This window comes from Trachemys scripta, chromosome 9, assembly GCF_013100865.1.
Source record: "Trachemys scripta elegans isolate TJP31775 chromosome 9, CAS_Tse_1.0, whole genome shotgun sequence".
NCBI classification, from domain to species: domain Eukaryota; kingdom Metazoa; phylum Chordata; order Testudines; family Emydidae; genus Trachemys; species Trachemys scripta.
Window position 1 is genome coordinate 32530741 of NC_048306.1, and position 144179 is coordinate 32674919.

Here is a 144179-nt window from a genome sequence, read left to right on the forward strand (position 1 = left end):
TGAAGTGCTGTCCTTTCCCCAACTGTGGCTGCATTAGGGCTGCTCATGTTACAGCTCCAAGTTCTGTGTGGTGTGGAGCACAATCGCTACTCCTTCCCCAGAGCAAATGGGTAGGAAGAGGGGTAGAGAGGGGCAAAGAATGGGCAGAGCCTTGGTTCAATCCCCTACATGGCTTGCTAGAGGAGATGACCAGCACAGAACGGGAAATATGCTGCACACTTTTTTTGTCTGCTTTAGATTACTTTCCCCTGGGACCAGAAAAGGAGTAGAGTAGAGTTTGAAATCTTCAAGTTGCTATTCCTCCTGAAGCTCCTGCAGCTAAGCAACCTCCTACTCAAGGCTCTAGTTAGTCATAGCTGAGTCCTCTGTTTCAAAGGTGCTCACCATTTGAAGCTCCCATTGATTTCAGGACACCTTAGTTTTGGTGCCTGAGATGAATTTGAGCCTGTATGTCTATATCGTCTGTGCTACACATACTAAACCACAATCCTGTCTGATAGCCTGTACTTAATTCTCAAGTGCACCAACTCTAAATGCTCTTCATTAATCTCTAACTTCTTTCACCACGGCCCTTCCATGCCCCAGGTTTGCAGACCTTTGAAAATCCATACATATTTAGAAATAACTGCTGTATTTCCAGCCATATTAATTGATCCCTTGTTTGAAGTTTCTCCTGTTTGCAAAATAGATGTTTGAAAAAAGCACGAGCCAAGATGAGTTATTTACGCTCTACAGCAAATGCAGAAGAGTACTAAATTCATATCACTTGAACATGGGCTTAAACAATTGTTCAGTCCAATATGACTAAAGGGAAGGACACAGAGTGGCTTTTATCATTTCTGTGGGAGAACTCCACCTTTATGAAAATGAGTGCCATAATACACCTGGGTCCAGGGTTCAGAGACAAGATTAGCCTCCAAGTGGGGGTACAATGAGTTTCCAGGGCACATCGAACACCCAGGAGCCATCACTCCACAAGTCCTGTCACCTGAGGTCTACCTACATTCAGCACTGTGATATGGGGATAGTTATCCTGGGAAATAAGTGTAGGGAAGGGGAGTGTAAAAGTAGCAGTGTCCCAGCACCATGCCATACAGCGAGACAGCAGCATACCCTGTGACAACCTGTGCTATTTCCAGGAGCGATGCTAGGGTTTTTGCCGCCCTAGGCGGTAGCACTCCTCCTCTGAGCATTCGGCGGTGGGGGGGTCCTTCCACTCCACTTCTTCGGGGCACTTCGGTGGCGGGTTCCGGAGCAAGTGAAGGACCCGCCGCCAAATTTCCGCAGAAGACCCGGAGCAGAAGGACCCCCCCGCCGCCAAATTTCTGCCGAGGATGGCAAAATGCTGCCCCCCAAATCCTGCCGCCCTAGGTGACTGCCTGGGTCGCCTAGTGGAAGCACCAGCCCTGGCTATTTGCCACTCTTCTCCACACCTCGCTTGTATTTCAATTGCCTCTCTTTTTTTCCTCCCTTTCTGGCTTCCAACACATTTCCCCCACACATCATGGCTCCTACCTGTAACATAGACATCTATATTCAATAAGGTTGTTTTGTAAGATCTTAGAGTGGCCTGGTGTGAAATCCTGGTCCCTTTCAAGTCAATGAAAAAACTCCGATTGACTTGAATGCAGGTAGGTCTATTTTGATACTTGGAACAAATCCACTTTCACAAAATGGCTTTTTGCCTTCATGATCCACAGTGACCTTTCTCTTTTCTGAATGGTAAGGAACAACCAACACCTGCTGGCCATTACTGATTAACATGTTTCTTTTTAGCATGTAATGCCATATCATGCATATCATAGTAAGATAACACTGACATACTGCATAAATACGGATCTACAGGATGGTAAGCAACACTGGCTGCTTCTGGCAGTCATTGCAAACAGCTTTTTTATAAACTGGGATTTATTCAAGATAAAAATATGATCATATTTAGTTTTCACAAAATGATGTGAAGTTATACCAATATCCAGCATCTAATGCAATTGTTTCTACTACACATCAATCCTTAGAATTAGGTGAAAAAAAAGTCATATACAGACTTAATTTCCTTAATAAAATTTGGGCTGGTTTATTTTTGTTTTTCATCATTTCAACTCATTAGAGATAAACGCCATGTCTGTTAAAAAAAAAAAAAAGATCCTGTAAATTTAAGCAAAATGCCATTTTAAAACAATGTTCTCATTAAATGAGAACAAGTTCTTCATTCTACATTTTTATTGCTTGCTTTTTTGTTAGGATTATGCACCTTTTCATTTCAGTTTTGTAAATTATGTTCAATACAATTACGCAGTTATGCTGGTTTTCAGTGCACAACTTTTTTTTCCTCCCAAAAAACAAAAATTTAAAGCCTTGTGTATTAACTTGTTTTATGACACACAGACCACATTAAAGATTTAAGTGAGTGCTGTTAAATCACAAATCTAATATCCAGACAGCTTTGAAACAATTACAACCTAAACCAAAAAATTACCAGTAGCTAATAGGACATATAAGCAAAGCAGTTATTAAAAAATAAAATGAACTGTATATAATTAACATTACATTGCTAACATCATGTCTTAACATAACTAGAGCAGGGTGAATAGTCAGAAAAATTACTCAGGAATATTTTTGCTAATTTGAATTGGTTTTCGATTCAGCCATGCTCATACCCATTTTTCATTTGCTTTAAATATTCATGCCAAATATTTTTTCACATGAAGTTTTGGGGAATGACTGTTCTTCATGCAAATATGCATTTTCATATGCTAGAACATGCAAAGGCAAGTATCTGCTATTTGCATCAGAAGTGCTCACCTCCTGCCTATAAAGTGTCAGGCTTACAAGCAAGGAGCAGAAACAATATCATGTGACTAAAGTGACCAGTCATACACCACAAATAACAAATAGTAAACAGCCAAGGCAAATAGCTTGTGAACCATCTGTAGGCACACAGATCATCACTGTGACATTCACACAATATAATATTTTTATTTGTTTGCTGAAGACAGCATCTCTATATTTAAGAAGATATTTTTAGTCAGAGATGGACTCAGGCAGAGACAAGTCTTCACTGGTGATACGCTCATCTTTTAAAAGGAAGTATGTCACAATGAACACATATTTAACCAAGATCTGACTGCTTATCTCATCAGTTAAACAGACCTTCCAGAGCTAACTAGAATAGCACCATCTGACAACTTCCAAATGTTTGCTGAACATTTATGAATAGCAAATTCACAAAAAACAGTGTATTTTTTGTTGACTACAAAAGGCTTAAGTGTCTGCTGTAAAGTTTTCCAGCTTTAACTGTAACATTAACTTAATCTTTGGGGTCAATCTCCCAGCAGATTTAGCTTTTTGAAAGTAGTATCAGATCAATACACATACACTTAGATATGAGAATAAGACTCATAACATATAAATAGGCAGATTACTGAACCAAAGTCTAAAGTCCAGAAGTTCAATAATACTTGGCAAGACCAAGAAAATGCAGAAAGACAGAATCTCTTACTAGTAGTTGCAGCCAGAGAATTGTCAAATGCTTGGCTCCCCAGAATTCAGGAAGTCATGATTTGTGTAACAGATTACTGTGTTCTCTTAGCATACTTAACCCTTTTGTTCTGGATACTCAGAGAAGAAGCAATACTACAATGTCACTCAAACAATTGTTAAAAGTAATGTTTTCTATGATACTAAAAGGACATAATGTCATTGGCTGAGCTAACTACATCTTACACAGACTTAATATATTATAATAATTATAATCAAATTGTATAAAATAATACATATATAATAAATTCAGCATAGCACATTGCTAGCATTGCTAGTTAAATGTCAACAGATGCTAGTGATTACTCATTCACTAAAAACAGTATGCAGATTTGTCGTCTTCAGTGTCCTGATCAGCACCGTATTATTGCCTAGGCCGACAAGGCCTAGGCCTCGGGTGGCAAATTTGCAGGGGCGGAAGCTCCCCTCCGCGTCCCACCCCCCTGCTCCAGCTCCCCTCCGCCTGCTCTGCAAGCGCGCTGCCGAGTCCTGTTTCTCTCCCCTCCCAGCGCTTGCGCTGCGAAACAGCTGTTTCGCGGGGCAGGGAGGGAGGGGGGAGAAGGGGGAGCGCCGCGTGCTGGGGAAGAGGCGGGGCCGAGGATTTGGGGAAGGGATCCAATAGGGGAAGGGATCCAATAGGGGAAGGGACGGGGCGGAGTTGGGGCGGGGACTTTGGAGGGGGGGTTGGAATGGGGGCGGGGAAAGGGCGGAGTCGGGACGGGGCCAGGGTGGCAATTATTTCCCGGCCTAGGGGTGGCAAAATTATTAATCCGCCACTGGGCCTGATCTTACATTGTCAAGGGTTGGATACAAAGCAGAAGTATAATTATAAGTACAATGTAAGTACATAAGTAGAATTTCAGGAGCCATCTCTAGAAAACATTGTATTGATCTCTGCACTTAAAAGTCTTTTGTTAATAAATTCCTTTATTTATTTCCTGATTACTATCTTTTGATTTATACTGTATAAAAACCACAGGTTATATTCTGTTTATAAACTGATGGCACAATACGTCCCCAAATTTGCAATGAACATAGCATTGTGTGAAAACAGTGGGATTTTTTTTTTTAATCCAGACAGGATGTTTTTTTCTATAGAAGTTTACTACACCCAAAATGCTTCCACACAGAGACCTTTCAAAGAATGCCCCTTTATTATCAGCTTGCTACATGTACAGAGTTCATTTCAATTTACAGTTACCCCTTGCTTCATAAAAAGGACTGCTTTTTACAGCTTTATTTACTTATCCCGATACAATTTATTAAAATCAGAATTTTTGGATAACTGCTACTTATCAACCTTATGCCATATTGCACATGGACTGGCTACTCCATTACTTGAATGAAGACATAATTTTTAATTAGAGTATACTATATTTAAAAGAAAAGGAATCTGCTGTATTGTACTCTAGTCACTGTACATCTATTGTTACCTAGCAGCTCTGTGTTCTTGGGGAACCAGGGCGCAGTACCGAGCCTGTCTGACTCACAAAAGGCCTTCCCCACCCTCAGCCTCTGCTTGCCCCAAAACCAATCAGAAAAAAAGACTTAAAAAGCAATGAAAAGGCAGTGGGAGACACACCTAAACCCCTAGGATAAGCGTGACAGGATTAAGGAAACCTCCCTAGCCTCATTTGCATCGAAGATGGGACAAGGAGGCATCTCCATTAGCAAACAGAATGGAGAACAGAGATTCCAAGGCAAGAACCACATGGAACTCTGGGACCAGAAAAGCAGGAAAGCACTGCATGATGGGGAATCTCTGCTCCAGATATTAATGAACGCATGCCTGCACACACCCAGGTCTGATAACTACTAATTCTAGTAATAAATCCTTTATTGATATCCAAAATACTGAAGCTCCCTCGTTGCATTGTGAGCTCCCTCAAAGGAACACTGCCCATAGTCAGGAATGATCAGCTCCCATTGTCTAGCCTGAACAAAACAACTTTGGTATACTCCCTTGAGCCATCAGTTTATACATAAACACATCTAGTGTTCTCCCTTGAACCATTGTTGTTCCTCTACAAAAACTCCTACCCATTCTCAAGTAAGTGTTCTGATGCCTGGATCCAAAATCTGCATCAGTTGCACTGGGACTTCATCTTCGCCTGACTGATCGTGCTGGGGGTTCTGCCTGTCTCCAGCACTCCGGACCCTCAGCTACCACCATCACCACCTGGAATCTCCGATCGATTCAAGCTTCACGGAGTGTTGAGAATCCAACTCTCCCTCTCTCTCTCAGTATGGCCTTCTGACCCTGACTTGTGTGATCAGTTATAGTTTTCTAAACTTGACTTTTATAATCAAATTTAAGTTAGATTTAAAATTATAACTGTTTTGTTTGTTTGGCTCCCCTATGGTTATTACCTGGCAATAAATAACTTTAATGATTAAGCTGGTTGCTTCTCTGTCTCTCTCCCCCTCATGGGTGTTTTTTTGGTTTCCTCATTCGCTCTGCAGCAACACTCCTTTTACCTAAGCTAAAAGATACCTGCAGCGCCCAAAAATCCTGTGGGGTTTGCTCATCCAGTGGGTTACTACCAGAACAACTGTAATGTGAAAGGGGGATAGGGACATGCTGAACCTGAGACATATGAGGGTGGCAGCTTGGAAATGCTGCTTGACCCAGCCTGCTCAGACATACTCTATTCCAGTGCAGTGCCCATGGCATACGAGGGTGACAGCTTGGAGGTGCTATTTGACCCAGCCTGCTGAGTCCAAGGGCCTATGAGGGTGACAGCTTGGAAATGCTGCTCGGCCCAGCTTGCTGAGTCCAGGGACATATAAGGGGTTGGCTTGGGAGTGCTGATTAACCCGGTCCTCTCAGACGCGCTCTGTTAATGTGTGTGTGTGTGTGTTCGTCTGATTCTGGGGCCGGAGGAACCCAGCCCTGGGGAACCTAGGTCCTGCAGGATAGCTCCATTGGGAGGGAACTTGCAGCAGGGAGAAGTAGAGCTCCATATGACACAAGTAGTACATTGATAGAAGTATAGAAACCCGCGCCCCCTGAAGAGTAACCCGAATAAATGAGCATACCCCAAAGTAACAGGCAAAGCTCGTAACACTATTGTAATGGACTTTACCTTCGAGAGCCTCTGTAACGACACACACCAGGTAGTACAAGTGGCTACATCTAGGTTTGGTGCATGATCTGTAAAGAAACTGCAAAAAATGGTCTGCCTGTTGGAAACTCCTGGGTTGTCTCTCTATTAGCTGACACCAATATTGCCAATCCCAAAATCACAAAAATTATGAGTCAGATTACCAAAAAATTATGATTTTGGCCAAAATATTTTGATATATAAAAAAAAGATTATTTTTGTCTGCCTCTGATTTTTTTAAACCCCAGACCATGCCTATGGATATCTGATAATTACAGTGCAACCAACTCTCATAAATGTATAGAAAATAAGGACATTTTGGCCTCCATTGAAGTAACACTTGCTACAGGACCCAGCTGAGACCAGAACCCCATTGCACTAGGCACTATACAGACACATAATTAGCGATAGTCCCCGCTGTGAAGAACTTACAATACAGTGAAAAGCATGGTGGTAAATTTGTGACATGGGAGCTGGAACTTGGACTCATCTCCTGTAGAGGCTATCAAACTTCCATCAGATGGGAACAACTGTTAATTCCTGCTTAGTTGCACATGATCCGCATTGGTGACCTACAGCAACCTTTTATTTTCAGAATTCAAGGCCTGTATGTGACCTAAGCAACATTTAAACAGGGATCTCAGAAGATAAGAAAGTGTTACATCTACTGAATAGATCACTGAAGTGCCTTTTTAAGTCCCTGCTGTCCATTACCCTAGGTGTGCGCAGCATGTTTCATTAGGGTGTGCACCCAGGGAATTTTTTTTTAAAGGCGAACATCATAAAGGGTGGGGTGTGGGAGGGGGTGCTGTGTGCAGGAAGGGGCTCAGGGCAAGGGATTGGGGCAGAGGAGGAGTGTGGGGTGTATGAGGAGGCTCAGGGAAGGGGGTTGGGGTGCAGGAGGGGTGCGTTGTGCCGCAGGGGGCTGGGGTTCAGGAGGAGTGCAGTGTGCAGGAAGGGGCTCAGGGCAAGGGATTGGGACAGAGGAGGGGTCTGGGGTGCATGAGGGGGCTCAGGGAAGGGGGTTGGGGTTCAGGGTATGGCAGGGGGCTCAGGACAGGGAGTTGGGGTGCAGGAGGGGTACAGGGTGCAGGCAGGGGGCTCAGGGCAGGGGGTTGCAGGGCAAGGTGCAGGCAGGGGGCTCAGGTCAGGGAGTTGTGGGGTAGGGAGTTGGGGTGTGAGGTGCAGGCAGGGAGCTCAGGGCAGGGAATTGTGGGGCAGAGGGTTGGGGTGTGAGGTGCAGGCAGGGGGCTCAGGGCAGGGGGTTGGGATGAGAGGTGCAGGCAGGGAGCTCAGAATGAGAGGTGCAGGCAGGGGGCTCAGAGCAGGGGGTTGGGGTGACAGGTGCAGGAGTTGGGGTGCAGGAGGGTAGGCTGTTTGCAGGCAGGCCCGGGGCTGGGGATCTGGGCTCCCCCGTCCTAGCAGGCAGGCTCGGGGGCCGGAGAGAGGGGGCCGGGCTGGGCGCTTGGGGCCAGGCCGGGCAGAGGCAGCCGGGGCGGATCGCAGTGGGGCCGGGCTGCCCCCAGGGCTGGACTCAAGGCCAAGGGTGCCAGGCCAGAGCCCCCGAACAGCGCCGGGGAGCTGAGCTCGCAGCCGGGCTGTAAGGGAGCCTGTGGCCTGGGCTCGCCCCCTGCCCCGGGCCTGCTGGCTCCTGGGCCCCACTTAAGGTGGGCTGGGCTCAGGGGGAGCCTGACCCCCCCCCCGGGTGGTGCCCGGGCCCCCGGCCAGCATGGGGAGCTGGGCGCTGGGGGGGGGGGGCGGTCTGTGGCAGCACCCCCATGGGCCACCTTAAGCGGCTGTGTTGGTGCTGCCGGGTGGGAGGCTGCCAGGGAGCACATGGGGCTGTTAAAGCAGCCAGCCTGTCCCCGGGGAAGGGGAGCCCGGCTCAACAGGGTGCAGGCAGGGGGCTCAGGGCAGGGAGGGGGGGTGCAGGAGGGGTTCGGGCTCCGGCCCGGCACCTCTTACCCACAGCAGCGCGCTCCCTGCCTGCCAGGGCCCCATGCCGCGCCGCTCACCACGTCCCCGTGCCGCCCCGGGGGAGGGGAGGGGCGGCACAGGGCTCTGCACGCTGCCCTTGCCACGCCTCCAGGTACCTCCCCTGAAGCTCCCATTGGCCGTGGTTCCCCGTTCCCGGCCAATGGGAACTTCAGGAGGCGGTGCCTGGAGCAACCCCCTGGCCCCAGAGACATGGTGCCCTGATGGCTGCTTCTGAAAGCAGTGCGGGGCCTGCGGCACCACAGGGGGCCAAAGCCCTGAGGGGCCAGATCTGGATCCGGCCTATGGGTATTAGGGTGTGCCTGGGCACATCCGGCACACCCCGTGCGCACACCTATGTCCATTACCATAGTTTTAGCATCTTGCTATCCTTAAGAAAAAAGAAACCTCAGCTCAAGATCCTTCAGAGATCATCACTGTCTCAAGTGTCATGACCACCTTTGTAGATTAAAGGGAGAAATTTCATTCTCTTCACTCAAATGCAGTTTCCACCATCTCTGATCAGAGATCCTGAAGTTTATCATTACATTAAGAAATCCACCCTGACATTAAAAATGGTATTATGGATCTCAAAAGAAAGACCACCATGTACTTCTACATTACACTCAGATGACAAGGCCAGTTTATTATCAAAAGGATAACTTAGTTGCACTGTATGGAGATTTTTAATAGGAAAAAAATAACAAGGGAAACATACCATATGTATCAAAGAGTTCCTCACATATGTTGCTTTTTTTATCCAAAAAGTAGCATATGTGAGGAGGACACTTGAAAAGTGATTTCTGTACATCTCATCTGCCTAATTTTTAATTACACTAATATCAGATTTCCTATATCACAATCTCTGAAACCAAGTGCTATTGCTCCAGTAAGTGTTGTTATCAAGTTAGATGACCGCATAGCACTTTCTGAAATTATGATTTTGGCCAAAATATTTTGAGATATAAAAAAGATTATTTTTGTCTGCCTCTGATTTTTTAAACCCCAGACCATGCCCTATGGATATCTGACAGTTACAGTGCAACCAACTCTCATAAATGTATAGCAAATAAGGACATTTTAAGGTGCCCCATTGTAGGTTCTCAAAACCCAAGTAACTCTAAATCACTACACACTTTTATAAATCTTGGACGTACTTTATGGGATGGTCTGGGCAGTTCTATATATCTAGTCATTGAGAAGGGCTTTTAGTGTACAGCTGAGATAAAGTCTGGATGGGATCTTACAGTGCAATTAAAAAGCATGGGGTAAAAAAAAAAAAAAAAAAAAACATGGCCTCAGTTAAGACAATAGCAAAACTCTCATTGACTTCAGAGGGGTCAGATGTTCACCCACTGTGGGGCACAACAGAGAAGATGAGCTCTGTTTTTCACTATGAGAATCAACAACATGTAGAAAGCTAGTCTCAAAGGGAAAAAAACGAATCAAGAAAAACAGAAAAAGCACCGGATTGAAAGGAAACAAAGGAAAGCGGGGAGAAAAGGTAGAGTCTGAAATATAAATAATATAAACTAAATAAATATGTAACTAGGCAATGCATATTCAGAAAGATAAATAGACACACATTCATAAATAAAACATTTGAATGTGTGGTAGAATGTTAGAAACATTGTTAGACTACATAAGTGCTTAACCCTTTAAGTATTACTCTCATCCATCTTCCCTCCATTACAATCTCTTTTCTTAAAGGAGATTGTGAGCTCTTTTGGAAGGGGCTTACTTATGTTTCACCAAAAAAATCTCTATTCAGCCCAAATGAATGTTGGTGAAAAAAATTCATTTTGGTCAAAATTCACCAGTTTTTCATTGAAAAATAGAAACCAGGGAGGGTTGTTTGTTAGATAAACTTCTATGGGGGTTGGTGATCAGAAAATATTTTTGGTAAATATTATTGCTTTCTGGGTTTTCAAAAACTGAACATTTTTACCAAAAAAATGAACATCTATACTGCAATTTTTTAAAACCAGCTATTTGGTTTAGATTGTTTTATTGAAAAAAACTGAAAAGGTGTTCATGAAAAATAAAACAAAATAAAATAATCTGTGACATTTTTCTACCAGATCTAGTATTATGTATTTGTATAGTGCATAAAATATTGGGGCCATGATCCTGGGCTTTCCCACAAGAACAACAACAGCAGGGAATATAAATGGGGTGAGAATAGTCCATTTACCAAAGTGGTAGATGGATGCTAACATTATAGAATCAAGAGGGCACATTATCACTTTAATTACATGTAGTTGTTGGATACTCAACAGCAAATTCTTGTGACCTATTCTGAAATGAATGACAATGCTTCTTACTTAAGAACCTACAATGAGATTCCTTTAGGCCCATGATTTGAATGGTGAATGTTTATGTTGCATATATTATTTGTGCATTCATACTGGGCAATAACAAGCTTAATTCATCTGCATGTGAAATTACTTGATTTCACATGCAAATAAATATGCTGTTAGCATTCACAAATTTGGGATGCAGAGATTTCTATTAAGAACAGGAAGGACAGACTTTGCTGACTCTTTTAACACCCAACTATAGCATGCTTTTTACTGCTGCTGTTAATAAGCTTGGAGAATTCCGAGAGATTCGGGTGAATAAGTTCATGAAGAGATTCTGGAGGCACAAACTAGATGCCTGCCTTTGAAAATCTGGCACATAAAGCCTTGAAACAAATTAAGTGTTGGGTGTTCAAGAGGAAGAAAAGATGATTTTTCAAACAAAATCAGTCAGTCAGTCATTCAGTCAATACACGTGAGCTGAACAATACATTAAATGTTTAAAAAGACCCAAAGGCATGTACAACAAACTGTAGCAGCAGCTGGCACAGTGTTAAGAATAATGCCAAACCACTGCATAACTAGTGGCTGGTTTCTGTGAGCAAAAATCCAGGCCAGTTCAGTTCCACTAATGTTTTTCTCCATTATCTGAAAGCTGACATCTTTTCAGTAATTACTGCAGATGATACCACCTCTGGTGTAATTAAAGAACAATTATTTAGAGTGAAGTGAGCCAATATCATCCTATTCTCTGTTTAGGCCAAAGCCAAAAAAAAGGGTTTGTCAAAGAAAATAGATGTTTTGCATTAGGGAGCAAAAGGAAGGGTGATATAAGGAGTCGAGTAATTTGATGGCAACACTGCAGTGGAATTAATTCAATATGTTCAATATGGTCAGTTCCGTGTGCAATAATATTGGACAGATGGATATGATAGCTATGTACTTTTGCTGCCTTTGCATTAGTGATTCAGTACTTACAAAGCAAACCTCCAATAGCTCCTGGCTCATTGCCCAGTGAGAGAGAGACTGGAAGCAAAATACATTAAATGCTCCTAGAAATCTACATACTCTGCAACACTTCTGAAATAAGTCTCTTTCAAAATGACCCTTTGGACACGAACCAAAAAAAAAAAATCATCATCATCATAACACAAGTCTATAAACTTTTTGGTTTAATGGTTAAATAATAATGAGTGGGAACTGAAAGGCGCAATTCACTTTGAATGAATACTAATGAGGGAGTGTTTGATGCATTTATTGTTTTTAGCTGGTAACTAGGTATCAGGATTAATTATGTACCTTACTTAAAGCACAAATATTTCAACAGAAGAATGAGATTAATGAATTCATTCTTAAACCCAGCAAGATAAAAGATCACTGTTGACCAAAACCATAAATTTCTTAATGCACCAGATTTCTGTGATTATATGGCAAAGGTTATATTTAGCCAGTTAGAAATAACAAACAAATTGGCTCTCCAGTAGCTGAAGGAGAGAATTTCTCAAAGCATGAAGGGAATTATTTAGGCAGGTACAGCATTGCCCGCTCATATTTTCACAGGTATGCATGAGACTCCCCTGACATCAATTCACAGACTGATCAGGTCTGAATTCACACATCTATGCTGAGAAGTAGCAATATGTCATCATCAACCATAAAACTAATGACAACAAGGATAATGTGATACTGCCTAAAATCATCAGTGCTAACGGCCTGGTTCAAAGCACATCAAAGTCAATAGAAAGACTGATTTCAGTGGGATTTGGGCCAGGCCCTAATACTTAGGTCTATAGTCTTATCCATCCATCCATCCATCCATCTAATGTATCCATCCATGTATCTAATGCTTTTAGAGAGAAATCCTGTCCCTCTCAAGTCACTCTAACCAGCAAACAACCAAGCAAAGAAAAACATATCCTTGAGAAAAACCAACGAGGAGTACTTGTGGCACCTTAGAGACTAACAAATGTATGTGGGCATAAGCTTTTGTGGGCTAAACCCACTTCATCAGATGCATGGAGTAGAAAATAGAATAGGCAGGTATAAATATGGTCAGTTCCGTGTGCAATAATATTGGACAGATGGATATGATAGATACATGAAAAGATGACAGATGGGGGGATCAGTGCTAACAAGACAATTCAATTAAGGTGGAAGTGGGCTATTCATAACAGTAGAATACCAAGGGAGGAAAAATCACCTTTGTAGTGGTAATGAGGCCAATGTAATCAGGGTGGCCCATTTCAAACAGTTGACAAGAAGGTGTGAGTAACATTAGGGGGAAATTAGGTTTTGTAGTGACCCACTGTATTTTCCACTCCATGCATCTGATGAAGGGGTTTTAGCCCACAAAAGCTTATGCCCAAATAAATTTGTTAGTCTCTAAGGCCTGGTCTACACTACGACTTTAGGTCGAATTTAGCATCATTACCTCGATTTAAGCCTGGACCCGTCCACATGACGAAGCCCTTTTTTTTTTTTTTTTTTTACTTAAAGGGCTTTTTAAATCAATTTCTTTACTCCACCTCCGACGAGGGGATTAGTGCTGAAATCAGCCTTGCCGGGTTGAATTTGGGGTAGTGTGGGCGCAATTCAATGGTATTGGCCTCTAGTAGCTATCCCAGAGTGCTCCATTGTGACCGCTCTGGACAGCGCTCTCAACTCAGATGCACTGGCTAGGTAGACAGGAAAAGGCCCACGAAATTTTGAATCTTATTTCCTGTTTGGCCAGCGTGGCAAGGTGCAAGTGAGTGCAGATTTCATCAGCAGAGGTGACCACGATAGAGTCCCAGGATCGCAAAAGAGTTCCAGCATGGACCGAACGGGAGGTTCGGGATCTCATCGCTGTATGGGGAGACGAATCTGTGCTGGCTGAACTCCGTTCCAGTAAACGAAATGCCAAAACATTTGAAAAAGTCTCCAAGAGCATGAAGGACAGAGGCTATAACAGGGATGCAAAGCAGTGCTGTGTGAAAATTAAGGAGCTAAGGCAAGCCTACCAAAAAACCAGAGAGGCAAACGGCCGCTCCGGGTCAGAGCCCCGAACATTCCACTTCTATGATGAGCTGCATGCCATGTTAGGGGGTGCAGCCACCACTACCCCAACCCTGTGCTTTGACTCCGTCAATGAAGAAGCACGCAACACGGAAGTGGGTTTTGGGGATGAGGAAGATGATGATGATGATGAAGAGATTGACGATAGCTCACAGCAAGGAAGTGGAGAAACCGGTTTCCCCAACAGCCAGGATATGTTTTTCACTCTGGACCTGGAGCCAGTAATCCCCGAACCCACCCAAGGTGTGCTCCCAGACCCTGAAGGCGGAGAAGGGACCTCTGGTGAATGTACTTTTGTAAATATTACACATGGTTTAAAAGCAAGTGTTTAATGATTAATTTGCCCTGGCATTCGCGGCCAGTACAGCTACTGGAAAAGTCTGTTAACGTGTCTGGGGATGGAGTGGAAATCCTCCAGGGACATCTCCATAAAGCTCTCCTGGATGTATACCCAAAGCCTTTGCAAAAGGTTTCTGGGGAGGGCGGCCTTATTCCATCCGCCATGGTAGGACACTTTACCACGCCAGGCCAGTAGCATGTAGTCTGGAATCATTGCATAACAAAGCATGGCAGCGTATGGTCCTGGTGTTTGCTGGCATTCAAACAACATCCGTTCCTTATCTCTCTCTGTTATCCTCAGGAGAGTGATATCATTCATGGTCACCTGGTTGAAATAGGGTGATTTTATTAAGGGGACATTCAGAGGTCCCCATTCCTGCTCGGCTGTGGATGAACAGAAATGTTCCCCGCTGTTAGCCACGCGGTGGGGGGAGGGGTGAAGCGATCATCCCAGAGAATTGGGTGTGGGGGGGGGGGTGGAGGGGGGGTTGTGCTGCACGCTAACCCGCAAACTGCAGCCCCTCCTTTTAAATTGCCAACCCATTTTAAGTGGCTTACCCAATGGCCGCTTGGTATGGGAAATGAGGGCGCTGCTGTTTGAAACCATTCCCACATGTTATGAAGCTTCAAGAAGCCAAAAGACTGTGGCTTACCATGGCTGCCTGCAAGACGAATTCTGTTGCCTGGCACTGCGTGAGTGATCTCTCACACCAAACCAGCAGGTCCTCAATATAAGAGGCAAAATGCGACTTTGTAATGAAAGCACGTGCTATGTAATGTGAACAGCAAGGTTTAACGTGAAAGAGCGTACCCACTGTTCTCTAAAATGTCTTTTTAACTACCACTCTCCCTTTTCCTCCACCAGCTGCAAATGTTTCTCCTTCGCAGAGACTAGCGAAGATTAGAAGGCGAAAAAAAACGCACTTAGGATGAAATGTTCTCTGAACTACTGCTATCCTCCCACACTGACAGAGCACAGCAGAATGCGTGGAGGCAGACAATGTCCCACCCCTCCTGGGCTACCTTGGCAGTTATCCCCCTAGTTGTGTGATGAATTAATAAAGAATGCATGAATGTGAAGTAACAATGACTTTATTGCCTCTGCAAGTGGAGCTCAAAGGGGGAAGGGGAGGGTGGTTAGTTTATGGGGAAGTAGAGTGAACTGGGGGCGGGGCGGAGGATTCATCAAGGAGAAACAAACAGAAGTTTCACACCGTAGCCCGGCCAGTCACAAAACTGGTTTTCAAAGCTTCTCTGATGCGCACCACGCCCTCCTGTACTCTTCTAACCGCCCTGGTGTCTGGCTGCGCATAATCAGCAGCCAGGCGATTTACCTCAACCTCCCACCCCACCATAAATGTCTCCCCCTAACTCTCACAGATATTGTGGAGTGCACAGCAAACAGTAATAACAATGGGAATATTGGTTTCGCTGAGGTCTATCCGAGTCAGTAAACTACACCAGCGTGCTTTTAAATGTACAAATGCACATTTTACCACCATTCTACACTTGTCAGGAGCTGTTCAACTATAGGCTGAGCTACTGTCCAGGCTGCCTGTGTATGGCTTCATGAGCCATGGCATTAAGGGGTAGGCTGGGTCCCCAAGAATAACTATAGGCATTTCAACATCCCCAATGGTTATTTTCTGGTCTGGGAAGAAAGTCCCTTCCTGCAGCTTTTGAAACAGACCAGAGTTCCTGAAGACGCAAGCGTCATGTACCTTTCCCGGCCATCCCAGGTTGATGTTGGTGAAACGTCCCTTGTGATCCACCAGTGCTTGCAGCAGCATTGAAAAGTACCCCTTTCCATTTATGTACTCACTGGCTTGGTGCTCTGGTGCCAAAATAGGGATATGGGTTCTGTCTATCGCCCCACCACAGTTAGGTAATCCCATTTCAACAAAACCATCCACTATGACCTGCACATTTCCCAGAGTCACTACCCTTGATATCACCAGGTCTTTGATTGCATTGGCTACTTGGATCACAGCAGCCTCCACAGTAGATTTGCCCACTCCAAATTGATTCCCGACTGACTGGTAGCTGTCTGGCATTGCAAGCTTCCACAGGGCTATCGCCACTCACTTCTCAACTGTGAGGGCTGCTCTCATCTTGGTATTCTGGCGCTTCAGGGCAGGGGAAAGCAAGTCACAAAGTTCCATGAAAGTGCCCTTACGCATGCAAAAGTTTTGCAGCCACTGGGAATCGTCCCAGACCTGCAACGCCATGTGGTTCCACCAGTCTGTGCTTGTTTCCCAGGCCCAGAATCGGCGTTCCACGGCATGAACCTGCCCCATTAACACCATGATGTGCACATTGCTGGGGCCCGTACTTTGTGAGAAGTCTATGTCCATGTCTATGTCCTCATCACTCTTATCACCGCACTGCCATCGCCTCCTCATCTGGTTTTGCTTTGGCAGGTTCTGGTTCTGAATATACTCCAGGATAATGGACGTGGTAAAGTGCTCATAATTGCCGCGGTGATCTGAGCGGGCTCCATGATCCCAGTGCTATGGCGTCTGGGCTGAAAAAAGGTGCAAAACAATTGTCTGCCATTGCTCGGACGGACGGAGGAGTGACTGACAACATGGCTTACAGGGAATTAAAACCAACAAAGGGGGTGGCTTTGCATCAAGGAGAAACACAAACAACTGTCACACAGAATGGCCTCCTCAAGGATTGAACTCAAAACCCTGGGTTTAGCAGGCCATTGATTTCATGGACGGAGGGAGGGAGGAAGCAAATGAATAGAAAACAAATCGGTCTATTTCTTGTTCTGATCCACTCCATCTATCTTTTACATCGTAGGCTGGCAGCAGACGGTGCAGCACGACTGCTAGCCATCATTTCCTTCAGGGTGCTCGGCAGAAGATGCTGCATTACAACTGCTAGCCATCGTCATCTCCTGGGTGCTCAGCAGAAGATGGGAATGACCTGGCTGAGTCACTCCCATGTCTGCCCAGGCGCCCCTGACGACTTCACCGAGGTCGGCTAAAAGAGCCCCCAGGAATATGACGATGACGGCTACCAGTAGTAATGCACCGTCTGCTGCCACAAGGCAATGAGCTGCTGCTGTGTAGCAATGCAGTCCCACGTCTGCCAGCACCCAGGAGACATATGGGGACGGTGAACTGAGCGGGCTCCATGCTTGCCGTGGTATGGCGTCTGCACAGGCAATTCAGGGAAAAAGCGCGAAACGATTGTCTACTGTTGCTTTCACGGAGGTGGTGGGAGGGGCTGATGACATGTACCCAGAATCACCTGCGACATTGTTTTTGCCCCATCAGGCATTGGGTTCTCAACCCAAAATTCCAATGGGCGGCGGAGACTGCAGGATCTGTGGGATAGATACCCACAACTACCCACAGTGCAACGCTCTGGAAGTCAACGCTAGCCTCGGTAATGCGGACGTAGTACGCCAACTTAATGTACCTAGAACATTTTGTGTGGGGACACACACAATTGACTGTATAAAAATGATTTTTTAAAAAATGACTTCTATACATTTGACCTAATTTCGTAGTGCAGACATACCCTAAGGTGCCACAAGTACTCCTCGTTGTTTTTGCTGATACAGACTAACACGGCTACCACTCTGAAACATATCCCTGAGAAACACTATTGTTATTCTATCAAGCAATTTGATTTCAGGGGGTTGGTAAATTTCAGGTTTATTTATACATATTAACCATATACTTTTCTAGTGAATTTGTTTAACAGTGTCCTGGGAAGAAGAAACACTCTGGGAAGAAGATAGGTTACGCTTTCAAAGAGGTCTCTTGTTTCTGGAACATCTCTTTGTGATGAAGAAACTCCCTTTTGAATTTACTGGGGTTTTTCTCAGTTGAAGATTGGGTTTCTACGTTAGGGTAGAGCATCTGATGAATTAGCAGTTTTTTCACTTCCTCGGAGTTGCCCTCCTGTTGTCAATATGATCAGTAATTTTTAGTTACTAGTTTGAGTAAACCTTGGGTGTGTGATTGAGTTTAAAACAGTTGACTGAAGAAATGGCAACGATTTCAGTGTATTTCTCACGATAAGACAAAGACCACTGCCCCTATGGCATTGCTACTTTCATATTCCCTGACCCCACTTCTCCTCTCCTATGCCCTGCAGATCTCAGGAACCATCCTGCTGCTCACCCGCATTAGGGTGGGCCTCTGAATAAAATATGAGTTTAGCAGTGGGAGGATGGATTGCCTGGTGGATAGAGCACTAAGTCAGGCCTCAGTGGACCTCGGTTCTATTTCTGGCTCTGCCACTGGCCTGCTGGGTGATCTCGAGCTAGTTATGTCCCTGCTTTGTGCCTCAGTTTCCCCAGCTGTAAAATGGGGATAATGATACTGACATCCTTTTAAAGCACTTTAAGCTCTATGAAAGAAAAGTGCTATATAAGACCTAGGTATTATTATTAGCTATGAAAACCTGGAGAAGAGCACAGAAGAGCAGCACCACCAGAATCAGTACTGCAGTTATTACTGCCCTGTTCAAGGCTTCAGTCTCCAGGGCTGTCAGATTGGCATGTTTAATGACCATAATAAGTGTACTAAATCTAATTTTTAAAAATTGCAACACTCATCAACCAGCAAAGTTCAGATGCTGTGAAGAACATGACACTGCACCCTGCTGACTTAGCCCTCCCCAAAGTGATTTTGGGAGCAGAAATGAAAAGTGAAGACAGTGCCTGAGTCAGAAATGTTTTATAGTTATGGCTATAGAGTTATAAATCACTCATGGCTTGACCCCTTACTCATACATGCAGGTGCCTAACCTTAGGTAGGCCAGCTGTTATGACATTCCTGGCTGGGATTTTTGCCCTCAACAAAAAAGTGTAGTACAGATATACAGTCTCTTGTCTGCCCACACTGGTACCCAACTGTTAGGATGGCTTAGTGCCCACTCATATTGGATGGGCCATATACAAACACTGGGCCATACACATCAAGAAAATATGAGCTAGTAGCTAAAGCAACTTACAGAATAGTGTAAATTCCTCCCCATGTGTACACCATAGAGCTCTTTAAATATAATTTACCCGCTGATGCTGTTTTAACTGAATCTTGTAAGAATACATGAATAGCAGATTTAAAGGAGATGTGATGTTTATGAGAACTTCTGGCTGAAGACCAGCCAACACTAAGGTACTGGTGAATGGGTCATGGTATACATTTTCTGATTTATATCAATTTTTTAATCATCGAGCCATAGGAAAGTCTCACACTACAAAATGCTATCACTCTGCAGATGATATAAGTGTTCTACATAATGCATATCACACCCTAACATTAGGGTTCTCTACATAATACAAGTAAACTGAATACACCTTCAGGAATAGCATTCAACACAGGCTTCTGGAATACCTGATACCTGTGTAATGAGTGATTTATTGTCACTTACCTTAAGAGGCAACTGTATAAGTGAGAGTTGCAACCGTGCTCAGCAGCACCATGTACAGAGCGTAGGGAGATTGTGAGTAGAACCTCGGAGCAATAATCAAAAGGACTCACAGTATGTTTGGCAAAAAATGCCTCAGGTTTAGTTCTTTTTTCTTCTTCCGAAACAAAGTCTTTAAAAGTTTCTTATTCATTTTTTTTCTGTGCTGAGAGGGAATTTCAGTGCCCTAGAATTGTGATCCCACTGAACACACTGTGTGCTAAGAAGAGGAGAGCCAGTTACACCTAACAGATGTAAGAGCTACACAGATTATGCTACACTGACAGTAGGCACTGTTGTCATGCTCTCTGTGAAAGTTGTGTAGAGGGGTCCCCAGTGCACAGTTGTTACCTGAGTGAAGGCCATTGTAAAGGAGGCATGGTCAAATGCAAGGAGTCTGCATCCCATTGTCCTCTCTTATATATGCCTAATAAATGGACCTACGGCAGTGATACTTACACCTCAGTGGTTCAGGAGCCAAATTAGCAATCAACATTTTCCTAACCAGCCACAATAGTGTGAATTCATTGTTTCATTTACTATAGTACTATACATTCAATTGCAGTATTTTAATATGTGCTGCAAAGAGCCACAGGGGAGACATTAAAGAGCCACTTGCAGCTTGAGATCCTCAGCCTGAGTATCACTGGCCTATGGTAAACACAAAGTAAAGCTGCCTTCAACTGATATAAATTGCCTCTTTCAATATGCATCACTACTCTCAAGCCAAAAGATAGCCATACAGCCAAGCAGTATGACAACTGGAGCAAACAATTCTTGTGCTGTCATGGAGCAATGCCAACTACTTTGCTTCCAATTGACCTGGGAAGAGCTGGATTACCCAGTAGGCAGATTAAGCACATGATTAGGGCACCAGCAAAGCAGGGGGCACAAAAAAAAAGAAAAGATTTTTTTTTAAAAAATTGATATTTCAAAAAAAGCATCGAAGTAGTCATCATAGGAAAAATCAGAACTTTGTTAGACTTCCTTAAACTCCACTACACAAACTTCCCCCATTTTTCTGTTCTCTTTTTATTACTTATCCCCACCTAAACCAGGGGGCATCCTACTAATGTAGATCAAAATAATGCGAGGAAATCAGAGACTGTAACTGATCATCCTACTCCTGGTGGTAAAACAGACATTGTTCTAGAATGTGTGGATGTGTCAGAGACTGAACCTGCTCATGCTGTAAATAATAGGAGAAAAGATCCTGGTATGTGGGTTGATTTCAGTACCGAAGATGTAGCTAACTGGATAGATCGTGAACCAAATGACTGTCAGCACCACACTGGGCCATTTGAGAAATCACTTTGGACTTTTACCAATGGCAAACAAACAAGATATTGTCCACAAAAAATATTTTTCAGCATGAAAGCGAATGGTGAGAAATACACTCGAGAATGGCTACTGTATTCACCATCAACAGGGTCTGTTTACGGCTTTGTTTGCAAACTTTTTGCATATAAACCTTCAACATCCCGGTTTGCTGCAGATGGATTTAGTGACTGGCGGAATACTGTTTTAATTGAACAACATGAAAATAGCACTACTCACAGAGATTCAATGTTGGCATATTTAAATCGAAGACAGAGCTTTGGATTGACACAAAAATTGGAAGAACAAATTAAGGGGGAGCGTGAACACTGGCTGTGACGGGTTGGATCACAGAAACCCCCTTGGGAGCTGCCACCTGATGTACCAAGACTACCCCTGCTCCTGTTTTCCCTGCCAGCTCAGGACTCCAGCACCCTGTCTTGCTGAGCCAGACACTCCCGTCTGCTCCAACACAGACCCAGGGTCTGACTCACTTGTCCCAAAGCTGCAAGTTTACCTGAAAACAGCTCACAAAAGTGTGCTTGTCTTTAGCACTCAGATGCCCAACTCCCAATGGGGTCTAAACCCAAATAAATCCGTTTCACCCTGCATAAAGCTTACACAGAGCAAACTCATAAATTGTTCACCCTCTATAACACTGATAGAGAGATATGCACAGTTGTTTGCTCCCCCAGGTATTAATACATACTCTGAGTTAATGAATAAAAAGTGATTTTATTAAATACAGAAAGTAGGATTTAAGTGGTTCCAAGTAGTAACAGGCAGAACAAAGTAAGTCACCAAACAAAATAAAATAAAATGCGCAAATCTATGTCTAATCAAACTGAATACAGATAATCTCACCCTCAGAGATGCTTCAGTAAGCTTTTTCTCAGACTGGACACCTTCCAGGCCTGGGCACAATTCTTTCCCCTGGTACAGCTCTTGTTGCAGCTCCGGTGATAGCTAGGGGATTCTTCATGATGGCTCCTCCCCCACTTGTTCTCTTCCACCCCTTTATATATCTTTTGCATAAGGCGGGAACCCTTTGTCCCTCCGGGTATACAGCCCCCCACTGGAAAAGCACCAGATTAAAGATGGATTCCAGATCAGGTGACATGATCACATGTCACTGCAAGACTTCATTACCCAGTTGCCAGCACACACATATACAGGAAGACTAACAGGTAAACACAGCCATCTGCAGACAATGGTCCTGGTTAATGGGAGTCATCAAGATTCCAAATCACTATTAATGGCCCATACTTTGCATAATTACAATAGGCCCTCAAAGTTATATTTCATATTTATAGTTTTAGATACAAGAGTGGTACATTTATACAAATAGGATGATCGCACTCAGTAGATTATAAGCTTTGTAATGAAACCTTACAAGAGACCTTTTGCATGAAGCATATTCCAGTTACATTATATTCACTTCTTATTATGTTTTTATAAAACCATATAGACTGCACAACGTCACACTGGCAACATGTCTTGCAGTGTGTTATAGCTGTTATTCAAACATTAGCTGAACGTGGTCTGCCTTTCCGGGGATCAAATGACACATTTGGATCATTGCAGAATGGAAATTTCTTGGGATTGTTGGAGCTTGTGGGTCAGTTTAACCCATTTTTAGCAAGCCATATCTTAAAATATGGTAATGCTGGCAAAGATAACCCATCATACTTATCCAAGACAATATGTGATGAACTCATTGGTCTAATGAGTGACAAAGTTCGTTCAGCTATTGTGGATGAAATAGGTACTGCTGTGTACTTCAGTTTATCTGTCGACTCTACACCTGATCTTTCACATATTGATCAATTGAGTATTGTACTAAGATATGTGTCTCCCACAGATGGAAAACCAGTTGAACGATTTATAACATTCCTCAATTTGAAAAGCCACACTGGTGAAGAAATGGCAAATCAAGTACTGCATTATCTGTGCCAAGTTTGCAAAATAGATTTCTCAAAGTGCAGAGGTCAATCTTATGACAATGTTCCCAACATGTCAGAGTGTTATCAAGGAATGCATAAGAAGCTTTTAGAACAGAACAAATATTCCATATTCATACCATGTGCTGCACACGCTCTCAATTTTGTTGGCCGCAGTGCTGTTGATTGTTGTCCGGTGGCAGTAAGGTTTTTCTCAACAGTCCAGTTACTTTATACATTTTTCTCTGCCTCAACACACCAATGGGCAGTTCTTAAAACATATTTGAGCAATGATCGTGTGTTGAAATCTCTAATACTTGCTGGGAGGTACATACAGTGGCAAAAAGTGCAATTCTGGAGTCCTACTCAAAGATTGTGGATGCATTAGAAAGTATAGCTGAAGACCAATCACAAAAGGGAGAAACTATACGAGAGGCAGAAAACATTGCAAACAAGATGCAAGAACTAGAGTTTGTATTTATCTTGACCATGTGGAATGAAATTTTACAACACTTTTACCACACAAGTCAAGCTCTCCAAGAAAAAGAATTGGATTTGAAAACACGTGCAGACATCTGTCAATCATTAGCAGACCACTTACACACTTTGAGGAATGATTTTGAAAGATTTGAAGACATATCAAAAGATATCTTGCCTAATACTAACTACAAAGAAGCCCAGTCCCGAAGCGAATCAGGAAAAAACAAACAAATGATAGCAGTGCAACGGAAACAGCACTGAATCCTAGAGACAAATTTTGCGTATCTACTTACTACGCTATAATTGATACACTTGAAACTCATATGAAGAGGAGAGGTGAGGTGTAAAAGAAGTATCAAGATTTTCTTTTCTAAACGATATGGACTTATCTGACGAACAATATTCACAAGGTTTCCAAAAGCTAGTTGACTCATACCCTTTTGACTTGAACATGAATCTCTGTGGAAAAGTACGGCAGTTCCACTGTTATATGCGTGCAAAGTTTAATGAAACAGGAAAAATGAAATTCAGTCACATTGATCTTCATGACACAATACTGAAAGACGGAATACAATGTGTATTTCCAAATGTAGAGATCGCACTACGTATTTTTCTAACATTGATGATTACTAACTGCTCCGCAGAATGGTCTTTTTCTCAGCTGAAAAGAATAAAAACCCCTCAGAGAACAACAATGTGTCAGGACAGACTTGATTCACTTTCCCTATTGTGTATGGAATTGGACATGCTTCGTCGAGTCAGCTTCAATGAACTTATCCAGAATTTTGCAATCAGAAAATCTAGAAAGAAGCTATTTTAATTTCAGCATACATGTAAATTTTGTGTCATTTCAAAAAATAAAATTTTATTTTACGGTATAGTATTGTTTTTATTTCGAATTACATATGGGGGGGGGCACCATAATCTTTTCAGTGCTTAGGGCCTCTAAAGGTCTTAATCCGGCCCTGAGGATCAGGGGCTATAATAGTAATGCAGTGTTTGCAGAACCATGACTATTATTGAGAGATGATACAGTACTGCTTTCAAGCATTCCTTCATAATTGATGTGGTATACCTTACCATGGCCACATTATCCCAGGGTCCACCTAGCTACTATGTCATTCATCTAGTGGGTATTGTTTCTCAAATGTTTATAATGAAAACATTGAGTTTTCATTGTTTATTGCTGCACCGTGCAAGATCATCTTTCCCCAATTTGAGCAATTTATTCCAGCTTTGCTGTTTTTAACAACTGTCAAACACTTATTTAACCCATGGGTTGTACCATCGACATTTTAAGACTGGCAACTTCTGTAGCAGTATTTCAGAAGGCCTGCTAGTGATTGTGCTGGGACTCCTGCTTCATCCTCATTTTAGGTAGCAGCAGCTAGTCACTACAACAGCCCTTGATCATTTTGCCCACTGAAAGGCCTACTGAGTCTGACTCATTACTTTACCTGCATTACATTAGATTGCAGGCCAAAAGAATTTCCAAACCCTGGCCTGGTTACAACCTGAAATCACTTCTGCCGCTCAGTAGCTGGCAGAAGCAATCAAGAGACATGTTTTTACTGACATTAGTATCACTTCCCTTTTGCCTTCTTTTGGCCTTGGAGAGCATCTATAATCCACACACATTATTGCTTCTGCATCTGGGAAATGCACCCTCTTACATGGGAAAGTAAGCTGGAAACTGAGTGCCTCCTTTTGCAGTACAGCTTTGATCTGTAGCCAATTTTCTGTGACATGAGGAAGATCAAGACTACAATCTGGAAACTATGATGTGGCATTTCTGACAGAGAAAGTAAGTGAGTTTTCTAATCCATTCCCCTGCAATCCTTAATGTCCCTGAAAAATCTATACAACGGAGAAAAATAGCAAGCCAAAAAAAGAGGAAAGTCTAAAATGCAGCTATCATAGTTTCCTCTGTTTAAAGAACAAAATTTGTTTTCAAAGTAAAATCAGAGTTACAGTAATGACAATTCAGACTATGACAGTGTAGGGGTCTGGAAGATGGACTTTGTAATACATTTCTAAAAGGGGAGGGATGGTTATATGGGTTTAAATGTGGAAGAAAAAGATTTACATGGGTTTTGGCATCTCATCCAAGCTGAGTCTTTTGAGATTAACGTATCTCTTCTAAAAGCAAGGAAGAAACAAAACAAAACCCAAAATTTAAAATATTCCTTTAACTTCAAAATGACTGAGCAGAATTATTTTAAACTGTGTTAAAATAAATTATTTCTGGCCTGAAACATTTTTTTGGCAAGTTTTAACCCAAGGTGAATTTATCTGCCTGACTTACAATGGAGTCTATAATGGAAATGCTGACAGAGACAGACTTTTAAATATAGTGATGCTAGAGGCACCAGTACAATTCCTTTTTGTCAGTCCTTTTTAATGTGTTACATTTGTTTTTAGAAGAATCCATTATTTAAGTCGACAGTATTTTTTTGAGCTTATGATAAGACCTTGCACAATTTCATGCTCTTTGTATTTGAACTTGTGTTGGTCTAATATGCAGCCTAATCATTTATTTATATATATATTTATTTCCTGACAGATCATTCCTATCCTTTCCTGAAGGAATTCAGCTTGCATTAATTGTGGTTTCATTATGAACTGTGATCTAATTACTTATGGGCAGGTATGAAAAGTTCCAAGGGTCAATGCAGTTTGGATTGATAACACTGCTCTACAGCCAAAATGCTTCTGAAATAAATGTAGTCAAACTTTACTAATTCTGAGTCACTGAGAACTAAAATGATGCTTAAAATTGTTGATTGGCTCTAGTTTTCAAGATATGCTATTGGGTCAGTATATACGACCCTTGACTTGGGAATGGCGAAGGATAAGTGAGTTATAAAGGGAAGGGATCTCAATTTAAACCAGAAATGACTAAAATACATCTTTGACTGGATCTATGAATAAATCTATGACTGGGTTTGGACAGTACTTGTTTTTTAGGCAAAACAATGAATGATGCAATCTGAAGCTGGTATTGCGTCATACATGATCTGAATTGCATCATGTTATTCCTAGAAGTCATGGATGATGCAATCATAACAAAGCTTACATCACTCTGCTGAACAAATTGCCCTATATCAGCTCTAGAAATCATACAGTGTCGTGCTCTCTTATTTGTCAGTATTTGATTTTGCAAAGGGACACATTTCTGTTTAGCCAAAGTGAGCAGAGATGCCTCGTACTTGTGTGAACAGTGCAGATAACTTCTGCTATGTTTGTGGTGAAGTGACTTTTGTATCATAAAAGCACAGTATAACCACTATGGTTAAGAAAGCCTATCGCCTTGATTTTGGCTGCAAAATTGGAGATCAGGACAAGAGGTGGGCCCCACACATATGCTGCAACACTTGTGCAACAAATCTTCACCAGTGGTTGAACAGGAAAAGGAAATCTATGCCTTTTGTAGTGCCAATGATTTGGAGAGAGCCAACAGATCATACCATCAATTGTTACTTCTGCATGGTGCCTCCAGTTGGGAAAGGTGTGTCAAAGAAGAAAAAGTGGACTGTGCATTATCCAAACATTCCATCAGCTATACGCCCAGTACCCCACAGAGAAGGACTGCCGGTTCCTGATGCACCAGAATCATTCTCACTTGAGTCAGACGAGGAAGAAGAAGAGGATGAAACTTCTGGTCCTGAACCATCAATGTCACAGGACCCACATTTTCTCCCATCCTCCTCCTCTGAACCACACCTCATAACACAAGGGGAACTGAATGACCTTGTCAGGGATTTGGAAGTACCCAAGAGTAAGGCAGAGCTGTTGGGCTCCAGACTACAGCAGTGGAATCTCCTGGCAGGTGATGTTAGGGTTTCCATGTTCCATGACTGTCAAAAGGATCTTGTCCCATTCTTCTTCATGGAAGGTGATCTTGTAGCCTGCAACAACATCGATGGTGTGATGGCAGCCCTCAACATCGTTCACGATCCAGATGAGTGGAGACTGTTCATTGATTCATCGAAGACGAGTCTTAAAGCTGTTTTACTGCATAATGGCAATGTTTTGCCATCAATTCCAGTTGGTCATGCAGTCCATATGAAGGAAACCTACGACAACATGAAACAACTTTTGAGGTGCATAAACTATGACCAACATCAGTGGCAGCTTTGTGGCGATTTGAAGGTTATTGCTCTCTTGGTTGGTCTGCAGACTGGATATACAAAGTACTGCTGTTTTCTCTGCCAATGGGATAGTCGTGCCAGAGATTCCCACTACATCAAGAAAGGTTGGCCACTCCGACAGTCATTGGAGCCTGGGAGGAAAAGTGTTCAGCATCCACCACTTGTTGAATCAAGGAAGATTTTGTTACCACCCTTACATATCAAGCTGGGTCTGATGAAAAACTTTGTCAAGGCCATTGACAAAACACAAGTAGTTTTCAAGTATCTCCGTGGAAAATTTCCAAGGTTAAGTGAAGCTAAGAAAAAGGAAGGTGTCTTTGTTGGTCCTCAGATTCGTGAACTTCTTCGAGATGATGCATTTGATCATGCACTGCGTGACAAGGAAAAGACGGCATGGAAAGCCTTCCAGTTAGTGGCAATAAATTTTCTCGGAAACAACAAGGCAGATAACTACAGGTTGTTGGTGGAAAACCTCCTCAAGGCATACAAAAGCCTTGGTTGCAACATGTCACAAAAGAGAAATTTTTTGCACTCTCATCTAGATTTTTTTCCACCGAACTGCGGAGCAGTGAGCGACGAGCACGGCGAGCGATTTCACCAGGACATTGCAACAATGGAGAAACGCTATCAGGGTAAATGGAGCCCATCAATGCTTGCAGACTATTGCTGGACAGTGACTGAATACAAGAGACAAGCCAAGAAGCGTCGAGTAGACACGGAATAGGACTAAACTATGTACAGAATAGTTTTTTGCCTTTTGTTTCATAATAAATTTTATTTATATAACCCTTTTGCTGATTTTTAAAGTGTTACATAAACAGGACAGGTGAAATATTATCATGTAAAGCAACCATAAACACATGAAAAGACCTAGGTTTACAATTTATGATTAAAACTCTACTATCCACACAATATACATAGACATAAAATGTAAAAACTTAAATATCTTAGAAACAGTAGCCAATCAGTTGTTTTAATTGTCATATTTGAATTCAGCACATCAAAATACATAATAAATAGCACATTTTATCTTTGAAGCAAACGACTTCTCAAAAATTTTGTAGACCAGTGTAATCCACAATTTGAATGCTTAGGGGAAGGGTTACCAAGAACTTTGGATGATACTTTCAACTGTGGGTTGAAAATTTCATAAGTTCTGTCTCAAGATTTCTGGCCGGCTCAGAAAGATGTATTTCTGCACCTGCACTTCTAGTTCCCTCCAGAACTAGGAAATTCAAAGGTGTAAGGGGTCGGGGAGGATTTAAAAAATTACCAAACATTCATATTTTTAAAAATGCTTGATTTGAATTTTGAATGAAGCTTCACGGTGTTTTTACTTTTTCTAAGTGGGTTGGCTTAGTTGTAATGAAATATGAAGAAAGGTGAACAGAAAAAATCCTGCAACCTTTGGCCCATACAAGAGCAGAATTCACAAATGCAACTTATCCACAGGTTCCATGGTGCTCTGTAAAGTCACTAATAACCACATGACTAATTTTTGCAGAATATTATAAGCTTATCAGGAATTAGTCACAAAAATTAAATATTACACTCTCATTTCAGGCAAGAATATAGCAAAAGAGCAGGTTATTGGGCCTATAGCACCCAATTCAGTAAATCACTTAAGAGCATGCTTAAAATTAAGAAATTGCTTACATGTTTGCTGGAGAAAAATGGAATATAGACACATGCTTAAAGTTAAGTCTTTGCTTAAGTCCTATTAGAATCACAAGATTGTGCTGTAGAATGTGAAGACATCCAATAAATTGGTAACAGATATGCAAGATTTTATTTTTCGGGAACTCATGACAGTCCCTATCCAGTAAACCCTTTTGCATACATTACAATATTTAGTCTAGAAATGGCTCTGAAGTGGAACTGAAGATATGAAAGCCCTTAAATCTGGTTAGGTTCAGAGCTGGATCTGGATCTAAACTTTGCTGTTTTGCTGTTTTTGCACCTTTTTCAAGACTTCTGTCACAAATGACATTAGTGTCAACTAAAGCATGTTGGAATGCTGTGATGAAGATTGTGGGCTCTTGCTAGATACAACAATAAATGACGAGTTTTGTATAGAATGAAACAACCTTTTATGGTTCTTCATGGTCTCATGGAACAATTTTCCCCAATTTCTACATGTGTGAATTTGGATCTACAAATGTGAGTGAATTTGGAGGTGCTGACTCTCACTTACAGAATTCCCTTCTAGATGAAAGGAAGAAAAATCCCAAACAATGTTTCTCTGATCAGAGCTGAGATGACTGAGATCCAGGATGCTCTTGTGGTTAAAGTACTGGAGTAGGACTCAGGTGACCTAGGTTTGGTGTAGGTTTCCCCACAACTTGGGCAAATAACCATCTCTCTCTCCTCAGCTCCCCATCTGAAAAAAAAAAGAATTAATAATACTTCCTTTCAGTCTTCCTGGTCTATTTATACTGTATAATCTTCAGGGAAGGAACAGTCCCTTACTATGTGTTTGCATTGTGCCTAGCACAATGGGACCTTAATCTCAGCTGAGGCCACTAATTGCTAGTGTAATAGAAAAACAAGGGCTTCCTATGTTCCTCTCCTTGGTATTTCTGCATCCTTTACTTATGTCATTTCCAATAACTAACTGTTGATTATGCATTTGTTATAGATGCAGTTTGAGAGGTTTTTGTCAGGAAGCTGACTTTTATTGTATGCAGAGTTGCATCTGAAAGATTCTGTCATGCTGCTTGCCCAGAGTTCTATGATAAAACACACATATATTTCTTTTCTTCAAGGTCACTCAAAGCACAGATATCACCCATATCACATCCATATATCCGTCACACAGGTGATATCTATGATCCTTACGACAATAAATGACCTAGAAGAAAAGTTACTGCATTGGATATGCAACATGGGCTACACCTGTGATTATTTTTTCTTCTACTATGAATAATGTATCTTTCATTTTCTCCTCCTAATTGAAAACATATTTTTCTTATTTTCTGTTCCTCTCCATCTCATTCACTCATTCTTTCTTTAGCCTTTTCTCCTATTCGTATAAATCACATTGTGGTTGTACTTCTGGCATTGCAAAGAAATCAGGGAATACACAGAAAGCTAGATGCCTCACTGTCTATAAGGTGCCACAAGTACTCCTCGTTCTTTTCACTGTAGGACGTTTACCATGCGACTTCGGAAAGGAGCACTTCCACCCTTAAGAATTTTTAACATCAAAGACAAATCTTTTTTGCATGGTAGATGTATTTGGGCCTTCATGGTAACATTGCCTGTGTATGTCTGTCTATAGCAAGAATCTCTGATGAGCAGTCTGGCAAATCCAGCCATCTATTTGGGGAACCGTTTTGCTATTCTGTGGTCAGTTAACTGATTATGAGGAGGAAATTGAGAAATGTTTAATAGCAATTAATCATTGAGTTTTGGCTCTCCCTTTATTAGGTAAAATTATATTGTAAGCTAAAATTACATTCATACTTGATTAGACTTTGATTTGGACCTTGCTCTGTCCAGGAAAAAATAGGAAGCTTATTCATAGGCCTGCTTTTAGGCGACAAGAGATGAGGGAACCACTAGCATATTATATCTGATGCTTCAGCATGGTGGTATCTCTCCCAGAAATATCAACTACTAGAAGCAAGACACTGATATATAATATGAAAAGTCAGTGCTCCTTCAGGCTGTGTTTCTTATGTGAGTTCATACAAGACTACACCCTAAAAGATTTATCAATTCCAAGGCCAGAAGGGACCATTGTGAGCATTTAGCCTGACCTTCTGTATAACACCAGCCATAGATCTTCCCCAAAATAATTCCTAGAGCAGATCTTTCAGAAAAACATCCAATCTTAATTTAAAAATTGTCACTGATGGAGAATCCACCACAATTCATGGTCAATTGGTCCAATGGCTAATTACTCTCACCACTAAAAATGTACACTTTTTTCCAATCTGAATTTTCCAAGCTTCACCTTCCAGCCATTGGATCGTATCTACCTTTTTCTGCTATACTGAAGAGCCCATTATTAAGTATTGTTCCCCATGTAGGTACTTATAGATTGTAATCAAGTCATCCCTTAATCTTCTCTTTGTTAAGCTAACTAGATTGAGCTCTTTGCGTCTATTACTATAAAGTACATTTTCCAATCCTTTAATCATTCTTGTGGCTCTTTTCTGAACCCTCTCCAATTTATCAACATCCTTCTTGAATTGCAGACACCAGAATGGGACACAGTATTCCAACAGCAGTCACATCAATGCCAAATACAGAGGGAAAATCACTTCCCTACTCCTACTCAAGATTCCCCTGTTTATGCATCCCATGATTGCATTAGTCCTTTTGGCCATACTGTTGCACCGGGAGCTCAAGTTCAGCTGATTATCCATCACCATCCCCAAATCTTTTTCAGAGTTACTGCTTCCCAGGATACAGTCCCCCATCCTATAAGTATGGCTACATTCTTTATTCCTAGATGTACACATTAACATTTAGATGTATTTCCCCTTATGCTCAGTTTACCATGCAACCCAGATTGCTCTGTGTCAGTAACCTGTCCTCTTGAGTATTTACCACCCCACCCACCCACCCCCAGTTTGTGTCACCTGCAAACTTTATCATCAATGATTTTATGTTTTTCTTCCAGGTCATTAATAAAAATGTTAAACAACATAGGGCCAAGAACCAATCCCTGAGTGACCCCACTAGAAACACACCCATTCAATGATGATTCCCTATCTATAATTATATTTTGAGACCTATTAGTTAGCCAGACTTTAATCAATTTAACGGGCCATTTTAATTTTATATCTTTCTAATTTTTTAATCAAAATGTCTTGTGATGCCAAGTCAAATGCTTTACAATAGTCTAAGTGTATTACATCAACACTATTATCAACCAAACTTGTAAGTTCTTCTTCTGAAATACATAGTGTTGGGAGAATTTGCATTCTTTTCCAAATACCATCTAATTCTGAATACAAATCGGCAAAACCTCAGGAGACTGGTATTTTTCACAGCATGAACAGTCTTGTGATATTTCCAACAAGGAAACACTTACAAATGAAAAACCATTTGCTGAAGACTGATGTTATATGTTACTTTTAACAGCAGGATCCACATTTGTGCAAATGACTATGCAAGTCCAAAGTCAGTATTCCCCTAGACTTGTGTGCCATTCTTGGATAATACATAAGGATCATATATAATAAGCACTTTAAATCAATTATTTAATATATAATAAATAATAATACAAAGTAGTTCTGTCCTGTGAAAAATAATTTAAATCCCTCAGAATCCTTCCTGGAAGCAATTTATTGCAGTCATTGGGAACCAAGATAAAGTCATGTAAAAAGACTTTTAGACACACAAAAGATCTGTGACAAACTCCAAGACACTTGTTCATACTCTGATTTCTGAATCGGGTTCTTATGACAATAATTTCCCCATTGATTCCATGAACAGAAGGGAGAGCAAACAAGCAGCTCCTTGTGACTGAATCTCAATGGCTGGATTGAAGCATTCAGTAGCTTCACACTAAAAGTTACTTTGCTGGAGTTCTGCAGGGTATAGTTTGTAGAAAAGGAGGTGGAGAAGCAGCCACTTTCAGGTGTATGCTTCTGGGCTGAGTTGACCATTTTCTGATCTAAAGTCTAGTCAGGTGGGGCTTTGTTAAGTTATTCGTAAACCAGTGTTTGTGATATTACATTTCAGTATGAGACACATAGGATAATCACCCCAAATGTTCAAAGTTCAAATATATAAAGAAAAAAAAAATCAAGCTGGGCCTCCTTAGCTCTTGCCAACGAAACCCACCCCCAATGGGAATTACGCTGCAGTATAAAAACTGCATAAAACTAAATGAAAAATTAAATGCAAACAAGACCACATCACCCTAAAATCCAATTGGGCTAACACTGCTCAAGTCAGAATTAACACCCAGTGGACCCCTCCATAACTATTACTGTACAGCTATTGGATGAGTCAGCCAATGAGTGGGAGAGGGAGGGGTGGGATAGCAGACCCCTATGTAGAGAAACTAGATGACTGCAGATGTCAGGATAACCAGTAATTTAGAAGATTGGATCCTCTTCTCATTCTGAGAGACACAAACCCAGTCTCTCCAGCAGCCCAATAAGCAGGAAATTCATTGACTATCTATTGTACTGCCATTCAAAAAGATTCAGAGAAGGGCAACTAAAATGATTAGGGGTTTGGAATGGGTCCCATATGTGACGAACTGGGACTGTTCTTAATGTGGTCTTTGAATGCTGAGTGGGGAGTTTGGCTGGGACGGTCTGCATTGGGGGATGGGAGACTGGCCTTGAGGGAAGATACGAGCATGTAACGTGAGAACCCAGGAAGGGGGTTGGAGCCAGGTGACACCTTTGCCCAGGAAACTGGACAAAGGCGGGGGGAGGAGCCGGGGGAGGCTGGGTGAGAGAGGCTGGAGGGAGTGGGAGTTTTTAGGAGCTGGCTGGTGTAATGGAGGGGAGCCCAGACGGGGCTCTGACCCCGCAATGGAGCTGTGGTGCCCCTGGGACCCCAAGATGGACCTAACTGAGGGGGTCCTGTTGTCTGTGCCTGCAAGACCTGTCTTGGACTGTGTTCCTGTCGTCTAAATAAACCTTCTGCTTTACTGGCTGGCTGAGAGTCATGGGGAATCACAGGAAGCCAGGGGTGCAGGCCTTGTGCCCCCCCCCCACACACACACACACTCCGTGACACCATATGAGGAGAGATTAAAGAGGCTAGGACTTTTCAGCTTGGAAAAGAGGAGACTAAGGGGTGATATGATAGAGGTATACAAAATCATGAGTGGTGTGAAGAAAGTGAGTAAGGACAAGTTATTTACTTGACCCCATAATATAACTACTAAGGGCACCAAAGGAAATTGATGGGCAGGTTTAAAACAAATAAAATGAAGTTCTTCTTCACACAGCGCACAGTCAATCTGTGGAACACCTTGCCTGAGGAGGTTGTGAAGGCTAGGACTATAACAGGGTTTAAAAGAGAACTAGATAAATTCATGGAGGTTAAGTTCATTAATGGATATTAGCCAGGATGGGTAAGGAACGGTGTTACTAGCCTCTGTTTGTCAGAAGGTGGAGATGGATGGCAGGAGAGAGATCACTTGATCATTATCTGTTAGGTTCAGTCCCTCTGGGACACCTGGCATTGGCCACTGTCAGCAGACAGGATACTGGGCTGGATGGATCTTTAGTCTGACCCAGCCATTCTTATGTACAGTCCTTAGAGGGCTGGAGGGCTTAGTGGTTAGCATTCCATTGTGGGGTAGTGAGAGGAGAGCCTGAGCCTGCCCATTCCACTGGACTCCAACCTAGGGCAGTAGGATGGTCAGCAGCATTAACCCCTGGGGGAGATGAGAGTGGACCCTTTCAGTTACCATTCTGGGTTGCTTCCTACCACTGCTCCCTCCACTTCTGATCCCAGACAAAGAAAAAGAAAAAAGAAAAAGGAAGTCAAACCATCAGCCCCAACTGGGCTCAGCATACAATCCTGGTGCTTTAGGGAAGCATCGCTAGCTCCTTTTGGCAGAAGCCTGCAAGGTAGGTCTGTACTCCTCTCTCTAGCCTTTTGAGCTGGGTTACTCCCTTTTAGACCCAGTCTCCAGTTAGAGCTTGCTCTTCAAGGTTGGAGGGGCAGAGCTAGCTGGGCCCATTACTGTCCTTTAGCCCTTTTCTGCCCCAATTTGGGGTTTGTATGCCCCATCACACTTCCCTGTCCCTGCTCGATAAAACCTGCATGGTGAGAACGTGGCCTTTAATTTGCAAGCCCAGTTCAGTGAAGCTCAAAAAAAAAAAAAAAAAAAAAAAAAAAGTAGAGTCTCACCACATCTTTTACATATATGACACAGAAGAATTGACATTTACAGGTAGCAGAGATTTTTATAAGGTAAGCAAATATTTGCAATAATAGGCATCAGAGGCCAAACAAGAATCTTGCTGTAAGTAGTAATATCAGAGTGATCTATTAATATGCTTTCACTTTGTAGCTTTATTACCCCTTTATTACTTAGGTGCTGACCTACAGTATGTTTGTATATTGCACATTGTATTTAGATATAAATATGGAAGAATTCATTTAAAGAAAAATTAATAGAAAAGCAGATATCCTATTGGGATTGATGGCTGGCTGGAAGAAAAGCATCTTGGGCCATTAAGCCCAGTTGGGTATTAATATCCAGGAAATGCCCTACCTGAAGCATGGATATTATTGTTATTTTAAGATGGAAAGGAAATGGAGATGAAAAAATAATGCAGGTCAAATGTTTTTATGAATGATGCTAAGCACATGGCAACTATAAAGAATTAAAGTGTAATTGTGGTCAAGGCAAGTGACTATGTAAAAATGATGTTACCTTACTGAATATATTTTCTCTGGCATGCCTGAGTCACATCTGCTTACTTCAGTAACAAAGTAAGTTTCAATACCATTAGCCAAATTAAAGCCCATAGAGCTGCAGAAAAATGAATCAGATCCAATTCGGCTTCATTACATCACAGAATCTTTTTTATTGCACACCATGATATAAGAGGGAGAAAGAACATAGTTTGACTTTCATATCCTAGGCTGGAATTGCACTGCTGCATGTCAAGTTGCAAAGAAAGCCTTCCAAACATGACCTGATGCAGGCCTGTCTTCGTGAGTCTGCAGTCAGGCAAACTACAGAAATACCTTTGAGATGCATGAGCTGTCTTCATCCGTCTCAATGACATGTTAACTCTGACTTCTAATGATTACAATTTACGTGTCACTAGCTACTTCACTGACAATCATTTTAGCAGAAATATCAACTAATTGTAAGCAGATTTTGTGACTGAGGAAAAATATGCCAGTATTCAACAATCTGACAATTACCTTACCCTTACCCTTTTACTAAACAATCATTTCTGAAGTAATGTATATTTTCATTCTACCTCTCTTGAGGTTACAATCTAATTATGTTTTGGCTCAGGATTGTTGCAGTAGGATAAGGAAAAGCAAAGCTTTTTCTTGCTCACTGAGAAGCGTATATTATTCAGACAATGATGTTTATATTATTCCAGCAGCTTTACTATTCTGCTATAGCAACTACCATGCCCCAGCCATAAATATACTTTACAAGAAGCTTCAGAGCAGTTCCAAGCATTAAATATATATTTTAAATGGCTGTTTTTCCAGTTGTACAGCTCCTCTAATTATTAAATATTAAAACAGTACTTTGCTAGCTACTGTGCCAGTCAGGTCAGTCTAAGGAATTAAGTAAACTGCATGGAAACGTATTTTACTTGCTTTTTCTGGTAGGGCAGCAAGAATTTGAGATGAGACTTTTGAAGTGAAAAGAGGGACAAAGGGGTCAGGAAGATTTTACACTTTGTTTATTGTATAATTTTCACTGATTCATTATGTACATTGGCCCCAGAGCTTTCTGGATGCATTTTAATCTAAATTAAAGAAAGATTGAAAAAAAGACAAAGAAAGTAAAGAGCTGATATAACCCAGAACTGTATACCCCAAATCATCACTCCGCAATGCAAATGAGCATGGCTATGTATCTAAATGACGGATTTGGATATCCCACTTATGCAAACCATATTTAGAAATTCAAAAGTGTGTCAAATTTCAACCAGAAAGCTTTTTTAAACAAATCAATAACCTCCTGAAATTTGACTTTTTGTGCGGCATCACCACCACGATGCTCTGCATGGATCAGATACAGTCAGAAATCAGAAAACAGGGACCAGATTGCAAAATTCTTCAACATTTTGGTAGCTATTTCTAACTCCCTTTGCTTAGTTCCAAAACCAGATGGTCATAACATTGTTACCATTATTCTCAGTTACACAGTCATATTGTCTAAAGTTAAAACTGAAACAGCCTCCTTGTATGATAATTCATACATCTGGAGATTTTATATATATAGAAAAAACAACAGACCTTAAACTACTTCAAAGTGATTTTTTAAACATGGCACGTTTTCCTAGATATTTCAACTTCCTTTCCATCCTTCCCATTGTGTATGTACAAGCAACAACAGATAAAAACATAAGTGGTGCAATTGAACGCTTAAGTTGTAATTCGTTTTTGCTATTATTAATACACTATTTAGCTCCTCTGTGATGAGCTGCACATCCACAGAATGCCCTGACTGAAATTCAGGCCTATATTCAATTGTCTAATAAGCATTATTCTACATGTTTACATGTTTCATTTCTTCTTTTCATCATCTTCAAATCTGGGCTCCTGCTGTGTTTGAAAGAAAGTCACAGTTATGGTGTCCTCTACGACTTTCAATTCAGGCACAAAATACTATGATTTCTTACAGAATCACTCTGATTCTTTCTATTTGTCTAGACGTTAACTTTAAAAAAAAGTGAACTGACACGAGGGAAGCATCGGACGGGAAATTGTTCTTCTTTATGTCATATTTATTTAAAAAATAGTCATGCAGAGCTGGTATCTATTGTATATACTTCACCTTACTCCATACGTACTCCTGTTGGCTGAAATGCTCCTATTCATTGAGGAAGGGTACAGCTCAATATAAGTAAGGTTGGGAGAAGCTGGCCCTCAGTTTGCATTGTTTGCTTTCAATGAAACAAGATTATTTTTTATTATTTTTTAATGTTAGGGATGTTAGGTAGAGCTGGTCAAAAATGGGAATTTTTGTCTCATAGGAAATTCCAATAGGAAATTTCTCCTTGAGCTGGACACCCTAGCCAGACTATTTTTCCCATGCTGGACAGTGACCACGCCACTCCCATGATGCATGATGCACCACAATCATTTAACTGTAGGGGATACCACCATATATTATGGGAAATGTAGTTTAGCAAGGGAGCCAGATGGATTGAAGATTCCTCTCACCTGTAGCCTGTCCACCACCCTTTGCCTGGGTTTCTGAGCTCCTTTTTGCCTGCTCCTCCAGTCAGAGCATGCTTCGCAGGCCTGGAGCGGTGGGGTTACCTGGGCCTTTTAACCCCTTTACACCCAGTGTGGGGGTTTGTATACCCCATCACAGTGTCCATAAGCTCACTCTGGAGGTGCAAATCATCCATCTAGAGCCCTGGCCAGAGAGCTTTGACTGCACTGTCCCCTGCCCAGCACAGTGCTGACTCCTCCCATAGCCATAACACGACCTCTCCCAGAACTCCACCCAAAGGTGTGAGCTTTCAGATTTACCTCCTCAAAGAGTCACATGGTAGGTGTAACACATAATGCACAGAATTCTAACACCATTGCTCTTTACTTTAGAGATAAAGGACATAGAGTACAGACCATATAGGAAACTAAAAACATCCTACGCACAATGCCCCTCACAGCACATCCTTTCCTTGGGGGGAACATTTGACTTCAGGTAGGCAACTTTATCTCCTACCCTCATCAGGATCGTGCAGCAGCTTCTTTCTGCTTGAGCTAGTGAAAATGACTGAAGACCCCAAATAGATTAGATCCTACCCTTTCTATAACCTTCCAGTATCTGTCAGATGATTCCAGACTCCTACAAGTTGACTTCATTACTAGGAGACCGCTCCTCTGATAAACCAGTCCTCCTCGGTAGCAGCCATCTTATTGGTTAGAGCTTTTCCATTTCAATGGGAGAGCACTTAAGTCAATTACTCTCTATTGTTATCTCTTTGCCACGAGTCTTTGGAATTCCAGCCCAATAACAGGACAACAGCTAAAGAACCGCACATCCTAAAGGAAGTATGCAGTCTAACAAGGATACACATAGAGTTCATAATCACACTCAGAATTCATAAATTGTACAAATCAATCCCCCAAATTGTTGCAGGCTGCATTTTGGAAAAAGACACAGCTCGACACAGAGGTCCACACTGCAGTTATAGCCTCTTGTAGGACACCCTGCAGTGATTCACAAGAACCTGGGTCGCTGTGGTAAGATCTGCTTTTGAAAGAAAAAAAATACCAATCACAGATCAAAGAGAGATTATCTGTTCTGCTGTCTGGACACAGAGAACCAGCTAGGACTCAATGAGACCCCAGGTTGCACACTTGCAAACCTGAGGGACAGCATAGTCTTTGTACCATGTTCAGGCCTAAAGCCAGATTTGCTGAGGTCATTCAGACGGCTCCACTAATTGCCCAAATAGGAGAGGGATTTCTGAGACAGAGCAGTGATGATGAGATGGTCCTTTTCAAGCAAGTATCAGAGGGGTAGCCGTGTTAGTCTGTATCCACAAAAACAATGAGGAGTCCGGTGGTACCTTAAAGACTAACAGATTTATATGGGCATAAGCTTTCGTGGGTAAAAACTCACTTCTTCAGATGCATGGAGAAGTGGATGTTTTACCCACGAAAGCTTATGCCCAAATAAATCTGTTAGTCTTTAAGGTACCACCGGACTCCTCGTTGCTTTTCAAGCAATGGGTTCTTAATCAGGGGCTGATCATTCACTTCTTTGAAACAAGCTGTGACTCCTGAAGGTAGACATTGGCAATAATCTGTAAAAATAGTGCCAGTTCTGCCTCACAGGACTTCACTAGCGAAGAACAACATGGAAACAATTTGCAAGTCATAGCCTGAAGCTTCCAAAACTTCAGTGAATGTCAGTGGCTGAAATTCAAGTAGAGAATACTCTCTATTTAACAACTGCCGATATAATTCGCTACCATATGGGCAGATTGCCTAGCCTTCAGTTAAGCTATTTTAAAATGATATTTAAAATGTTGAATGAGATTTTTATTAAAGTGTATATTATTAAGGTGTAAAAGTAAGTCCTCATTATGAACAAGAATCTACAGGAGAGATAAAATATCTCTCCTGCAGTCATTGCACAGTACATACAATCCCATACAAATCTATAGATTCACTTCTGTAGTAGAAGTAGTGATTTTTTTAGCTGAATTCTCTCAGTGATTTTATTTGCAGTTTTACACTTGAAGAATTTGAAGTGGGAGAAATAAGCTACCAATGTATAATTCTAAACTAGAAAGTTAATAGGCAATATATGAATACTATAAAGTGTTTTAAAAAGGGAGTCAATGATCTAAAAAAAAAAAAAAGGCCTAATCTAATTTGACAGGCAACTGGAAAATGAGAAGAGCATCAGCTGAAGAATAGTTTTAAGAGCTATTTATTATTTAGTCCACTAGGAATCAAACTATCTACTGTAGCATATGTAAGATCCAAACTACTTCTTTCCTGAGTAAAAATGTCTCTCTGTGATTGTCTCGCACCTGTGGTGATAATCTGTCAGTTCTAATTAAGTTCAATATAGAGAGATGTTATAGTGAAGTTGTTTAAAATGCACAGATACAGGTGCATAAATCCTGTCCTTGGATGGTAGTTTTCTGCTCACTAACATTCAGTCACACAGTACAGTACATCTTGCTAATACGTGGTAGATCTTAAGGAGACATCATACATTATAGGTCCATGAAGACATGTCACATCAAGATTGTGAATTGCTTCCCAGGAACAAGGGGAAGAGAACTATGTGGGCAATAAGTATTATTTTGTGTGTGCATTCACATGGAAAGTTGGAGGTTTGGTCTAGAATATTTCCTTTTACTGTACAGATAAAGCAGAGTAATTTACACATGTGTGCACTCTGATGGCTGGTGATTTCATCTGAAAAGAAGTCACTAACAATTTGGCTTGGGAAAAATAAAACCAAGATACAAAATAGACTCTAAAATTGGTTTTAAAAAGTTACTACAAACTTTTCATTTGTACACTAAGATTTATCCTGATGTTTTACATGGTAACATTTAACATGCAGTAGCTAACAGGGTCACTCTTCCTAAAATGTAATACCAAAAAAATAATAAATACCATTGTTTAAAAAAAAGTAAAGGGAAAATGCAAAGCTAAAATGAAAATTGAGTGAAGCCCATTACGTGTTCATCATTTTTTGCATCATTCTGTGATAGATTTGATATGGTACTTTAAGCTACTTATGATAATGGTCTTCTCTCGCAAGAATCTTGCAAATCACAATATCAGTTACAGAGGTCTCAGCGATGTTACAGTATTATGGTATCAGTCATAGTCTCAGTGATGTCACAGACTATGTTTTCTGCTATGTCTTTAGAAAACAACAAGTGTCAGGATGTGTTCAGAAAAAGAAAAATGAACACAAAGGATTCTTAAGGTTGATATCTGTATTGAATCTCTGTCGCACGTCCCTCATTAATGGAGAATTCAGCATCAAAATTCCTGACTATGTACACACCAAGTCTATCCAGTACTTCAGTAAAGTGACTGTCTTACAATATCCAAAAGTTTGTGGGCCAAACATACCCCTGACTGAACTTCATTCAGTATTGGCTCTCTCAGGCTTGGATCTGCAGAACATTGGATAGTTGATGTGAGGCAATGTAGGCCTATCCAAACTGAGTTTTTGATCTCATTTCTAGTAGACACATGCCCACTTCACCAAAACCTGCACCAGAACTGGCACTAATTTGGTCTCCTTTTGGTACTTCTACAAAGAATCCAAGCACTGGATAAGCTTAGAAACTTTAGAGACTAACAAATTTATTAGAGCATAAGCTTTTGTGGACTACAGCCCACTTCTTCGGATGCATATAGAGTGGAATAAATATTGAGGAGATATATATACACACATACAGAGAGCATGAACAGGTGGGAGTTGTCTTACCAACTCTGAGAGGCCAATTAAGTAAGAGAAAAAAAACTTTTGAAGTGATAATCAAGATAGCCCAGTACAGACAGTTTGATAAGAAGTGTGAGAATACTTACATGGGGAGATAGATTCAATGTTTGTAATGGCTCAGCCATTCCCAGTCCTTATTCAATCCTGAGTTGATTGTGTCTAGTTTGCATATCAATTCCAGCTCAGCAGTCTCTCATTGGAGTCTCGTTGGCCAAACCGGACAGTCTCTACGCAAAAGAATTAATGGACACAAATCTGACATCAGGAATCATAATACTCAAAAACCAGTGGGAGAACACTTTAACCTGTTTGGTCATTCAATGTCAGACCTGCGGATGGCTATCTTACAACAGAAAAACTTCAAAAACAGACTCCAACGAGAGACTGCTGAGCTGGAATTGATATGCAAACTAGACACAATCAACTCAAGATTGAATAAGGACTGGGAATGACTGAGCCATTACAAACATTGACTCTATCTCCCCTTGTAAGTATTCTCACACTTCTTATCAAACTGTCTGTACTGGGCTATCTTGATTATCACTTCAAACGTTTTTTTTCTCTTACTTAATTGGCCTCTCAGGGTGTCTACACTACGGGATTAATCCGAATTTATATAATTCGAATTTGGAAAACAGGTTGTATAAATTCGAATGTATGCAACCACACTAAGCACATTAATTCGGCGGTGTGCGTCCATGTACCGGGGCTAGCGTCGATTTCCGGAGCGTTGCACTGTGGGTAGCTATCCCATAGCTATCCCATAGTTCCCGCAGTCTCCTCCGCCCATTGGAATTCTGGGTTGAGATCCCAATACCTGATGGGGCCAAAAACATTGTCGCGGGTGGTTCTGGGTATATTCGCCCCCCTCTCCAGGAAGCAACGGCAGACAACCATTTCGCGCCTTTTTCCTGGGTGAACAGTGCAAACGCCATACCACGGCAAGCATGGAGCCCGCTCAGCTCAAGACAGCAGTCATGAACATTGTAAATACCTCGCGCCTTATCGTGCAGTTTATGCTGAACAAGAACCTGGAAAACCAGGCGGCGAGGAGCAGGCTACAGCAGTGCGGCGAGGAGAGTGATGAGGATATGGACATGGAATTCTATCAAACCGCGGGACCCAGTGCTTTGGAGATCATGCTGTTAATGGGGCAGGTTATAGCCGTGGAACGCCAATTCTGGGCCCAGGAAACAAGCACAGACTGGTGGGACCGCATAGTGTTCAGGTGTGGGACGATTCCCAGTGGCTGCGAAATTTTCGCATGCGTAAGGGCACTTTCTTGGAACTTTGTGACTTGCTTTCCCCTGCCCTGAAGCGCCAGAATACCAAGATGAGAGCAGCCCTCACAGTTGAGAAGCGAGTGGCAATAGCCCTGTGGAAGCTTGCAATGCCAGACAGCTACCGGTCAGTCGGGAATCAATTTGGAGTGGGCAAATCTACTGTGGGGGCTGCTGTGATGCAAGTAGCCAAAGCAATCACTGAGGTGCTGCTACGAAAGCTAGTGACTCTGGGAGATGTGCAGGTCATAGTGGATGGCTTTGCTGCAATGGGATTCCCTAACTGTGGAGGGGCGATAGATGGAACCCACATCCCTATCTTGGCACCGGAGCACCAGGGTACCCAGTACATAAACCGCAAGAGGTACTTTTCAATGGTGCTGCAAGCACTTGTGGATCACAAGGGATGTTTCACCAACATCAACGTGGGCTGGCCGGGAAGGGTTCATGATGCTCGCGTCTTCAGGAACACTACTCTGTTTAAAGGGCTGCAGCAAGGGACTTAATTCCCGGACCAGAAAATAACCGTTGGGGATGTTGAAATGCCAATAGTTATTCTTGGGGACCCAGCCTACCCCTTAATGCCATGGCTCATGAAGCCATACACAGGCAGCCTGGACAGGAGTCAGGAGCTGTTTAACTACAGGCTAAGCAAGTGCAGAATGGTGGTAGAATGTGCATTTGGCCATTTAAAAGGTCGCTGGAGATCGCTACTGACTCGCTCTGACCTCAGCCAAAGAAATCTCCCCATTGTTATTTCTGCTTGCTGTGTGCTCCACAATCTCTGTGAAAGTAAGGGGGAGACCTTTATGGCAGGGTGGGAGGCTGAGGCAAATCACCTGGCTGCTGATTATGCGCAGCCAGACACCAGGGCGATTAGAAGAGCACACCAGGAAACGCTGTGCATCAGAGAGGCTTTGAAAACCAGTTTCATGACTGGCCAGGCTACAGTGTGAAATTTCTGTTTGTTTCTCCTTCATGAAAACCCGCCCCCTTTATTGACTCATTCATTCTCTGTAAGGAACCCACCCTCCCCGTTCCCCCAGCTTTCTTTCAAAGGAAATAAAGTCACTATCGTTTAAAAATCATGTATTCTTTATTATCTGATTATAAACATAGGGAGAGAACCAACAAGGTAATCTGGGTGAGGTTTGGGAGAAGGATAGGAGGGAAGTAAAAGGTCACTGAACAAATTCAATGTAATGAGAGCCTTTTGGTTGGGCTGTCCACTGGGGTGGAGTGGGAGGGTGCACGGAGCCTCCCCCCCCCCCCCGCGCGTTCTTACACGTCTGGGTGAGGAGGATATGAAACATGGTGAGGGGGGAGGGAGGTTATACAGCAGCTGCAGCGGCACTCTGTCATCCTGCTGCCGTTCCTGAAGCTCCACCAGACCCCGGAGCATGTCCGTTTGCTCACGCAGCAGCCCCAGCGTTGCAGCCTGCCACCTCTCATCTCGAGCGTCCCTGGCATCACGTTCACTGGCATCTTTCCTAAATTTAGATACAGTGTCCTTCCACTCATTCAAATGAGCTCTTTCATTGCGGGTGCATTCCATTATTTCCGTGAACATGTCGTCTCGAGTCCTCTTTCTACACCGCCTTATCTGAGATAGCCTTCGGGACGGAGGAGGGAGGCTTGAAAAATTTGCAGCTGCTGGAGGGAGGGTTGAAAAAAAGGAGAGAAGTTTTTAAAATGATACATTTTACAGAACAATGCTTACAGGGCTGGCTTTAGGAAGTGTGGGGCCCGATTCGAACAGTTTTGACGGGGCCCCGGCAGGGATGACTGAAAAAAAAAAAGGTAAAAAAACGTGGGGCTTGTACTCACCGGTCGGCACTCCTAGTCTTTGGTGGTGGGTCCTTCACTCACTCTGGGTCTTCGGTGGCACTGAAGGACCTGCCGCTGAAGTGCTGCCGAAGACCCAGAGCGAGTGAAGGACCCGCCGCTGAAGTGCCGCCGAAGACCCGGAGTGCTGCCTGGTGAGTAAAAATTAACAAGGAGCCTCTAGCCAGGGAAGGGATTCTCGACCACTTGCCCCCACCCCGGCGGCCCTGCCACTGGGCGGGGGGCCCTCTTAGGCGCGGGGCCCGATTCGGGAAAATTGGTGAAATTGGCCTAAAGGCGGCCATGAATGCTTATACTCTTTCTTGGAGAAAAACACTATTCACATTACATAGCACATGTGATTTCAGTACAAGGTCACAATTTCCATCTTAATATTGAGTGCCTGTGGCTTTGGTGTTAGAGATCACAGACGCAGGTCCGGGCAATAGAATTCAGCTTGCATGCAGCCATGGTAAGCCATTGTCTTTTGGCTTCTGCGCCCTCCTTTCCCACATACCAAGCAAAGCCCGTTGACTACTGCGGTTTTCCTGTTAACCTTCAGCAGCAAAAAACAAACTAACCTCCCCCCATCCAATTCTCTGGGATGACCGCTTTATCCCTCCCCCCACCACGTGGCAGGTATCAGGGAAGATCCCCGCAGAAACCAAACTAACCCCCCCGCTCCCCTTTCCCGCCATGAATTCTCTGGGATGATCGCTGTACCCCTCCCCCCACCGCGTGGCTGGTAACAGGGAAGATCCCTGCTAGCCAAATGCGAAAAGCTCAGGGCCAATTCCCCGCCCTGCACTTGGCTAACTGCAGGGAAGGATTTCTTTTCAGCTACAGGCAAACAGCCCAGTAGGAATGGCCACCTCTGTCCCCTTAATTAAGTTCCCGTATTTCAACCAGGTTACCATGAGCGATATCACTCTCCTGAGGATTACACAGCAAGATAAAGAACGGATGTTGCTTGAATGCCAGCAAACACCGGGACCATACGCTGCCAAGCTTTCTCAGGCAATGATACCAGATTACTTGCTGCAAGCATGGCGTGGTCAAGTGTCCTACCATGGAGGATGGAATAAGGCTGCACTGCCCAGAAACCTTGTGGCAAGGCTTTTGGAGTACCTCCAGGAGAGCTTCATGGAGATGTCCCTGGAGGATTTCCGCTCCATCCCCAGACACGTTAACAGACTTTTCCAGTAGCTGTACTGGCCGCGAATGCATCCCAAGTCCTCAAGGCAAAGTAATCATTAAAAAACACTTGCTTTTAAAACAAGTTTTATATTTTAAAAGGTAAACTCACCTGAGGTCCCTTCCATGGGGTCATGGTTTTGGATACTGGCTTGGGAGGATTGGGAGGGTACTTCAGTCAGGCTGAGAAAAAGATCCTGGCTGTTGGAGAGAACGGAGTGCTGGGTGCTCTCTGCAAGCTCGTCCTCCTCCTCTTCCTCCTCTTCCCCATCCGCAGAATCCTCAGGTGTAGCTGATGAGACTATCCCTGACCCGGAATCCACGGTCACAGGTGGGGTAGTGGTGGCGGCCCCCCCTAGAATTCCATGCAGCTCGGCGTAGAAGCGGCATGTCCGCGGCTCTGACCCGGAGCGACCGTTTGCCTCCTTTGTTTTTTGATAGGCTTGTCTGAGCTCCTTGACTTTCACGCGGCACTGATCTGAGTCCCTATTGTGGCCTCTCTCCATCATGCCCTTGGAGATTTTTTCAAAAGTTTTGGCATTTCGTCTTTTAGAACGAAGTTCTGCTAGCACTGAATCCTCTCCCCATATAGCGATTAGATCCAGTACCTCCCGTACGGTCCATGCTGGTGCTCTTTTTCGATTATTGGCCTGTATGGTTACCTGTGCTGATGAGCTATCTGTGGTCACCTGTGCTCTCCACGCTGGGCAAACAGGAAATGAAATTCAAATGTTCGCGGGGCTTTTCCTGTCTACCTAGCCAGTGCATCCGAGTTCAGATTGCTGTCCAGAGCGGTCACAATGGTGCACTGTCGGATAGCTCCCGGAGGCCAATACCATCGAATTGCGGCCACACTAACCCTAATTCGAAATGCTAAAATCGATTTTGGCACTACTCCACTCGTCGGGGTGGAGTACAGAAATCGATTTAAAGAGCCCTTTATTTCGAATTAAATGGCGTCGTTGTGTGGACGGGTGCAGGGTTAATTCGAATTAACACTGCTAAATCTGAATTAAAGTCATAGTGTAGACCAGGCCTCAGAGTTGGTAAGACAACTCCCACCTGTTTATGCTCTCTGTATGTGTATATATATCTCCTCAATATTTATTCCACTCTATATGCATCCGAAGAAGTGGGCTGCAGTCCACGAAAGCTTATGCTCTAATAAATTTGTTAGTCTCTAAGGTGCCACAAGTACTCCTGTTCTTTTTGCGGATACAGACTAACACGGCTGCTACTATGAAACCTTAGAAACTTTATTACCCTCACATTGCAGAGATAGTCCCTTCAAGCAAACTCTTTGCTGGGGTGAAAACTGCAACATGTATTATATATTTCATATCCATAAAGATATTACCTAAGTCTTCACAGCCATCAGTTCCAGCTTCTTACATGAGCATTTATTTAATTTAATAAGGAAACCAAATAAAATTGATAGCTAGCTAGATCAGAAAAAATAACTTTACACATATTTGCTTTTCTTTTATAAAATCAATCTCAACATCTCTGTGTTATGATTTGTTTAAAAATCTTTAGTTACATGTTTCCTTTATTCCAATTTAAAAAGAAAAATAAGTATCTATTATTATAAGTTTAATACTTTCTGAACTTATTTGTACTGCTAAAACAATCTCTTCAGTAAAGCTTATGTTTTTTTCTTTCATTAAAATTGTCACCTATCCTTTTGTTGACATGGCAGATAAAATATCAGTAATGCAAGATGTCTTTCTTGAAGCCAGTTTCTTAAAATGAAAAATCTTTTTTTTTTTTCCAAAGCTAAATTTAAAAAAGGCTCCTTTCTGGCAGTGTTAGTTTGATCACAACATTCTTATACTTAATTATACCCAGTGTTCCTCCATGTTACGTTCACATATTCTGCTGCTTTCAACTTTCCCATTTGTTATATGCCACTATTAACATTAAACAATCAGCTTTCTCTTTGAGTGGAAGCTGTTTAAAGATTAGACTAACCAGCAGCCTTTGGTTCTGGTACTGTTCTCGTGTGATTTACTATAGACTGAAATACATTCTGAATCAGAAAACCTGTCCGTATAAGTAGTAAATATATCTAAATCTTTGTTTGATGGAACATCTAATGACTACATCAACTTCAGCTATTCCATTCAGTGCCTCAGATCAGTGTGTGAGGCCCTACTGACTTAACTGGGGATGCGCATGTGCTTCAAGTTAGGCATGTGCTTCAGTATCTTGCTGAACAGGGACATTAAATATCACAAGATGTGGGCCAGGTCTGGTTAGTACTTAGATGGAAGTGCTCCAAGCAATGGCACCCTGTTGTAGGAAGTTGTGATTCAGCCTAGGGCTAGCTTCTTTCAGAAGGAGAGCTGAATTGATGCTGCTGCAGCATGTTAGTAGGGGAGTGCGGTTGTCGTTTTTGGGGAGAGAGATAAATGTGATAAAGATATTCTGGCACTTTTCACTGGAGTAAGAAAACCTTTCCTGGAATCCTAGCCATGAAAGAGATCTCCTTTGGGTTCCCAAGGGCATCTTGTCTGTAATATGTCAGTCTTTCAGATTACAAGCCTTTTCAAACCGTATGCAGTCAATTGTTGGCACTTAAACACATAGTAATAAATGTAACATTTCTGCCTATCTAAACTCCCCTGCCGCTTTAGCTGGCTAACGGTTTTTTATTTTTGTTTTTTTACTTCCTCTTACTGCAACTATTTTGTAGCATTGCTGGGGCTGTTGTGACTGATGCGTGCCTCCCCTGAAGTGCCTGTATTTTAGTGTTGAGTGAAGTGAAGTGACCCCTAGAGACAGCAAAAGAGAGAGTTTGTAATTATGTAAAGTGCTTTGAGACTGACAAAAGGTGTTATATAAATAAATGACTACTAATAATTATCATGTGTAGCAAAGATTACAAAGGGCTAGATAATACTCTTAGGAAGGCAACATCCATTGTTGCATCTCTTCAGAAAAGTCTGCTATTGGTATGTGGGGTAGGGAATATATCTAAGATTAGGGGCCTCTCCAAAGTATTTCTTTAAATTTTGTTAGTGAATTTTTAATACTCACTTTAATACTTAGTACTTTAATATCCAGCTCTGTCTATCTAAGGTATTTATAAGCCCCCCTCCACTTCCATAGTATCTGAACACCTCACCATTTTTAATGTAGCTATACTCACAAGACCCCCATGAGATAGGGAAGTACTATTATCCCAATTTCAGAGGTAGGGAACAGAGAGATGAGGTGACTTGTCCAAAGTTACACAAGAAATCTGTGGCAGAGCAGTGAATTCAACCTGGTTCTTCCACATCTGGCATCCTAACTACTGGGCCATCCTTCCTCTGGACCTAGAGTTCAAAGTCTTCTATTCATCCCGGGTGAAATTCATCATCATATCCATCATTTCCCCCAAACCAGAATAAACAAGCTTTTCTGAGGAGAGCAGGGAAAGATCTGACCTATCAACCTGTGAGTCAGTTGCAGAGTAGGTTGGCAGTTCCTTCATAGTAGCTGTGCTTTCTTAATACACATCACAACGGATTTAGTGGCTTGCTGTGCATTACTAAAGTCCTCACCCCCCTGTGCTGAGCTATGTGGAGCTAACACACAAGCCATCCCAGGAGTGCATGATAGGAAGAATAGTAAGAGTCTATATGGCTCCATCAGGAACAATTTAGAGACCTGAAAATTATAAAATAAATCCTACAAAAAGTGGGAACATGGATGAATTGTTAAGGAGGAATACAAAGGAATAGCACAAGCATGTAGAGACTAAATTGGAAAGGCTAAGGCACATGATGAGTTACACCTAACAAGAGACATAAAAATATGCTCATTAAATAGAGGCTCAATAAAAAGAGGTTAATTAAATACATAAGGAGCAAGAGAAAGTCAAAGGAAAGTGTAGATCCTCTGCTTAGCAGGGAAGGAAAGCCAAACAAGCACAATTGGTGGGTTTATCTTACATTGGTGTGTAGACATACCCTCAAGGTCCCTTTCACTCCTACATTTTATGATTCTATGTCCACTCTAAGGTTTTGTCTATACTGCAATAAGGAGGTGTGGTTGCAGCATGTGAAGGTATACCCAAGCTAGTATCACTTGAGTACATTCCCAGGGCAGAAGTGTACTCAGGAAGCTAGTCTTTGCTGCTGCCACTGGCTAGATCAAAGCTAGTTCATATCATAACTTCTGACTGTCATTTAGACACACTAAATTCCTCCTCCTCCTGTGTAGCAGAACTATGGCAACTCAATGACACAGGGACTTTCCAGAGTTCTCTCTCTGATGGCTGAATATCACCTGAATAGGACAAGTGTAGGTACAAGCTAACCCTACTGCTTCCTCCATCAATGCACTTCTACCCTGAATTGGAGATACAACTTAGATTGTGAGAATCTGCTCTTTTTCCATCCCCTTTCAATCTTTGGACTTTCTACTAGGACTGTAATCAAGGATTCCAATTGCTCTGTTGGTTTACATGTTGCAGATACATGTCAAATTGCCATCAGCTGGCAGCAGTTTCGGTTAATTGCTGAAATGGCCTGCTTTCAAATTGGGAACCTAGAAGCAAAACGTTCCAAATTCAACTGCCGTACACCTAAAACATCCTGTGCCCACTCCCCAATCCAAAATGTTCCTTACATGAAAATAAACCTCACCAGTATTTAGGATTAATTAGAATTCAATTTAATAGTAAAAAAAAATTAAATCTTTGTTTTAAAAATTGTTGCCCATATCTCAATAGAGCTACATCAATTTAAACCAGCTGAGGATCTGACTTTGCATGTTTATCTCTACTATTATTATTATTAATAATAATCCATGTAGTTATACTGATAAGCACAAAAAGGTGTCAACTTTGTTATGGTAGCAATAAGAGCACAAACCATTGCTGATCATTTTTCTGGCAGTCTAATATCATATCTGTAACATGCTATATACAGTATCAGGTGGTGTAAAATTTCTTGAAACAAATAAAGCCAAAGAGGGATACCACTGAAGGTAAAATCTGAAGAAGCCTTCCTAATATGGGGAGTGAATCATCCAAAGGCTGGCTAAAAAGGCAACTGGACAAACTTCTGGAGAAACAAATTAATAATCACACATCCACATGTTAACAATATTCTTTGAGGAATATTTTATTCTCACTTGTATATGTTGTTCCAGTTTTCATGTGAATTTCTTGTGCAACATCAAACATAAATAGTTGCATTTGGCCTAAATTGAGGCAGGAAGCATATTGCTTTAAAGTTGGATGTTTAGACAACTATTTGTTTCTCAGGACTTTAATACCACATATTAGACCATAGACTTCCGAGTCTATGCACTGTTGGAACATCTTGAAGATTCGTGCCATAGAAGTATAATACCAGAAAAAGGTATTTTTCCCAATAAACAACTAAACTAATAAAAATGACAGAAGGTGCATATTAGACCATGTTTCTGCCACTGAGGGAAAGCTATTGAAATAACAAGATCCAGATGTTAGACCAAATTGAATCTTACTTTCCTCAGAACCCCGCAAATTACATCTGATATGTAATGTTTCAGGTAAAGGATTCCTTAATTTATAAATGTTTGTTTTCTTGTTATAAGATAGAAAAAATACATACCTGTGATGAAAACTGTTTTCCAAAGGCATTGGGATGACATCTGTGTTCTATAAGTGTTGGGAAAATCTAGCCACTCATTAAAGTCTTCCACACAAGCCTCGCTTTGGACAACTTTATGCTGAAAATCACTCAGGAGGGAATAACAAATATGCTTATAATTTATTTTTAAACTGCTTTCATAGTTAGGTTGAAAAGATTAAATTGTTAGAAGGATTTTACTATAGCATAAATCATTAAGCTTTCTTATAAATCATAAATATATATTTCCAAATCATAAATTAGCAGAAATTGGGTTCCTTTGTGGTCCTATAGAATTTACAAGAGATGAAATCGATAGAAATTAATCTAAAAACCTATAGAATTTAACAGAGAATTAGACTGTCCTATAACTTTATCATCTTATAAAATTCTACAGCATGGATATAATTATTAAACTTGATAGGGTAATTTTGAAAATCTATAGACAGATTATCATTTTTCTACCAAATTCCCCTCCCCTCCTGCACTAGGGCTGAACTCTCTTCTTCAAGGAGTTTCTGTGGATTTTCATGTTTTAAAGGATTGAAACCACATTTACGGATTAGTCAGGAGGGAGAAGGAAAAAGGAAGAGATGCTTAGGCACATGATTAGTCAAAAGCATAGACACAATGGGCCATTCACGTTGACCTAGCAGTCAGTGGGAGTTCCAAGTATGGAAGGCACAGATTGATTAAGGCCCCAATTCTGCAAGGTACTTAAGCATATGCCCGATGTTAAGCATGTAAGTAACTGACTACTCACTTGATTCATAAAAAGCAACAGTCTTGTGGCACCTTATAGACTAATAGACATATTGGAGCATAAGCTTTCATGGGTGAATACCCACTTCGTCAGACGCATGCGTCTTCGTCATCCACGAAAGCTTATGTTCCAATACGTCTGTTAGTCTATAAGGTGCCACAGGACTCTTTCTTGCTTTTTACAGATCCAGACTAAAACGGCTACCCCTCTGATACTTGACACTTGATTAATGTTAGACGTATGCTTAAGTACCTTGCTGAATCAGCATCTAAGTGATTTGCTTCACACTGACATCAGATCTCCTGAGAGAACTGACACCAGATCTCCTGAAACCCCGTCCAGTGCCTCCACCTCAAGACCATCCTGCCTCTTTTTAGCTGTTTTATGTTATAGCATCACAATTTCCCAATACTAGTGTTTACCCATGTGGGGCCTAATCTAAAACCCGTTTAAGGCCAGGGCCCCTCTACTGTTACATATGGGCCTGGTGAAACATAACTTCTGCAACTACATCTAATTTCCTCTGAAAGAAGGCACTGTCTCCTTGTAGAGTTGGTGGTATAATTGGACAAATGTCCACTTGTACCAAAGACATCTCTAAGACTAATACAACCATCCAAGGGAAACTTGTACTGATGATGCCAATCACATTGTTAAATTAATTAATTTAGAGGACATATTAGGCAAGCATGTTAACTGACTGGCTGAGGCATTTACAAGAAAGTACAATGCAAACAAATGCTCTGGATTAAGATAATCTTTCAGATCTGTCCTGCAGTACAAAGTGCAAAGTTGCAAATATTCCTCTGTAAAGTGTTACTTTTGATCTCTTTAATGAATGTCTCTGCCAACATGGTCTGGTATAGATGAATTTGATTGGTATAAGTGATTCAGAATAATATTCCGAATATTTGCTTTATTTATATATTCTGAAAAGGCTCAGGAGCGATAAATAAAGGTCTACTCCAAAACTTTGCAAGGTTTATTCAAAAGAGCTCAGAGGGTTAAACTGTTTATTTTGTCAAATAAATGAGAAAACTAGAACTAGTAAGCTAATTCTCTTAGCAGAAAAAAAAAATTCTCAACAACTGCCTTCATTGGGGTTTACTGACTAATCTAATAAAGGAACAAGCATGGAAGTTTAAAGATTGATAACAGTAGTAAAGGCAACCTGAACCAAGGAATCCTGCTCATGTTCATCCTAGTAATGAATCAAGCTCCCAGTTACAAATTACATTAACCATGTTTTCAAATAGTGTAACATTAATTACAAGCAAATCAAGTTCTCACTGATAGATATTTAATCTGCAGATGTGTACATAATGTTTATGGGGTAAATCACCTTTGCGTAGACTTTTAGAGAATGGATGGAATGTGACACTGTTTTTGAGACCTTAGAAATATATTTAAAATAATCTAAATATTGAAAAAACAAAGGAAGGGAATGACAAGGGAGTGAGCTCATTAACTCATTGCTTTCCCTGTGATCTTTATAACATCTTTGTTTATTTCCACCTTTGCAGATTGAGTCTCATGCTGAATCATTCATGGATTTGTAAATTTAAAGACCAGATCCAAAACCCACTGAAGTCAGTGGAAAGACTCCTATTGACATTAATAGGCTTTGGGGCAGACCCAAATATCTGGAGAGTGTAACAGTTCAATAGATCTTTAATATACAGAGATGAAGGATGATCTTGTGCATAAGGCACCAGGCTGTGACTCAGAAGATCAGGATACAGTTCCTGGGTCTCTCTCAGCCTTCTTATGTCACATTGGGCTGGATGCTTAATCTCTCTATGCCTCAGTTCTTTTCTCTCACCTTTTACCTATATTTCCTGTTAATATTGTAAATGCTTATAATTACATGTTTGTACCGCACCCCACTCAGTGGTGCCCTGAGCATGCCTGGGGCCTCTAGGTGCTAGTTTAATACATATAAGAGAAGCAGAGAGCATATCATCCCAATTCACAGTGACAGCAGAGTACTGAGAGGTGCGGATAGTCTTTTGAAAGTTATATCTCAGAACTGTGGGTCATAGACTGACTTTTCCACTCTAAGGCTGAAGCAAATCTCTCTCACCAATAGGATTATACCTGATGAGTTGGGCCTACTTTGGGGGGCTTAAAAGACTATCTTTGTATTCTCAGAAAAATTTGTAAGGTCTTTCTCTCATCAAGGTCTGCTCAAAATAGGTTTCTCTTGTCCCGTATACAAATAAAAAAATAAATGATTTAGACTAGGAGGCTTCTGAATAAGCAGGTTAACATAATGCTGAAGTTAAGCACATCTTCTAATTATCACAGTGTAAATGACATACCGTATTAATCCTTTTCTCCTCTCCCAAAATACTAAGATGTTAAGCTTTAAAATATCCTGCAAGTATTATATAAGTGAACTATTTCACTTATTTTCCATATATTTGAGGAGAGTAGCAATTCTGCTAGAGTAACAGTTGAGTCTTGTTTACTATTTAAAAGAGGACTATACAAAGTGCTGTAACATCCACATGCTGACTCAGATTGACTTGAAATTTGTTTTGCCTCACGAGGTTGAAGGGTAAGGTTACTAATCCAAACATGCGATTATTTGAGTAAGGGTTCCCGAGACACAGACTCTATAAAAAAGCATGTGTGTTTACAAAATCCCCAGATTCTTCTAACTTTTTTTGCCCACACCTAGGACTCAAACTACAGCTCTGTTCCTCCCCAACTGATCTAAGCCACTTAAGATCTCACCTAATGCATGGCACCACTCCCTCTTCGGGAAAGCAATATTGAAAAGTTATTGAGGGTAAAGTTTAGAACTCCAGGTCAGCATTAGCTAAACTGATGTGCCAAAGGGAGTAAAATGCACATGTGCAGCAAGACTGGGTCTCTGATGAAGCCAGAAATTCTGCAGACAGTTTACAGAATTATAGAAGATTAGGGTTGGAAGAGACTCAGGAGGTCATCTAGTCCAACCCCCTGCTCAAAGCAGGACCAATCCCAACTAAATCATCCCAACCAGGGCTTTGTCAAGCCAGGCCTTAAAAACCTCCCAGGATGGAGATTCCACCACCTCCCTAGGTAACCCATTCCAGTGCTTCACCACTCTCCTAGTGAAATAGTTTTTCCTAATATCCAATCTAGACCTCCCCAAATGCAACTTGAGACCATTGCCTGTTGTTCTGTCATTTCCACCACTGAGAACAGCCTGGCTCCATTCTCTTTGGAACCCCCAGTCAGGTAGTTGAAGGCTGCTATCAAATCCCCCCTCACTCTTCTCTTCTGAAGACTAAATAAGCCCAGTTCATAGAATCGTAGAATCATAGAATATCAGGGTTGGAAGGGACCTCAAGAGGTCATCTAGTCCAACCCCCTGCTCAAAGCAGGACCAATTCCCAACTAAATCATCCCAGCCAGGCTTTGTCAAGCCGGGCCTTAAAAACCTCCAAGGAAGGAGACTCCACCACCTCCCTAGGTAACGCATTCCAGTGTTTCACCACCCTCCTAGTGAAATAGTTTTTCCTGATATCCAACCTGGACCTCCCCCACTGCAACTTGAGACCATTGCTCCTTGTTCTGTCATCTGCCACCACTGAGAACAGCCGAGCTCCATCCTCTTTGGAACCCCCCTTCAGGTAGTTTAAGGCTGCTATCAAATCCCCCCTCATTCTTCTCTTCTGGAGACTAAACAATCCCAGTTCCCTCAGCCTCTCCTCATAAGTCATGTGCTCCAGACCCCTAATCATTTTTGTTGCCCTCCATTGGACTCTTTCCAATTTTTCCACATCCTTCTTATAGTTTGGGGCCCAAAACTGGACACAGTATTCCAGATAAAGCCTCACCAATGTCGAATAAAGGGGAACGATCACATTCCTCGATCTGCTGGCAATGCCCCTACTTATACAGCCCAAAATGCCGTTAGCCTTCTTGGCAATAAGAGCACACTGTTGACTCATATCCAGCTTCTCGTCCACTGTGACCCCTAGGTCCTTTTCTGCAGAACTGCTACCTAGCCATTCGGTCCCTAGTCTGTAGCAGTGCATGGGATTCTTCCGTCCTAAGTGCAGGACTCTGCACTTGTCCTTGTTGAACCTCATCAGGTTTTTTTTGGCCCAATCCTCTAATTTGTCTAGGTCCCTCTGTATCCGATCCCTACCTTCTAGTGTATCTACCACGCCTCCTAGTTTAGTGTCATCTGCAAACTTGCTGAGAGTGCAGTCCACACCATCCTCCAGATCATTAATAAAGATATTAAACAAAACCGGCCCCAGGACCGACCCTTGGGGCACTCCGCTTGAAACCGGCTGCCAACTAGACATGGAGCCATTGATCACTACCCGTTGAGCCCGACGATCTAGCCAGCTTTCTATCCACCTTACAGTCCATTCATCCAGCCCATACTTCTTTAACTTGGCGGCAAGAATACTGTGGGAGACCTTATCAAAAGCTTTGCTAAAGTCAAGGAATAACACATCCACTGCTTTCCCCTCATCCACAGAGCCAGTTATCTCATCATAGAAGGCAATTAGGTTAGTCAGGCATGACTTCCCCTTCGTGAATCCATGCTGACTGTTCCTGATCACTTTCCTCTCCTCTAAATGTTTCATAATTGATTCCTTGAGGACCTGCTCCATGATTTTTCCAGGGACTGAGGTGAGGCTGACTGGCCTGTAGTTCCCCGGATCCTCCTTCTTCCCTTTTTTAAAGATGGACACTACATTAGCCTTTTTCCAGTCATCTGGGACCTCCCCCGATCGCCATGAGTTTTCAAAAATAATGGCTAATGGCTCTGCAATCTCACCCGCCAACTCCTTTAGCACCCTCGGATGCAGCGCATCCGGCCCCATGGACTTGTGCTCGTCCAGTTTTTCTAAATAGTCCCAAACCACTTCTTTCTCCACAGAGGGCTGGTCACCTTCTCCCCATGCTGTACTGCCCAGTGCAGCAATCTGGGAGCTGACCTTGTTCGTGAAGACAGAGACAAAAAAAATCATTGAGTACATTAGCTTTTTCCACATCCTCGGTCACTAGGTTGCCTCTCTCATTCAGTAAGGGGCCCACACTTTCCTTGATTTTCTTCTTGTTGCTAACATACCTGAAGAAACCCTCCTTGTTACTCTTAACATCTCTTGCTAACTGCAACTCCAAGTGTGATTTGGCCTTCCTGATTTCACTCCTGCATGCCTGAGCAATATTTTTATACTCCTCCCTGGTCATTTGTCCAATTTTCCACTTCTTGTAAGCTTCTTTTTTGCGTTTAAGATCAGCAAGGATTTCACTGTTTAGCCAAGCTGGTCGCCTGCCATATTTACTATTCTTTCTAAACATCGGGATGGTTCCCTTAGCCTCTCCTCATAAGTCATGTGCCCCAGCCCCCTAATCATTTTCGTTGCCCTCTGCTGGACTCTCTCCAATTTGTCCATATCCCTTCTGTAATGGGTGGCCCAAAACTGGACGCAATACTCCAGATATGGCCTCACCAGTGCCAAATATAGGGGAATAATCACTTCCCTCGATCTCCTGGCAACACTCCTACTAATGCAGCCCAATATGCCATTAGCCTTCTTGGCAACAAGGGCACACCGTTGACTCATATTTAGCTTCTCAGCCACTGTAATCCCCAGGTCCTTTTCTACAAAACTGCCGCTTAGCCAGTCAGTCCCCAGCCTGTAGCAGTGCATGGGATTCTTCTGTCCTAAGTGCAGGACTCATCATATTTCTTTTGGCCCAATCCTCCAATTTGTCTAGGTCACTCTGGACCCTATCCACTGTTATCTACCTCTCTCCCCAGGTTAGCGTCATCTATGAACTTGCTGAGGGTGCAATCCATCCCATCATCCACATCATTAATGAAGATGTTGAACAAAACCAGCCCCAGGACCGACCTCTGGGACACTCCGCTTGATACCGGCTGCCAACTAGACATCACGCCATTGACCACTACCCATTGAGCCTGACCATCTAGCCAGCTTTCTATCCACCTTATAGTCCATTCATCCAATCCATACTACTTTAACTTGCTGGCAAGAATACTGTGGGAGACCTTATCAAAAGCTTTGCTAAAGTCAAGGTACATCACATCCACTACTTTTCCCCATATCCACAGAGCCAGTTATCTCATCATAAAAGGCAATCAGGTTGGTCAGGCATGACTTGCCCTTTGTGAATCCATGTTGACTGTTCCTGATCACCTTCCTCTCCTCCAAGTGCTACAAAATTGATTCCTTGAGGACCTGCACCATGATTTTTCCAGGGACTGAGAATGAGGCTGACCGGTCTGTAGTTCCCCGAATTCTCCCTCTTCCCTTTTTTAAAGATGGGCACTATATTTGCCTTTTTCCAATCATCCAGGAGCTCCCCGGGTTGCCACGAGTTTTCAGAGATAATGGCCAATGGCTCTGCAATCGCATCAGCCAACTCCCTCAGCACCCTTGGATGCATTAGATCCGGACCCATGGACTTGAGCACATCCAGATTTTCTAAATAGTTCTTAACCTGTTCTTTCAGCACCCGGTGCTGCTCACCTCCTCCCCATACTGTGCTGCTCCATGCAGCAGGGTGGGAGCTGACCTTGTCTATGAAGACCAAGACAAAAAGTTTATCATCACAGAAGCAGGGTGGCTGAAGGTGACATGCTGTGGTCATTTCATGTGAGCTGAACCTATGGACCTTGAATTAGCATCCTAAAGTTGGTACGTGTCAGAGAATGTGCATTGTGTATAGTCCTTGCTCTTTTCCTGCATTCTGTGGGGGTTCCTTTTAGGCCAACATTTCTGGTTTAAGAGAGGTTTTTTAAACTGCTCTAAAAATCACAATTTTGTAATGTTTTTGATGCTGAGCTACAGAATATCGCTGGTCTGAGCAGTGAGGAAGAATGTGGGGGATGTTGGAGCAGGCCGGGGGGATGGGTGTTGTGAGGGTGCAGGGGCTCTGCTGCTTTGGCAAATTTTGCCCCTTACGTATGCGATCTGGCACAACAGTTGAGGGGCCAGCAAACCCCTGGACAATGACCCTTATGTCTTTGACAACCCAGTTTGAAGACTAGAGAATTGATGAAGCTCTGGGTTTCCAAACATGTAGCATTTCTATAATCCCTCAGTGAATAAGGGACCATCTTCAAAAAGACCTTTGATCTGTGTTTGCTCAGAAGCGCGGACAGAGCAGGACCATAAGGCAGGGAAGTTGGACACCTTCTCCTCTGGTGACATACTTTGGAAAATGGCTTTGGAGGGAAACATCTGGGCCCTTGCCCCCTTCCTCCTACAACTACCCTCCAGCCCTCACAATTGCTTCCCATGGCTGATTCATCAGGCACAGGGAGGGGGTTCCAGAGCTCTCCTTCCCTCCACTACACCCCAGTCAAGATGCACCCTCCCCCCCCAATTAAAGAGTCCCTTAGCCCAAGCCCCTGTAGTCTGAGTTAGCTGGCACAGGCCAGCCGTGGGTTTTTAATTGCAGTGTAGCCATACCCTTAGAGGACACTTCCTGCCCAATTCAGGAAATCTAGCTGTGTTATGTGACACTGGGAGAAGTTGTAAGGAGACTCCTTTCCCTCTCCACAGCCAGGCCTGATCCAAAACCCACTAAAGTCAATGGAAAGATGCTCATTGATTTAAATAGGCTTTAGCACAGCACTCCTGAATACACACACACCTCTGTAGGGCAGGATTTCTATATCTGCTCAACAAAGCACTAGGGAGCAGGCCAATCAAGGGAAGGAAGCCAGAACTCCCCCCACCTTCCCCTTGTTGAGAAAGGGACTCCACGTTCACTCTTCCCCTTCATGCTGCTGGCTCTAAGGGAAAGGGGAGTCAGTGCAGTATAGGAGAGGTTCAGAGCTGTGCACTGGGGGATTTACAGGGGATTACGGCTCTGTCCCCTCAAAATCTCTCCACATCCACCCACACCCCATTTCTGTTCCCGCTTCAAAATGTGCTGAGATTGGGATGAGAAGCTGGGAATGAGCATGTTCATTACATAGCACAGACACATAGCTGGGAATGGGCACATGTGGCATGCAAGACCCACATACATGGGGGCATGTACCTTAACTCTGGTTTTCAGAGGTCTGAGTGTAGCTGAACTCAAAATGTTCTGGAGAGGCACAAGGGACCACAAGGTAACCTTAACTCTGCATTACCAAAGTTTTGGGGCATTTATGAAGATTACAAAGCTTCATTAACAGTATCAGCTCAGGCAAGTTGCATGTTTTTCTAATTACATCTTTTCAAAAATTACAGAAAATAAACCAAAGTAAAGATTTAAAAGCACAGATTTGTAACCTACAAATTAAGAAAAAATCATACAATGATATAATTTAATAATATAATAATGTAAAAGTTGAGAGACAACTTCTCACAAGCAAAAGAATTCACAGCTTGCTACAATAAGGGTTTATCCTGACTACAAGGACAAGAGAAGGTGCAACTCTACTAATATTCTGCTCTGCACCACTGTGGTTTGGTAGTGGAAATGTAATTCTTAGCAGTGAATTTTCTTGATCTTGCTCAAACTTCAAACCCTTAACATAATTTTAAATGCAATTTTATGATGTTGGGAAAAAAGATCACCATTTGTCTGGAGAGAAAAAGTGGTTTAACAAATTGCCTGATCTAACACCTTATTCAGAGAGGTATACTTCGCTTCTCCTGCTTTCTCAAATAAACTCCACAGAAAAACTCAGAACATTGAATAAAACCATCCTAGAACTGTTCTTTAAAGTTAAGAAGAGGGATGTCAGATGAAGTGCCTTTATGTATTTGCTAATAATGATAAAGCCAATTATAGTTACTGATATATTTGTACATTATGATGTTACTTCATTATGCTACAAGTCAATATGATCACGAATTTTTGCTTTTTCTTGCTAAATTCTTCCAACTATTGAGTATTTTGTAGGAGATGCTGAGTGGTTTCAAATCTGATTTTCTGATATTCAGCACTCCAGCACCCTGTAGGATCTGGTCCTATAAAACATATGTTGGGACTGATAGTTTCATTATATTCAAGGAAGTACAGTATGCAAGCTACTAAACTGAAGATTTCTCAGAAATACAGTGAACTTAGAGTATGGAAAGACTGGACACGTCAGGTCCTGTGAACTTAGCACTGAAATAGTCACCACTGAAACAATGGATGAACATCTGGATGTCTTTGGGCAAAGAATGTTTTCCAGGCAAAACTTCAAAGAAGTCTGCAGTACCATTGGTCAGAAATTTTAAAATATCACCTTGTTTGGTCAAAGAAGTTTCCTGCCAAGATGATGAAGTTATTTTAGTGAAGAAGATGGCTTCTAAGGTTGTAGTGAGACTTTGTGTAAGAGTGGTGCCTGACAGTGATCTAACCAACAAGGGAAGATGAGATATGATGTAGCTATAGCTTAACGGTACTATCAGGCAATAAACATCATACAAAGCTAGGGTAGTTCTTCATATAGTAGGTTGTCCAGAGTGGATATAAGACCTGGAGAGCATGTTGACAGTGAAAGATTATGGGACCATTTGAAAGAGGTCTCTCAAGATATAAAGCCTTGCAAGCTGTCTCTCTATATAAGGGAACAGTAGTAGCATTCACACTTACGAAAGAAGCAGAAGAACCACCAGCCATTAAGAAATGCCTTGCTAGGTATATTTATTTGTAAGGAGCATGCTTAGCCAGGATCCAAGTAAATATAGTGGATAGTATTAGCAGAGGGATGAAATGTATATGTTGCAGCCAGACATGACTCAAACAATTCTAAATCAAATTTTGCAATATGTCTGTATTCAAAACAGCTTGATAAATCATTAAAATATCTTATTGCCTTTCAGCAGATTAGTCAGAACATTTTACAAATGTACAAAATATACCAGGACAAATTTGGTCACTATGGAAATAGAGCCACTTCTGAAATGCAGTAACTCTTTAATAGTATACACAGAAATATCATATAATAGATAAAAAATAAGCTGGTGAAGAATACCATATCCAGTTGAAATTGAAGGGGGAATAATTAGGGGTTGAGTTTACTTTTATGTTTCTACAACACATAGCACAACTGGGCCCAAATCTGAATTGGAGCCTCTGAATGCTACCATAATACAAAGATGAACAAACATAAAACATAATAATATACATACCAGGATTAATACCCCATCTCTTATGAATACTCCCATGGAATTCTGATTACCTCAAATCTTCAAGTTTCATGAAAAAAAGAAAAATAGAGCTTACCTTACCAAAATGGGGGTAGGTGGTGGTGGTGGGGGGATTCTCAATTTCTTAAATCACTGAATTTAAGCTGTCAAGCATACAGCAAATAAGTAAAGATGAGACACTAGACTGAAAATAGAAGCAAAACTGTTAGTATTAACCAAAAGTGCACCTCTAGAATGTCATCATAATATTGACTGAGGAATATTTTTTAACAAGTCAATATCTATTCACTTCCATAATAATGGTCGAACATTCATTTTCTGCAAAGTATTAGGCTTGTGTATTGGATCTTGTCTTTATCTTTTCAAGCCCCATAGCTGCCTTTGGTAATGTATCTTGCAAGACTCACTACTGCACTTGCATGCACAGTAGTTCTTTGGAATTGACAATATATATACATGCAGCTGATAACGCAGGATTAGAATTTAGTGACTTCTTTACTTGGGGCTGGTCTACACTAGGGGTGGGATCGATCCAAGATACGCAACTTCAGCTACACAAATAGCATAGCTGAAGTCGAAGTATCTTGGATCGAATTACCTGGAGTCCAGACGGCGTGGGATCAATGGCCGCGGCTCCCCCGTCGACTGCGCTACCACCGCTCGCTCTGATGGAGTTCCGGAGTCGACGGTGAGCGCTTTCGGGGATCGCTTAACGAGACGCGATACATCGATCCCGGATAAATCGATTGCTACCCGCCGATACGGCGGGTAGTGAAGACGTACCCTTAGTCTTCAGCCCTGCTACCATGTTCGGTGATACTGTAAGATCTATCAAGATAAGACAGGGTCAGTCTAGTTCAATAAGAGACTTCCACAGACTGCCTCAGTGTTGGTGATTTAGAATATGGCTCTCTCCCTTCCACACAGTATGGCTAATACCTCAGGATAGTATAAGGGATAATGTTCTGCTAGATGAGCTGACTTTAGGTGGGTTCATCTTCTCCTTGAGTTAGTACTGTTAATACCTCAGGACAGTGTTATACTTCAGACTCATGTCATTGCTGCAACAATAGGTGCAGACTATCAATCCAAACAGAACAGAATATACTACTACTGGATTTTCTGCAGCCAGTGTTAGTGATAGCAGCACACCATTGAATCTGCTCTTCCCCACACCTTCCTCCTAATCAAAAGATGTATAGAGCAGCCCAGATGGGACCTCTTCAGAGATGTGAGTTCCAATTTCTGAGACAAGCCTAATCGGGCTTTTAGCTTCAATCTCTGGAGAACATTTTTCTGTAGATCTAGCTGACAGGTCTTTTGAAAGCTATCGACAGGCATTTTGCGTTCACAGTTTTGTGACTTCCTCCCTCCCCAAGGTTTTATCAGTTCTTATATTTAAAGACCTGGCTTATGCCTTCTTTGAGATCCATTTATCTTTTTCCTGTTAGTGGATCCTATACTCTTAAGTATATTTTAAAGTAATGGGCATAATCAGTTGTGCTAGCTGCATAGTAGTTCTACAAAGGGGTCCAAGCAACCAAGAAAATTGGACTCTTTGCTTACTGCTTTGGTTGTCATTGCATGAAAAATAACAGAATACTATTGCAACAACATCAGAGTAATTAAGAATAATTTACTGTCTCTTGTTTCAAATGGTTTCCAAGTTATAAGCCATCAGAGCTTTTCAACTTTCTCAAGACTCTAATTAAAACTTTCCCAGCCACATTCTCAGCAGGTTTAAACTGGCATTGACTTCAATGGAGCCAATTCATACCACCTAAGAATCTGGACCATCTTTTAAAAAGACTGGGCACAGAACCTCTGAGATATCATTTCTTAGCAGTTACCTCCCCCCACCTCTCTCTCACACAGGAAAATTAACTTAGCAGTTATATGATCACTTGCTGCCTTTAGAGCAATTGTATAATTAAATGACAATTATGTGCCAATATGTCTACACATAATTAGACAGCACCAAATGGAGTTGTATTTCAGTCAAGGGGCAATAATCAGATTGCATTAATTGCCTCCTCAGTTAAATACTGTACCTGTTTTTGCAAAGTAGAAAGTAGAAATGCTGAATGGCATGCTGTAGATCAAGAGGTTAAGAAAGGATTACAGAAGAAAGCAGTGTACTTCTTTATCTTGGCAGCTCCAAGCAATGTGTAGAGGGGGAATAAATTGTCTTTCATCCAGCTTTAGGTGGCCCATGAAATATGTATTGATTTGATGTTTCAGAAGAAGAATATAGAGAGCCGTCCGCTTTAAGATTAGAAAGCTAGATAGATCGATCGATCGATCGAGTGCCAATTTTATCATTTGCCTTTTTTTATCCAGAAGGGAGCAGTTTTGATGCTAGAATTAACAAAAATCAAAAATAGGATTTTTTTTTTTTTTGTAAAGAAAAAATAAAACACAGGGCCAGATCGTACATCTTTATCCACATACCATACACCACAGGAAGTCTCACTGAAATCAATAATTCAACTAAATAAGAACAAGGGTATCAGAATCTGCCTCATAATAAATTAGACTTGTTTAGCCTCTTGGGCCCTTTTAGTTCTGGAGGGAGTGGACATGCCATGATCTGCAGCAGTATTTAATTAATTTTAGTTAGAAAATAATCCTTCCATTCCAATAGACAAGACATTCAAATTATTATTATTGACTGTTATGAGAACCATCTCCCCTACTCAGCAATCTCTCTCTAAAATGAGGCCTTGAACACAGAACCCAAATGTTATTAAATTATATGATTAATGGGCCAGTTTCCCCATTGTGTTACTTCAGTGTAACTTCATTGACTTCAATGGTTCTACACTGTCATAGAGTCGAAAGCCAGAAGGGAATCACCAGATCATCCAGTCTCATCTCCTGTATATCACAGGCCACAAACATCATGCAGCACCCACACACTAAAAACTGAAATGATACCAAAGTATTACAGCCCACAGGAGACTAGATTATTCTGTGCCACAAGCAGAGAATAGGAGGGACCGAGGTGCACCAGTGCTCGAGGCCCTCACAGTAGCATGGAAATGATTAAGTGAGATATATTCAGATAATCCTGGCAAGTGACCTGTATCCACACGTTGCAGAGGATGGAGAAAAAAAATACCCAAGATCACTGCCAGTCTGATCTGGGAGAAAATTCCTTCCCAACTCCACATACCATGATCAGTTAGGCCCTGAACTTGCGATCAAAAACCAGCTAGCCAAGCACCTGAGAGAGAGCGAGAGAACACTGTGTGCCATCTGAGAGTCCTGGACCACATTGCCCAAAGTCCCGTCTGCAGCTATGGCCACCACAAATGCTTCAGAGAAAGGAGATTAAAAAAACCCCTCCCAGGATACATTGGTGAGAGGAAGCAGAAGAAATCCCTTATTAAGCCCTGCCAGTTGCTGAAGCCCTGAAGCAAGAGCTTTGGGAACATAAGACAAACTGGAGGTGAGCCCCAGGGCTGTTGAGCCCTGCCCCTACTGTAGAACTGAAGACAGGGATGGACTGGGACCAATTTTTATAGGATTTTAATTATTAGCACCTTGGTATCCTCAGCTTCACATGGGGCATCTTCACATGGGACAGTATGTCAACAAACAATATGATTTTGCCCTACTTAATTTTCAAATCATATGACAGGCCAGCACTCTTGGTTTCTACAACATAATCAATATGTTACTGAACAGGGAGCAAATGTTAAGCTGCAGAGGGGTAAGAAAAGGCAAATTTATCGAAGAGAGATTGCATTTATGAGAACAATAGGAAAAATAGGAGTTAAGAGTATCAGAGCCCTCTCATTAGAGCAGCATGGTGAGTAACGTCATAGCAGTATTGTCATGCTTGGCTTCTATAAGATGTATTTGGGTGATCTGTTAGTATCAAATGATAATGAATAGTTCCTGAGGAATGAAGTGGTAGAGAGAGTATAACATAGCACTGTACAGCATAGCAGGACTAAAAGAACTGTATAACCATCAAGCAGAGAAACTTACATCTATAGGTTTCTCCACATTGTGATAGAATTACAATTTTGTACTTTAGTGACCTTATAAAATGGGAAGACTTCAGAAAATGTTCTTATCAGTTTTTACTATTCAAATACCTATTATTCAAGGATGTTCTGTTTTCTTGTGAGATAAGGATGTAATGAAAAGCTGCCTCTACTTATTTAGTAGACATTCAATCAGTTAGATGAGCCAACAGCAATTACTTTAAATAATTTATTTGGTCTTAATATGTCTCATTATTTTGGAGAACTAGGTAGCACTAGAATGGTTCCAGCTTATTAGATGACCCTCTAAAGGACACACAATATGTGTTTATGCTGTTACCAGTAAAATCATTTTTTCTCTTTCTGGCCATGAATACCTTGAGAGGAAAAAGGAACAGCAACTTGCCTCTTCGCTAACAATGTGTGACCTGAAAAAATTTAAACTAAAAAGTGGTTATGTTACAAAGAGCCTAGCAACCAAATGTTCAGACAAGATGCAATCAGCTTCCAGAATGATATAATTGGAAATGTCGTCAGGGGAAAAATGCATCAAAATGTTACTGGCGCTGGAAGACTTCAGATGAAATTTATGTAGCTGGAGAATTTACCATTATATACAGGGCACTGTTCACAAAAATGTCTGGTGTCCATAGCCTGGCTGTAATTAAGATTAACTACAACGTACACTCTATAAGACTTTTTCCAAATGTGCCTGCACAATTTATTACCGTGGCTTTTGTGAGATCTGTCTACAGCCCTCATGCTAACAGAGAGAAGGACACCTCCCCTGCTATTATCTATAGAAAGTGATCTTCACACAGATGCTGTATTGATTAAAGGAAATGTACTCAGATAGAACAGTGCTATCATTACAAACCAGCAGCTTCTCAGGAGTAGATTGACAGTCAATGCCACTACGCCCAATCCTTCATATTAGTTGCTTGTGTGCTAGTGTTCTGTTAATAAATATTTACAGGAACTGGTGACTCATGGAATGAACATGTGGTCTATGTTCACTAATGATGGGCCTTAGTCTGATTCTCTATTACACCATTTTAGATTCTGATTACAAGCAATCAGACCCTATATATCTTTGCATATACTAGTGATGTTTGCATACATGTAAATAGTTAATAGATAAGGTGCCAATTGATGATGCTTGTGAATATGTAGCATAATTTGTGAGTTTCATAGGACCAGTCACTTCTTGTTGTACACTGCAGCTGACTTCCTTTGTGCAGCTCTAAACATCAGCTCTTAACATCCATGACCTTTGCCTATGTCCCACAACGGAGTTCAGTACTATTTTTCAGTAGCAATAAACTCTTGTGCCCTGTCCTGCAAGCAGACTCAGGTTTTGTATAGTTAAGGTTATGGCTAGAGTTCTTCAAGCTCTTTATTCTCGCATATTTCTTACAGAGAAGAATGGAGTCAGGGGCAGCTCCAGGCACCAGCGCACCAAGCGTGTGGCTGGGGCGGCAAGCAGCGGCGGGCAGCCTGCTGGTCGCTGTGAGGGCCGCAGTCAGGCAGCCTTCGGCGGCATGCCTGCGGGAGCTCCGCCGGTCCCACGGTTTCAGCGGCGGGTACGCCAAAGGCACTGGACAGGCGGACCTCCGGCAGGCATGCCACCAAATCCGCGTTACCAGCGGACCTCCCACAGGCATGCCGCCAAAGGCCGCCTAACTGCCGTGCTTGGGGCAGCAAAATACATAAGAGCCACCCTGGAATGGAGTTGTCCCAGTGTGAATCTAATGTGTAAATGAGATGAGAATTAAGTCCTGTGTGTTTGCTGCTATAAATAACTGTAGTGCTATAATATCCTGTTGACACATTTTGATTTATTTGAATCTTTGCCTCGACTTCAATGGGTTTTAAGATAGGCCCGTAAAGCACACAGTGCAAAGCAGTGCAAACAGAGCTGGATTGCTGACATCAGAATCTCATCTCTCATTTTAAAAAAAAAGTTAAGTTTCTACCCATCATGGATGGAAAGAAAAGTTTGAAAATGTGAACTGAGTTTATCAGCTGCCTTCTGAGTCTTTAAACAGCCAGAAACAATAGCTCTAAGATAAGTGAACTGCTCCCTTCCCTTTCACTCTGAAACCTGCTGCCCAACCAAGGAGGGGTGGTTTCAAGGAGTGGGGAGATAGCTATAAGCGCACAGGGTGGGTAGTGCTTATAGTCCCAGATTGCCTTCATTCAGCCCTGGCTGGAATACATATTTGAGGCATCAGTGAATGACTTTAACCCCCTGTCAAGGTTAATTCCCCACTCTGACACTTTGAGTGCAGAAGGTGGGGGCCCACAAGGATTCTAAAAGCCCTTTCTCTCTCTCTGACACACACACACACACACACACCGGGGAAGAGCTGAGAAAGAAAAAAAAGGAAATCGGCTGTTTCCACCAGCTAATTAAACAACATGTTCACAAACCTCTTAAGACACAAAAATCCAATTCTGGTCTAAAAAAAGGTAAATATTATTAATAAAAAAAAAAGAAAGAAAATACATCTGGGAACTCAGGCTATTGCTAGATTTTAAAAGAGCAATTACAAGGATTAAGCACCAAGAATAGCTTTCTTGAGGTCCAGCTTAAATGCTACAAGCAAAACAAAAGCACCGGGGGTTAGCACAGAGGAATCCACAAGCCATAATGAAATAAAAAGAATAAACCTAATTGCATCTTCCTAGACATTTCCTGATCTACTTACATATCTGGGGTTTTAAATGAGTAGTTTCTAGGTATGATACTGATAATTTTTTCATACCTTGCCCAAGCTCTTACAGCATAGCTCTTGCCCTGTCCATTTCTCCCCAGGAGAACAACAACAGACAGACAAAAGGAGAGTCTTGTTTCAATTTTAAAAAGTTCTAGCCTTCCATTGGCTCTTTTGGCCCGGTGCCTACTCATGTACTTTTACCTATGCATAGCAGTGACATTTTTTACCCTTTACAGGTAGAGCAATTAGAGAACAGCTACTAAGAGGGATTTTATAGCTACTGGCTGGCTGACTGGGTGCCTATAAAAGGGAGCTCCCCCCTCCCTTCATTTATCACACCCCCATTTTTCTTTCCTCAATTGTTTAGTTATCATTTTGCTTGGTACAGAAGAATTAGAAGGTTAATCCCATGGCAGGAGGTGCTTGATAGCAATGTTTTAAGGATTGTCTCAGAAAAGACGCCTCTTGCAAAAGCGATGGTACTTGCACTATTGTTCAAGATAGTCATCTAAATTAATAATGGTGAATGGTTCTGATAAATATACAAGAGGTCTTGATGGCATTTTAATTAATGGTTGTCAGTATGGGCAGCCAAGATATAGCATGCATATGAAATGTATTTATGGTGTCATCCCAGCTAGAAGTGTCCAAATTTGTTGCTAATGTTGAGGTTATATGGGTAGAGCTAAGGACACGTTGTGCTACAATAATATTCTAGGTCTTAGTTTAATTAATTTTCAGAACTCTGACATTGTGTTCATAACTTTGCTGTCTTTATGTTGCAATATTGCATGGATGTTGGAACAAAACATTCCAGAGGCTACTAAGATCCTGTGGCGATGGGTGCAATAGAAATAGATAGATTCTTCAAACTTTTTACCTTTCCCTGAGAACATTAGGTAAAGAAAATTTGCATGATTGACCTTCTGTTGAACAGGTTCAGGTTTTCAAGGGGTGGAATCAAGGATCTGTGGTCAGCAGGCATATATAAAAGGGCTCCTTTACCATTTATGCTAAAAAGAATTCCTAATTATTTCATTTTTGCTTTGTATTCCAGCATCATTAACATCCAAAAACAACAACAAAATACCCGTTGCTTATCCCTTTGATCTTAAAGTGTAAAAGAAACATGTTTTATAATAAGTGCTTATTGTTAAAAAAAATTACATTTCCTTTGAACAGAATATCATGCAAAATCATATTTTTTTAAAAAATGTGCCACAAATACTGTATTTTGGGAAATTAAGACTCAAGACAATTGATAATAACACAGCAAATCAATACAATATGTGTGAAATATATGAAAAGGAAAGATCACTATTCTGCTTAGACAAATGCTGAAAAAATAGAATAAGAAAGAATAATATAAATGATAGAACAATAAAATGGTGTCTGTACTATTAAAAATTCAGCATGGTTGGGAGCATCAATTGCTGGAATAGGATCATTACGCTAAACCATGTAAATATTTATATTTTACTTTTGTTCTAGAGAGGGCATGTCTATACAACTTCGTTTGAAACATAATTATTGGAATATGCTTGAGGGAGTCAGAATGTTAGAATAAACTGAATAAAGGCACATTGGTCAAAATGCATGAAAGAGTAAACATATCATATGGGCATCAGATCCACCACTTATATATACAAGGGATACATAATCACAGGCAATCACTGCTTATGGGCCTGATCTTTAAAATCACACATGGGTAATCACAAGCCTCATTTGAGCACACAAATGGAGGCTCTTCAGTGCTTAGAAAACACCCCGAACATTGAATTTGAAGGCCCCCCCCCATATCCTCGAATGTGTATACAAATAGGAGGAAACATTTTCAGAAGTGCCAAGTGACCTAGAAGCCTAAATTCTATTAAAGTAAATGTGACTTAGGTGATTTATAAAATGTCACCCAGGATCCAGTTTTCTTAAGTCTACCCCTGCTCCCACTGAAGTCAGTGGGAGTTTTGCTCATATAAGCAAGTGTGTGTAAAGGTGCCCACATATGGGATTTGGACATTAAGATGCTCAGGACTGGTAACTGGGATGCCACACCTTTCCTGGAGCTAAGTGGCAGTACCACTTAGAGTTACTTCAGTTTCCAACCAATTGTGAAAAATGGATTTTGCAAAAGTTAGAATCAGTTTTGTCTGGTGAAAAATGACTTCCACTTTTTGTGTGAATGAGCAAAACTTGCCCTATCGGAACATTATTTTTTTTCCTCAAAAACCATCCAAAAAAACCAATAAGCAATGGTTTGGCTATTACATGCATAATTTTTCACACAGTTCTATTTGAACAATTGTCTTCATTTCACTGAAGTGGCTTCTTGATATAAATAGAAGTTATGAGACATCTGACAGATTTTCAGCAGATGTCCTCTGTTTCACACTTCCTTTTTCTATTCATTTGACATGTGTGCTGTTTGCATTAGTTTACTAATGTGTCCTTTAATATGTGACCACACTGGATATCTCTCTAATTTCTGGCCAAAAAATAAAATCCACTCCAATAACATGGACACGTACATCTAAAATAGGATTCAGAGTTATATTTTTCATTACACCCAGATCTGAATAGTTCACCCACAAGGCAATAACCATTCTTTCCCTTGGCAAAATAAATAGACCTAGAGATACCAGACAGAACATTCCCAGAATAATTGAAGATTTTTTTACCTTTTGAACATTTGTCAACAAGCAGGATTATTGAACAAAATAAGTTTTCTTGACAGAATGATTTCAGCTTTTGAGAAAATGTATTCTGTCAACAAGACAAAGTAAGGACTTGACAAAATAATATGTTTCAACCACTGAAGGGTTTGAGCTTTCTTCTCAAGCATAAAAACTAAAGTTGCGTGCACAAAGCTGAAGTAACTCTTCAATAGCATATGCATATTTCCCCTTCAGATGTCAAAGTCAAAAGCCAAAGTCTGGCAACCTTTCTAATGTCTTCATGTAATGAGCCATGGTAACTTATGTACAGACACCAGAGTCATCAGCAGGGATTGAACTCAGGTTCTCAGTACCAAAAGCACAAGCCTCCACCACTTGAACTAAATAATTAACTTCCTTAGCTTTCACAAAGTAGCAGTTCTTCCAGGGTCGCCCACTAGACGGAGACATGATCTTATGCACTGAATTACTGTATTGCATTAAGACAAATTTTAAGCACGAGGGAGCTCCTACAGAGGAGAATGGCACACTATAGAAAAGAGTGCATCAGCAAAAACCAAGGGCAGCATCAAAGAATAGGTTCATGAAGAGGATAGAAAGTATAGTGGAAATATCCCAGCATTGTTCAGAAAGATTCTTGAAGGCAAGGAAATTTACGAAATAAAATAATGATCCTGGAAGTTGATTTATGCTGGTTGATCCTATACTTATGAAAAATCCCATGCCCAATGAGGCACAGGTCTCCTCATGCAAAATTACTTACAGGATTGAGACCTAAGAATCCTCCACACCAGCTAAGCTACCTGACTCAATCAGTGGTGTTGTTGATCTAATGATCATTTGTTGGAACAAATCAAGAAAACAAACAAAACAAACAAAAAAAACCCCAAAGAGTCAGACCCCATCTGCAGCAAGTTTTTAGTCTCAGCAGTTTTTATTGAAGGCACTTTCCCAGTCAGTGAATTCTGGTATTAAAACCATCCAGCACAAACCTCTAAATCAATGGTAAGATTTAAATATTTTGTTCATGTCGTCACTGTAGGATCAACGTCAGATGGGGATAAGTTATAGACACCAGTACAAGAGGTCTTTGATATAATCAGCACTGCAAGGAAGCTAACAAGAAGGAAAAGAAAAAGAAAGGGCATTCTTTACAGTACTATTTCTTTGCACTGAACAGCAGTCTCCATCTATAATTTTTCTGATATTTGTGCTTCTGGATCTCCTATAGGTTTATGAAAGGGCCCTCAAATGGAGTGGCATTGTGACCTGATGCACAGGGTCACAATGCCACCCAGGTCACAATGCCACTCACTCAATTTTGGCATGGCATCTTTGTCAAGATGGAGAAGCGGACATGCAGAACCTTGGTGGTGCTGTGATCCCACATACCTGGTCACAATGCCACTTAGTTTGGGGGGCTCTCTCAAATAGGGGGCCCAAGGCAAACTGCCCTACCTACTCCTTATGAATTTCAGGCAGTGAAAGATCAAATTGCAGGCCCTACAGATTGCTATTGTAATTGATTCACTTGAAACATTCCCTCTTTTTTTTAGCACTTTCCTGTCTTTTTCCAATATCTTTATAAATGAGCTTTCCAACTATATCTACCATAATAATACTGGTCAGCACCAGGGACAATTGGTGCTTCTGTCTCCCTTTGTGCTTACCACCAAAACACTTCAAAATTCTCTCTCTGCAATATATCTATTACATGTCATAAGATATTAATGTCTCTACTTCCGTCTCACTCTTATTCTTCATATTAAGCATACAGTTCTCACTGGCCACATGTTGAAACTAGGGCTGTCAAGTGATTAAGAAATTAATCACAATTAATCGTGCGATTAAAAAAATAATCGTGATTAATTGTGCTGTTAAACAATAATAAAAGACCATTTATTTAAATATTTTGGATGCTTTCTACATTTTCAAGTATATCGATTTCAATTACATCACAGAATACGAAGTGTACAGTACTCACTTTAGATTTATTTTTATTACAAGTATTTGCACGGTAAAAAAACAAAATAGTATTTTTCAATTCACCTAATACAAGTACAGTAGTGCAATCTCTTTATTATGAAAGTTGAATTTACAAATGTAGAATTATGCACACAAAAACCTGCATTCAAAACTAAAACAATGTAAAATTTTAGAGCCTGCAAGTCCACTCAGTCCTACTTCTTGTTCAGCCAATCGTTCAGAGAAACATTTACATTTGCAGGAGATAATGCTGCCCGCTTCTTGTTTACAATGTCACCTGAAAGTGAGAACAGGCATTCTCATGGCACTGTTGTAGCCGGCGTCACAAGCTATTTATGTGCCAGATGTGCTAAAGAGTCATGTCCCTCCATACTTCAACCACCATTCCAGGGGGCAGGTTCTGCTTGATAACAATCCAAAGCAGTACTGACCGACACATTATTCATTTTCATTATCTGAGTCAGATGCCACTAGCAGAAGGCTGATTTTCTTTTTTGGTGGTTTCTGTAGTTTCCACATTGGAGTGTAGTTCTTTTAAGACGTCTGAAAGCATGCTCCACACCTTGTCCCTCCCAGATTTTGAAAGGCACTTCAGATTCTTAAACTTTGGGTTGACTGCTGTAGCTATATTTAGAAAACTCACATTGGTACCTTCTTTGCGTTTACCTTCACTGAGTTTTGCAATGAAAGTGTTCTTAAAATGAAGAACATGTGCTGGGTCATCATCCAAGATTGCTATAACATGAACTATATGGCAGAATGTGGGTAAAACAGAGCCGGAGATATACAATTCTCCCCCAAGGAGTTCAGTCACAAATTTAATTAACGCATTTTTTTTTTAAACGAGCATCGTCAGCATGTCCTCTGGAATGGTGGCCGAAGCATGAAAGGACATATGAATTTTTAGCATATCTGGCACATAAATACCTTGCAATGCCGGCTACAAAAGTGCCATGCAAATGCCTGTTCTCACTCTCTAGTGACATTGTAAATAAGAAGAAGGCAGCATGTCTAAGCAATTGGCTGAACAAGAAGTAGGACTGAGTGGACTTGTAGGCGCTGAAGTTTTACATTGTTTTGTTTTCGAGTGCAGTTATGTAACAAAAAAATCTACATTTGTAAATTTCACTTTCACAACAAACAGCTTTCACTACAGTACTTGTATGAGGTGAATTGAAAAATACTATTATTTTATCATTTTTACAGTGCAAATATTTGTAATAAAAAATAATATACACTTTGATTTCAATTACAACCCAGAATAAAATATATATGAAAACATAGAAAAACATCCAAAATATTTAATAAATTTCAATTGGTATTCTATTGTTTAACAGTGTGATTAAAACTGCGATTAATCGCAATTTTTTTAATCGTGATTAATTTTTTGAGTTAATTGCGTGAGTTAACTGTGATTGACAGCCCTAGTTGAAACCATTTTTTAATTTTTGCCTAAGGTCCCAGTTCTTCAATAGGTTCTGCACAGACCTGATCCAAAGCCCAAATGATGTCAATGGGATTCTTTCCAATCACTTTTATGGCTCTAGATCAGACCCCATTGGACCATCTTGTTGAAGGGCCAGAATCCATTGCTATGTTTGTAAAACCCTGACCACAGGCCCTGTCAGCAACTTTTTACATAGACCCAAAGTCCAAAGCTTGGTTTGAGCTGGGGGCCTAGCACACTGAGAACAATATTAGCTGAGAGAAGCTGAACAAACAAGAGACAACTTTGCTTTTTACTAAGATAAGCATGGTCAGCAAAACTCCAGATGGGGAGCAGTAATTGGTGTCTTTATCAGAATCTACAGACATACCAAAGTACTGAAAGGGGTCTCTATGTCCACTGCTTCTGCAGGAAAAAATAACCAATACCCTCCCCACATACCAACCTTGAGTTCATGCATGTCAGTATGAGATATGACATCCTCCCTTCTAATTGGTGCACTCCATCCCTCCCAGATGCCAGTGTTAGCCTTTAGAAACACAGTGGGGCAACCTGAAAAACAATTTCTATTGCCATGTACTTTTCAATGTCTTTTTGCTTGAATCCTCAGGAATGTACCTGTTGGACAACCAGAAGAGCTACCTCATTCCTATAAAAACAACAAGGAGTCTGATGGCACCTTAAAGACTAACAGATTTATTTGGGCATAAGCTTTCGTGGGTAAAAACCTCACTTCTTCGGATCCTCATTCCTATGGACCCCAAATCAGAATTCAACATATATATTTTATAATTATACACTTTATACATTGTTTAATGGAAAACACCTGTGTACTAACAGTATATTATATGTTAACCTGAAACCTTGGGCGGAGCCATTATATAATCTTTTAGACTATTGGCTTACTGTGCTTATCTTGTCTTACTGCTAGACCTATCCAGGGGCTCGGGACCTCCCACCCCATCACTTCCATCCGCCCATGAATATCCTATGTGACACTCTGCCAGTGCTGTGCGTAAAAAACCCACGTGCTTGATTCTACACGGTGTCCATTTTGTTCCTTCATTGTTCTCATCTGGCGCTTGTTACAGAATCCAGGGCCTAGGGACTTTTCCATTATATTTTGTTTTAATTACCTTACAAAAACCTATCACTTGATAACATATAAACAGGTAATTTCTGACCAAAGGTATTACTGCTAGTACCAACGGAAAGCTTAGACACAGCACAAAACTCCATAAATAACAAATAAGATGTTCGGAACCACATTTTCAGAAACACATATGCACTATTCTCTGAGGGGTGTTACCTTGTATGTATGTGCAATTTGGGTGTTTGCACACAGAAATTGCTAGTTATTTGTAGTAATTTCATATGCAAACTAAGTGCTCTTTATCTCTTCAATTTTCTCTTGTTTAGTTTTCTTTCTAGTGGTTTTGCTAGCCACAAGACAGAAAAAAAATGTGTATGGATCTTAGGCCAGGCTATTTTGTATGTCAATACCATAAATGTTCTTTCTGGTATTGGACGGGGAGTGTGGGGGGGAAGGAATGAAAGGTGAGGGGAAAGAAAGAGAAAACTCACCAAGGAACAATGTTGGTTGATTACTATCATCATCATCATCATCATCAATATTCACCACACAAATTACATTTTGACATGTCAGTGTCTCAAGACTGCAGTGGTCAGACTTTAAGGGAACGCAGCCAGAAACAACAGGAGCAGTGTCAACTTGGAAAAAAATTAAATTAAAAGTTCACCAAGCTACTCCTCAGCCGACTGCAAACCTCATTAAAGCCAGCAGAGAAACTAAAGATGGGAATAAACAAAGGCTACTAAAATCTAAACAAACCTTGCTGAGTAGAGAAAGGAGAAGAGCAGTTGAGTCTGTTCTTTCAAATGCAAATATTGGGCCTGATTTTAAGCTCCATGGGCCAAACTGTTTGTAAGTCAAGCAATTTACAAAGGCCCAGCATTTAGACTCAGCCATGGGTGTGGCGTAGGGGGCCACTAGCTGCAGGGTGGAAGAGGAGAACTTGGAAATAATTTGGTCTCAGGAACACTCTTCTGAAACTTTTCTGTAGGGGCAGGAGGGATGAGTGTTGCATGAGCGCCTTATAAGTCAGGTCTGCTGTCTAGTGCATAGCAGGGGGTAGAACCACAGCTAAGCCAAGTCCTCTTCCCTCCATGCCCCTACCTGCAACTCTACTACTGGTTCTCTGACTGCCTTCCAAAGATTAGCTTTCAAAAATTGATCATTTGTTGGTTTAAGAAAAGCAATTCTAACCATTTCCCACACTGTTTCCTTTTTACCCATGCAGACTCTTTCACACACAGGGCACACCCCTACTCCACATAGTATTCTAGCTTTGTGCACAGCTGCTTGCAGAGAGCCAGCTCCTGAAAACATACTGTAGCAAACCCAGCTCATCCTTTCAGTGTCAGGCAGAATTTACATCTTCACTCAGAGCAAAGCCAGTAAAACTGTCTCACGGTGAAAAGTGGTTCCTCCCTCCCACAAAACAACAAAACCAAAACAAAACCTTTGGTGGTACTGTCAAAAATGAAATGTGGTTGTTTCTTGTGTGAAATTTCTCACACAGATTTACTCTGCACAAAACAGTGAATTCTAGGGCAGGCATGCCTTGGTAGACTGTACAATAGAGAGACACAGAAAGCTCATATAATAAAACCGAATAATTACTATTTTCTCTGTTTTTCAATCACATTTAACTTAGGAAGCCTTCTCACGTTCCCATTCAATGTAATGAGAGCAAGATCACATCTGGGATCCTTCTACCCTCTTTATTGCTAGCTGCCCATTTTGTAACCATTAATTTTACAGTAAACCTCCCTCTTTGTTATTGATTAGGGATGGGATATTCACAGGAACTCAAGGAAGTTAGGTACAGAAATCTCAATTAAATGTAATTAGAGTTTGGTGCCTAATTCCCTTAGGCTCCATTTATAATTCCAGCCTAACACTGTGCAATCTGACAACTGATCTCAGTTACTCAGTCATTGACTTCAATGGAGCTACTCTGTATTTAAAAAAAATCTGGCCCATCATTTCTAATACCTAGGTCACATCCTGAACTCTCTTCTGAGGCTGCCCGCAGTGTCTAGGGTTCGTTTTGTAAAGGCTGCCTGAATGAAAGGATACCAAAACAAATGTGAAGGGCTCTCCACTGGCTAGAGAAATTCACCCCTAAAGCCTTATTTCTCATTAGCACCTATGCTGCAGGGCAAATTTACTGAACTGCTAACTATACTAAAAAAGGCTGCCATACACATACACCATATTTTATGCAACAGAAAAGCCCTTTTCATGGCTTCCTGATTCCTTTTGACATTGGTCGTCCTATGGATACATTGTCTATTTGCATAAAGGCAAAAAGACTTGATGAATTGCAAATGCAATAAAAGCGTGTTTTACACTATGCCTTCATAAAGCCTATGACATCTGGCAGAAGTAAGAGTTGTGTAGGGTTGAGGGTTTTGTTTTGTTTTTTTCTATGAATAGATTTCTAACATTGTTATCAAAATATTTTGAAACATGTTAAAATATTAAAGAAATAAATGCTGAAGCAGAGTACTAGGCTTCTGTGCCAATTTTCAATGTTTGTAAAGTTCCCTTGAGGGCCCATAAGTGGCACTTCAACAGCCAATGTTTTAAAAAGCCCCAAGGATCCAAGAATCTCAGATCAAAAGACCTTTTAAAGAATAGCAGGTGCTAGAAGCTTTTAATATATAAGATGTTAGAAACATAAAAAAGAAACACTTTACTAGCTGCTCTTTTTCTATCTACATCTGTGTATCTCATGAATCCCGTGAGTAGGTTAATCTTTGACACAGCCTACAGCTACTTTTAATGTAAGAAGTTAAGCAAAGAGTGGTGTAAAACCTGCCACATACCCATCTAGGATGTAGAGTGGGTTAGATTACAGCAAGCTGCAGTGCACATTAGGATCTCTATTAAAAATAAATAAAGGCTTCTCAACATTTTTACCTTCTGAGAAAACAACAAAGGATGCAGGCACAAAAGCGAATATTAATCTTTCATTTTAGCTTTGTACCAGGATATGCCACAGAGCAAAGGAAAACAACATGAGCTAGTGCAATCAAATAAGTTTATACTGGAGCATGGATGGCTTATCAGTCAGAATCAAAGGACGTGCCTTACCAGATCAGAGCATTGGTGTATATAGTCCAGCAACCTGATTTTCCAAAGAGAGCTGACATTCCCAGATAATACGCATCTAACCAATCATGTGATGCTGTACAGAGGCCCTTTGAAAAGTCCAATAAAGTAGCACTTCTGTGTTTCCTTATATTGTTCTAAACATTTTACCTTTACACCATTGCACGTCCCCTTGATTTCACATTATGTCATAAGACTCTCTGCCATTAAACTGTTTCTGCTAACATTATTGAGCAATATTAGCCCAAGTTTTACAAAAGTCAACAAGTAATTGTGTATCATATGGCATGGATTAAATTTCCAGTCAGCTTGATCTATAGAACTCTGTAATATTATTCAGGTGGATCAAACCATTGGCATGACCACTACATTCAGTCTCTAGCTATGCCAGAACTCTGCTGGGTAGGCCAGATTAATGCATTTTCAGATTAGGGGGAATTTCTGGGCAGATCCTATGATGTGCTAGCAGCACATATTTAATCCTTGTGCTGCTAAGGGCGATGTCATGGATTTTTTTGTTCCAATCAGATATTTAGTACCCATATCATGATTACACTAGTCTACTGCATTTCCAATAGTGGGGAAACATTTAGCAAGGTGGAGTAGACCTACATGAATATTTTCATTACATCTAGAGAATAAAAAATGCAAAATATTATTAACTGGAATAAATTAATTCCTGCAATTTAGTGCTAATCCAGAGTTATTCATCAAGATTAACAACAAAATTTCAATTGGGAAAGCGTGGATAATACCACATTCATCCCATCTGCCAAAATATTCATCTGTCATAGATGGAACAAAATCTCCAACCTTTTCACAGGTGGGAAATCGTGTTCCTTTCTCCATATTCACAAGAGATTAGAGGATTCTTTAACATAGCAGACAAAAACACATTGCCAAACCACTGGAAAGACATAGAAGCAGAGTTGGCTCAGCTGCTCATGTATAACCACATACTGTACAACCTTTCACCCAAAGAGCAAATCATCCCTGTGGATCATTCTTTACACCCAGGAGAAGAGCAGCGCTAGTGCTGAATCCTAGTGAGAAAAACAACAATGTTAGAGGCACATTTCCCATGTTTGTATCCCACGGTGCTGTCCTAAAACTTGCAGATAAATACACATGCAAAGATAATGTGAAATATGTGCATTTACCTCTCCAAATTCCCAGAGGTACCATCAATTCTATGACTGGAGTAGGCAGCAGGTTTAAAACAAACAGAAGGAAGTATTTCTTCACACAATGCACAATCAACCTGCAGAACTCTTTGCCAGAGGATGCTGTGAAGGCCAAGACTATAACAGGGTTAAAAATAAAACTAGATAAATTAATGGAGGATAAGTACATCAACAGCTATTAGCCAGGATGGGCAGGGATGGTGCCCCTAACCTCTGTTTACCAGAAGCTGGGAATGGGTGACAGGGGATAGATCATTCAATGATTACCTGCTCTGTTCATTCCCTCTGGGGTACCTGGCATTAGCCACTGTCGGAAGCCACCATATGGGCTAGAATCTAGTGGTTCTTAATCTTTACTGTAGCCTGCCCCCCGTTGGTTCTTAAAATATGTTCTCACACCCCTTAAACCCAGATATATTTTTTGTTTGTATAGTACAGTAATCATTAAAATGTATAATGTTAATAAATACATAGGTTTGATGAAACAAAGTAGTTGTACTTACGTGCCTGTGCTTAAATTTGTGCTTTCAATTATTTACCTTCTAAAAAATCTGGCATGTCTCGCACTCCCAGAAAGGGAATCTCGCACCCCCAGGGCGTGCATGCACCCCTGGTTAAGAACCACCTTTGGTCTGACCCAGTATGGCTGTTATGTTCTTACTGCTTAGCCTCAGAGAAGGAATACCTATATCCTGCATTAGGGAGAGAGGGAGGAAGGAAATAACCTTCCAGCTCCAAATGGCAGAGATTTACAATTCCATAGGGAAATTCCTTTGTTCCATTGAAGTCAGTGTCCATAGCTTCTGGGATCTATTGAGGAACCACCATTCCCACAATTCATCCATTGTATCTGGAAGCCTGTTCTGGTAACTCTCAGAAGTCATGGATGGTTGCCTTTACAACATTATTATTCAAAAGGTGAGATGGTAATTTGACCTGGAGGCTGCTGTCTTGCCATCCAGAAGCTTATGCTACAAAGTTCAGTTTAAGAACTGAAAAGTTTACAAACGTGAAGCAAGTGTAATTCCTCCTTCCTGGTCACCCACCGGTTTTTGGATAAACAGTCTTTACACCAAGAATGCAGGCATTAGTTCCATAGGACACCTTATAGGGAAATCCAGAGTAACCCACTTAAACAGCTGTGGCAGAATCACATGGGGTGAGATGTGGTCACTCTAGGAGACCGGTCCAGACTCCTAAGCCATTCAGGGCTTTATGGTTCAAAACCAACAGCAGCAAATGCAGATCCTGAAGCTATGAATCAATTGTGAATATGGTTATAAAATTCGCATAATCCCGAAACAGGGGAAGATATATTTCTAACTGTTACTTGACCACACTTAAAGAAGGTAGAAGCTGCAGCAGCAAGTGCTGTAAGGCAGATGCAACATAGAGCTCCCTCTGCAAGAAATGCTCCCATTTCCCTCAGCAGTGGGGACCAAAATCTAGACACAGAAGCACCACGGTGCCACGCTGCATTGTGAGCTGCATGTTTATTTGACAGAGTCTAGAAAAGCTAAAGACAAGATATTTTCTTTCAGTCTTTCTATCTGACAGCTTTTCTGAGCTGGCCATCTGCATTAGTTCTGCATGTCTGCCATCTGACAAGTTCTATTTGTTGTGCAGATAATTGTACTGTTTTATTTTCCCAGTAACACACTATCATAAAACACAAGAGTGTTCAGCTTACTTTAGATATGTTCTTCAATATGCAAAGGGCAGTGAATAATAGTGAAAGCTGTTTTGCCTGACAACCAAAACATAAATGTGTCATGTCAAATACTTTCTCTTTCCTACAGAACAGATACCATTTAGCCTGCCTATTTTACAAGCAAAACTAGGTAAGACAGATAGAGATATAATATTCCAGTTAGAATTTCTGAACAGTTTTCCCAGTCTTTCCATCTCAGTCTCCTTAGCAGCTAGACTCAAACCCCACACTTCCATGCTGAATTGATATACCACCTATATATCCGGTTTTGTATATTGCATGCTGTGTAATAACATGAGAGGACTCCATGTGTGTAAAACTAAACTAATTTTTTTTTAAATACTACACAGGTGCTGCAACTGCAGCTAGCATTCAAGCCATGTGAATACAGACTGGCTTCCTGTTGCCTCCTTCAAACACTTCCCTCTTGCAACCTGTGTGGCCTTCCCGCCAAGTTCCATGCAGATGGCTACACACCCTATTGGAGAATATCAGGTACTTTCAGAAACAGAGAAGTTTATATATTACATATATATAACAATGCACAGCATATTATGCAACTCTTTGGGCAAGGAAGTGACCTTGAAAATTAGAGACCTTATTTTAAATTATAGCCAAGTGATGGTAGCGTGATCATAAATGTTGTTCTTTTGCAAGTACTTCTTTATTTTATGAGGTATTTAAACCAACGTGTGTGTATGTGTGTGTCTGTCCTGGTAGGAACTTTAGTTATGTTATGCTCATGTTACATGAGCTTCCAGAAGATTTTGTCCTGCCACATGATTGGTAATGGGTGAAATCATGACAAGTTCACAGTTTGGATTCAAAGCAGACAAGCATCTAGCCTTCCGGACCCTCATACAATGGTTACTGGAACTATTCAAATCACTTTAGTTTGGAAAATTAGGCTGGAAATCTCACATGAAAGACATTTCTCACCAGATGTCTAGTCAGGTCATTGGGAGAACAGTTTTTCTTGCAGTTTTTTCACACTTTTGATAATGGAGTTAAAATTGAAACAATAAAATTACCAAACAATTCCAGTTTGTTTCCAGAAACGGACAAAGGCTATTTTTTATTGTGTGAGAATAGGGAGCGGGAAAGGGGTAGGGGACAGGTTTTATTTTTTCAAATATATTTTAGTTATCCCAATTTCAGATGTGCAAAAGAAATCCCCCTTTCTATAATATTGGAACACCACTCCTTAGGGTAAACATATGGACCAGATCCTCAGAGGGTGTACCAGCTGAGGCTCTGACTCAACATCTTATTCACCAAAGACATAACCCTGATCTGTACAACACAACAAATGTGGGCAGACAAATTTTATAGCATAGAACAGAAGGAACTGCCTCAGTACAATCTGCTCATACAGATGATCTCTTCCAATGCTTTATAAGAAGATGACCTCCTATCCTTTGTGTTGGTTCCCTGGGACACTCTCATGGGTGACTGGTCAAGGGGCACATTCTGAATCTTCAAATGCTAAGATAAGAAAAATCAATTTCATACCCCAAAAGATAGGGCCGCTGGTGTAGAAGGTCATTAAAAACTCGCAGTTGCTTTTTGTCATTTAAGCATCAAAGGAAAGTATATAAATATATTTTTCAAGCCCAACATGAGTTTTGATCAAATTCCTGTGCTCTATAAAACTTTACTGATAAGATAAAGAGACAAAGAGGAACTCAGCTACAGTGCTCACCATAAATAAGGGGTGCTTTGGTGGGGAGTGGAAGGCTAGGGATAAATTGCTATCCACAAAATACTTTGGATAGCAAAAATAAATAAGAGGAGTTCTGGTTATATTTTTTTAAAGCACACCTTGGGATGGTGTAAATAGCACTGAGGATCTGCTACAACCCCTGTAAAGTTTGTTAGCACTTTGCAGGAGAAATTCTAAAGCCGACCACACCAAGTGAAAGGGCTCATTCACCACTGAATTCACCTGACTTACCATCCTGTTCCACTCCACTGTAACTTTAATTATGTCAGTAGGTGTGATTCGCCACTGCCTCAGTCTCCTATTATACAAGGGTAACTATTTACTTAAATTGAGTTACTCTAGTGTAAATAGGGAGAGATGAGGACCATTCACGTTTAACCTTTTTGTTTTATTTGCTCTCCTCACCCCAGGCCTCCCTTTCAGATCAATAATAAAATTCATCCATATTCCATTTTGTCAAATACTTCTACTTATAGACTAAGCATCAGACCACCCTCAGAAAATATGGTACGATAACTCCATGGATGCTTTTAATAAAAATATATTTCTTTATAAAGCTGCAGTTCCTAATTTTTTTCTTTGTTAATCAGACAATCATTTACACATCAATGGGGAGCTTTTATAATGCTGTTATTTCCTCTCCACTGATTAACTCAGGAAAGTTCTGCTTCAACTATAAAGAATCATTATTGGATCCCATTATGCAAAACTTCTGGTATATAATTTAGATTTGATTTTTTTTAACCAAACCTGTCATTATATTCTGCTTACCCACATTTTTTTCTATTAAGAACACAAAATAAAAACAAAAAAAAATTATCTTAGATTCAACAGAGCATGGAGTAATAACGAAGGCTGACAGGGTATGGAATCTCTACTCAAGCACAGAAAACAAGAAGTTAAATCAGCCTAACATCCTCCCTTTCAAGTGTATGGTGGGATAATCAGGAAGGTTGATTACTCTTGGTGCAGTCAGGATTTAGAATTAAGCTGGGGGGCTCTATCAATACAGCTCTTTGCCAGTCAAAATGGAGTCAGTCTCTGAGGAGGCAGAGTTTTTTGGCTACTAATTAAAGGACTGAGATGTCCTGGAACCTGAGTGTAATTGTCTGTTTATGTAAAATACCCTTTACCCCATTATTCTGTTGCAACCTGGATCCCTAAAACTAAACAGATTAATAAAGGAAAACTCTTGGAGAAAATGTTGCTGATGCTGAACTAGTGTGATCCACACTAGCCGTTTATATGAAGTTATCTACATATAGGCAGGCAGTGGTAATTCCAAACTGGACAGTGGTTGATTTGCTAATGTTCATGCTTCACATCATATTCAGTTACTTAAGGACACTTATTTTTCCATTAGTTTTAGGGGAATTAACCATATTACCTTTAAAAGGTTTTGGCTGCTAAATCCCATAAAACTCATTGAAAAATTAGATGTTTCAGTCCTTTGGTATCGCAGGCAGATTTTTCTACCCAAATTATATTTCAGTTCACTTTTATCATTGACCATCAATGATTGGCTGTTTTCCTGGGGATCTCACATAGATCCTTTTGTTGGCTAGAGTATATTCTGAGTTAATAATCATTTCTGCATCTCCAAAAAGCAGTAGTTTTGACTGAAGAAGCCATAATCTTTCAGATACAAACCAAGCCCATTCTCCAATCTTTTATTTCCTTTCTCTGGTCCCCTGCCTTCCTGCCCCGGGAGTCTTTTCTTCTTCCAAGAAGCCAGGTACCTTTCCATCCCAATCTGATAGGGTCTTCCATGGCCAGGAAGCCTAGTGGCTAGATCACTAGCCTTTCAGTCTGTAGGGCCAGGGGTTAGAGGGACTGGACCCTCCCTCTCTACCAGGTCCCAGCCCAGGGCTCTGTGTAGATCAACCCCTAAACAGAAGAGATGGGTTTTCTTCCTGGCAGGGAATCACAATCCACTTCCCTGGGCTACTTCCTACAAGTCTCTTCAGATTGGGGCATGGCCCCGCTAGGCCAGTTGCCCCTTTTCAGGGGAGCCCTTACTTGCCTCAAGCGGCTGCACTGGCTGGGAGGTCGCTTATCCATCCTTTCGGGCAGGAAGGCAGAGAGCTCCTGCCTCCTCACCAGTCAGCCTCTGTCTGAGCCAGGCTCCCTACTTTTCTCCCCATTCCAAGCCTGCAGGTTTCTCTGCTCCCTCACACCTACTTTTGGTGAGTAATCCTTTTGACTCACCCTTGAAATTTTCATTGAAACTTTTATTTTATGATAAAAATATTTATGATAAAAATATCCCTATTTTCCTTGTATAATTGTGTGGCTTTAGTTGGGGTAAAAGTGCCTGGTTTCAATGCTTTGTATATTATATTTTAATATTTATTATTATGTAAAATAGTGTCCATAATATGGTAGGCATCTTCATAGATAAAACTAAAAACTAGAGTAAGGACCAGTATGAGGTGCAAGGGCAATTGGACCAGGGAGGTGAGGAAAGCCTATTAGTGATTTATAGAGGAGGAGTGGCACAAAGGAACAAACTGGGACCCCTAGAAAAGGTCGTCTCTTTGGGCAATGGAGATGCAGAAAGAGATTTTCATTTTGATTAAGGGTAGGTCTGAATGTGGACTGAATTAATTAGCTCAACCATTTCTAACAAGACTGTCTATTATATTGTCCAAGGCATAATTTGACATAAGCACAGTTTTAGTTTGGGCAAACTAAACATACAAGTTAAACACCTTTGCTCACACTTATTTATACCTTTATGCCTGTTTCTCAAATACAAAAGCAGATAAGCAGATGACCTTTCCATCTAACCAAAACGGTTCCATCTAATTGCAAGTACATAGAGATAATGACAATACATTCAAGATGTGGTTGCAAATTACCATATATTTTTTAATACACAAAAAGTGTAATTTCATTCAAAAACAACTCATGAAAACAGAGATCTCTGATAAAATGTATGTGAGCAAATAGAACAGTCAAACTTAACATGTCAGAAGAAATCTGCAGGCTACAACACCAAACATTTAGATCAATGACTCAGTGCAAGCTTCTTCCCAACCCTGGAAAGGAGAAAGAGAGCAGGCAAGACTACAAAGAGCTTCCCTCTTATTCCCCAATGCAGTGGCCAGGCATATGCCTGTGAGTGTAACACTGTGCAAAGTTAGTGCCGTGACTGCTGCTAGCCTTTCCAAATGGGATGGGATGGGGGGTGAAAGGAGATACCTGAGAAAATGTGCAGAGAACGATTCATGGCCACATCCCCTGCTCTGCCCAGCCAGTAGCCCTTAGGTTACAGATACCCTTTAATTGGACTAGTTTAGTACCTGATCAGTTTCAAAATTTGCTTTCACTGTTACCAGAGGTTCAGAGAATCTCTGAAGTACAAGGGCAAATCCACATGCTCCAAAATATGTATCAAGTTGAAAAGAATGCCTTTCATACAGCTTATAGAATGTCTACTTTATGTGCGAAGTATGATGTATTGTGCTTTGTGACTAAAACTATACAACAACCCCATTGTATTATTACCATGGGAATGTTATTGCTTGTATTGTTGTTATTTAGTTTAGGATTATGTTATTGTTGTTGTAAAGGACATGATAATAGTAATACCTTTCATGTTCATGCTAATCATGCATTGTCATTGCATCCAATCAAAACCCCTAAGGTTGAAGTATTTGATGTAGAATCTGAAATCCAAGGCTTAATGCAAATAGAGGTTTGAAGATGTTAGTTGTACTAGAAATACAAAACGGGGGGTTGTGGAAGCAGAGCAAGGCCTGACACGGATTTGAAGGGAATATCAAATGCAAACAGTCTCTGTTAGCAAGAGAGTCAGGCTAACTGTAACCCTAATAACGCGAGACTTGTAGAAGTGAGGATTGTGTGAGGCGAGTGTGAGAAGTTGTTGCGACCTTGTGTAGATAATATGGAATGTAGACTAGAGTCTAAATAAGTGAGAAAAATAAGATATCAGGATGACCTATGTATAAACAAAATGCAGCTGTTGCTTATTATTGTATGTAACAAAAGGTATAAATGCTTGCTGTAATTGTTGTAGAGAGACCTGAGTTCTCTCCCTCCTCGCAATTGCAAGAGATAATAAAGTATCTGACTTTGCTGCACCCAATCAAAGAGTGAGAGCTGTGTTTTTCTCCGACATAGGTATCAGGGTGTGTTACAAACATCAGTGCTGGAGCTGGGGGTACTGCCGCACCCCCTGGCTTGAAGTGGTTACCATCATATACAGGGTTTACAATTTGTTTCAATGGCTCTCAGCACCCCCCCATTATACAAATTTTTCCAGCATCCCGGTTGCAAATTGTAGTAATGAGCCATAAAACTGCTAAGTCTATGGTTTTTAGTGTCCAGAGCTATGAATTTAAGTTTCAGTTTGTCTTTTGAAAGTGTGGTGCAGGTTTCCCTGAGGACAAGTAATAAGTGTTCACCAATAGGTGGTATGGTGTTTTTTGTCTTTTATCATTTTTTCTGTGTGAGGTCATTGGAGAGCATAGTTTTTCTCTGGTTTCACACACACACTTGTGGTTGGGGACATCTGATGCACTGAATGAGGCACACAGGGGACATCTGATGCACTGTGATAGGCATGTATAGGACAAATAGAACTTGAAAGGTGTGTTGTGGGGTGTATTGATCATCATAGCAGCGGAGATATATCTGCAGGTCCCCTTACAGCCTTCTCACATTTATTTCATATTCAAATATTTCATACTTGTCCAGGAAAAAGCCTTTTAAGAATCAAATGTCAGACTAAAAACAAGAGAAAAACCAAAACTTCTTTTGACAACAGTAAACAAAATGCTTTTGTTCACCTTATGAACTGTGAGTGGACTCTTGCTTGAGGTCTTCTTGTTTGTAAGACTTCTTCTGGATGTGGAATTAGAATGCAGGGTTGTGGAGTTTACTGAAGCTATTGAAATGTCCTGAATTTGGAATTGGTGGAGGAATGCTGTTAATATAGTTATTGTTTTTGGTTGTCTTTCATATATATAAATTCACATAAATTTATGGATGGTGCATAAAGTCGTGATCACGACTTGCAGGATCTATAAATTCTTATACATTTGTGCTTTGCAAAAGAGATAACCATGTCCACAAGAACTTGTAAGTACAGTCGGCAGGTGTAACAACTTCAGCAAGTGTGCAGGGAATCTGTTCCACATTTCAGTAGGAAGCTGCTAGTGACTCTCCTTCTGACCGGATGCACTGCAAAATATAATATTTTAAGCAGTATGCAAGCAGTTACTTGCTATGTCATGGGTATTCAGAATACAGCAACAGAATATCACCTCTGTTGAACAGAGAGTGAATGACACAGTTAACAAGAACTAATAATAATCTCACATTTGTAATGTGTCTTTGCCCTGAAGGATCCCAATTTGCTTTGCAAACTAGACATGGAGCAAATGTGCAAGAGCTTCTGCAATTTGTACCTTCAGTGGGTGCTACTAGCCATGGACTGTGCTATTTCCCACTCCTATGTGAATGTCATGGGGAGAAAAAAAAGAAGAGGTGGCAGCCACCCGTCCCAGAATATTCCCACTGGAGTAGGGTGGAGCAGCTTGATCTGATTTCATTGTTACAAACCTATTACATTTATTACCAAAATCTGAAAAGAAGCTAGCAGTGCTAGTATCCTCCTGCTTGTATAGTTGTTTTTTATAATCAACACTGTGAGAAACAGACCCAATCCAAATCTCAGCTCACAACTTCCCTGCTCTTTAGGGGTAGGGTCTGGAAACCTAATCCCAATTTTCAAGAGAGAGTCCCTATTACAAAGAGTTTTCAATCTAAATGTAGAAGGTAGACAAAGGACATCTCTGTGAGCTGAGTGGTGAAAACATTATCTACTCTTCATTTTACAGAGAGGAGCAGAGGCACAGAGAAATTAAATGACTTTCCTAGGGTAGCACAGGAAGCTTGTATATAATCTGCGAAATGAACCCAGTGCATTAACCTACACGTGCCAACTTTATGCATTGTGAGACGTCATGAGACTACTCACTTGCATCTCATTAAGCATGCACATATTATTTCCAAACTGCGCCTTTAAAAAAAACCCTAACAAATACAACATAAATACTTTGACTTTAAATGTCACTCATGCCCTGTATATAAAACACATGTGATTTTTAAACATTTAAAATACAGTATGTATTGCTAATTGATCTGAGTAGTATTCTGGGCTTTCACTGTTGACTGTCCATGGATCTGTTTTAGTACTATAAGAGTAAACGGGGCAAAAGTTTTATTTGGATATTTCATTTGACATCCACAATAATATTTAGTAAGACCCCAATCCTACAAGATGCTGAGCACATTTGATACCCATTGCACCACTGAAGCCAATGGCAATAAAATGTTCTCAGTACTTTTTAGAAGGTGCTCCGCACTTTACAATACTTGTGTCCTAAAATATATTGCCTTGTTGATAAGGGAGCTCCAGGCAAACACCTACTATATAGTACAAAACAATACCTCACAACAAGTACTGTATCACAACACAGAGACCAGAACAAATGAAGAGCACTGCATGGCTATTGAAAACAGACGTAAGCTAGTAGATAATGGATGGAAGTCAGAGCACACAAAGAATTAAATTTTCTAAGCACAATTATTCCATGCACATAAATTTGCTGACAATGGTTTCAAAATTCATGTGTTAAAGGTTGGCTTTTCTCTGTGTTCTAAAAGGAAACTTATCCAGACAGCTGTGGAGCCTGTGTAAATCACAGTTTATATTTAGGATCCATAAAAATACAGAAAAAAAATGAAGATTGCAAAATACAACATAGGACCCAAAGTTCAGTTATCAAGATAAATATTCTGGTGAATCCTCCTTACTTCAGTTATGGAGACAATGTAACTCAGCACTTAGGAGACACGTAATGGAATGCTATATCTCTTTATCGATGCAGCAGGCCTACAGAAAGGCATGTGATAAAAATCAGTCAACACCAATTTTTACAAAGAAGAGTGAAAGTTTAGTGAAGAAATTAAATGGAAACCTCAAATGTATGCATCTCAGCCTTTTTGATTTTTTTTTCTAATTTAGCTTGAGTGGGATTTCTTTGACAGAACACTAATTTCCTCTTCTGAATGAAACAGCAGTATTACACAACCTCTTTGAATTATGTCAAGAGCTAAAATGAGTGTGGGTGCAGGTGAGAGGAGAAAAGGGCCCCAGTGGTCTAGCTCGCCTAACACGAAAGAACAGGAGTAGGAGCTGAAAACTGTATTATGCAAAGGAACTTTGGTGGAAAGAAATGGCTTTCTCCCCCCAATAAACTTGCAATGGGGAATAATGGCCCTAAACATAGAAAATGCCCTTTTAAACTATACATTAAATAAACCAGACAAAAGAATAAAAGGAAGAAGTAGCAGGGTGGAAGTAAGTGGTTCAAAGAAAACTGGAGTCTGTGTTTTGCTTTCCTTCTCTTATTTGGCTGTATTTTGTTCTTGATCAATGCAGCCAAAGGAAAGATTAGCAACACGGGGGTAGAGGAGGGTATACAGAGTAGGTCAATTTTAAGACCCAAGAATTGGGTCACTTTTTGTCACCTGTGAATGCTGGGGGAGGGGAATCAATGAATCCTCACTCTGTCACTCCGAGTGCAGAAGTGGGGGTCCGCAAAGATTAAAAGAATTAATACTTGCCACTTCTGGCTTGTATTAAACTCCCAAGGTTACAGCTTCTCTCTGACCTGGGCTTGGTAGACGCTGCAACCACCCAAATGAAAAAAATCCCTCTTTGAACCCAGGAAGGAGCACTTGGGAATTCCTGGTACCCTGAAGCCCTTTCACGCCCTCCCCCCGCTTTGGGGAAGAGCTAAGAAAGAAAACAAAGGAAATTAGCTGTGGCTATCAGCTAATCAAACAACATGCACAAACCTCTTAGGACACAAAAATCCAATCCTGTTCTTAAGAAAGGTAAATTTTATTAAAAACAAAAAGGGAAAAATTACATCTGGAACTGAGGCTTTTTGCTAGATCCTAAAAGAAACAACTACAAAAATTAAGCACCCAAAATAGCTTTCTTGGGGGTTCAGCTTAAAGGTTACAAGCAAACAAAAGCATTAGGGGTTAGCACAGAGGAGATCCACAAGCCTTAAAAAATAAACAGAAATAAACCTAATCACATCTAGCTAAACAGTCTGATCTAGTATCAGAGGGGTGGCCGTGTTAGTCTGGATCTGTAAAAAGCAACAGGGAGTCCTGTGGCACCTTTAAGACTAACAGATGTATTGGAGCATAAGCTTTCGTGGTGAATGCCCACTTTGTCGGATGCATGCATCTGTTAGTCTTAAAGGTGCCACCGGACATTCTGATCTACTTACCCTTTTGGAGTTCAGATAAGTAGTTCTAGGCAAGATCTGATGATTTATGATCATACCTGGCTTAAGCTGCTTACAGCATGGCTGCCTTGTCTCTCCAGCCAGAGAGAACAGCCAAAGGGAAAGTTTATTTCCCAAATTTGAAAGTTCTAGCCTTCCCATTGGCTCTTTTGGTCAGGTGCCCACTTTTTTTTTTTCTTTACCTGGGGGACTTTTTAACTCTTTAGAGGTAAAGCAAGTAAAGACCAGCTACCAAAAGGGATTTTACACCTAACTGGCTGGCTGGGTGTCCATCAAAGGAAGCTATTCCCCCACTTTATTTATCACAAATGCTGTTAAACCAAAGATAGCATTTTTTATATAATCAGCTCATTCCTCTGTTTGGTACTATCATTAAAATTCATGGACTGCAAAAAAACAGTTCAGTGAGTCTCCCCCAAAGGAGTGTTAGTGTGAGTTAGTTTCCCAGACCTGAAAAAGAACTCTGAGTAAATCCAAAAGCTTGTCTTTCCCACCAACAGAAGTTGGTTCCAAAAAGATATTACCTCACTCACCTTATTTCTCAAAATGGGATGCAGTCAGTGATGGGTGAATCTCAAAAGCTTGTTTTCAGTTTTACTGGCTACACCTTTGAACCTCAGCTAAAGTATTTTGGTTAGAAAAAGAGGCAAGAAGTTTCATAAGGCCAGGTTATCTTGTGAGACTGCCAGTAACTTCCTGTCAACAATGCACGACAGGGAAATTCTGAACTCCAGGAAAAAGACAAGATTGTAATTTGATTATCTTAGTGCCCATCATGTTCTAGGTACTTCCAGAAAGAAATGAAAGAATGGCTCTTGCCTCAGGGAGCCCAGAATCTAAGGACAGACAAAAAATAGGTGTGTTTTCCTGGGACTGGTGTGCCTCTGAACAGCTCCTAACGCAGAGATAGGCCTACTAGCCATGACTGAGCCATGCATCTGTATTTGTGCAAACACATTGATATTAAACTGCATGTTCATTCTTCTTACAAATATAATTAAATAAAGAAAAGAGCTGTATTATAAGGCAATTAGCTGCCTATCAAAGGATGTTAAATGTTCTCCAAATGCTGAAGGGATTTAATTTCTGACAGAAAGAGTAGTTATCCTGTGAATCATCTCATATCAGGTATCCTTGGCACCAAGGCAAAGGGAATAAGTGTTGGGGGAAAACGTGTGATTGTTTGTGAGTGGCAATTAAAGATCATTGCCCCTTGTGATACTAAATACTTTGCAAGAGGAGGTGCTTCCTCCACTTACAACAAGTCAGTTTATAGATTAAATCAGACCAAGGGATATTTGATTAAACAGTTTTCTTAAAAGCTATCTTTTGAGAATTACAAAAAGGATTTTGAACTTTCCCAAAGGTAAAAGGGAATATATTGGCAGCTAGATCATTTTTCATGAAATCTAGTTTACAGGAAATTTTTACCCAAGAGTGCTAATAATAATTGTGGGGGCACATTTTCAAAGATGTTCTACAAAACTTCATGTGCATCGATTTGCACATGTAACTTCAGGGGTTGGTGCACAAACAGCGGAGTTGTGTGTGCAGATACCTTTTTCCACGTGAAAAATGACAACACTTGCAAAATTTAGAGGTCTTATATAATCTGATTCTTTGTATCTGAAGTGTTCTTTTATTAAACTATAAAAATCCAGATAATCAATATAATAAATCTAAGGTAGAATTTGTTGGGTGGGAATCTCCATTGTTTCAGTTTTTTTGCTTTGTGGCAGTTTTACCTAGTTTAGTATTGCCAACATCAAGCATTCAAAAACTATGAATCAAGCTCCCCCAAATTCATGAGATTGGTTTAAAAATCGTAAGTTTTTTTTTTTAATGAGAAATACTGGTTCTTTGTACTTAACTTCAGGTTTTTAAAGTTTTTGTCAAACTTTTCTCCACAATGAGGACTAGAATTTTGTATTTACTGTTATTTTAAAGGATAGCTAAGTGTCTAACATAATCATCTGACTCTGGGAGCTGGAACTTTAAAAAAAACAGAAAATATTGTGGGACTTATGTTAAAATTGAGAGAGTCACTTTCACCCTTTTACCCTACATAGTCTGTTAGTCAGCTTCCCCTGCTGTTTGTCTGGGTTTTCCACATAGGTTTAAAAATACTTTTCGCTCTCCTGTGGCTAAGAAACTTTGGTTATAAAATCTCAATAATGTTCATGGGGACTCTGGGGCAGGTACACTATAAAGCTTCTTTTTCCTCTTTTCTTTATTAAACTGGCTACATTTCAAGTGTTGTTCATAGTGCTGTACATGAGTAATCAGGGCTCTCTACAAGGTTGTAATTAAGGCCAAAGGTGAGAAAGTTTTTCATAGGTGTGCCTTAATTTTTTTTTTAAAGCGCATTGCTTCAACACAACAGGCAGGAGCGAGGATCCTAGTTTTTCTAGTTCAAAACCTAGGATGATATCCCAGTTTAACAGCTCTTTGTAAGCAATTTGGTTGTAGAAAATCTGGGAAGTCACTCAAAGGTTTGGATGTGCTGGATGCATTCAGTCCATTGGTGTTTCTTTGCCACTACTTAAAACTTAGAATTTTATATTTGTGCTGCTGGAATGTAAAAGCATTTGTTGAGTAATTTCAAATTAATTACATTGTACATTGATTTTCCTCTTGCATAATTATTAACCTCAAAAACTCTTTCAACAATCAATTTATACTTAATTAAACCTTCCCTTTGTCATGCCCTTTTGGTATCTCATTGGGCACTTTTTAAAAAGACACTTTCTAAATAGGGACACCATCTCAGCTTGTTGTTTGAGGGAACAAGACTCACAACCCATCTTATTTTCTACCTACATTTCTAAACTTTACAATTTCCTTTTATTAGATGATTAGAATTTTTCTCTGAGCAAGGATCTGCAGATTCCAGGGACAGTGAAGGCAGAGAACAGATTGTGCCCCACTGGGAAAGGAGTGGGGGAGCCACTTATCAACCCTTGCAAGACCACCCTGGAATTAGCAGCAGCTGTAGAGAGACCTGATAGCCTTCGTAAAGAGGCAGTGATGGATAGTGGCCAGTCATTAGCCCAATGAACATCCCTAGCATGAAGACGGAGGTCTTTGAGGCCCTTCTTCCAGCAAACAGCAATGGTGAGTGGCAGCATGGGAGAGCACACGGTCTAATTTCTGTCTCTGAATCACACAAACATACATTTGCCTTTTCAGGAATCCGTTTCAAAAGTCAGGAGGTAGATCCAGATCCAGTAGATCTTAATAGTGCCAACATTTTGATGTTCAAAACCCCTTCGTTAGAATTCAGGCCCATCTCTGCATTCAATTGGCATTCACTGTAAATAGGTCTGATAATACATTGTTTTAATTTTTCAATCTGAATTCCTAGTTCATCCAGAGAGAGCATATCTTATATTATAAAAAATAGATAGTGGGGCAAATTTCAGGCTATGGTGACAGTTGTATCAGAGCAAGCACCCATTTGTGAGGAAAGGTGGGGGACATTACCACTAAACTTTTCCCCTGGAAGTTCTACAGCTTGACTTCTTTCAGGACATACCAGCATTGAATTTCTCAGCCCAGGGAGTTAAGGGGGAAATGGTACTCCTGTGCTATGAAGATTTTTGTGATTTTTTTTTTCCCCATCCCAATTCATGGCATAAAGTTAAAATCTCAAAAACGTTCATGAACCAAACGTCAATACAACTTCACTTTTTTTTTTTAATTAAAACATTTCATTTCAATTTTGACTTTTTATTATAAGGGTGTCTGGGGTGTTTTCCTCCTTCCCTCTATAAATTCATTTACATTTCTAAATGAAATGTAATTTTGATCAGAAACCTGGAACTGTTGTTTTGAAATATGTTTGAATAATTTCTAAACTTTTTTTCCTCAAAAAAATTCTAAACAGTAAATTCAATGAAACTGAGCCTTTCTCATGAAAAGTTTTGGTTTTAAGCAATCAACATTTTTTGACCAAAACATATCTAGTCATAAAATTCTCAACTAGCTGTTAGCCAAGCTCCACCCAGAGGCTGTGCCAGACAGTGTCTGACTCCCTAAGAGAAGGGGTTGCATTCTGTGCCCTGAATAACCAGCAGCTCACAACCTGAGTCCCACTGCCTTCAACTAACAGAACCAAAGGGGTAAATTTATCTGGTGTTTATAAGTGCTTAGTGGTGCTATTATTATATTAAAAGAACATAAGAATGAACATACGTACTGGCCGCCGCTTCCAGCAGCTCCCATCGGCCTGGAGCAGCGAACTGTGGCCAGGGGGAGCCGCGATTGGCCAAACCTGCGGACACGGCATGTAAACAAACCGGCCCGGGCCGACAGGGGCTTTCCCTACACAAGCAGCGTCCCAAGTTTGGGAAACACTGATCTAGCCAATCCAGTATCCTGTCTTATGACAGTGGTGATTGCAAAATGCTTCAGAGGGAATTACCAGAACAGGGCAACTGATCCATCCCGTACCATATAGTACCATCTTCTGGCAGTTGGAGGTTTAGGGACACCCAGAGAATGGGGTTGCGTTCCTGACCATCTTGGCTAATAGCCATTGATGGACCTATCCCCCATGAACCTATCTAATTCTTTTTCTAAACTAGATATACTTTTGGCCGTAACAACATCCCAGAAACAAGTTCCACAGGTTGACTGTGTTTTGTGTGAAGAAGTACTTCTTTATGTGTGTTTTAAACCTGCTGACTATTAATTTCATTGGGTGACCCCTAGTTCTCGTGTTATGAGAAGGGATAAATAATACTTCCCTATGCACTTTCTTTCTTCATGATTTCTAGACCACTATCACATTCCCCTCTTAGTTGTCTCTTTTCTAAACTGAACAGTCACAGTCTTTTTAGTCTCTCCACATATGGAAGATGTTCCATACCCTTAATTTTTGTTGCCATTCTCTATACTTTTTCCAATTCTAAAATATCTTTCTTGACACTTGGTGACTGCACTCATTATTCAAGATAATAATGCCACTACATAAATCCATAGATCCATCCATTATGATGTCTTCTGTCTTATTATATATCTCTTTCCTAATGGTTACTAACACTCTGTTAACTTTTTTGACTGCCACTGCACATTGAGCAGATGTTTTCAGAGAACTATCCATGATGACTCCCAGTTCTCTTTCTTGAGTGGTAACAGCTCATTTAGACCCCATCATTTTGTATGTATAGTTAAGGTTATGTTTTCAAGTGTGCATTACTTTGCATTTATCAGCACTGAATTTCATTTGCCATTTTCTTGTCCAGTGACCTAGTTTTGTGAGAACCCTTTGTAACTTGGTTATACAATGATCAATATCAAATTAATTTGAACCAAATGTCATTTTCACTCTGCATATGGGTACTAGAGTATATTTCACATCACTCGCTGAGGGCTTAAATTCACCAGTGGTGTGAAGGGACTATCCATGGACCTACGTGTCATTTAAGATCTGAGTTTCATTGGCTGCTTTGCTCATGGTCTGCCTTTCATGAGTGTCTCAGCACACCTTTACCCTGCACAAATGATTCTCGGAATGGCCCAATTCTCATGCCTTTGTCCTAAGCTTCACTGACTGTATTGTCCTAGAAGAGTGTTACTGTCTCTGCCACTCCTAGAACAGACTGGAAAGCTGCAGTGGGAGCAAAATAGCGGAAGGAAATTATTCTGCATTTACATTAACCCATCATTCTCAATACACTACACAGGAGATGTCACCAACACTACAGCCAACAGGCTAGAATACCAGTTCTGTGCCCCAACCCTGAACCAGAGGTAGGTCTCACCTCCTTAGCCCATTTGCCCTTCATCCACCAGGTGAGAGTAGTTGAGTTTTACCTAACAGAGCTGTTCCTCACACATACTATACATGTGCTTTAAAAGTGCAAGAACATCTCTAACAAACTGGAGCAGACAATGCTGTAGGTTTCCATTTTTAACCTATTAATCTAAAACTAATGCAAACCATTCTGCAGTCACACTGGATGACATTCCCTATCTATGGCATTTTTTTTCCTTGTAGCTACAGTGAAATGAGAAGGGGCATCTCAACACTTTCTGGTGCAAAAGTTACCATGTATTTTATCATCAGTGCTTTATTTTAATTTGCTACTTTGTCAAGTAGGCTAATTAATGCTGTATACACAAAGCTGATGTGTATGAAAAAGTTACACAAGGCTCATTGTGACTCCTCTGATGAATTAATTGTCATCATGTTTTGTAGGAGCAGAGTCAGCAATTATGTGCAAATTGCTGTTTTGAAGATCATGAGATTCACTAAAACAGATGTAATTAAATGCACTTGATAATTACCATTATGCTTGTACTTAATATTAATTGGCCCGTGGAGTCCTGGTTTTCTCCACTAGAAATTAGAACAGTGAAGGAGAAAAAAGAAAACAGAATTTATTAACAGTCCTGAATGAAAGCAGCCATAGGCACAATTTAATTAGAATGGGTGGAGTCATGAGGGGGGATGTTTTAATGAATAAGTTGGAGCAATAGATCAACTTGCTTAGGGGCTTAGCTGTCATGCAGAGCCTATTGCACTCAAGAGACCAGGTTTAAACTTTAGTTTCTCAGCATTCTCAGTGTGTTGGTTTCCCCATCGTGTATTACTGTATATATCAAAAAAACCTTTACTGAAGAACAAAAAAGTATTTTATCTGTGTAACAGAGCTTGTGAAACTTGGAAAATCTCATCTTGAAAGTGCCTTTTCACTCTGACCTTCAAACTCTGCACTTCAAGGCATCTACTCGTGGAAGGTTTACAGACCAGGAAGACTCAAGTTTGCACAATCAAAGACCATATAAGAGTCACTGAAACCCATGGAGGGTTTCAAGGGTAAGCAGTGTGTACACTACCCTACATCAGGTACATGCTGCTGTAAATTGGCTCGGAGCACACCTTTGTCTGTTTTACCTTACCCCTTGCAGGTCTCATCAGCTTCCACTGATACACTGCTGTTTGCTTTAAATGTCTGCTAGCCCTATTATGAAGACGTTTTTTGACAATTCCTTTTAGGTGCAGTATCAATGTCACAGGCAGTTTTTGAAAGGATTGTATTGGGAAAAGGAGCTGACCCACCCCATATGCTTTTCTCCCTTTGCACACAACAGCTGCCAGTGCAGAATCCCTCCTGCTCTACAATTACCAAAATGATTTACTTAAAATAAGAGTGGAATGAAAATGCCAATTTTATCCATCTATTCTGTTTTCTGAGCATCTGTACCACCATCAGTGCTGATGCACCCGAGTGCCCTACACAAATCAATGAGTTACAACTCAGCTGGTGACCTGCACTTTGCACGCCAGATCCCAAGTGTATATTATAGTCCCTTATCTGTTCTATAGTCCCTTTCTAGTTATTGGCATGATCCCTTTAGGAAGGATGAGCTAACCAGGAACTTGGCTTCCATTTCAGCTGTTAGATCTGGGTCACAATTCAACAAGTAAGGTTGTTTCTACCAGCTGTCTATAGCCTCTGCCTTGTGTACCCATCTGAGCAAATTTAATTGTGAGATTTTGTAGCAGACTATACTATATGTTGCACAGTAGTGAAGTCTGCAGCGTCTCAGTCCAAATTCTCTTTATAACTCTTGCCAACCGCAGAGCCTACAGCACAAAGCTAACTATACTATCCCCAACAGGGAAAAAAATCATACAGAAACATCATCCAAACCTTAATAAATAGGCTTAGCAAGAGTAGTCTTTGAAGAAGGCTATAAGCAGATATTTTGGGGCTCTCAAGAGCATACAAGATTTCTGAGAGATGTATATGTCTCTCTCTCTATCCCCCAAGAACCTAGCATACAGTTAAGTGGATTAACAGCTTGTAATGGGTTTCACTGCTAGTTCTCTCTGTGTGGAGCTTTCCCTTTTCAGCATTCTGAGGTACCATGATAGCAATGGAGAGCTTCTATACAGTGCACTTTTGATAGAGCTTGCTTATGGGCATGCTTGCTCTCTCGAATACTCAGCATGAGGATAAGCGTTTTTCCTGTCTGCATTCCTAAGCGTCCTAGGACTCCTTTTCTCGTCTGACCCTTTTCAAGGCAGGGAGAAGCATCTGCATCCCACAGGTGCATCCTATAAATGAGGTAACAAACTGCCTCGCTAGAATCTTGGGAATCAACTAGAGACATATAACATAAGCCTCTCCTCAGAACAAACTCACCCGAAATAATATTCTTGGGAAGACTGACTTTAACCGTATTAAATTCTATGTATAGACTAATCCATAAGGGCCTATCTGTGAGAGAGGCATTTTTTGTTTGTGTTCTTCACTACTGAAGACAACTGCTCAGTTCCTCTACATAAGTGCAAAGTTAGGGATGTTATTTTAGTTTTTAATTTACAGTATTAACACAAAATCTCTCCTCTATGGAAGAATCCTATAGAATCTATTGGAGAATTCTAATCTTTCTACAGAATTTCTAAAGCAGCCTAAAGAATTCTAGAGGGGATATACCGATAATTCTCTAATAAGTTCCACAGCATCATGGACTGGGGCGTAGGCAGTCAGCCCTAGTGGTTGAAGCAGTAGTGGTCAGGCCTAGTAGTCAGAGTCAGGAACCAAGCAGGGTAGGAGCAAGGCTGGGAACAAGGTGGGGAATAAGGCAGGCACAGGAGCAATTGCAACTACAGGTGAAGCATTGAACACCCACCCGCCAAATGCTACCGCTAGGCTTAAGATCGTTCCTGACAATGCTGCTCAGCCAATTAGGGGATTTGACCAATTAGGGATTTCAGCTGTAGTTAGCTAGTTGATGGCAGACCCAGCTATAGGCTCTCATTCCTGACACAAAAGTTTTTAGAGTAAGTTTTATAGGATCCTACTTAATTTCTATAGAACCCTATTATATTCTAAAGGATTTTTCCATTAGGGGAGACTTGTGGGATTAAGTTCCAGTATTTGAACTTGCAAAGCATGTGTCGCACTTTGTGAACCTTAGTAGCCCCATTGACATCAGTTAAATTGCACATGCACACAGAGCTAAGCACATGCATAAGTCCCTCCATGATCAAGCCTAAATGAGACTATTATGTTCCTCAAGAAAATTAACATACTGGAAAATTCTGTGCAAAGTGAAAGATCCTGATTCCATTAGAAAAATCAATGAAAAACTACAGGGATTATTTGATCTCAATGCTTGTGAGATGACAATCAAGGTCAATTAGAACATCATTATGATGCAAACATATGGTTAACTGGAATTATGTTATAACTGAACTCAGATGTTTACTACAAAACAATAGTGAAGGTCAATGGGAATATGATTATAATATAAAGGAGACCACGTTTTTATAATAAATCAAATGAAAAAATAGTATAGAACATTTATAGCACAAGGATATACTTTAAGAAAACATAATCCTAACTATACATATACAATGATGGGGTCTAAATTAGCTGTTACCACTCAAGAAAGAGATCCTGGAGTCACTGTGGATAGTTCTCTAAAATCCTCCACTCAATGTGTAGCAGCAGTCAAAAAATTGAACAGAATGTTGGGAATCATCAAGAAAGGGATAGATAATAAGACAGAAAATATCATATTGCCTCTATATAAATCCATGGTATGCCCACATCTTGAATACTGCATGCAGATGTGGTCGTCCCATCTCAAAAAAGATATATTGGAATTGGAAAAGGTGCAAAAAAGGGCAACAAAAATTATTAGGGGTATAGAACAGCTTCCGTATGAGGAGATTAATAAAACTGGGACTTTTCAGCTTGGAAATGAGGTGACTAAGGGGGGATATGATAGAGGTCTATAAAATCATGAGTGGTATAGAGAAAGTAAATAAGGAAGTGTTATTTACTCCTTCTCATAATACAAGAACAAGGGGCCACCAAATGAAATTAATAGGTAGCAGGTTTAAAACAAACACAAGAAAGTATTTTTTCACACAACGCACTGTCAACCTCTGGAACTCCTTGACAGAGGGTGTTGTGAAAGCCAATACTATAACGGGATACAAAAGGGAGCTAGATAGATTCATGGAAGATAGGTCCATCAATGGCTATTAGCCAGGATGGGCAGGAATGATGTCTCTAGCCTCTGTTTGCCAGAAGCTGGGATTGGGTGACAGGGCATGGATCACTTGATGATAACCAATATGTTCATTCCCTTTGGGGCACCTGCGATTGGCCACTGTCAGAGGACAGGATACTGGGCTTGATGGACCTTTGGTCTGACCCAGTATGGCCGCTCTTATGTTCTTAAGTAAATGAACAATGAATGACTTGGCACTGACATTTCCAGAGATTCCATTGTATAGATACTGGGCTGCTGTGTTGACTACATTGCAGTATTCAATTAGTATTGGTTACCAATGTTCACTTTTTGAAAAAAAGCAATTCTTTGGAAAATAGATCAATGAACATATTTTGGCAGGAAACAGTAGGAAAGAGACACATTAGCATTGTGCATCCCTCAGAAAATCTGGGACTGGGTCACATAACCACAAGTCATTATTTGCTTGGCCAGAGCACAGTTAATACACGTTGGGACAAATTAATGGGGCTTCATTATCAGATAATTTTGCTGTATATTGACATTGCCGACAAAGTACAAGTATCTCACTTTATTTTTTTTAATCATCTCAAGTTCCTAAGTGGGGAAACAGAAAACAACACCACCACATTTCAACTGCCTCTTCACTCTACTGAAAAAATAGGCAGGTTGCAGAACATCTATTCCAACCCTTTAGAAGGTTCATTGTCTAAGCAAACACCTGTCTTGTGTGATTTTTGCAGCATAACAACTAGCCATAGTTTTTTGTTGGGGTTTCCAGTAAGAATTAGAGCATATCTTATGTGTAATGCACTGCCATGTTGAGTATAGTAAAACTTTGTGAGGAACATGTATTCCCATATGGTTTAGGGTTTGAGATCTCACAAGAAATGCTTCTACTTTCCCAGAACATTAACATATTCTTTAATTTTAAAAAAATCAATGATGGCTTACTACAGTTTGAGATAGTAAAATGGTAATTTCCTGCTTTCTCATCCAAAAGAAAAACAGTCTACTGAAATTAGGGGTTAATTCCGATTATATTTGCCTTTAAGCAAACATTGTTAAATCTGTCAAACTCGTTGACCTGAGAACCCCCTACACACACACACACAAAATATTAGGCCCTAAAGCTGCTTTCAGAATGTTGTATCTCATTTAATTATAGTCATCTAAGGGGACATTATCATGGTTGTTAGGCCTTAAAACTAACCTACATTGACAGATTTCCCATAATGTAGGATTTAGCCTTCGGATGGCAACAACATACTATTTAAAACCTGTCTTTACTGCACAGCACTTTTAAAACATCACCTAAAATATATTTTGTGATTTACATCAATGCCACTTCCCTGTGCTTCCCTCCCCCGAGCAGAGCATTCTCTCTCCCTTCTTCCTATTGGATCCTGTCCCTGTCCCATCTTACATAGATTCAGCACTCTGACACTCCAGTCTCTTCCACAGGATTCAGATGCCTTCCTTGTCATACCTTTAGCAGCTCAGGTGATTAACCTTCATGGGCTTCTGGTGTTGGCTTAAGAGCAACAGCACTCAGATCTGGGTTTACACTTAAAACATAGGTTAACAAAACTATATTGCTCAGTGTGAAAAATCCACACTCTTTAGCCCTGTAGCTATGCTAACCTAGCCCCCAGTGTAGACACAGCTCTGTCAATGGAAGAATGCTTCCATGAAACTAGCTACAGTCGCTCAGGGAGGTGGTGTTCCTATAGTGATGGAAAAGCCCTTTCCATCACAGTAAGCTGTACCTATAACATGGGGTTGTGCTGGCATAGCTATGGTGCCAAGGCTATGCTGGTACCCTCCCCCTAGCATACCCATGGTGTCAGCCTCCTCTGGTAAGGGCATGATGGAAGTGGAGAAAAGGGACAGCTTCCTCCTGTGATAAGTGAAGGGGGGGGGCAGGAATGTTCCTTACCCCTCCATGAAAGCATAGGAAAAAATAATCTCAGTTTTAGTACTGCCAATCTGAACCATTCAAAAATCATGGGTTAGGTGTATCCCCGCCCCCTCCCCCCCAAAAAATTTCTGAGATGGACTGAAAAATCTACGAGATTTTTAAGTAAATAATACATTTTGTATTCTTTTTGCTTGCCTTCTGGTTTTTAAGCATGTAGTGTACACTCTGGTCACATTTTCAAGCTTTTCTCCACAACCAACCAGGGATTAGAAACATACTTTTTTTTTTTCTTTTTTTAATGAAAACTGACTTTCTGACATAATTACAACTCCAGGGGCTGGGGCTTTAATAAGAACACCAAATATCACACTACTCACGCAAGATTTGGCAATACTGTAGTTTGGTTAGGACAGGTCTCGGAAGAGACACCTTACAATTCTGCCTGTCACAATCCCCAAATCTCTCTTACAGAGGAGAGGCTTCAGAACAGTGTGTGAAAAAAAGTTGCAGGAGGAGTTCAGAGAAAGAGGGCGAAGAGAATGTGGTTTCAGTGGGAGTTTTGAAGTGGACGCTTGCAGTTTCTTGCAAATGCCATATGAGAAAGACCTTTGCCTCTTATTCTCCTCCCCAATGTAAATGCTGCACTCTCTAGCCTTTCCTTTGTAAATCAGCTCCCCGCACGCTGATCTCTTGTCTTCCTCCCAGATAAATTAGCTGGAGTATTGAACCCCCTGACCTGCAGTTTTTCACATACCATGTGGGGCACATTATATAATAACCCACAAGTAGTTCACCCTTAGTATGTGTAGCCAAGCACATTAGGCCAGGGCCGGCTCTAGGCTTTTTGCCGCCCCAAGCAAAAAAAATTTTGGCTGCCCCCCCCCCCATCCTCGCCGCACCCCCCCTGCCGCCCGAGCCCTGGGCTCTCACCCCCCCAACTGTACCCCCCTGCCGTCCCAGCCCTGGGCTCTCCCCAACACACACACACCTCCTGCCGCCCCATGCCCTGGGCTCACCCGCCCTCCCCCCCACCCCCGCACCCTCTTTCCACCGCAGCCCTGGGTCACTGGTAACCCGCTCCCAGGGCAGGTCATTCAGCAGGAATTTTAGATGTGCACAGAACACAGACAGAATTGGTTCCCATATGGTAACAGAACTGCAGTAAAGTGGAACAATTTTCAGCTTGTGTGATTGGAAGATGTCTGGATGCATATTATAAGACTGTCCTACATAAATGAGGAAAAGTTGAGGTGCCTTTATTATTCTTTTGTTCCACTCTTTCTTTCTATGGGGAATTTGCCAATGCAATATCACTGTCTTCCTTTTAAACAAACAAATAAAAGGCAATGGCTGTTGAAAATAGCAATTCCAGCCCTAATAACCACTGGGAAGCATTTCTTGCTCAATTCTATCCTACTTTTTCTACAGCAAGTTACAGTGGATCAGTATATTTGATTTGGGAGAAATGAAGTAACAGCTGCCCAAACTGAGCTTGAGCACTCCTGAATTTTGAGGTGTTCAAATCTGGAAGGCAGGTGCTGGGGGGGCGGGGGGCCTGTGGCTCCGCAGGGGAGCACGGCAGCATGTATGCAGCAGCGTGTCTGGCGCTGCGCGAAGCCAGACACGCTGGTCTGAGTGGCACGGTAAGGGGGCTGGGGAGTTGGAGAAGGGGTAGGGCATTCCGGGGGGGCAGTCAAGGGACAGGGAGCGGGGGGGTTGGATGGGGCGGAGGTTGGGGGGGGCAGTCAGGGGCAGGGAGAAGGAGGTTAGATTGGTCAGGGGTTTCAGGGGGGCAGTCGGGGACAGGCAGCAGTTGGATAGGCATGGGAGTCCCAGGGGTTTGTCAGGAGACAGGTAGGGGGTGAGGTCCTAGGGGGGAAGTTGTAGGGGGTCTCAGGAGGGGGCAGTTGGGGACAAGGACCATTGGGGCTTGGATAGAGGGTGGGGTCCTGGGGGGCAGTTGGGGCAAGGGTCCCAGGAGGGGGTGATCAGGGGACAGGGAGCAAGGGGGTTGGATGGGTTGGAGTTTCTGTGGGGGGCAGTCGGAGGGAGTGGATGGGGGCAGGGTGGGGCTACCCTCCCTCCCCGTGGAGTGTCCTATTTTTTGAATGTTAAAATATGGAATCCCTACTCACAGTGCAGCTCTCCATTCATAGCAGGCTGCAGCATGAGGTCTCAGCTTCCTCACTCCCTCCCCCTCTTTCCTGTTGGTAGTGGCCAAGGGAATGCTGGGAAATGTAGTTCTTTCCCTGCTCCAGGGCTGGCTCTATAGGCAGGGAGCTAACCAAGGAACTACAGCTCCCAGGGCCCCCTGTTGGTTCTCAGCTCCCATGCTGGATCCCCGCAAATGGGCTGCCCCAAGCACGTGCTTGCTTTGCTGGTGCCTAGAGTTGCCCCTGCATTAGGCACAGTGCTCACAAACTGCCAGGAAAGAAGACACCGTTTTCTGATTCTGCATAGAACTGTCCATTGTTTAAACTAAACTTTGTAGCCTGTGATGGTATCTATGTTAAAAATGTACTGAACACCCTTATAAAAACGAACACTAGTGAAGATCCCAACACTACAGTATCGGTTCTGTAAGACTGTTATGGGCTATTATTTGAGATTAAATACATATTGCATTTATTTGTAATACCATGCCACCCTTACAAAGCTAGTACCAATCTGTTCTCAAATAATAGACCTCCATCTGCCTCACCATCTTATCTATGAAATTTAGATCTAGAACGTTATTTAGATTTCATCCTAGGGGATTGGTTCTGGCCCATTTTCAGCATGAATGTCAGGTTACAGGAATTTCCAGACTGAAATTTGAAATGAGAGAACCCTCAGAAGCCTTAGTTTGGTTTGGAAAAGCACTTAAATGTCACCCCTTGCATCTGTAAAACAGCTCTTCTTGTGAGACCGCTGGTGCTTCCAGCTTGCTTTAGAAACAGAGATACTTCAAGAACTCTCTATCTCATTTGATTCCACATAAAAGCTAGGATTGCTGGCATGTGTGAATTTTTAAAAAAATGAATTAAACATGTATGAATCTCAAAATAACTATAACAATCAAAACAATAGCAGGGGGTAGCATCATTTCAAGCTCTCCTGAAGTTTTTTTAGGAAATGTAGTACACCTCTACCTCGATATACGCTGTCCTCGGGAGCCAAAAAATCTTACCGCATTATAGGTGAAACCACGTTATATTGAACTTGCTTTGATCCACTGGAGTGCGCAGCCCTGCCCCCCCAGAGCACTGCTTTACCGGGGTATGTCCGAATTCATGTTATATCGGGTCACATCATATCAGGGTAGAGGTGTATCTTATTTTCCCCAAAATGGTTCATCCATCCTCTTATCTTGATTAAAATTGTATTCTCTTTTTCACCAGAACAAGTTTTTAGCTGAGGGCAAGGCTTTATATTTATCACTAATCATGAGTGAGTAATTATTTACTAGGCATCAGCAAGACTCAGAAAGAAAACAGCTTAGGGTATTTGATATTTCTTGAGTAAAATAGGTAGACCCATTTCTCTAAGGTGTACTTGTGATCAGCTCATTTGGGTGAATGAGGGCTGAAGGATAAGAAAGAAGATAAATTATGTAGCATACCTAGTAAAACTTTTAGGAAAGCAAAATCTATTGCTTTTAAAAATTGTTTGTAACTAAAAATTCAAGAGTGTATTTCCTTTGACAGCAGCTGAGATGAAGACTTTGAAGAAAGCATCTTTTTAAATCTAAGCAGGGAGAAGCAACTTTTAAATCTGTGAAATGAGTATGATGGATGTAGGACAAAAAAAACCTAGAATATTTCTGAATGATTCAGATCGGGAACTTGTCTTTGGCATTTTGACAAGTTGACATTTGACATTGACCAGTCAGATTGACCTTTGGCTGATACAGCCCAACCTAGATAAAATTGAATAGACCATCAAATGTACACACTGTATCTTGTCATTTAGAGTCACTCCAGTCCATTCCAATTTTTTTCATCCTTTTTTCCCAAATTTTTCTTAAACTTTATGCCCTTCCATCATTGGTGTTTAAGAGAGCGCAGCAAAGCTGGTCTAGTGGGTAAGACACTGGTCTACGATTCACAAAACCTGGGTTAAATTACCAGTTTATCCATGATTCCTGCATGATCTAGAGCTAAGGCATTTAATCTGCCCTGAACGTCAATTCCCAATCTGCAAAATGAAGGTAACGGTTCCCTACCTCAAAAATCCATTGATGATGACTGTGAGGTGCTCAGATGCTACAGTGATGAGAGCCATGTAAGAACTTAGATAGAAAGTTCATGTGTATGACATTCCTTTTTGAAATGAAGTCCACAGGGCAGATAGCATAACCAGCCCAGAAGGTGTCCTGAAAGAAACACACAAATTAGACATAAATAAACTCTAGCATATAACAGTGATTTTATTTTTGTTTGGGAGAAAGGCTGAAAATCAGGAAACAAATCATTGTTCTGAGAAGCATACAACCATGTTTCTGGAAAATGAGAGATCGCCCGCTCATTATCTGTAAGGGCTCTTGTCATTTAATTACGATCTCACTTTCCGATAATTGTCATTGCAGTGCCAGGATACCAGCTAATAGCTATTCGTTTATTTATTGCCTACATGTCAATAGCCTGAGAAAGTATGTTACAATTTGTCTAAATAGTCTGACCAGAGCAGGGGCAGCAGGACTGATGTCTGGAAGATGTTTCCAAAATGAAAAAAGCTTTTGAGAAAAAAGAAAGTGGTAAAGTTCTATTTGAAAATTAAAGTATGTGGTGCGTTGTTGGAGTGCTGGGGGAAAATAAATAAATAAAACAGCAACATATCTACATAGAAAGGCACAGAAAGTGAATTGGGCCAGATGCTAATCAAAACCTGTGACTCGAGAAACAAATTAAAAGAACAGTTTACGTGAGTGGTAATTTGATTTACAGTTTTCCATCTCACTATTGCCATCTTATATCTGCTCACTAAACTATATGAAATGAGTCAGTCATCTCAGTCTAGCTCCTGCTTGACAAGTGCCCACATCACCTGTAGCACTCATTGGCTGTCTTGTTTGGCAGTTTCAGTGGTGGTGCAAAGTCTGAATAGGCATAGCGAGGAAAGTGAGCAATTCTTTCATCTCTCTTTCAACCCCCTGAGACAGAGCCATCAAGACAGCATAGAAGCAGACAAGAGCACAGTGTGGAACCTTACATTAGCACTGACCATGTTGTAAGTGATTGATGGACAATCAGAAGCTTTCATTCTCTAGGATCATCTATTTGGTGTCTTTCACAAGGACCACATTCACCAAAATGTCCCATCTACCTAGAACCATGTGCCATGCGTTCCAGACTAGAATCTAACCCCATATACTTTTGGATCAGGCCTTTTTAAAATCACTCTACTTTTTAATAACTGCTTTATTAATTGATAAAATACTTTTTTTAATAAACTATTCAACATTTTTGGGGAGTTGCTGAAAAGTGCAATTCCCCTTAACTTTGATGGGAGCTGCAAGTGCTAAGCAAAACTCTGAAAATGGAGACCATATGTGTCTTTCAGAAACCTGTTGCCTCATCTTTACACTAGTTTTGCTCTGGAAAATCTACATAGGACCACATGCCATACATTCCAGGTTAGAACTCAATCCCACAGTGAAAGCAAATAAGTTATGGAATGCCCTTGAAAGGTCATCGAGTCCAGCCCCCTGCTTTCACTAGCAGGACAAAATACTGATTTTGCCCCAGATCCCTAAGTGGCCCCCTCAAGGATTTAACTCACAACCCTGGGTTTAGCAGGCCAACGCTCAAACCACTGAGCTTTTAAGGCAAATTCATGATTTTGATTCACCCATTGTGTCTTAAGGATCCTGCACACAATGAAACAGGTTTGAAGCCTAGTTATGTTCTGCTTTCCACTTAACAATGTGTTATGTAAAATGCTTGCTATTGACATACAAAGAGTTTCAAGCAGATTAAAACAATAAAATTGCCGCTTTCTTTAACCCTTTAAAATTACATAGATACAAGACACGTTTCCTTTTACTGTACCAATTAGAAGGTTTTGAATGTCAAACACTGCAAAATAATGAAAGAGGAGAAATGCTACTGCTCAAGGATTCCAGAGGTTTCAGACAATGTTGTAAGTACGGGAGAGCACAATAGTGTATAATCATAGCTTCCTTCACACAGCAGATTCCTGTAGAACAGAAATTCACACATGACCCTCCACCTCTCAGTAAAAAAAAAAGAAAGAAATTGCACAAAGGACACTCTGGAGCACTTCTCAGCTACTCACCCTCCTCCCCAGTAAGGCTCCCATGAAAGAACTCCCTGCTGCATTATGGGATGAGGTGAGAAGGGGAATTGGGACTGTGCTGCCTACTGATTGCTGGCATGAGATATTAGCTGACTGGCTCTTCCTCACACCTACTTCCTCCTCCCTTTCTCTCCAGCTTCTTCCAGCTTCTGGGATAGAAGGGGGTTTAATATTTATCTCCCCTAGAATCATGGGACGGGTAGGAAGACTCAGTTATACATCATTGCTTCTTACTTTCCATATTGGCAGCCTCCGCTTGCCCACCCTCCCCCATATCCTCCTCATGCCAAGGAACTGAACTCTTTTACTCTGTAGGTAGTTCTTTACGTCCCACTGAACTGCTGAGTGAGATGCAGGAGCACATTACTCTGTGGCATTTAGCTGGCTTCTCAAGAGTCCATATGAGATAGTGTGCAGCCTCCCTCACTATGCAGGTCCTTCTGGTTCTCCACCATGACAGGAATGCATAAGGGGTGCAATAGTCTGGAAAGCAGCTGCAAAGCCAATCAGTACCATATAGCAGGCAATTCCCTTTCTTCCCCACACATTTGCCAAGTTGTTCAGGCTCAGTACTGGGATGATTTGACTTATAATCTTTTTTTTTTAAATGGTCAGAATTTTTTTTTCACATAGGCTCCTTACACCATCTGATCATGTAAAAGGGCCATAAGGTGAGAATATCCTCCCACTTCCAGGTCACTTTACACTGCCAGAGTCATATAAACAGATCTTAGTGTAAATACAAATCCAGACCAAAAGCTCTACAGTCCAGCTGGCCACAGACTGATGGCCAGAAACCTTATTTTATTGGCCACCTGCTTTCTTGGAGTAGTATCCAAATGTAAATATTTAACATTTTCCACATTGCTTAGTATCCTAGTGATGCAGTGTCAGTATTGTTTATATGAGTAATCTGTAATTGGCAACACTGCACTAATCATCAAAGAAAATAATAAATTAATAAATCATCAGCATAGCTATTATATAGTCTTCCAAACACATTACCCACTAGGCCCAGCAAAATGTATCATTGGGATACCTACTTTCCAGCACCACAATATCAGTTTCTGATCCAAAAGGAAAGGAACTCTACCTCCCTTGTCTTTTCCACTCTCACTTCCTCCCAAGGCAGTCACTCTCAATGGGAACCAATCAAGTAGCTTAGGCCCAAAACTTAGATTTTGGAGGAATTTTTCAAAAGCAAATGTTAGAAATATTTGAACGAACTGTGTAGTAACTGACTCTAATGGGAAGCTGTGTGGGTACAAGTACAAATAACTGATGTATCAATTTCAACTGATTTTGTTGGTTAAGTTTGTTGTCAATTGATGTATCGCATGGGTGGCTTAGGTGTGACATTCAGTGGAAGCCAATGACAGTCTCTCCAGTATATGCAGTTTTGTTTCAGCTCTTAGAAAAATAGCAACTGAGTTTAATAACTTGCTTCTAGATGTTTAAATGTGATTTCTCCAAACACCTTTATTAATAGAAAAAATTGTTTTGTAGGGACCCCAGAACAGCAGAGCATTCACAGCAGCCAATGTGCCAGCTGACATTGTGCTGGACTGATTTATTAAAAGTTACACATGGACAAACAGCAGCTAAGGTGCTTGCTGCTATTCTGTGATATGCCCACTGTCCTTGCCCCTCACTTACTGGAGTGGGGCCAAGACACTTGGTGTATCACAGAGTGTCAGTCAATATATTGGCTGCTGTTTGCAGGCTTTAAGAGAAATGGCTTTTGGAGAAAGCTATCCTTGAAATTCTGGCCAAATGAGCTTTTGAAACTCATTTTAATTGACTCCATTCATTTCTGATGTTTGGCCACAGGCAGGTGTTTTAAGGCAGAGATTCTAATTGATGTTATGTGAAGCATGTATGGGAGGGTTCTTTCCTTTTGTAAAATGTTCTGATGGTCCCTGGCATTATTTAAGATAATAGTTGCTCTAAGTATTCTATTCTAAATTGGCTTTTTATTATTATTATTTCTCCATCATGTATATTTATAGTTATAGTTGTAACTTCAACGTCACAGGCAACTTTTCCTTCTAGGCACTAAGGAAGTGAAGATCTGCTGAGAAAGTGAAGTTACAGAAGCAGATGAACTAGTTCATCCCTAGGGTTTAAGGCCCAAAGTGGCCTCTAATTTTGGGTGCCTCAATTTCTGGGTATCCACCTGGAGACATCTTGAGTCTGGTATTCAAAAGAGATCAGGACCCAAAATTCCAAAGCTTGGCACCTTTCAGGCCCAGAGAGTCTAAACCTGGTCACTGGGAAACAAAGGCACCCAAAATTAAAGCCCACTTTTGAAAATACAGTTAACAAGATGGGGCTTAAGTAGTATAAAGCACTTTGTGTCAGCCATTTGCAGTCGGTGCAGTTCATCCTATGAGAAGGTCTAAACAAGACCTTGGAAACCCTGGCTGTCATAGCTATCATTTGATTCTGTTCCGCTCAGTTTGATCCTGAAACCCTGAGGTTAGAAACCAGGGTGAAACTCATGTTCTACCATGCTTCTGTTCAACCACCTAACTTTTATGATAAAATATACTAACTGATAAAGATTCCAAGACTAATATATTCTTATTCATGACCACCATGCACAACAAAGTCCCTCTACAAGTCATTATGTTGTTGCTATTTCAGTTGGCAAGGCTTTTAATGAACCAATGGCAGCTCAATGCTGACAATTAAATGAGATAAATTAAAACATGCACTGTTTAAAAAGAGTAATGGTGCTACTGATAACACATATAACTCATTATGTTATCTAGTCACCCTTGGGTTACTTCACTCCAATTTCAAAATTTGTATTAAATGTACATCAGTAAAAGTGTAGTGATCATGTAACTGAACTGATTTAACATCAGCCTCGTGAGCCTGGACAAAACTATGATTCGGAAGTTAGACAGTCTTTCAAAAAACCCCGATAGTGAAAGGTGGAGGCTTCCCAGAATTACAGGAGGGGAAAGTTTTAATGGAGGAACCAGAGGACTGAGAGTCAGCACTAGATGCCAAGCTAAAGAGGTGATCAGATCTACACTTTCTATGCTTATCATAAGAATGGATTCTCAGTTCAAGGATTCACAGCTGCCACATGATTTGTCAAGACAAACACATAGTGGCAGGATAGTTGGGCAAATGTGGTCCTCCAGAAATGGTAATTGCTTTAATGGCAACTACTGCACTTCAGTGAACCAATGGGACAGTTTCCCAGCTGGTGTAAATTGGCATAAATGAAGATTTGGCCCATTGTGAGATGCCCTTTTGAATACTGGAGAGCAAAATCGTTATTTGATGGTCTGATCATGTAACTTTTGAATTAACAGGTTTTTCAGTAAATAACATGTGCTGAATGGATGCTGTAGTGAATATTGTAACAGATCTCAGACCTATGTTGCTACAAGAAAATGGATGTACTGAACCTTGCTAGATTTACATAATTTTGTGGCAATAGTGCTGACGGTGACACTATTCTTTGAAGGAAGGCTAAAATGAGTTATATTGTCCAAACCAGCAGAATTTGAAATTTTGCCAAGAAAAACAAAAGGGATTTAAAAACATATTAGGGAGAAGCCTTGACAAATTCAATGTTTCAGGTAAAAATGAACTACTCCAAATAATTCAGGAATTAGAGATATTTGGGGTAGCTATTTTGGGTCTCTTGCCTTTTTTGTAATGAATAAATTGCTCTAACATTTATTCCGGTTTGCTTTTAAATTAGGAATTCAGGAGTTTTCATGGAGATTGTTGCAATGATTATGTGTGGATAAGATATTTGTAAACTTTGTTGCATGATTATATATTTATGAAGTGTGGGATTTGTTCTTTCTGTCTGAAGCAGTATAATTATATTTGCACTTTGAATGTATCTGTATGTGTCATGTAAAACATCAGTCTCTCTTATGATGACTCACTAAGACCCCAATTCAGGAAAGCAAATCTATTCAGGGAAGGGTGCATAAGCAATTGCTTAACTTTAAGCATATCCTTGAGTCCCACTGTGATTTAAGCCCATGCTTTTGTGCTCTTCTGAATCAAGGCCTAAACATGGCTGTGTTCACAGAAAAGCCCATCAGTCAACTAGATTTTGTCAACTTCTGTTGTTTGTGAGTCTTCCTTCCTCCATCTTTCCAGATTTAGTTGCACTATTTATATTTCTAACATATGCATGATAACTATGTAATACACTTTGTCCCACTTCTTTGCTCACATAAGACTTCAGGGTATTTTGAACTTGTCCTAAAGCTCCCTGGCACTATGTTTTCATGTGTCACCCTAGGACCTCTTCAGTACAGCTGCTTTGGGGCAGCTAGAAATATCCACAGACCTTTTGTCATCCTCTACCATTCAGCATGTGTCACTTTCTGTGATGAAATGTAAAGAGGAATGTGGCACAAAAAGTCTTTCAAATGAAGTGCAGAATTATTCTGGCCATATCCTTATTTAAAACAGGCTATTACCCATATCCTAATGAAAATGACAGGTTTCAAGGTAGCAGCTGTGTTAGTCTGTATCTGCAAAAAGAACAGGAGTACTTGTGGCACCGTAGAGACTAACAAATTTATTTTCACATAAGCTTTTGTGGGCTACAGCTCACATCTTCAGATGAATGGAGTGGAACACACAGACAGAAGATATTTATACATACACAGAACATGAAAAGGTGGAAGTATGCATACCAATTGTAAGAGGCCAATCGATTGAGATGAGCTATCAGTAGCAGCAGAAGAAAAAACTTTGAAGTGATAATCGAGATGACCTATAGGTGTGAGGAGAACTTAACATGGGAGGGAAAAAATTCAATTAGTGTAATGACCCAACTATTCCCAGTCTCTGTTTAGGCCTAAATTAATTGTGTCTAGTTTGCATATTAATTCGAGTTCAGCAGTCTCTCTTTGGAGTCTGTTTTTGAAGTTTTGTTGTTGTAAAACTGACACCTTCAAGTCTGTCACTGAGTGATTAGAGAGGTTGAAGTGTTACTTTGATATACGTATGTCCCTCAACACGTTGACTAAAATTTTACCCACAGTCTTGTGTTTAACCCAGCCTCTGATGAAGGCAGAAATAGGGCAGGGATCAGCAACCTTTGGCACCAATCTGATATATGCCATCATGTGCCAGCAATGCCCCTCTGCCATGTACATTGGCCAAACTGGACAGTCTCTACGCAAAAGAATAAATGGACACAAATCAGACATCAGGAATCATAACATTCAAAAACCAGTGGGAGAACACTTTTACAATTGGTATGTGTACTTCCACCTTTTCAGGTTCTCTGTATGTATAAATATCTTGTCTGTGTGTTCCACTCCATGCATCTGAAGAAGTGAGCTGTAGCCCACGAAAGCTTATACTGAAATAAATTCGTTATTCTCTAAGGTGCCACAAGTACTCTTGTTCTTTCTAATGAAAATGGGCTATTTTGAAATGGAGGAAAACCATCCAAACAGATGGCCTTGAATGTATGCAGCCAAAAGATTTTGTAAAAGCACCAAACATCTTTGTTGCAGAGATTTCCAGTCAGGAAAATCAAAATGTCTGTCGGTCCTGTATTTACATTGCTCTGAAGAAATGCTTATTCCTAACCCTGCTCAGAACTGCAACATGTTTGAAAAAAACACAGTTGCTTCTCCAGCCTTGTAAATCAAGCTTTAAGCTGTGATGAATCAGGCTTAGTATTCAAAAAAAAGTAGAGGGGTAGAAAAAAGTGCTCAAACACAGCTAAAGCCTTCTTCTAAGAAGGCCCAAGTGCAATTAATTTTGAAACATTCTGTATGGTAAGTGGATTTCATTGAACATATTTACATGGATGAGATTATTTCAGTGAATCAGAGTCCTAAGAGATAAGGATAAAACTATGTACGAGCACTGGTCAAACAGTGTAAAAACGAAAATGAAAAACAACCCTAAAACAAAACTGTGATTTGTGAATATTTCAATCAATAAAAGTTCACTATAATTCATGAAGTCATGTTGTTAATTTTATAGGTATTTAGATAAATGTTATTTATTTAAGGGTTATTTAGATAACCCGAACTGGGAAAATACTCAGGAAATACTCGTTTGCATGAATGATTATTCCTCCAAATATCCATACAGAAAGTGCATTATTATTTATTTGCCATCCTGGTTGTATTATACTATTTAAAAAATGTTAGTCAAACAATGAGAGTATTAAAACCTAACCATGCGATTTAAGTGCCCATCTATGCCACACAAATAATGGAGAGCAGATAGCCACGGTCAAAGCACACATTTAGCAAATCCCAAATAGATTGAAAATTATTTGTCTAAATAATTTGGCAAGTACTTTAGAATACATACATACAAAAAAACCTCAAGAATGATCCATCCCAAAACCTGGGCTAAATTAATAAGAAATATTCTTTGGAGGAAAATGATACCTTTGCAGAGGGCCAGTCTGTGCATCAGTTAAATCTAAATGGGATTTGCAGTTAATAGGATTTAAGTGGTGTATAGGCCTTGAGTAGTATGCAATGAGTAGTAGCCAATTTCTCCCATAATGAATACTTTTACTAGTTCTCCTGCTTACTAATACCCAAGCTACAGAAATGTACAAGTATCTGAACATAAGCAACTTATCAGCTAACACTGCTGCATTCCTAGAGCTTAACTATATTTCCCCATAATTTGTCAGGCCTTTTTGTTTATGCTTTAGATTTCTCCTAACCTCAGGTCTTGCATGGGATATTTGTAAGGATTAACCTTGGATAAGATGGCCTTTAAAAAGAAACATTTTCAACCAATTGGGGGAGGGGGAGCAGTATAGAAAAGGGAACTGCAACTTTTTAGATTACCTTTAAAACGTGGACAGAAAGTCAAAAGAGATTAAAACCAGATTTAAAGAAAAAGCTGTTATTTTTCCTCATATGTTTTGGTTAGCAGCTCTAAATATCATCATGCGAGAAATCAATTTGGAGCGGCGTGGACAGCCTTCGGGCTCTGAATAGCTTAATTGGGGAAGTGTTTTAAAAGTTAAAGGGCCTGAGTCATGTCAAGTACATGAAGGAAAACCTGGCTTATGGCGCCAAATATATTCATTATACTGCATTCCTTGTATGACATCAATTAAGCATCAATGTGCAAAGTGGGCTGTTTTAAAGCTACATTTATTTCTGAATTCTCTTCTAGTTATAAATATTGTTCCAAACTAGTTCAGAAACCAAAGGTGCATGTTATCAGCAGACGATAACTATTTTAAGATGGTGCAGTAGCAGTCAATAAGAATGGCATTCCAAATGGTATGTTTTAAATGTACAGTATTTGGAAATACTGTAATGACTTTAGAAGACACACAGAATGGAATGTAAAAGTTGTGGTCAGGCTCCCAATTTCCCATATGATTTTGCAGGTGCAGCATTTAAATTGATGTCCATTTAGCATTTAAACCTCAGGGGTCGATTACATCTTTACACTCAAGGGGCTGCACTTTCTTAAGAACTGGTCAGGGAGATGATGGGGAGGGAATTTTGACTCAGAGACTCATAACTCCTTCCTGGTTCTCCCCTTACTACAGGGGGAAGGACAGACCAGAGAGGGAACTGCGACTCTCTGATTCACAAGTCCCTCCCTCACCTACTCCTAGAAAAGTGCAGCCCTGTGTAGATTACTTTCCCCACCACCACTCCTCAATTGTGCTGGCTAATGCACCAAAGGGCAGAGCCAAAGTGCTGGACATGCTCACTCACCTGCACAGGCAGGAAGGAAGAGAAGTGACCCTGCAGAGGCTGTTTTCCCTGCCATGCTTTGACCTGCGATGCAGGTCAGCGAGGGGTGAGCTGTACGCCTCCGTACTCCCCAGCATAGGCACAATGGGCAAGTAACAAATCTATCCAAAACTAGAAGAGAAGGAAAATGAGCTGTTTGATGGAGGCTACACTCATAAAGAATAAGTGAATTACAGACCAACAGGAGTCATGTGAAATCTCTGTCTATTATCTGTTGTGGTCTGGTGGCTTCATTTATCCATTAGTGGCAGCAGATCTTATGCCCTCTGTGAACTATCTAATGATCTGTTAGTAGGCAATACAAGATCATAACGTCAGTGGCTGTCCAGATTCATATTTACTATCTGAAGGAAACAGCTATTATGTACTACCTGTCAAATCAGAAGGTAAAAAAGAACTTGTCTCCTCCCTACAATAAAACAAAACAAGGGCATTTAGGGCCACATTTTCAAACGTGCATTTTTTTGTGTGCACCTACCTTGCGCACATGCAAACATCACACACACAAGCACTGAGGGACACTCACATTCAGTTGCTTTCATGCACATATCTCATTTTGTCTGCATGTTGAGGTTTGCACATGCACAAGTTTGCAGCATGGAAAAATGCCCAAGCAATATGGACCACACACTTTTGAAAATGTCACTTTGTCAGACATAGCTCATTACATGGGGCTGTATCTTAACATCACCCCAAAACAGTCAGTTGCATAGGTTTAGTCCTTTTGGATGAAATCCACTGAGATGCAGAGGGCAAGAACAAGGCCCATTTTCTATTTGCAAATTATCATCACACAATCTACTAGAAGGTTAATTACATGGCTTCTGGGTAAGAAGGCTTTCAAATAAAGTGATAAGGATGCTATTAGGAGGCTCTTATTGAGTTCTTGTTTAGAAATATCTTGGTACAACAATGCAGAATTTTGCACCAATGAGTGCTAATGGGTTTGCCAACAAAGATTTAAATAAATGATTCAACAGAAAATGTTGCCATTGCAAGAAATATTGTAAATATAGCAGATGATGAATTAAAACTTAAAAAACGTGGCGTCTGCTTCTGCTCTGACTTACATTTTGCACTACTGTGGCTCCAGTGTCTATTCCAGATTTACAATGGTGTAAGTGAGCAGAGAATAAGAGCTCTAATGTTTACTGTTTGCCAGCAAAATTAACTGGACAATGGCATTTGCAGCACTGTTACATTTAGGATGTAGCATAATATGCAATATCTCAGGAATGATGCCAAAAACACTGTGGGATTTCTAGTGCACTCATCATCAGGAGGCCCGATCCACAACTAGTGACCATTGGCATAGCTCCATTGGTCAATGTACAGCTTCTGGCTCACGGTATGTAGGTGCCAGACACTCCACTTTTACTTTTCAATATTTACTTTTGCACTGACATTGCCTGTCTGTGTTTCCATGCTATATTTAACTCTGTTGAATCATCTTTGGTGAATCATTCCACTAAAGTCAACGGAATTATACCAGGGACGAATTGAGACTCACTACTATGACTACTATGTCAAGTCTAATGTACAGAACGTGCAGGTACATTGTCAGATTTACTCTTGAGCCATCTTTTTCTGTTTCATCTTTTCTGAGTATTTTCCAAAATACCCATCCACAGTTTTAGGCCCTTTAATATTATCTAGCAATGTAAATGTAACTTTAGAGCCTTCATGGCCAAGATGGAGTCTACTCTGCTGACAGCTCTGGCCAAGAGAAAGCGGCGCAAGAATGCAGTAGGGAAAGTCCCTTCCACCCCAGAGGCACCTGTTCTAAAAAACCCTGGTGCAACCATGCACACATCAGAAGAGTACAATGAATATAGACAGGGAAATATTTATTTGCAGAGGGATGAATGGAGAAAAGCAACAGGGGGAAATATAGGGGGAGCAGTAAAACAAGGTTGCATTCAACACAAGGACCCACAGTCTGAAAGGACAGACACCCAGCAATATGTCTGCAACAGAGTTCAGGAGTTCTGGGCAAAGTTCCAGTTCAGTGGTGAGTCTTGGGTGCTCCAGGTCGTCTTCGGCACCAGTGAATATTCCCCAACAAACCCCTCCAGTGCCCTCTTCTGCCACTCTCTGCAAAGCCACACAGGGCAACAACCTCCCCAATTAGCTAGCTAACAGCCTCCCTCCTTGTTCTCAATGCAAAGTCACAAGCCCCAGTACTCACAGCCTAAGTTCCCTCTAGCTGCACAGCCGTGTGGCCATGCAGCAGCCTATTAAGTGCCATGGCCCGGGAAGAGGTGCCCCTCCCCTGGCCCCAATCCAGGCCCGGCCTGGACCTGCCGCGGTCGGGGGAGAGGTGCCTATTCCGCAGTCCCGGAGCTGCCACAGTGTGGGAGGTGCCTCTCCTCCCAGTACAGGTGCTGCTGCGGGGAGAGAGAGCTGGGGGGAGTCCTCTCTCCCCACCGTAGCCCCAGGGCAACTTTCACCCCAAACCCATCATCCACAGCCCCACCCCAGACCCCACACCCCAGCCAGAGCCCTCACCAGGGCCAGCTCCAGGCACCAGCCCACCAAGCTTGTGCTTGGGGCGGCACCTGGAGTGGGGCGGTGCGGCGCTCCGGCCCCCGGGGAGAGCGGGGCCACGGCCAGGCTCGCCGCCCTTCCCTCAGCGCTCTGGCCGCCCTCCCCCCCGGCACCCTCCCCCCGGCCGCCGGGGGGGAGCGCCAAGCCCCGGCCGGGGATCGCCGCTTTCCCCCCGGCGCTCTGGCTGCCCTCCCCCCTGGCGCCCTCCCCTTGGCCGCCGGGGGGAGAGCGGTGAGCCCTGGCTGGGGCTCGCCGCTCTCTCGCCACCCTGCCCCCTGCGCTCTGGCTGCCGGGGGGAGAGCAGGGCCCCGGCCGGGGCTCGCCGCCCTCCTCCCAGGACTCCGGCTGCCCTCCCCCCACCCGCGGGGGCGGGGGGGCAGCCGGCGGCTTTTTTGACTGGGGCAGCAAAAAAGCCAGAGCCGGCCCTGACCCTCACACCCCTGCACCCCAATCCTCTGCCCCAGCCCTGAGCCCCCTCCCACATTCTGAATCCCTCGGTCCCACCCCCGCCACATGAATTCTGTTACGTGCACCAATATGGAGGTGATGTGTCACACGTCACCTCCATATTGCTGCACATGACAAAATTCATTCCGCACATGAATGAGAAAAAAAGAGGGAACACTGCCACAGCCCCAAGCAGCTCTGGGCACCAGTGATACTGGGTCCAGCTCAGTTTGTCCTTTTCGGGCGATTCCTCCCTGGCACAGTGCTCCTCCTGGCTCCTGGGGTATCCCTGATTGGCCCCTCTGTCCCTCCCAGGCTTCTTGCAGGTTCTTGGCTGCTTTACTCTGTGAGGGCCTGCTTGCAACAGCCCTTCTGTCTGGAGCCCCAGACATACACCCTGTCACTCTCCCCTCTCTCTCTGCTCCCTGGAGCCCCAGACACACACCCTGTCGCTCTCCCCTCTCTCTCTGCTCCCCCTCCCCTCTACAGCACTTCCTCCTTCTGAAACAATCAGCACTTCCCCCCTCAGGAAAAAGATTTAAAGGGGCCATGCTCTCTGAAGCCCAAGGGGGTTACAGAAACAAAACAGAAACATTATCAGCTTCATCCCAAATACAGTATTAGATCAATATATCACAACCTGTCTGAGTGGTAGAATACCACCACAATTCCAAACTAAGATATCCTTCCCATATTACTTTGATATACGTATGTCCCTCAACACGTTGGCTAAAATTTTACCCACAGTCTTGTGTTTAACCCAGCCTCTGATGAAGGAAGAAATAGGGCAGGGATCGGCAACCTTTGGCACGCGGCCCACCAGGGTAAGCCCCTGGCAGGCCAGGCCGCTTTGTTTACCTGTCACGTCTGCAGATTCGGCCAATCGCGGCTCCCACTGGCTGCAGTTTGCCACTCCAGGCCAATGAGGGCTCCGGGAAGCGGCACGAGCCAAGGGATGTGCTAGCCGCCGCTTCCTGCAGCCAGGGCCGGCTTTAGCAAGAGCAGGGCCCGATTCATGGGGGCATGGCTTGCCGCAAGCCCCGCCCCCAGGAATCGGGCTGCGCTCCGGCCGGAGCTCCAGCCGGGGTCGTGGGGCTTGGGTCTGGCCCGGAGCCGCTCAGCTGGGGCCGGGCTGGAGCTGAGCCGGGGAGCCGGGCCCAAGCCGAACCTGAGCCGGTCCGGACCCGAGTCGGGCCGGGGGGCCAGACATGGGCCAGACCCGAACCGGGCCGGGGGGCCGAGTTGGGGGGCCAGGCCAGGCCCGGGCCGAGGGGCTGGGCCCGAGCCGAGCCAATCCAAGCCGCGGGGGCCGGGCCCGAGCTGAGCCGCGGGGGCCGGGCCGGGCCAGGCCGGGCCCAAGCTGAGTTGCGGGGGCCGGGCCCGGCCCAAGCCAAGGGAGCCGGGCCGTGGGGCCTGGGCCGGACCCGAGCTGAGCCGCGGGGGCCGGGATGGAGCCGAGCCAAGCGGGCCGGGATGGCGCGCTCGGCCAGAACCGGGGCCGGCGCCCCGGGACCGGAGCTGCTGGGGCCCGAGGTGCTTGGCTGGGGCCGGACTGGGCCACGCCTCCCCGGAGCGCTTCTCACGTCCTCCTCCCACACCCCTGACTCAGCTTACCAGGTGCTGCCTGCCTGCCTCTGCTTCTTTTCAGACTTCCCGCGAACCTCCGATTTGCGGGAAGCAGGGGTGGGGGAGGAGCAGTAGGTGGAGCCTGCAGGGGAGAGGAGGAGGGAGAAGTGAGCTGGGGGCGGGGTGGAGAGCTGTGGCGTGGGGCCCTCTTAGCGCGGGACCCAATTCAGCCGAATCGGCTGAATCGGCCTAAAGCTGGCCCTGCTTGCAACCCCCATTGGCCTAGAGCAGCGAACCGTGGCCAGTGGGAGCCGCGATCGGCCAAACCTGCGGACGCGGCAGGTAAACAAACTGGCCTGGCCTGCCAGGGGCTTACCCTGGTGGGCCACGTGCCAAAGGTTGCCAATCCCTGAAATAGGGCATAAGCTCCGGGTGTGTCTGTTCTCACTTGAATCACTGTCAGGTTATGTTTGAGCTGTTCATTGGCCAGCGCTGCCCCTACCCCCACTCCTTGGGCTACTCTGTCATCATCTACAAGATGCATGAGGCAATTGTTTTTTGCCTATAGGAGTCCTGAAGCAGAGCAAGCAGTGAAGTGTTATCTGGCAATTCAACTCCTCTCTATATCTCCACTCCCCAGCAAGATCTTTGTACTTTAATCTGTGAGGGCTGTGACACTTGGAGTTGAATGGATTGAGGGTCTTTCCTCCCCCCCACCCCCTCCCCCACACACACTTGAGTTTGTTTCTTTAGTTAGAAATTTGAATTTTATTGGATCAACCAATTATATCATGGCACAGGCTACAGACTTTCACAAGTCCCATTTCCAAAACTGACTTTGGCACCAAAGTCCCATTGGTTGAACTTAGTGCCAAAGTTATTTCTGAAAATGAGACAGGCTGCTAAATCACTTAGGTGCTTTTTGACAATTTTATCCCAATCTTGGTTTGTGGCCTCTACGTGTTACTGTACAGTGACACAGCAAACACAAAAAATATTAAACCAAAGGGAGTCAGTAAAATATTAGGCAAATAGTTCTGATAATACTTAGGCCAATACAAACACTGGGATACTAGGATTACACCAGTCATCCGAATTAGGAGAAAAAGATGACCAATAAAACAATTATGCGGATTGATATCATTCTTGTGATTTACACTGCTGTTAGAAAGAGGGAAATGCCTTGCTTAATTAAATAGCAAAGAATATTAGACAAATACTACATAATTTTAACACCAAGACACATACAAAAATAGTATTAAAAAAGATCATCCCTGTCAGCAAATTCTCAATATCACAGACACTGTCATGCTCAACCCCAAACCTACAGTGTAAGACACAGAGACTAAAATAAAATTTTAAAATGGGGGCAAAATTGTCTTGGAGCAAAACCAAAGTCTGGTTTCAGGTTTTGATGGAGCGCAGTAGCTGCAGTGCTGAGGAGGTGAAGTTGCCTTTGGCTATACTGACAATAAAGCCTATTTAGCAGCAGGGATCTAGAAGCTGGCTTAAAAAAAAAAAAAGAAAGAAAGAAAGGAAAAAAAAAGACATCTCCTGCAAGTCTTGCAACAGAGGTGGTGTGCCACTATGAATAATTGGATATTCACCAGCAGTGTTAGGCAGGAGGGATTACAGTCTAAGGAAGGCCTCTGCTAAAGAGATTATCATCATTGGAAATGTCCCCTGCATTAAAAGCAATATTTAGAAAATTATTTTAAACAATGTGATGTATGGCTCCTATTGGACTTCTCAGAGAGATGGGGAGGAGCACCGTCTCTCTGCAATTAGAGTAAAGGTTTGAGTGGTGGCAGTGAGATGTAAATGCACCTAGAAACCATGCAGGAAGCCTCTAGTTCAGAAAGAGTGCAAGTCTGGGTGCACTTTTCAATTACCTTCTTCACTTCCACCTGATTTCCCACTTTTGCCACAGCTCAATGGAACCTCCTGATTTTCTGCGGAATCTGTCCATTTTCCACATCACCACGCCCCTTTTTCCAACTCCATAACTGGCTGCTAAACAAAGCCACACAAGTGCTGCTACACTCTGTGTCTCCGAATTTACAGAATTCAGTCCTCATATTTTGGGCCGTGAATGTGAGTAGTGTTGCTTTTATGTGTGTTTGCCCATCTGTCATTCATGCAGAAACAAGCCTACTATGTACATGTTAACTCAAACAGAATTCATTGAATGATGAAGAAATTGTTTTTGAGCCAACCATGTTTTCAACTTCATAATGTAAGACATTATAGGCCTATTTTCTCTTCTTAATCAAAACGGTGTAAATCAGGAGAAAATCTATTGAACTCAGTAAAATACATTACAATAGCATGAAACCAGTGTGAGAGAATTGGTCCCAATCAGTGCAGCACAGACACTATAGTTTTTAAATTCCACAGAAGACTCTATCAAGGTTAATAAAAGTTTCTCCTAAGCTAGGCCCCAATTCAACAGTCCATCCCAATTCAGGAAAGATGGACTTCAGTGGGACTTAAGCATGTGCCTAAATACTTTGCTGAATTGGGGACCTAAAGAGGAATGTCAAGACTTTGAGGACTAGATCCTCAGATATTTAAATCAGCATAGCTCTATTACCTTCCATTATTTTCACATGTAAGGGCTATACACTATGGACCTAAGTCCACAGCATTCCTCCCAGTTTTACGGCAATGTAACTTCATCACATCAATGATTTCAGTAGAGTTCACCAGCATAAAACTGTAGTAACACAGAGGTGAATCAGACCCATATTTCGACACGTATTGTTGTTGTATGTAGGGTGACCAGATCATCCAGGTCAAATATTGGGACGCCGGGGGGGGTGGAGGGGAGGGGAGGAGCAAAAAAAAAAAACCCTCCTCCACAAGTGCTGCAGGGAGGCCCCGGAGACGCAGGGGGAGCATGGTGCCGTGAGTGAGAGTCCGGCCTGGCCCCGAGCAGGCAGGACTCAGTCGGGTGGTACTGGAGGGAAAGGAGGAGGGCGGCCCATGGGGCCAGGCAGCAGCTGTTCTCTCCCCCCTGGGCAGCGGGACTCGGGAGCAGCCGCTGTTGCAGCTCCCACTGCCGTGGGAGGAGGAAGCGGCCGATGGCCAAACTCGGCGGCTGCGGCTGCAGCTCTGGCACCCGGGCCCGAACCCCCCGAGCCTGGGCCTGCTGTGGCAACCCAGCGCGCACGCTGCGACTAGCCAGGGGCTGGGCACAGCGTGCCCGCTGCTGGGTCCCCGCAACAGGCCCGGCTCGGGGGGTTCGGGCCCGGGCGCCAGAGCCGCAGATGCCGAGCTTGGCCATCGGCCGCTTCCTCCTCCTCCGGCAGTGGGAGCTGCAGCAGCAGCTGCTCCTAAGTCCCACTGCCTGGGGGAGAGAACAGCTGCCGCCTGGCCCCGAGCAGGCAGGACTCAGTCACTCATGAGAAATCTCCCTACCGCCCGACTGAGTCCTGCCTGCTCGGGGCCAGGCCAGACTCTCACTCACGGCACCGCGCTCCCCCTGCGTCTCCGGGGCCTCCCTCCAGCGCTTGTGGCCAATGGGGGAAGGAGGGAGCGGAGTCGGGGCGGGGGGGGGAGGGCGCGAGCACTTCTGGGCTCCGGAGCATTTGCTTGTTTGTCCAGTGTCCCGAGCTAACATCGGTCGAACAAACAAGCAAATATCAGGACAGTCCCGATAAAATCGGGACGTCTGGTCACCCTAGTTGTATGGCACGTATTCTTGTGGTTATTCTAGGGATAGTCATGTTTACTACAAGTCAAAAAGTATAGAAGGTGACCAGATGTCCCGATTTTATAGGGACTGTCCTGATTTTGGGGTCTTTTTCTTATATAGGCTCCTATTACCCCCCCACCCCCTGTCCCGATTTTTCACATTTGCTGTCTGGTCACCCTAAAGTATATACACAGTCAGTCATACTCCACAAAGCTTTTCCACAAAGAAACACCTTTCCTGCCTTCAGATTTTCACCTAAACATAATCTCCAGTATTTCTAACATTAAACTGACTGCATTTAAATTCTCTGCTGCTAAGAGTTGTTGCAAGGAAGCCTCCCACCCAGTGTCAGCTCTAACACATGTATTTGCTTTTCCTTTCTCCATTCGTAAATCGACAAAAACATCCCACAGCTTTTGCTTTCTAAAAGAAGAATATGGTTGCAAACAAAATAGTTATTTCCGTGCAAATGTAAGTATGGGTTTCTGTATTCAGGCCAGCAAATAAAGGGTTCAATCTTACAATCCTTATTTAGTTTTTAATTGGATGTGTATTTCAACGGGTGTTGGCTTAGGTATGGTTTGAGTAAAAATCTCAATATGACCTCAAGAGAAAACCTACAAAAACCACTTCCAAAGGCCAGATTTTCAATAGTGTTTAGATATCCATAGATCCAAATAGGCGCTTACTGGGATTTTCAAAAGCACTTAGATTAGACCACCTGGGGAAGTGAGGAAACAGATTGACAAAGTGAGACAGGTACCCAGAAGTCACCTACTACAGGACAGGACCAACAAGGAAAATAACAGAACACCACTGGCCATCATGTACAGCCCCCAGCTAAAACCTCTCCATTATCAACGATCTACAGCCTATCCTGGAAAACGATCCCTTACTCTCACAGACCTTGGGAGGCAGGCCAGTCCTCACTTACAGACAACCCCCAAACCTGAAGCAAATACTCACCAACAGCTACACACTACACTACAGAAACACCAACCCAGGAACCAATCCCTGTAGCAAACCTCGTTGCCTACTCTGTCCCCATATCTATGCTAGCAACACCATTGGAGGACCCAACCACATCAGCCACACCAAGGGCTCATTCATCTGCACGTCTACTAATGTTATATATGCCATCATGTGCCAGCAATTCCTCTCTGCCATGTACATTGGCCAAACCGGACAGTCCCTACGTAAAAGCATAAATGGACACAAATCGGACATCAGGAATGGTAACATACAAAAGCCAGTAGGTGAACACTTCAACCACCCTGGACTTTCTATAACAGATTTAAAAGTAACTATTCTTGAACAAAAAAACCCTTCAGAAACAGACTTCAAAGAGAAACAGCAGAACTAAAATTCATTTTCAAATTTAACACCATTAATTTGGGCTTGAATAGGGACTGGGAGTGGCTGGCTCATTACAAAAGCAGCTTTGCCTCTCCTGGAATTGACACCTCCTCATCTATTATTGGGAGTGGACTACATCCACCCTGATCAAATTGGCCCTGTCAACACTGGTTCTCCACTTGTGAGGTACCCCCTTCTCTTCATGTGTCATTATACAATGCCTGCATCTGTAACTTTCACTTCATGCCTCTGAAGAAGTGAGGTTTTTTACCCACAAAAGCTTATGCCCAAATAAATCTGTTAGTCTTGAAGGTGCCACCTGACTCCTTGTCATTTTCGTGAATACAGACTAACATGGCTACCCCCTGATACTTAGGTTAGACCAGGTGCTTTGGAAACTATGCTAGACACTTATCAGCCACTGAAATCAATGGGGGCTAGGCACTTGGCCTCCTTATATACTTTTGAAAATTCCACTAGGATCCACTATCTGCATCTTTAGGTACCCAAATACCTTTGAAAATCATCCCTAAGTGTATACGTGAATTGATAAAAAACTGAGCTCAAAGTCACATTGTCTAACAACATTTTAAGCCACTGCAAAATAGGTTAGAATGAGAGCTGGAAATTAGCTAGAGAGGTCCAAATTTCATAATCAAATCAGAGAAATCATCAAAGTATAAATTCACAGTGCAGTTTGGCTTCTACCTTCTTCAAGTACATATCTGGTCCCACTGGCTATGAGACTGATGGAAATGAAACTGTTTTACTAAGAGAAAAAAGAGCAAAGCAGTGGGGTTTGTGTTTCATGGACCATCCAAAAATGTTCAATTGTTGCAATAGCAATTTTTATACATATGTATATGGGATACCAAGCTGTGTGTTCCCAACAGGACTATTCCTGTTACCATTGACGTCAATAACAAAACTCCCATGGATTTCAATGATGCAGGATCAGCCCATGTGTGCTTCACACCACAGGGTGTAATTCTGTCATTTAAATCAGTTTTCACCTATGCATCTCCATTGACTTCAGTGAGGATAATCCTGATTTACATTGGTTGATGTAAACAGAGAATTAGGATGATAGGTGGTAGAACTGAATGAATTATTTATTGTGAATAATTTATACAACAAAATCTGTCATTCATCATATATTTTATATATGAATAATTAGTTTCCTTATTTTATGCAACGAGCTCTAGGTTAACACTTCTTTTTTCAAAAATTGAAAAAACCTTATCTGCTAACCACAGTGTCTCAAGATGGGGGAAAGGTGCCAGTTCATGTGCTAACAAAGGATATTTCACATTGGAGGATAGTGTTACAATGTAATGAGTCTGATAGTAAGCATTGGCATAAGCTTACATAGGTGATGGTGTATTCAGATTTCAGTAAGGTTGCAATGTTTGTAAACCAGGGCAAAATTCAACAGAGGATTATTTATGATGCAAAAATAATGTATGTCCTCCAGCACTGATGTCTCAATTATTCAAGTTCACAGGGCTCTGGCAAAAAAAAGTGATTATGGCAAATAATTGTCCCTGCTCAATTATTTCTAGTAGGAAATATCACAAAGTAGAAAAAATGTTCCATTACACATGTCTTGGAGGTCAGTAGTGCAAGGAGGAGGATAGCAGTAGAGATCATTTCTCTTCAGCAATCTAAGCACCACCAAAGAAATAGAAAGGTAAATGAGTGAAAAGGTAACAAGCATGGGGCTAATTATTGGTTAGTAACATCTTCAAGCAAATGTGCTTAAAAAGAAATGGGACAGAAATGGCAACATACATGACTCACCTATGGTGAGCCTCCAAATGTCAAGTTACATAAAAATGATCTGAACCAATTTTTTGATGGATGTATGTTTAACACTAAACAAAAATTACAGATCCAAACAGTACTGGATTCCTTTGGCCACACCTTGTACTTGAGGTTCCATTTTCAGATAATTTATAAACAGTTAATGAATGGTTAATAGAAGTTTTTAAGTATGTTACACACCTGAGTAGTATGTGTTAGAGATCGTTATAAGCACATAAATGAAAGGTGTTATGTTATAAATGGTTATAAATCATGGCTATAAGCAATTTATTCACCTGTTGGACTCTACAGTAATCTATAGCAATGGATTAACCATTTATTAAAACATCTGTTAATCATTTATTAGCCTTTTGTAGCCTTTTATTTACACAGAGAACCTTAATATAAAGACAACAAGGAGTCCAGTGGCACCTTAAAGACTAACAGATTTATTTGTGCATAAACTTTCGTGGGTAAAAAAACACTTCTTCAGATGGCCACCTGACTCCTTGTTGTTTTTGTGGATACAGACTAACACAGCTACCCTCTGATACTTAATATAAAGTATGACCATACCATTGTTGTTGCAGGCAACAAAGAAGTTAAAGGAAAAATTTAAGCCATTGTGGGTCTTTTTGATGTTTCAAAGCACTTACTCGGTACTGTTTTCATTGCGGTCTTCATGGGCAGGAGTTCTTTTTATTTATTTATTTATTTCATTTCCTGGTGGGCAGCCCCATGTTCACACTCTGCTGTTACAGTCACTCCCAGGCGATATCAGATTGTCAGCAGAAGGACATGAGTGTCTGTGCATCTTCAAGTTCCCTACAGTCGGCCTTGCACAAGGCAGAGCAATTCACAGCAAAATGTAACATTTGTTTCTGTGTAATGAGGTAGGCATGGGTAGCAGGGAAGAAATCTTCGAAATATATGCACAACATTCCACTTTCTACATTAATTATTTTAAATTACTGTCTTTTTATATTATTTCCTCATTTTCATTTAATAGCTCACATTTTCTGCTCAATCCATTCTTATATGCACTGGGGCAGAGGATATACAAAATAGCATGAAGTTACAAAAAATTAGACATCCCTTCTAACTTCGAATATGAGTACTTTGTAGGTTGACGCAATATTTTGATGCTTATCTCATTTATTTTTCCATTTGGGCACCACTATGTGTTTTAACTTACTGCCATTTTCCTTAATGTCTAATTGCTAGTTCTTAGATGTCATGAATAGAAATATATAGAGATCAAACCATTTCTCAGAATTAGGACAAAGGCCCAAAGGCCCAGAAGATGGTGGGGGTGGCAGCCATGATGTGAAACTCACTCCAGCAGCCTCCATCTGTTCTTCCTTCTGTTCTTTCCAAAGTATCTTTTTTAAGGACCCACAAAGGGAATGGTGGGTGGAATAGCACATCCCCTCATATTTCATTCACCAGTTGGGCCTAATATCCAACACACCATTTTTGGTTCATTACTTTCATTAATTCTGGTTCCATATCTTCTGTTTTTACCAAGCATGATTTCAATATAGTCCTTGAATTATATCAACATGGCCTTTTTGTTTGGACTAATTTAGTCTCTCTGTCTGGTTCTTTTGCACCTGTTCATAACATTTATTATTGAAAGTAACTTGACTTACTTTCTATTAACATTTGTCATTATAGGTTACTGTAACATTGTATGAACCTTATATACTTTTTGCAGCTGAGCTTACAAACAGAGTAAATTTGTAGGCCCAATTAGCACACCAACCCTTACCTGCACTGCTGCTCTGGGGTCCAGTCTCCTGATGGCTGGGTGAGGAGTTGCCAGAGCCTTGGTCCCACATTCCCAAGCACCATCTAGCACAGCTGACCTAGCACAGAGCTAGAAAGAATCTGCTGCTAGTAAAAAGCTAGTAGCCCAGTGGTTCTCAAACTTTTTGTATTAGTAACCCCTTTCACAGAGCAAGCCTCTGAATGTGACCCTCCACTTATAGATTAAAATGGGGGTTAATTTAATTTAATGGGGGCTTGAGGCTGTCAGCCCCATGGAGTTGACAATTCGTGACCCCCATGTAACCATTTTGTGACCCCCTGAGGGGTCATGACTCCCAGTTTGAGAACCCCTGCCTAGCCAATTACCTCCTTCCTGAAGCAAAGGTGCTACGAGGGAAGAAATTGTGACTGCTTCTTTCCTCAGGGCAAGACATGAAGTCACAGTCTTGTGGACAGATAGTCAAATGGACTTCGTGATTTGCATGTGATTAACAGTTGCTATGGGGGGCGGGGTAAGGAGATGGACAAACAATTTAAAGTATTTGTAAAAGTAAAGTCTAAGTCGTCTTCTGGCTGTGCTTAAACTGGAAGATTACTCCCCAAAAGAGGAATGCTGCATTCATTTTGACAGGGAGGAGTATTAATTATTATTATTATTATTATTATTTGCAAATGATAGGAAAGCAACAAAAGAAAATGTTTCCCTCCAAATGTAAGCCAGCAGTTTTCTCCCCCAAATGTGTTTACAGTTTTAGTCTCAACAGGGAGGCATGTTTTGCATGTAAATAGCAGGTGGTTAGGGAGAGTTACTTTGACAGCTAATGTCTTGAGCTGCCTCCACATCTGTGGTCTAATAGAGTGGCTCCGTAGTAAGTGAAGTTGCTGATGAAAGGCAACCAAATTAAGTGGAATTTTTCATCTCAGTTTCAAGCAGGCTATACTGAGACCATTCAAGAGGGAATGAAGAAATGATTAAAAAGAGATTGCACTCTGGCTCTGGTGGCATCTGACATAAATGAACCCGAAAAGGCAAATAAGAAGACACTAATTTTAAAGACACACTGGTTCTTCTCAGTCAGTTTCACTGGAAATTGCATTGTTGAAAGCAGAGGGAGGGCAGTCTCTTGCCTAGTAAACAAGCAACAGCATGCTGCAGTAGAGGGTTAAAGTCAAGTACACCCCAAAGAGAGGTAATTAAAGTATTCACCTTATTATTTTTTGCATGTTAAGAATGTAATAGCTACAGTAGTCATAAAGCTATGTCAGCTTTAGTTGTAGGCTTTCCCTTTTAATTCATCTCTTCGTTCTATAGGCTAATTTATAGTCTGAAAATGACATAGCAGATATCAGGAAACGGCATGATCTCAGGAGTGACAGCACCTTCTGTGCCAAACAAATGATGTGGCCATATCTTCCCAGGCTGCAATCAGCATGAATTCTCCTTTTTCAGTCTACCAGTGTTTATGTGTTTGCAAGAAATGCCTTAGAGATGCTTGAAGCCAACAGCATAACTTTTGCAAATACTGACCAACTAAAAACATGGATCTTTGGCTATTTTGTCATAAGACATAACAAGGAACAGTTCAGGCTCTGGAGTCTATGAAACTACGTATAGGGAGCTTTGTGACTACAAAATAAAGTCATATTATGCCTTGCCTCATGCAAGCAGCAGGAGTATAGGTGTGTATTATCTTGGTAAGGACAGACATGTGAACTGATCCATGCATATATGTGAAGTGAACCTGAATACTAACATGACAGAAGTATTATTTTGATTCCTCCCCAATTAGTTTGTGCCTGTGTGTACAGTCTTACTGCAAATCCGAATGTTATTTTCTGGTTTGGTGCTAGAACTGGTTTTAATTTTTGAACTGAAAAGTTTTCCTGATGAAATATGGGAGTTCATCAAATTTGATTTTTTTTCCCTAGGAAAATATTATTTTTTGGAAAATATTTAATTTTTGATGGGAAAGTTAAACAAAAATTAGTTTTTAATTGATATATCAAACTTTTTAAACTTAAAAAAGTCAACATTTTGAAATGAAATGTCATTTTGATGGAAAATGTTGAATTTCTACAATTTGACATTTTTTAACTTAAATTTTTGGGAGTTTTCATTCCCCCAGACTATTAAGTATTTCAATATTTTGTCTTATTTCTAGATGAAAACAAATGTCAAAATATCAATATTTCCCATGGGATGAAGTTCTGTTTTCTGAACAATGCTAGTTGTTAAATTTAGTGACAGTTACTTCAGTAAAGTGAAGAGCATGTCACACACCAGTTGTAGCCTGTTGACGAGGCCACGGGCAGTAGAACATCACAGTTTACATAGCATGGGAAGGCTCACGATGGCAGCATGTGACACTTCCTTTATAGATATGCCCCAAAATGTTGCACAGGATGAAACATTTCTTTGTACTGCACTAAAAGGCAAAGAGAAAGAAGAGTGTTGGTGTTCATTTGTTTTGCCTTAGAAACACCTTGATTGTGTGGAACATAGCAAAAACCTCAGTGGGTGCACGTAAGGCATAACATCTTTCTCCTAAACAATGAGCATGATGCCCTTAAAATAATATGGCACTCTTGGAGATGTGGCAAACAAGTGGAGGGTCCCATAGCTATTCTGGGTATCTTCTGCCTTCAAGTGGGCTGAGGGCAATGCACTCAGTATTGGTCCATAGCCCTGCTTCAGAAAGGAACAGTGTGTGCTCTCCTCTCCTTGCCCACCACCGCCACCATGACAGTGCCTGCCAGCAGGGATCACAACCAAAAATACCTTAGGGCTATGGCCCATGGATTGGTGCATCAGCCCAGCCCCTTGCTAAGTATCCAGGTGAGCCTCCTGTGCACGGAGGTACTCTGATATATAACATGCCCTTAGTCTATTTCTGCCCCTTGAACAACCATGCAAGATAAACTGAATTTTGCCTCGAGTCAGAAAAGCCCAACACTGGACCCCTCTCTCCATTGCACGAGCTGGAATTAACATAAAGTACATGGCTTCAGATGGGCCAGAATACACATGGCATGTAGGAAAGTGAAGCATTTCCCAGGAATAGTCAGGGGAATGTTACCAAAGCTCTGAGCCTACGTCCCACAGGTAAATATAGAGAAGTTTTGATACATATAACGAAGATTAGACTCTGCAGTAACTAAATCAGCATAGCCCTGTGGAGGCTCCATAGCCAAAACCTTGCAAATCAAAGATTGACATGAAGAGAATCTATAACAATCCCTTAAGTATTTCTGCTCTGCCAATTATATGGTAAAAATGCCTGGAGCTTACATTTCACTCAGAGTCAAATTACCATGCAAGTGACATTTCCTTTTTTACATCTCATGATAACACTTTAACTTAGAAGTCACAAACAATCATGGCACTTTGTTAACTACATGGCATTTCACTTCTATTCTGCAACTGCGGCACCCAGCTAATTAACTGTGATATAATTACAAAACATTGCTCAGCAAGCCTAAGTTAACTATGTGCTCGCCTGAGCGTATTAACACAGAATGAAGCTACAAACAGGTAGGGCAGGGACAAAACCCAACATTTGAAAAGAAAATTCCAAAACTTTAATTTTGGTGAGAAACACAGAGATGGAGGAAGGGTTGTATTTGGGAACATGGATCCATACCAGTCCCAGTGATGGTGGGGCCAATGTAGAAACAGAACTACGCCAGAATTATTTTTGCTTCTGATTTCAGTGCAGAGGAAGTACTGTGAGAACATTATTCTTACTGCATCTCCTCTATGCACAACTTTGGATCTACTCACACCCCTGTCCCTGCCACAGGGCCACCACATCTCTCAGTCCTTCACTCTCCATTCAAACCCTTCATCTTGTATAGGCCTATTCACACCTGGTGGTTCCCAGGCTCCATCTCCCACCAACCTTTACCAATCTGGACACCCCAGCACTGCAACCCTTCAATGTCTTTGCAGGGGAAATGAGGTGGATCATTTTCCTCTTGGGTTGTGGAGTATGCTAAATGGTCCCATCTCTTAGGGACCATCATAAAATTTCTTTTGTGCATTTTGGCATTGTTGTAACTGGGATTTTATGTGACTCAAAGCCATAGTGAAAGATGGATTTAAAAGTAAAATAAGTTTAGTATTTTAGCTTTAACATGGTGCAAGTAAGCAAAGGAAACAGGGCAAATTTTAAATACTCTAAATTCCTATAGGCTATGATGAACTGAAACCCAAAACTAGAAATGGATAGTTATGATTTTACTTGGAAACCCAAAACACATTAAGATTTTTCCAAAATCAAAACACAATTGCCCAAGGACATCCTATGTTATAATAGACACATTTCTATGCTGTACAATGATCAATATAATAGAATAAATTGCATCATTTAAACTATTTTTAAGTTGATCATATTTGTATATAGAAAAAGCAGAGAAAAAACAATACTAATACATAGCAGACGTACAGAGAGAACTCTGTAGAATATATTCGGATCCAAATAATATCTAGGAAAAATACATGTGACTTGTCTGTGTATTATATTTGTGTGTGGGTGTGTGAGATAATAATTTACTTATTCCACACTGTAATTCAATCTCATAATGCAAATGATCTGTCGAGAAGTACACGTAGGCCAACAATGGATAGCAGGAAATAAACAAGAAAACACAATGTATTATGTAAGAGATTAGTAACAGGAATTATGGCTACAAGAGACCAATGCAATTTTGTTGATATCGTATTACTCTATGCACTTCAAACTGAAGTATTCCTGTGTTATAATACATCTCCAATTCATTACCCAGTGTTACTACTGGTGGCAAACATGCTCATTTACACCCAAGACAAATAAAAATAGCAAATGAAAGTAGCAGTTTGTGAAAATGAAGAGTGTATTACATCAATTAGCATTTCTGTAGGTTAACCCAAGGATTGAGATTGATGGTGGCACTAGTAATGTAACAATTGACAATTTATAGCAAACTGATACCGGGAACAGAGAAACATTTTCTGTCAATATTTTAATTTACATTTAAATTCTATTTATTTAGGGTGCTGCTATTGATAGGGAAGGGGATTGGCAAGGGCTGTGAGTGGCTCTCTCTCGTAGATCACCATTACAAATCTGTCCAAGGATGGTAGTGATTGAAAGTCATTACCTTCTCGTAGCAATTCAGTGACCTATGTGAAGTAGGACAAACTCAGTCTAGTTTCAAGGGAGTAAGTAGCTATATCAGAAAAGCCATAATTGACACCTGGAAACCCTGGAAACCTAATGACCTTCTCCTCCTTAAAAATGGTCTCCTTTAGATCATGACTCAGATACATTTGACAAGACAGTGCAAAAAAATTGACATCAGCATAGCCCTTGCTGGCCAGGGAAGATTTCAGTGCTTAGGGTTGTCTGCCTCATACATACTTAAAAATTAATTATAAAAAAGAGTATATATAATAATTATTCCCATTAACTGGTCTTGTACTTGTATGTTATGATGTCCATCTTTTAAGAGGAATACATCTCATTTCTAATTCTGCCTCAGATTTTGATTCTTTGCACTAACATGTCGTTCCACCCGTAAACATTTCCTTCTATTTATGGCTATTGCTACACACAATATGTTATAAAGCCATAAAAATAACCTTTCATAGGAATCACATCCTAACTTTAGAAATTAACAGCCTTAGAAGCTTTTATAGCTTTGATATAGTGGAGTTTTTTCATACGATGGTCAGGAAATAATTCATTTTTAGTCATCATCTTAATGTCACAGTTTAATTAATGCTGGACTAAAGTGCATCTGTTACTCTGTATAATGTTCAAGGCATCTGTTCATATAGATAAATGCAACCTGAACATTCTATTAATGATACTTATTTACTGTGCATTTTAAGGTATTTGCATTTTATGTTTCTGCATAGTAGCCAAATTGCAGAGTTAGACAGTACACAAGAGTGCATTTCTGTACTGAGGCCGGCTTCCACTTTTCCACCCACAAATTACCAGTACAGATTACTTTGGATGGAACGTTGTGCCCAAGTGAGGGTAATTTATCCATTTAAATACCTGATTTATAGGAATGGCCAGCTTCTTAGACTTCTCAGTGGTATCAATAGCTACCACAAAAATGTGAATGCAAAAATGAAGAGTTGGATAAAACAAGATGAAGATGGACATCAGAATGGCAATGTTTTGTATGTACTTCACATTCACGTTGCACTGGTTTAAATGACTATTCATGGTGACAATGAATTAGCCTAGTATTCCAACAGTGGTCTCACTAAATGTAAAGTCATTCAGAAGTAATATCACCTTACTCTTACCCAATATTCCTTTTCTTAATATAGTGAAAGGTCATAGCTGCTCTTGTCAACACCATATCATACTGTGAGTTCATATCCAGTGGTTATCCAAAAGGCTTCCAAGTCCATTTTAGAATCAATGCCTTCAGGATGCAGCTCCACATCCAATAAGTGTGACCTATGTCCTTTGTTCCTTAATACATGACCATGTGTTTGGCTCTGCTGAAACATATGTTGTTTGCATCTAGTTTCCCAAGTGATCCAGATCTCTTTCAATCCAGACACCTGTTCATGTAACTACTGACCCACTGATCTTTGTGTCATCTGCAAAGTTATCAACAATTATTTTATATTTTTTTCTGTAGGCAATTGATAAAAAACATTGATTAGTGCTGGAATTGGTACTGATGCCTGCACAAGAAACACCACAACCTACCAATATCACCTCAGACTTCTCTGGATTCAGCCTCAGCCAGGTTGCTTGCTTTCGTTCACATCCCACTCATTAGCATATACTTGAAAAAAAATTACCCCATTGTCCTTCTGGGTCAGATGAAAAGAAAAGAGAGAAAGAGTGAGGGAGCTAAGTGCCATCAACATACTGAAAATACTTTAATCCAAGCCTTCTTCCTAAATCTCTCAATTTCTCTATATATACATTGTGGAACCTTGTGAAGGCCCACATGAGAGAGCCCCCGGGGCAGAAAGCAATTATCTGAACTACCTTCAGGGATCTTCTTTGATATGCTGTGTGATAAGTGAAGTCCAGAGTTGTGCTGTTTATATTTCAGTGTATGTGATGCCATCAGGAATTGCTACAGTGATTGACAGCATTCATACAGTATCTTTCCCATGGAATAGTGAGGTTTCCTCCCTTTTTAAAAAAATGTGCATTGCAATGTAATAATTATAGTTGAACTGACTCTGTAATTGCTCATTGTGGATGTCTGTGCCCACTTAAAGAATGGAACTGATGAACTTTGAATGGGAATTTTGTCTCAGTAAGGACTGCAGAAAGGAGTTACTTACTCCCTTAGGGCTGGTCTACACTGAGCGGGGGATCGATCTAAGATACGCAACTTCAGCTACGAGAATAGCGTAGCTGAAGTTGACGTATCTTAGATCGATTTACCTCGGGTCCTCATGGCGCGGGATCGATGGCCGTGACTCCCCTGTCGACTCCGCTTCTGCCTCTCGCTCTGGTGGAGTTCTGGAGTCGAAGGGGAGCATGTTCGGGGATCGATTTATCGCGTCTAGATGAGACACGATAAATCGATCCCCGATAGATCAATTACTACTCGCCGATCCGGCGGGTTGTGAACACATACCCTTAGATTGTAACTTTGTATTCAAATTGTAAACCAGCGGGGACCATCTTTTCATTTTATTGTGTATGTTCAGCACCTAGCACAGGGGTCGACAACGTTTGGCACGTGGCTCGCTAGGGTAAGCACCCTGGCGGGCCAGGCCAGTTTATTTACCTGCTGACGGCGGGAAGCGGCACGGCGCGGGCGAGGGATGTGCTGGCCGCGGCTTCCCGCCGCCCCCATTGGCCCGGGGCTTACTCTGGCGAGCCACGTGCCAAACGTTGCCAACCCCTGACCTAGCAGCATGGGTCTTGGATACCTGATTGGGGTCTCAAAGCACTAACATGATATAAGTAAAAATAGGATTAATAATACACGATCGGGGATCATTGGTGCTCCATAAGAGACGGGGAAGAATGTTTGTTCCAAAGAAGCTATGTACTTTACACTAATTCCCCTAACACTGAGTTTTTGTGCTCCCTTGTAAACAACAGCAATACAACAGAAGATGACTAGTTTAACTGTAAAAGGGTTTAATAATAATCTCATAAAGGGAACTGTACTCATGTTCTACATCACAGCATAATGGACTTCTTGTGAAATGGGAGGAAGAGGGAGTAACGCTGACTGACATTATAGCTAGGGTGAAATGTCACTTTAAAGCAATCTGCAGCCTCACTCTCAATATGTTAACTGACTGTTGATTTACCAAACATGCACATCGCATTGTTCCCACTGATAGTTGGAGGACATGGGGATGGGGAAGATTCATCTGTTATAGAAATAATGTACATGCTATCATTAATCAGGGGTAGCCGTGTTAGTCTGCATCTGAAGAAGTGAGGTTTTTTACCCACGAAAGCTTATGCCCAAATAAATCGGTTAGTCTTTAAGGTGCTACCGGACTCCTTGTTTTTATGCTATCATTAATGAGGTTGTTCACTGTTTACATAGTTATATACAGCGTGCCTGTGCTGCAAAATTAACATGCTGCAATGATAGGGACAAAGCCATCCACACCACAGTATGCACTCAATATCAGTCAATTTAGACAACTTACTGTCAAGGTCTGGTTCTAGAGACAGGCAAACAGGGCATTCGCCCTATGCGCCAACTTCCAGGGGGTGTCATACCACTGTGCTAATCAAGGGGGCGTTTGAGATCTGATGGGCCAGCATTTTTGCTCTGTTGATTGGCCAGCAAAATAACTAGGGACCTCCTACCCATTGTATTAGTTTTGAAAAGAAAACAAACTCACACAAAATGTTCAAATTACTATAATCTAGCTATAAAGCACTAGACATAGTTTACAAATCAATTTACCAAGCGATAACAGAAACAAGGGAAGATACATATTCTTCCACTATGAAAACAACTTACAGTATATGAGAAAATAATAGCAAAAATACATTACATACCATTCTTCTCTCTCTTCTTTATAATACCCTGAACTGAGATGCTATTTTCAAACTTCCTTTTCCTTCCATGAATTCAGCTGCCAGTGGCAGAGACATGTACAAGAGCTGGTTGGGGATTTTTTTACAAGACTTTTGTTCTGGGAAAATGCCAATCCATTCAGCTGGAACAGGAAAGGGTCAATTTCAATGAATTTCTCTGTTTAATTTTTTTTAAATAGTTTCAAAATGATCATGTCTCATTTCAACATTTTCTAACTGAAAAATTCCATTTTTTCATTTTGAAATGACATTTCACTTTGAAATTTAAGCTAATTCTAGTACAAATAAATAAATAAATATAAAAGGATCAAAATCACAATGAAACACTTTGACTGACTCAAACCAAAAATTTTGGAGGATTCTCAGTTCATGAAAAATGTTGTGATTTCCACTTTTTGTCCTGATTTGGGTTGGCAAAACTTTGGCCTGGTCTACACTACGAGTTTAGGTCGACTTCAGCAGCGTTAAATCGAATTAAGCCTGGACACGTTCACACGATTAAGCCCTTTCTTTCGACTTAAAGGGCCTTTTAAACCGGTTTCTTTACACCACCTCCGACGAGGGGATTAGCGATAAAATCGGCCTTTGCAGGTCGGAATTAGTGTGGATGGAATTTGACGTTATTGGCCTCCGGGAGGTATCCCACAGTGCTTCATTGTGACCGCTCTGGACAGCACTCTCAACTCAGATGCACTGACTAGGTAGACAGGAAAAGCCCCGCAAACGTTTGAATTTCATTTCCTGTTTGCTCAGCATGGAGAGCACAGGTGACCACGCAGAGTTAATCAGCACAGGTAACCGTGATGGAGTCCCAGGATCGCAAAAGAGCTAGAGCATGGACCGAACGGGAGGTACGGGATCTGCTCGCCATATGGGGAGACGAATCAGTGCTAGCTGAACTCTGTAGCAGTAAAAGAAATGGCAAAGTATTAGAAAAGGTCTCCAAGGCCATGAAGGACAGAGGCCATAACAGGGATGCACAGCAGTGCCGCGTGAAAATTAAGGAGCTACGGCAAGCCTACCACAAAGCCAGAGAACAAACAGAAGGTCCGGGGCAGAGCCGCAAACTTGCCGCTTCTACGTGGAGCTGCATGCCATTCTAGGGGGGTGCAGCCACCACTACCCCAACCGTGTGCAATGACTCCCTCACTGGAGAAACACACAGGGAAGAGGGTTCGGGGAACGAGGAAGATGAGGATGGAGGTAATGTAGGTAGCTCACAGCAGCAAGGAAGCGGAGAAACCGGTTTCCCCAACAGCCAGGATATGTTTGTCACCCTGGACCTGGAACCAGTAACCCCCGAACTCACCCAAGACCCTGAGAGCACACAGGGGACCTCTGGTTAGTGTACCTTTGTAAATATTACACATGGTTTAAAAACAAGCATGTTTAATGATTAATGATTAATTTGCCCTGGCAATCGCGGCCAGTACAGCTACTGGAAAAGTCTGTTAACGTGTATGGGGATGGAGCGGAAATCCTCCAGGGACATCTCCAGAAAGCTCTCCTTCATGTACTCCCAAAGCCTTTGCAAAAGGTTTCTGTGGAGGGCTGCCTTATCCCGTCTGCCATGGTAGGACACTTTACCACGCCAGGCCAGTAGCACGTAATCTGGAATCATTGCATAACAAAGCATTGTAGCGTATGGTCCCGGTGTTTGCTGGCATGCAGACAACATCCATTCTTTATTGCTCTTTGTTATCCTCAGGAGAGTGATATCATTCACGGTCACCTGGTTGAAATGGGATGATTTTATTAAGGGGACATTCAGAGGTGCCCGTTCCTGCTCTGCTGAACAGAAATGTTCCCCGCTGTTAGCCACGCGGTGGGAGGAGGGGTGAAGTGATCATCCCAGAGAATTGGGTATGTGGGGGCAGGGGGGTTAGTTGGGCTTGTGCTGCATGTTAACCCAGAAACCGCAGCCCCTCCTTTTACATTGAAAACCCATTTTAAATGGCCAACCCAATTCATCCTTGATATGGGAAATGAGGGCGCTGCTGTTTGAAACCATTCCCACATGTTAAGAAGGTTAAAAAAGCCAAAAGACTGTGGCTTACCATGGCTGCCTGCAAGCCGAAATCTGTTGCCTGGCACTGAGTGAGTGATCTCTCACACGAAACCGGCAGACCCTCACTATAAGAGGAAAAATGCGACCTTGTAACAAAAGAGTGTACCCATTGTTCTCTAAAATGTGTCTTTTTTAACCAAATCTCCCTTCTCCTCCACCAGCTGCAAATGTTTCTCCTTCACAGAGGCTAGTGAACATTAGAAAGAGAAAATGGAGGATGCAGGACGATATGTTCACGGAGCTCCAGATGTCCTCCCACGCTGAAAGAGCACAGCAGAATGCGTGGAGGCTGTCAATGTCAGACATCAAAAAAGCACAATATGAACGAGAGGAGAGGTGGCGGGCTAAATCGCGGGATGAACAGAGCAAGTTGCGGGCTGAAGATGATAGGTGGCATCAGCTTGCAGACAGAAGGCAAGAGTCAATGCTCCGGCTGCTGGAGCATCAAACTGATATGCTCCAGCGTATGGTTGAGCTGCAGGAAAGGCAGCAGGAGCAGAGACCGCCGCTACAGCCCCTGTTTAACCAACAGCCCTCCTCCCCAAGTTCCATAGCGTCCTCACCCAGACGCCCAAGAACGTGGTGGGGGGGCCTCCGGCCACCCAGTCACTCCACCCCAGATGATTGCCAGAACATCAGAAGGCTGGCCTTCAATAAGAGTTAAAGTTTTAAACTGTAGTGTGTCCTTTTCCTTCCCTCCTCCCCCACCCATCCCAGGCTACCTTGGCAATTATCCCCCTAGTTGTGTGATGAATTAATAAAGAATGCATGAATGTGAAATAACAATGACTTTATTGCCTCTGCAAGCGGTGCTCGAAGGGGGGAGGAGAGGGTGGGGTGGTTGGTTTACAGGGAAGTAGAGTGAACC